The sequence below is a fragment of the Aquila chrysaetos genome, chromosome 6 (genome assembly GCF_900496995.4).
Source record: "Aquila chrysaetos chrysaetos chromosome 6, bAquChr1.4, whole genome shotgun sequence".
Classification (NCBI taxonomy): Eukaryota; Metazoa; Chordata; class Aves; order Accipitriformes; family Accipitridae; genus Aquila; species Aquila chrysaetos.
The window spans coordinates 13,563,734-13,690,557 of record NC_044009.1 but is presented as its reverse complement, the minus strand read 5'-3'; the positions used below and the strand labels follow the sequence as shown (position 1 = coordinate 13,690,557).

General features: G+C 43.5%; 1 protein-coding gene across 1 annotated transcript; it reads right to left on the bottom strand.

Moving 5' to 3' along the window:
- Positions 1-12,503: 12,503 nt before the first annotated feature.
- On the bottom strand, positions 12,504-103,025 carry ABCA12 (ATP binding cassette subfamily A member 12). Its single transcript, XM_030018841.2, has 54 exons — positions 102,620-103,025; positions 98,317-98,410; positions 83,167-83,314; positions 80,405-80,493; positions 78,872-78,981; positions 77,935-78,120; positions 76,953-77,131; positions 73,897-74,009; positions 72,138-72,234; positions 67,847-72,004; positions 67,099-67,214; positions 66,286-66,392; positions 64,633-64,886; positions 64,402-64,514; positions 63,824-63,948; positions 62,829-63,002; positions 61,739-61,903; positions 60,565-60,766; positions 59,840-59,979; positions 59,144-59,263; positions 57,875-57,965; positions 56,330-56,509; positions 54,520-54,835; positions 51,817-51,931; positions 50,159-50,488; positions 49,295-49,364; positions 49,059-49,193; positions 48,199-48,354; positions 47,250-47,427; positions 45,481-45,699; positions 44,636-44,832; positions 44,094-44,254; positions 42,217-42,441; positions 40,902-41,040; positions 39,291-39,543; positions 37,993-38,079; positions 36,855-36,948; positions 35,179-35,306; positions 34,157-34,244; positions 32,633-32,738; positions 29,025-29,079; positions 28,353-28,530; positions 26,316-26,431; positions 25,535-25,694; positions 23,897-24,165; positions 23,027-23,237; positions 21,279-21,388; positions 20,093-20,237; positions 19,832-19,966; positions 18,356-18,459; positions 18,001-18,093; positions 17,440-17,545; positions 16,573-16,710; positions 12,504-15,054 (listed from the first exon to the last, which is right to left on the bottom strand). The coding sequence occupies exons 1-54, from the start codon at positions 102,686-102,688 to the stop codon at positions 14,935-14,937; spliced, it is 11,967 nt and encodes a 3,988-aa protein (XP_029874701.1). The 5' UTR covers positions 102,689-103,025; the 3' UTR covers positions 12,504-14,934.
- Between the last annotated feature and the right edge of the window lie 23,799 nt (positions 103,026-126,824).

Here is a 126,824-nt window from a genome sequence, read left to right as displayed (position 1 = left end):
CCGAACAGCAGGCGGGCTCGAGCATGTTTCTGGCAGGAGCTGACTGGTGAGCTGCTTCAGAGCACAGCATCCTCCTTGCCTATCTTGGAGGAGGAAGGGGGCAGGGAGAGGTGCCCTGGGCCCTGTCCTGCCCAAAGGGGAGCTTGTCCCCAAGCCCAGCGAGGTGTGGGACTGGCACGTCCCATGGTGCCTTTTCCTATCCTGTGTGCATGCACCAAAACATCTGGATGCGGGAGAGGGATGATAGCGAGGGACATAGCAGGACAGGGCACCCTTGCTCTTTTCCTCGGGCTGCAGGGGATGGAGCTGGGACAGGGACCTGCTCCCTCATGCTGCCAAAACCAGGATAAACTCACAAAATAAGCTAAAACAGTCACTTGTCCCTTAAAAGTGAAGAGTTGCCAGATGCAAGCTTAACATCCTAGTCCCTCCTACTTGGCCATTGTGTGATCCTGTGCTCCAAAAAAGCAGCACCCGGTGTCTCCCGGTACAGCAGGGTTACTGAAAGATGGCAAAAGGCCTTGCTGCCGAGATGAAACTTTAACGCAATTTGAAGCGTTCAGCGCAGGTTACAAACAACGCTTGATCCATAGATCTCTTGAGTCAACCTGGCATTTATGTTCACAAAATATGAGATGCCGATGTATACTGTATAGGACAATAAAACGGATAAGTACCTCGTCTTCCTTTCCTCTGGCTGAAATATGTTTAGTGTCCCTCTCAATAAATCCACGTGTGCACGCATGGTCTCCATTGTGCTGAGACATTATGTGCGAATTTACAAACATTTACAACTAAGTTAAACTGAGGCAAAGCACTGCCCTGGGCAGCCAGCATCTAACAAATACTTGTGTTTGAGAAAGATGTAAAATTCACGAGTGATTCATTCTCCCTAATTTTATAAAGGTTAAGGAGTTGGCGCTCTTGGAAATCTGAGAAACGTCTTCCTCTGCAGTGAATTACTGCAACCAATTGGACAGTCAGAAGCAAAAAAAATGATGCAGAGAACAGGGGGGAGCATGAAATATATCTCTAAATTTGGTTTATGCAGTATTTAAAGTACAAGTAAAGCCATTCCAGGCAGTATAAGGCCCACACACTTTAAAATAAATTTGTTGCATGACAGAAAGCCAGTAAAACGGTTTCAGCAGTGGTGTGATATAGTGCAACCGTCGTGTTCGGTACGTGCCTGAATCAGCTGCTCTGTACCCCACCGAGGCAACGATCATCTTCGCTGTGCTAAACTGATAGTGTGATTTTCAAACAATGCGGGGCTTTGGAGCAAAACCTGTGCTGAAGGATGGTGCTTGGCTTCCCGGCTGATGAGGAAGGTAAAAAATCCTTAGCTACCTCCTGCTTCATTTCAAAGCATTGCCCGTCTGGTAAAGACCCTTTTATGTAAATACACCAGTACCTGATCTTCTATTTATTAGTGAAGTTCTCCAGCTGTTTTTCAATAAATATACAATTGTTACATGATTCACCATGTAATGGGGAAGCAGCGTGCAGAGGGAGGCAGTTCCCTCAGGTCTCACAAGTCAGTCATTTTCCTGAGGGTTAAAAGAGTCAAAGCATCTGCTAAAATGGGGTGCCTCTCCTCTTGTCCAGCCAAAGATGGAGCATATCCCCAAACCACCACATCCTGCCAGGAAAGGGTGCTCAGCTCCGACGTGCCGAGCACCCACAGCAGGTGACAGGATGAATCTGCTTCAGCAGAAGACTGAAAAAAAAATGGGAGGAGGTGCAGCCTCACGCTTTGAATTCCCTCTTTCCATGAATGTCTGAATCAAAGCCTTTTACATGCTTAGTTTGCTCCTCAGGCTGCCCCTCTGGGGCCAATTTTGCCGCAGACCCAAAGCCCTGCGAGCTCACTGTGGTCTCAGAGGCATCGTGGGCTGCGGTGCCGACTTGAAAGACACGGGACTGCTAAGATCATTCGGCGCAGTAATTGGTTAGGACCATTAGACTAGCAAGTTTTAAGATTTCAGATATTGAAGGATTTAATCTCCAAAAAGAAATAATAATAATAAAAATACCTCTATTATGCTTTCAGACTAAGCAGCACAGTCAGCATTGCATTACACGGCGTTAAATTATTAGTCGAGTCTTGATAGCAGGAACATCTGCTGGTGTTAAACATGGCATTTTTAATTAAAGGCAGCAGCAGAGAAGCCTGTGGTTCATCAGTTCTGCTTTTGCCGTGCAAATTGCTAAATCCAAAGGGCACTTGTACAAAAGATTTGGTCAGAGCACATGCTCTGGACGCGGCGCTGCAGAGGCGTGAGTGGAAAAGCAACCGAGCTGACAGGTAATTTACACCTGGATCTGCTGGGCCCATCACTCAGCAGGAGATCTCTGTGAATCCCTAGCTGGGTCAAAACTGCGGGGGATTTTACAAAATTGAGATCACCCTTCTGTTTTTTCCAGAAGAGGGAGGAGAGGGGTTTCCAGCAGAAAGGCAAGTAACAGAGAAAAGCAAAGCAGGAGGAAGCCCCATGCCCAGCGATGCAGCTGGGGACCATGTGCAAACATTTTCTTCAGCGGCTGCTGATGCTCCCCTGCTCCCAGCCAGTGCTGCGGTGCACAAATGGATGACAGACCCTCCATATCAAATGGTGCCCCCCAGGAGTTTTACCTTCCAAAGGAATAAAGGTTTGAATAGGGAATAATTTGCACCCGCTGTCAGCTGCCCACCCTGACCCCTGGCTCTAAGCAGGTCAAGCAGGACCAAAAATCCCCATCAGACCTGGGCCAGGGATTCGAGCATGGCTGGAAAATGCCCAAAGCCCCCAGCAGCATGGATACATCCAAGAAATACCTGTGTGGACAGAGCCACCAAAAAAAATAGCCTTCTTGCCCTCTTCCACCTACCACTACCCCAAGGCAGTCCCACAAACCTGGGTCAATGCTAGGCAGTCTCCTTTGAAGGAACACAGCATTTCTGTAAGAAAATCCAAATTTTAAATCTGTTTGCAAAAGGCCAGGTCCTAACTCAACTTGGCAGATGAGCAGAGATGAGGAGCAGAGAAAAGCTCTCATCTCAGGGTATGGATGGCAGAAACGTCAGGCCCCACGGACGTGCGCGGCTGCCTTCCCGTTGGCATGGAGGGGGCCAGGATTTCCCTCGATGAGCCCCACAGATGGTGTTTGTTTGCTCAGCCACGATAACAAAGGAAAATATTTGGTGCAATCTGCTAGCAGGCAGAGGCAGACATATGGTCGGTGCGATGCAAGCCTGGATGCTCAGGAAAACGCAGTCAAAGCTTTGCAGCGGCTTTTAGATGTTGGATTGCCCTTGAGTTGAGTGGGATGCAAGTCCAGGGAAACCTTTGAAGAACTTGGGTGCAGGTTTTGTACAGTGGCTGCTGTGGCTTGAACCCTCTTATTATTAGCCCCACTCTAATTAGTCCTATTATACTATTCCTATTGTACTAGAGTTATTATAATTAACCCATTTTAATTAATGCGAGCCTCAACTCTGGCTCAGCGCTTGGAGAAATTCTCCCTGGTTTGTGGCTGTTCATCTGGCATGCACAAAACAGGTTAAAAGCGATGGAGGCAATTAAAGGTAATTGCTTGCATGTTCAGACATGGCAGAGTCAGGGTGTGGATGCAGCATCATTTTCATCCTTCCCACCTGTGATTTACGAGCCTGTTGTTAAATGTATCCTTGCAGCATCAAGCCTGTGGGAAATCTTTGGGCCACCCCAAAACATACAATCCTTTTTATTTCCCTTTTAGTTAAATTTTAAAAACCAAAACCCTAATTCTTCTGACTTCAGTTTCCCAAATATCAAGGCCCATTTCTTAATTGGGACTAACCCCCAGCTAAGACAGTGCTGGTGACATTAAAGGTTTTGGTGAGGGTTCCTGGCTGTGCTGAGGGGGTGATGGGGCAGCGGACCACAGCTCCAGAGCCACGATGGGGCTGTGACACACGCGCCGCGATGGGACCCTGCACCCGTTTGGAGTCTCCGTGTCCATCCCATCCTAAGGGAAAACACTGAAAGCAGCGCATGCTCCACTGTAAACATTGGGGTTTTGGGTGTTGTGGGGTTTCTTTTAAATGAAGAAAGCACCATCACTTCCTTTCTGTCAGGGTGCCTTTGTCGAGATTTAATTCCCTTTTACGCTGTATGTCTCCTTTTGAAGACGCACAGCCGAGTGTCCCTTTGAAGCCCTTGCTTTTAAATCTACTTTTCATTGCCGTGTACTCCATGAGGTTGGCCAGCGATCTCCACACCATCAGTCAGGGCTCAGCACCTCCAGTTTCATCAGGATAAAACAGATTACTGGGACTGCGGGTGCTGTGCTTATTTCAGGGAGAAATTTGCCGTGACTTGTTAACAACAGACCTGCCTCACTTTGAACAATTCAAGTTATTTTGGGGGGGTTGAGTAGACCCCCCATGGCCATGCCCAAGTGCTTAAGGGCAGGGACTGATGTGTCCAAGCACCAAGATGGAGATCCCCGTGGGGTGAAGATCCATCCCCACCGAATTCAGAAATGCTTTGCAGGGAGAGATGGGGCCACCTCTCCGGCCCTGGCATGAGCTCCACAGCCAAAACACTGGGTATGGTCATACTGGTGCCTCTGCCGGCCATGCCCTGGTGCACGAGCAGCTCAGCCCACCTTTTTGCTCGGATAAAGTCAAATCAGGAGAAAAAAAAAATGTATCAGCAAGGAGTATCACTGGCATTTCTGGAGAATATGAAATGCGTGGGTAATGGTCCCTTAAGTTAAATTAAAATGCTCCTTCCCTGCTAAGCCTTCCTTCCAAAGGCAGGAGCAGAGGGCTCCAGCATCCCACAAAACCCATGCCTCACGCTATTTAAATGTAAAAGCCAGAACTGAGCTGCAAATGAAAAATTAAGGAAAACCATGGGGTCACCACAGTGATACATGGATGCAATGCAGTCCCTGGGAAATGCCAGCCCTGTCCCCTGCACAGGGGCTGGAGGAAGGGCTGGGGGGTGGCGCAGAGAGCTGCCCCTCCAAAACATGTCGGAGACCTCCTGCTCTTGCTTTTCCCTACGTGCCGAGTTAGCGCGTAATCACAAGACAGATTTTGCTCAGCCACAGCTTGGCCTGAGCCATTGTACACTCTCACATGCAGCGCGCATGGAGCATTTTCTCGACTCGCTTCCTAGCAGGAGGAAACTAAGGACAAAAGCCCCAGCACATCTATATGTGTTTACAAGTAAAGGTATATATTTTGTAAATAGGTAAGGATATTCTTTTTTCTATGCTAATCCATACTAAATCCAAATTAACACGATAGCAGTTCCTAGTGATTTATGTTGTTATAATAAATAACAGCAGCCGCGTGCTGCTTAGCTGATGATTAATGATCCTTATTTACAGTGTGTTCAGCTCAGGTCTGCAGTTTACACTTGCAAACATCAAAGGAGAGTTCAACTTTCCTTTTCTCCTGTATTTTGAGGCCACGTCGTAAATCCTGTACGAGCAGCCTTGACGGCTGCATTTTAATCCACAAATAGGATTGCTATAAACTGCCAGAAGAAACGCCAGTCTGACCCGAGAGCCGCGGGGGCTGTTTCCCTTTGGCCTGGGGGGCAGGTCTGGCTTTGCCAGCCTCTGCGGGGAAGAGTGCCGAAACCGTGGCAGCAACTGACACCATCGCACCCTCCCCTCCGAGTTATCAGGGTCTGTCACTCGAACGTACCATGCCGTAAGCACTAACCCCTATTTTTGTGCTCTGATTTTCTTATAATCCCTCCTCTCGGTTTATCTTTGAGGCAAGTGAGATGGTTTGTGAGCTCCTCTGCAGAAACCCTCCCCTCCCAGAGCCAGTGCACATCCCCAGCCCTGCGCCCACGCTTGCTCCATCCCACCGCCAGGACCCCCTTGGCCCCGAGCCATCCAAGCCCAAAAGTTTCCTTTTTCCTGCTTCACCACACAAACAGGCCCTTGGGGACAGGAAAGCCCAGTGGCACGGACCCTCCTCTTTTCATTAGATCAGTGCCAAGCACCTCTGAATGTCACAGCCTGGGTGGATGGAAAAACAGCTTCCCATTTTTTAAGATGATTTCAAGGACTCGTATAACCACGTAGGCTGGCATGCTCCATTACACGGGCCAAGCCATCTCGCTTGGTAATTTCTGCTTGAGCCAGAGCTCAAAAATGCCAAAGGGATTGGGAGGGAAATACAACACAGCAGCTTTGATTTATCAGGATGAGGCTGATGAGTAATACGGAGACTTAGCAGTCCTGGGATGACACCTATCTCTCCCATTTAACTTAGCATGAAAAGCAGTGGTATATTGTTCAAAGGGGCACTATATTAGTGTCGTATACGAGCTGATTTCAAGCACTGAAATAACCCCATGTAGGATATTCACAGGGGAAAAATAACCCCTGTAACATCAAGAGTCTCCAAGGGAGCTGTGGAGGTTTCTTGCTCTCATGGGTCAGGGCTGAAGCCCCACTAATGCTCACCCAGTAATTACATTTTTCTGTACGCTGGCAGAATTATGTCGTTTCGGCACATGGGATTTCTGGAACGGTTGCAATATGAGCTCTGCTTGAAACTGCATCCCTAGGCTCTGCTCTGCCTCCACCGTCAGCAAAGGCAGGGCGACAGGCACAGAGCAAACGGTCCCATCCCTCCTCCAGACAGCCATGGCTGAGCCCTTTCCAACTGCTATCACCATCCCTGCAGGCATCTGGGGGACAAGCTCTGGCACATTAAGGACCTTTGAAGGTTTGGGCTTTTTTTGTTTGTGTTTGGGGTTTTTGTTGTTGTTGTTGCTGCTGTTTTTTAGAAGACCTTTTCCCAATTTAAAACTCAAGCTTGATGGGAGAACAGTTCACAAGCAGCCTTCCCAAGCACAGGCTTGTACCTCCAGTGTGCGTACACTGCCTAGTTTTCAGCCCAAAACCTCCCAGTGAAGGTCCCCATTGCTGCAACCCCGTGGTGTTACCTAATCCTGCCCAGTTTCACAAACCCCAGTTTATAACCCAACCCTGAGGAGCAGGAGGCTCCACTTAACCCAGCAAACCTCAGCCAGCCAGCCAGGATGATTTATAACAAATATACGAGCTTTGCCTTTGCTGCCATCCACCGATGCGTGGCAAAGAGCTGTTTACGGGTAAAAAAAAAAACCTGCTTGCTGAGTCTGTAACGAGGGTGGTCAAATGCTGAAGACGTAGAAAGCAGGTTAAAGGAGAGGCCTCACTGCCCATGTGAGGGAGGAAACCCATACAGCCGTTCCGGCATGTTCACACAGAGGGTTATTGCAGCGTGAAGCACCAGCCCGTGAGTAAACACTCCCTTTGCAGCGCTGCACTCCCTGGAGAAGCGTTAATAATTTCTAGGGAGGCTCTGAAGGCTAATAAAAAAAATGAATAAAGAAGTCAGCCCGAGCAATCGCTCTCTTCCTCTTTCACAGCAAGCCTCGAGCTGCCCTTGTCTGGCTGATCAGGTGCGGCTCTGATTTCCCGGGTTCCTGAAGCAGAACGGATTCAGCAGCGTTGCAGCCTGCTTTGCGGTGATGGATGGGAATTATTATAATTGTTAATCTGATTAAGCCTGTGATCTCAAATTTTGTTCGTCTTACTGACATTGAAGGTACTTAAAGAAACACTTGAGAAGGAGCATATGAAGATGTATGAAGCACATGCTTCTGTGCACCTATCAGTATTGATCTTGGGGCAAGGTGACGTGATTTTGCATTAAAATTGGATCCCTAGGTTATCAACACACACCAGCCCTGAGGCTGGTGGTACAACGGGCAAAGAGGAGTCGTCTTCAGCTTTGTTTTCTCTCTTTGATGGGATTTTAAATAGGAATTTTGCGGGAGCAAGATGTGGTCCCACAGCCTGCTGCAGTCCAGTGCAGTCAGGGCTTTGACAGGGACTTCAACCAAGGCTCCAAGCCAAGGACCACACTCCTGACTTGCACCCGCTGCATCTGGCTGCTTTGAGGGTGTTGTTACGCTCAAGATTAGAAGTGGAAAGGTATTTTGAGTTCCTATACCTCACGTAACTCCCCAGAGATGGCTGAGGAACACCTAGACGTACTCTGGTGTTTCTAGCATTTCTAATGTTTGCCTTGTTAATTTTTTATCAAAGTCACCTCAAACGTTTTAGCTTCCACAGTTCCGGGAAGCAGGGTGTGTTCAGTCACTGCAAGAGGGAAACCTTATGTATTAAAAAGTGTAAAAATCTCTTACCTTTCAGAAGCACCTGGATCTTAATTGCTTTCCAGCTCAACATGACCTGGCAATGTGTGTTTGCAGCCCAGAAAGCCAACCACAGTCTGGGCTGTATCAAAAGCAGCGTGACCAGCAGGTCAAGGGAGGCAATTCTCCCCCTCTACTCTGCTCTTGTGAGACCCCACCTGGAGCACTGTGTTCAGCTCTGGGGCCCCCAACATAAGAAGGACGTGGACCTGTTCGAGTGAGTCCAGAGGAGGGCCATGAAGATGATCAGGGGCCTGGAGCACCTCTCCTATGAGGACAGGCTGAGAGAGTCGGGGTTGTTCAGCCTGGAGAAGAGAAGGCTCCGGGGAGACCTTATAGCAACCTTCCAGTACCTAAAGGGAGCCTACAAGAAAGCCAGAGAGGGACTTTTTACAAGGACATGTAGTGATAGGACAAGGGGTAATGGTTTTAAACGGAAAAAGGGTAGGTTTAGATTAGATGTAAGGAAGAAGTTCTTTACTGTGAGGGTGGTGAGGAACTGGAACAGGTTGCCCAGAGAGGCTGTGGATGCCCCATCCCTGGAAGGGTTCAAGGCCAGGTTGGATGGGGCTTTGAGCAACCTGGTCTGGTGGAAGGTGTCCCTGCCCATGGCAGGGGGGGTTGGAACTAGATGATGTTTAAGGACCTTTCCAACCCAAACCATTCTATGATTCTATGAAACACTTATTAGAGAAAATTGCTGAGAAAAAGCTGAAAATGGTTTCTGTGTTTCTCCTCTGCCTTGCTCCTAGGGCTGGCTGAAGATAAAGAAGAGGCAGCCCTTTGGGGTTAGGTTACCCTGCTCAGGTAAGGGCCCCGACGCAGCCTGGGAGCTTCTCCAGGCTCCCGCTGCAGCCACCCAGCAAAGAGAGGATCCTTGAGAAGGTGATTCAGGGCTCTTTCTGTCGAGCTCCATCCCTTGAGATCCATCCAAAGCAGATCTGTCTGCAAAGACTTTCCACCACTGGCCCTGGTATGCTGAGGCTGTAGGAGCAAAAGAAAAAGCACTCACACAGAGGTGCTCAAAGCTGGGACTGACACCCCGAGGAGCACTGGGTGCCCTGTGCAAGCCGTCACCCTGCTCCTAGGCCAGGCTGGGCCACCCCAGGAGCTCTTCACCCCCAGTAGAAGAGTGGACCACCACTTGGTGATGCAAACCCATGCAAAACTCCTCGGGAGCCCTCATGGATGTAGGTCAGGAGGCAGACTTCAGCTCTGTGCTGATGGTCCTCTCAGCACGTGCCTATTTGAAACTGCACTGGTGTAATTAAGGTACTCTACTAATTGGATGTGCAACCCTAAGGGAACTCCTTTAATTGCATTTCAATCTGGTTGGTATCATTTTAACTTAAATTCATTGCTGTCTTGCATAGGAATAACCCAATTGGGTCTGGTTATGGAGAGGCATATCATCCTGCTTCCTCCTCCCCATCGCATTCTGGATGCGCTTCAATTTCTTAGGCTCTGGCTGTGAGAAAGCCGCTGCACGTTAAAGCGGAGGGCTGTGTAAAACCCCTTTAGCTGGTAACTGGGACGTAGACAGCAGAGGGCTGAGAGTTCACCTTGACCTGCTAATGGAGGTAAAAACCTCAATTATTACCCTGTCTTCACTTGGATTTTATCTCGTATGTGTTACCATAAATTCTGTCGTGCCCTGAAGCTGCATTCTTTTGTTTCTTTGGAGTCAGTGAAGACCTGAGCTCTTTCTAAGAGATGCTTCATTTCTACCCAACGCATTTGTCTGTAGTGAAAGACCCACTGCTTAAAATTCAAGAGCCTCCATCAAACTGGAGGCTGGGGCAGATGATCAGATTGTTGCTTTGAGCCTGAAAGCTTGTGGGAGCACTGCCATTTATTTCTGTTATCTCCCAGCACGGGGCCCTCAGAATTGCTCTCCCTGCCGATGGCCTATTTCCAAAAGTCTCTTATAGCAGCAGTTAGCGATGAAGTGGGGGGCTGCACCCCCCAGGAACCGAGCGCTGTGGGGAGGTGCCTGGTTTCAAGCTTTGCTCCATGGGGTCGCAAACACAAGCTGTATTTTTTCTTCACCCTGGGCTGAACGTGGCCACTGTGACTCGCCCCTGCTTTGGCACATGCCAGCTTTCAGGTGCTGCAAGATTGTCCCATGACATGGGTCAGGCCCCAGTCCCAAAATACTGATACCCCTCGGGGTGGTCTTGTGCAGCTCCCCCAAGCCACAGATATTTTGAGGGGCCTGGTCTGGCCAGCAATGGGCTGTGCCCCCTGCGCGGCTCCAGCGCTGCGGTGCTGATCGTCCTCCCTCGTTACCAGCGCTGCGTATGCGAGTAGTGTGAGGAGCAGAGCCAACAGTAAGTTAGCGCTGGCTGTGTCCCTTACTAATGTTGTTCTTACTATTTCAGTGCCATCTTCCTTATCTCCACCCTCTCCCTGAACAACTAAATTAATTAGAGTGATTTTTTTTTTAATTTAAATACTGTTGTGGAATAATAATTCTGGTGAATTCTTTTTTTTTGTCATTCCCCACTGCTTCTTTTCTCTGTTGCGCTCTCTTTTAATACACTGTTGATATTTTGTTATAGCTATGCAAGATCACAGCTGTTGTCTGCAAAAAAAAAAAGAAGAGAGTAAAATCATGCTATGTGCTGTTGCCATCCAACAACCATTTTTCTTCCTTCACCAGCTCACAAAAAAACCCTTGCCCTATTAAGTGCAGGAGCATACATTTTTCTTAGCTTGTAAAAAGCCAAAAAACCTCACAGTGGCTTCAGTGAAGCTGCAGCAATGTAAGGAACCCGAAGACCCTACAACAGGCTGGGGCCCCATCCTGAGCTTGTTATGAGGTCGGATCCTGCAAATCCTGGATCCCAGGAGTGACTCTGCAGAGGCAACAGGTCTGTGGGCACCATCCGCTCCTGTGCTGCACCAGTCACCGAGTTATGTTGACCTGGATGCGTTCATTTGACCTGTAAATGTGTTTCCTGATCCGACCCAGTAACAAAACCACTCCTGCAGCTCTCATGAAAGGACAAAAAAATCCAATTAGACCCTGAATTTATATTTATGGTACTGGTCAGGGGTGAGAAAAACATTGCTTAACGTTGGTCCTTCTGGACAGCTTTCCTCAGCCCCTGCCTGACCTTTTCTGACCCTGCAAGTTAAGCCCTCAGTGGCCATTTGCATGGAGACCGAAGCTAAGCAAGGATCAGGCTGGAGAAGTGCCGTGCTCTCAGCAGCACCGCAAAGTGATAAATGAAGGAGAGCCAGGATGGAGATTTGAATCGTCCTCTCCGAGTCCACAGCTCCAATTACAAACCCGATTTGAATCAGTCTCACAATCCACATAACCAATTATGAAATTCCTCCTTGACTCCCTGGACTTGTTCAGCGATTACACTGCGTATACCTTGTGTCTGTAATATTTTAGAGCATTTTTAAATTAAGCTCAGTTGAGGCCCATGCAGTTCCAATTTACACATACGGGCTGCTCTGGCAGGGCTTCCCTGTTGCCTCAAAAAGGGGTTATTAGGGTGGCTGAAGTGAGATTGCATTGAAGAAGTGAGATGAAAAGCTTGTTTCACCCCACCCCAGACTGCAGCATTCATCTCTGGCACCTGGAGAGGTGACGTGCAGGGGTACACAGAGCGCTCCTCTGTCCCTTCCTGGAACACCAGGGTCAGGGTTTTCAACGATCTTACCTCCCTGCTCAGACCAAAGGAGGGACCGAGCTTGTTGGCTGCCTGGCTTGTTTTGAAAGCAGAGTCATGTAAAGCCAAAATTTCTGAGGGGATTCAGAGAGGGCTGACCATGGGGGGCACCTGCTATTACACCCACACGTCAGCTGGGTGAAGATCACCGCAAGAACCGAAGGTAGGGGAGCGTCCCCACCCTTCCCCTGACATGTACAGCCTGCTCATGATCTTTGAGACAGATTTTATTGGTTGTTTTCTTAGTCAGGGCTCTGTATTTCTGGCCACCCCTGGAACCAGGATGAACCCTCCTCGGGGAGACAAAAGGGCGATGAGAAACCTGGAGCTAGTGTTCCGAAGCAGGATAGCATTAGCTTCCACATTTTTTGCCCCAGAATCAAGCCCAGGGTGTGTCCTACCTCCGAAAGGGACAGGTTGAATCCATGAGGCTCTGCAGGGAGTAGTATTTGTAACGTGGCACAAGAAGTAATTCAGCCCCTGGTGATGTTATATACAACCTCCTTGCCAGATGCTTCAACCCCCTAAACAGTTGTAACTGCTTCTCCACAGGTTTCAATTAAATTCCCTGAAGTATGTAAAATTTGGCTTGTTTGGACCAATACCTACAGACTTGATTGCAATAGCAGATGTTTTATTTTTACCTGCAAGTGAAAACAGGGAGTGTATATCATGGCCGTGACACATTTTGCGTGAAGCAGATGTTTCTATTAATGCCAGAATTGGGTGGAAATTCAAAGGATGCTTTTAGCTTTTTTTTGAAAACTCTATTTTACCCAATTAAACTGCAACTTGCTGAAGTATTCCAATGAATCACTTCCTTTTTTTTTTTTTTTTTTTTTTTGATTAGCAGGCTGTAAAGGAACAAAAGAATAGCTTTGTATCAGTCTCCCTCAATTAAATGTAAAGTACATCTGGACAGAGTCTGAAGATCCATCTTTCACTGGCAGTTGCAAAGCCATCGACATAATAAAATAATACTCTGATTGGTATTACAAGACGGCATTTAAATCATTTGCATTCATGCTCTGAGTCCTTTGCAGGGAGCAGAAGCCCTCCACCATTAGAGAAAAGCTTAATTTTGTACTGTGATCTGTATAAGATATGCAATGAAAACGAGAAAAAAAGAGCTTTTGCAGAGCTGGAGACATAATAATAGAAGCTACAATGAATGTCTGGGCAGCTTTTTCAGTTACTTATAAACTGCAGGTGTCAAATGCATTCTGGAAAGAAGCCGAATTCCAGTTTTAATTACAGTCAGCAGGTTGAGGCATAATTCAAGGCTTGATAAAACCTTCGATCCGCAACAGAACTCCTCCTGCTATCAGTAAGAAGTTTACACCGAGATCAAGGAGGAAATGTGACCTCCTTGCAGCAGCTAAACTCTGAACTTCAGTATCCCACTGTAAAATACCGAACACCCTTGATATTTAAAGTACCTAATCCTTGCGTGATTATCTCAGCAAGCCTTAGCATCAAATGGGAACTGAACTAGTAAAACCACTCTGATGGTCAGGGTGAGAAAGATGTGTCATTGCAGCTTTCATCTGAAGTTTCCTTTGGTCAAATCGGCTTTGTGGAAAAAAAAAAGAAAAAAAAAAGCACCTCTGGCTGGAATTGTGCATGTGAACCCAAAACTGAGTACCGTACGGGCCTTCCCAGGTGTTACAAGGTAAGTACGACCTGGCTTTATTGGCAATCTCTTTCACCAGCAACAGTAAGTTTATTGAGCTCAAACAGTTTAAGTTCATTATGTGCTTGAATAGCACCACGTACATCAATGACCCAAAACTGAGTCTTTGAGGCCTTATGCTGATACATATAACAAAGAGTAGTATTAAACTATTCTATCTATTAATGATTCTGGGGGAAAAAAGCAGGATGTGCATGCTGGTGTGCTGAACTCAGCTGCTAGGGGGCTGCTGCTCACAGGTAGGCAGAGGTCTCCTTTAAAGCCAGTGGGCAGAGTCTTTGAAGGAGAAGCTAATTATGCCTCGTTATGTGCGAAAACACAGCTCTAGAGTTACAGGGGCAGCCACCACTCGGGTGTTGAGGAGGAAGGTCACTGACAAGGAAGCAAAGAGGCAGAGCTGCCCAGGAGAGGGAGGTTTTCTGTGCAAGGGAGATGCTCGTTGCTTTTACTCTGCTTGGGGAAACACAATCTGATGAAGTAAACTTCTTCATATCAGCAGATTCAACAACTCTACCTGCCTCGTACCATTCTTCTGCTGTAGTGGAGAAGCCCTGAACACCAGCCAAAAGGAGAAAGGGGCTGGCTGGTGGAATGATCTTCCGTTGGGTACCAAGAGCCAGGAACTGCCTGGGACTGGAGGACTTGAGGAGTTACACAGAGCTGGAACAAACTACAGGAACAAACCAAAACCATTGGAAGTGCTGACTTTTAAAATAATTCTATTCGTACTGACATAACCCACACATATAGATATGCTTTATGTCATTACCAAAGATGTGATGGCTCCCACCAATGGTATATGCGACTCTCAGTACGTAACACCTATGTCCTCACAACACCCCTGTGAGGTAGGGCAAGGCCATGAACCCCATGTCACCAGTGGGGAAGCTGTCAAAACTGAGTGACTTTTTTGTGGTTACCCAGAAAGTCTGTTGCTGAGCAAGGAGTGGAGCCTGGGCTTTCAGAGAGGGCAGCCGTGGGGCTGCGTTTTTGTCAAACACCCTGCACTGCTGACAGCTCCACTGCTCCATCACGGCCATTTCTGCTGTAAGCAAATGGCCATGAGCAGCAGGTGATGTCAACTAAGTCCTCACAGGCATTAAAGTGATGATAAAACAAGAACTGGGGAACAGAAAAAAAAGAACCTGTGGAAAGACCAATCTGATTCGTAACCAAATGCCTACCATGTTCCTAGTAACAAAATAAGTGCATATAAAAAAAAAAAGTACTTTAAGGAAATGGGACTTTTTATCCCCACCATCCCAGAATCATAGAAAACAGGGCTGGAAGAACCCCGAGGGGCCATCAGGTCTTTTCCTCAGTTTCTATCATCCCCTGTGGTTGGGTCCCTTCAATAGATGGAGCTTATGGTGCTATCTTGGCTACTTGTGTCAGAGCTGTCCAGTGTCACATCAGGGCCTACATCCGAGCCATCAGGATCTGCTTGATCTTTAGCAAAGTTGATGAAAACCTAGAAGTTTAAAGGAAAACATTCAGTATGTGACAGCATAAATAATTTACAATCTGAATGAATATAAAAAAGGAATGGCTGTTCATTTGACTGTGAGCCTGGAGAGAGTGCTCAGGAATGGATTCACGCTGGATTTGAGAAATGCAAATTGATAGGATGAGGCGTAACGGCTTTAAACTGAAAGAGGGTGGATTTAGATTAGATGTAAGGAAGAAGTTCTTCACTGTGAGGGTGGTGAGACACTGGCACAGGTTGCCCAGACAGGTTGTGGATGCCCCATCCCTGGAAGGGTTCAAGGCCAGGTTGGATGGGGCTTTGAGCAACCTGGTCTGGTGGAAGGTGCCCCTGCCCATGGCAGGGGGGCTGGAACTAGATGATCTTTAAGGTCCCTTCCAACCTGAACCATTCTATGATTCCATGAAATGTTGGGCTTCTATGGGCTAATGCAAATAAATGGATGCACACTCCTGTACCGCTGAATCAACACCCAGGATGCAAAGCTAGACACTCCTGTACAGAACCTAGTTGTCCTGCAGTTCCTGTTTCAAAAGTACTAGCGAGGTAATACCCGTGTGGTGGCTCGTTTTGATCACAGTGTAATACAGCTATATTATTACTTTATAAACCCATCTGCCTATATATAATTGACATCTGTGCATGCACAATTGCACATTATATAGATAGGTATATATAATCACACGTAACAGTCTTCGTTTGAACAGTATCTAATGAATACATAAAATATTCTCACTAGAACGCTACCTGCAATCACATTTGCATATACACAAATCCAAGCTGTCCTCCCACGAAACATGACTTGGGGCTTCCTCTGGTTTGCCTGCCCATTTCTCTCACAACCACTGCCCCTTATTAAAACAGTATTGAGGACCCCCCTCTCTCTTCCCCCAGATCTCTGTTTAACAATTCACAGGATTACAGAGCTGCAGGTTTTGCTCCTCTCTCTGGGACAGACCTAATATATCAGAAGCTGATGCTCAACAGGATGATTTCTTCTGGATAGTCCTTGCAGCACCCCTTCAGCTGATGTGTTTCCTACAAGATTTTGACGCCAGTGGGAATGTTCTTCCAAGGGAAAACGGAAGGAACTTAGCCATGAAGCTAAGTTTGGAGTAATGCTAAATGAACTTACAACCTAAATACAGTACAAGAAAGAGCGAAATCAAGCAAATTTCCAGGACTGGTGGAAAGCCTAGCACTGAACTCAGGGGTGATTCATAATCCTGCCCCTCATCCACACCCATGAGGCTGCTGAAATCAGCAGGGACAGAGGCAAGAACAGATCCTTTATGCTACAGGCAGCTTTCTGTGTGCATTCTCCTAGCACCAGCACAGGTATCTGGAGGCAGTAGCACTGATAAAGTATCCCCAGGAGGAATATAGATGGAAATCCCTTTCAAAATGTAGTCTATTGTGTGCAGCAGTCCATTATGTGTAACCATCACTCTGCTCCCTTGTTAACAGTTTTAAATGGATGGCCACACATCTTTAATTCCTTACCTCCTCTAACGTCGTTTGACTCACTGAGAAGTGCCTGATATTGAAGGCTGCTTTGCTGGCTTCCAGGAGATCAAATATATTTGCTACTCCTCCTGCAGAGACTGGAACGTGATACTCCACCATGTTGAAATGCCGATCCTGTGGGAACAGGAATGATGGGGTAAAGTTAAGAGGTTGCTGCCTATGAAGAGCCAAGAGATCTGATGGTTGTCTGGCTCAGAACGAAAGCAAAGAGGAGCTGAATGATGGGAGAGTGAAGGGGCAGAGGGTGTGTTCTCTCCTTCTGGCTCCTAAAGGTGAAGAATATTATTGTCCAGTATTGACCCGTGTTTCCCCATTGAGAGTTTTTTGTGGGTTTTGTGACTGGGAGATGATAACTAAGCCCCAGAGCTGGAGGCTGGAGTGTAGCGGTAGCATTTTCCAGCTCCAAGTCTGCTGTTTTGATTAATGCAGAGACTGGGTTATGGACAACGGATGGGACTTGTGACTCAGTTACTCCGGTTTTACAGTTATTCAGTTACTGGAAGCACCCGACCATCTCATTACCCACTGAATATGAAGTGAGTCTCCATGCAGTCCAGACTTCAGTGGGACCATTCCCAGGGGCAGAGGGTCACCTAACAGCTGCCTTATAGGATCACTGCAGCTGTTTGGCTGAAGTTACTTAAGCCACCAAGGAACCTGGGTGCTCCAGCCCTTGGACAATGTTGCTGATAGCACTGACAAGTGTGTGTGTATGAATCCCTTACACTCTGAGGGTACGGATCTATGTGCACAGTATGTTACAAGATGTCTATCTTGCAGGATCCTCTTGGTTAATTTGAAGGGAATGAGAGGGCCTCTCCTGCAAGCATTTGTCCTGCTTACCTTCAGGCATGTGTTTGGAAAGTGTGACTTCATGAACTCTGTCAACATCTCAGTGCAAACTGTGTTGCTATTTAAGTGCATCTTCACAGTGAATCCTCTTCCAAACCTAGGGGAAAAAGAAAATCACAATTAACACAGTAGAAAAGAGAAACAGATAAAGAAAATCCTTTGAGAGCACTGCACAGCCTCTTCGGGGAAATCTAATCCAGGCAGAGTGCAGCCTGAATGGGGTCAGGGTTGTTAACCTGCAGTGAAACTTAATAAGAAGCCGAGCTATTGTGATAACTAATAAAATCGAAGCTCAACCCTAACATGCATTTCACATTTTCAGCAGTGAACAGATTACTTTGGGGAACACATCTCTGGGAAAAAAGGCTGTGAGAGAGTAGAAAGTGCATTAGTTAACAGAGAATTTCAATGCTGTAGTAAGAAACATAAACCAGAAAATGACGTTATTTTGATGCCCTGTTAACACAGGTCTCATGTTCTGAGCCCTCAAAGCTGTAGGTTACTAACTCCATATGCCGTTCACTAAAAGTGAAATAGGTACATTTTACTGACCTGCTCTTGATATGCTGCAAAGAGCCAATGCACTGAAAACTCCCATTCACCATAATAGCCAGTCTGGTACAGAGGGCTTCACATTCTTCCATGCTGAAAAACCAACCAAGAAACTCTAATAAGTCATCGAGAAGGTATAAAAAAATAGTTATTTTAGTAATCAGAGAGCATTATTGATCCTCCCTAAAGTGTTGTGACTCTCTGTGGGCACCCACATTCAGCCACAACAAACCCCCGAACCTGTCATAGTTCAGTGCCCTGAAATTCTGCAAGGACCAACAGGGAGCGTGAAGGACAGGCCTCTCCATACCTCCTGCAGATCCTGACACTGGAGGCAGAGCCAAACCAGCCCTACCTGTGGGATGTGAGTATCACCGAGCATTTGTTCTGCACTTCCTCACTGATGATTTTCCAAAGGTGGCGTTTAGCATTTGGATCCATTCCAGAGCTTGGTTCATCCTATTGGGAAAGAACAGGACTGAATGTAAATTTGCACTCAAAATCTGATCTTCCTAAAACTTGTGCTCTTTTTAGGTTCATCATTAGTGTTATGTTTCTTACTAAGGACCCACAGGAGAGCCTACACTGGTACAGATCCAGGAGAAGGTTTATCTTCAACTGCATTATGGATTTGACTGAGACATCCTAAGCTCCCTTCAAGCAGAAGCAAGTCAGCTTGACCAAGACCTCCATCCTTGCTGCCCTTTGGAGCTGCACAGCTTCCCTGATGACTGGTGGGAACTCTCAACCTCTGTTGGACTCTAGAGGAACTCACTGGCTGTGATAGCACCACCCAAGATCAACCCTACTGTGCATTTTATACCATGGCGTTTTAAATATCCATGAACACCACAGGCATAATCTCAGACAAGAAGCTATCAACTGGCACTTGGTTCCCACATCACCTGCGTTTCGCCTCCTTCTCATATGCTGACGAAGCAAGTGTTGCATTTCTCCATTTAGAGAGACAGTAAGCCAGAGATGAAAGATGGTATACTATCTCCTATCTTATGCATTGCTGATAAAATTGTTAGCCAATTTCTGATTGACAAATTGTTATTGTTGAGGACAATGCAGAAATAAAACAGCTTGGGTTCAGGCAGCAGTCTGTACGGAGGAAATTTCCCCACCTTCTATTTTTATTGAGATTTTTTATCTCACAAAAGCAGCTACAGCGCTGGTATATGTGATCAGAAGTAAAGGCAGCAGTGCTGGGCTCGATACAAGTTGGGGCAAGGGAGATTTATGTCCACTAGGTATCAAATTTAATATTGGGAAACCTGCTCACAGAGCACTGCACACATTCAAAACACAGCAAGTGGAAAAACTGCACAAAAATGTATATCTTAGCAATGGCATATCTCATGGAAGAACTGGAAATTTCAAAGTGAAAGACAAAAGGGGAAGCCGAACCTAGAAAAATAGTTTTATGTTCTAATCCTGAGGGAAGTTGCTCCTTTGCTCTCCTATAGATTTGGAGCCTTGGATGCTGCTTTTCTTGCAAGACTCTGCAGGTTAGTCGATACAAAAAAACCAAGAGCGAGCTGGGAACAAGGAGAGTTTAATTGGCAAATACAGGATCTATTTTAGACCTCCGAAAGATGCTAACAGAGAAACTGGCAGACTCACCACTCTCTTATGCCCTCAGAGAAAATTTGGGTGCTTGCTGGAATCTAAACTTTCCTCTGATTCATATGTCATCAGGCTAAGTGTGGGCATTTGGGGCATGTCCTGTAAGCTGTGCCTGAGGAGACTTTGCTAGACTGTCAAAGTACCCCTGCCAGCCCAAAGATCTGCCCATCTTTCCCCCAACAAGGCCCCCATTTCTCACCAGCAGCAGAATTGACGGATTCCCAATGAGAGCCAGAGCAGTCGACAATTTTCTGTTGGTGCCATAACTGCACATAGAGGTGACTCTGTCTTTGTAGGCCATCAGATTCAGCCGGTGGAGAAGCTGGAGTACAACCTATGGGAGCAAGAGTCCAGGCATAAATTACCCCACACATATCTATTTATTGAAAGACTAATTATATCAATGTAAGGGCTCTCAGTAACAGGAAAATGCTTTAAGTCAAGCCCCAGTGTTACTCACTCCTTTGATCTCTCTCTCTGGGATGCCGTGGAGCCTAGCATAGTAATACATGTGCTCTTCCACTGTCAGCAAGTCATCCAAGGCATCTTCTTGAGGACAGTAGCCAAAGAGTGACCAGTGTGCCTCACTAATGTCATTCAAGGACCTGTGTAAGGAAGTTGACAAGTCATTTTAAACACACTGAATTGCCAACGCACTCTGGAATCAGACAGGAGAGGGAGAAACCCTTCCTCCTGCTTCCTACTCCCTTCCCCAACCCTTGAAGGATAATGCTATGAATTTGCAGACCTTCAGCTTTTAGGCCCTCAGTTCTGCAAAGGAAGAATTGTATTTTCCATGTCTGTTAGCCACGATGTCTAGTACACAGCTTTCCAATTACTGCCAGCACTTCAGATGGCACAGCTGCCACCAAGCCAACTGCAGTTAAAGAGCGCTTTGAGATGAGTCCTACTGGTCTCCAGATACTAGCTTAGAAGTGGGATCACACTCAGCTGAGGATCTGAGTCTGATCCCATCTGCAATGGAATGAAGTGGAAGAAACGCCACTGAGAACAGCAAAGGTACGACAGTGTCCTGGGTTCGGCTGGGATAGAGTTAATTTTCACAAGAAGCTGATGAGAGGGCACACCCAGGACAGCTGACCCGAACTAGCCAAGGGGATATTCCATACCATATGACGTCATGCTCAGTATATAACTGGGGAAGCTGGCCGGGGGGAAGAGGGATCATGGCCTGGGAATGGGCTGAGCATCAGGTTCCGGGTGGTGAGCAATTGCATTGTGCATCACTCGCTTTATATATTCTTTTATTAGTATTATTGTTATTATTAAATCTTCCCTTCTTATGTTGTCCTATTAAACTGTACTTATCTCGACGCATGAGGTTTTACCTTTTTCTTCCAATTCTACTTCCCATCCCACCAGAGGGGGAGGAGTGAGCCAGCAGCTGCTTTGTGCTTAGTTGCTGGCTGGGCCTAAACCACAACAGAGCAAAATGCAGACCGCTAGGGAAGCAACCATACCATCTTCAAGGGATGAAATTCCCTGCCTTATTTATCTTTGCACTGTTTTGAATGTTTTGTTTTGTTTCAGACTTTTACATTTCTTTTCCTTTGCCATCCAGCCTTGAAAACTGTTCTCAGGCTGATTTGTTCACGTGCCTTCCCCAGAAATCACATCCTCCATACCCAGAATGATCCTGAACCCGCAACGTTCCACTGGATGCTCCGATATCACCCGTCAACATCTTAAAGATGGTCGTCTTTCCAGCTCCGTTCACACCAAGCAAGCCAAAGCACTGGGTTGTGGGAAAGAAGAGGAGAAATGTAACCATGCTGTATTTATACTGCAGAAATATTGCTCCGAGATGAGTGCTCAGTGCATCTTGTCTCTTCTTTTCTCTGGACCCCTGAGCAAGATGAATTGCAAGAGAGGCAGAGGTACTCAGTGCATAGGAATGTTATAATGGAGGTTGTTTATGGTGCAATATACTGCAGCTTATATTAGGACCGTTTGTTTAATACGGTGAAGAATCAAGGATGTGTCTCTAATAGAGTCATTCCTTTTACTGCACGGTGCATTTCTGCAGCGAGCTCATCTGACAGGCCAAATCCTGATCATCTAATTTGTGCAAAACCTCCCATTGATAGGAACAGAGCTATTCATAGGAATGAGGTGAGTGAGGTTTGTGCTGTCATTGGTAAAACCTTAACGCGACACCAGATTTTTGTCAAATAATCTCACTAATGCACTACATTAATAAGATTAAGAACTGGCTCCCTGTAGTGCACTACAGTATCTCGTGCTACAATCTATGTTTTATTGCTAAGGTTGGAGATGTGCAGTTGTGTGTTGCATAAGCAATCACCATTGTGCTGATAATTACTATTATTTTGATATCGTTAGTACAGACGAGCTGATCTGAAAATCCTCACGTGCTGGGCCCACTGCAGATGCACAGCATCGATCCGAGGCTCTTTTCTACCTTGAGGTCCATGCAGGGACAGTGTCTGTGCACAGTCTGCGGTGCAGGGCCATGGCCTCTGCTGACGGATGGGGAATGGCACCCTAAACTGCACCAGCATCAGGGTGACTTTTGCTAGAAGTTAGAAACCTCAGTGCCAGCTGTGGCTTGGAAAAAATCCTCTGCCAGAAAGATCAGCACCACAGTCTCCACATTCCTCCTGCCCAGCACTCTACGTCCTTCCACCTCAGTGGGATCCAGGCGATTAAAAAAAATGAGGTACCAAGGATTAATTCCAAGCTTCCCCACAAGTCAGGTGCACAGCCTGAGGTAGAATCTGGTCTCCACTTTCCTCTGGATCTCAGAGGTGCTCTGTGTGCTCCTGTCTTTTCTCTTCTCATGAGTCAGTGTTATTGCAGGTAACTGCACTGACATGACCAAAGAATGTTTTTTTTATTTAGAGTTAGTTTTAAGTCCTGATTCATGAAAACATGTGTTCAGATGAAGTGATTTGTCTTTCCCTTATGGGAAAATACAAGCAGATAGGCCTGACTCACTGTCTCCCATGTAGTTTAGGTGAATAATTGCAACTGGACAAATTGTGTTGTCTTCATTTACCATATGGTAATCCACAGTGACCCCCCAAGACTGCGCTGTGCTAGGTGCTGTACAAACACAGCATGCAGACATTTTGCTCTGAATACAGCTCCATCACTGTCCCATCCACTTTTCCTCTTTCTAGGGCATTCCAACTGTCACTTGGTGTCCCAAATCCACCAGGAGCCTTTCATCACTACCGTAACCCCAAGAATCGACAAATAAGGCAAACGAAGGGGTCAGAGCAGAACAAACCATCACAGTTGTGCTGGGACAGTGGCAAGGACTGGGAGAGAAGATGACAGTGGGACTGTGGATCTGTTCCAGTTTCCCTGCCCAGGGTAGAAGGTGCCTGCAGCCTTTTCCCTCGCTTACCTCTCCAGCAGGAATCCCGAGGCTGATGTTTTTCACAGCCACAATGCGTTTGTGAGGAAGGTGGTAGACCTTTGTGAGATTCTGGAGCTGCACCACGTCGAAGTCAGCTTTGCCAGACTCCACCCGGTTCCTCTCTGCCTGGACGTCCCCATCCTCTTCAGCTGTGGGTGGCAGAAGTGATGCTTTCCCATGTACTCTGTCAAACAGGAACCTACGGGGAGGGCAGAGAGTGAACCTTACCCTCTGGCAAGCAGACAGCAGTGGGCCTGTGTGCTTGGGATAGATACTAAGAAGCCTTCCTATGAGATCCCAGGGCATGCAAAAAATACTCAGAAATACAGACAGTTTCTATTCTCTCCTGATATTTGCTCCATTTAGGGAATTAAAAACTCCAGTATTCTCTTTCTGCCTAAATTTTTTTCTCTTTTTCAGCAAATATTCTGAGCTGGAGCACGTCCTGCCTTGTGGACACACTCATAATGCAGGTGACAAGACTGTTCTCACTCCTCCCTGTGTGCACCCAAGCCAGAGGAGATGGGGAGATTCAAACAGATGAGGTTGTCAGCGGACTGACTGTTCTTACCAACCAGCTGAACATCAGACCACCAAACCCAGAGCCCTGAAACAAGGGCCACAGTCTCAGCCAGCAAGGACTACCAAGGGACTCCGGTAACCTATGCCTCTATTATTTAATACTCTAATTACTGGTAGGTACCAGGACTGCTACCAGAGAAAACTTACTCCATGTTTGCAAAGTATCTTGGAAATTTATCGGCTTCATAATTGACAATGATGGTGCAAGAGCACAGAATTAAGCCACTGAACACTGGCCTGGTCTGTTTTCATTCCGAGACTCCAGATGTTACTTACTGTAGTATGTTGTTCCAGACTCTCTGAATCATCCTGTCGTGAACCATAAGACGAATGGCAAAAAACACGGTGCCCTGGATAAACATCGCAAACAGCTTGGATGTGGTCTTGTCCAGCTCAAAGGTTTTGTTAGGGTAGTCTACTCCATAGGCTTTTAAGAAGCCCAGCAGCGCCTGATCCTGCGACAGTTCAATCAAGCCATAGCCGAAGCAAAATTGTGGGAACAGAAGGAACACATGCCTTAAATTTTCAGCGAGATCACGCAAGCCCTGAAAAAACACCAAAAAGTTAGGTTTCACACAGTCAGTCACTGTTTTTATTCATGGAATAAAATTCATAGGTTTTACTGTGGGACTGAAGTGTAACAATTACATTGGGATTTGCCTGTGTCTCAGAGCAGAGATAAATTGAGAGCAAAGAGCTCTGGAGACAGCTCGTTTCACAGGCACAAGGTCAGAAAAGTCAACAGGCAGCTCTGAGGTTGTGATCACCCATAGTAAACAGCAGCCAGCTCCCAGTGCAGTCCCTCACTGCTGCTCCAGCCACCTCACCCTGGGCATGCAGCGGCCTGAAACCCACCTGTAAGCCAGAGCTGAATCCTGCCACTGAGCTGCACTGTGCCTCCCAAAACTACACAGCTGCCGTACCAGCCCACTGTGGAGCACAGCCCACTCCCCTGGAGCACTGTCCTATCTGTTTTCCTTGGACAAATGTCTCCACAAAGCACAAGATTTGGCTTTAACAGACTTAGAAGGCCTTTTCCAGTTAATTCATGGCAAAACAGCCCAGTGCGCAGTCTCACGCTTATGAACTCTCGTACAGAGAGATTTGGTACGTTTCTGGCAGAAGAAAGGATCAGAGCACACAGAAAAGTAGAGAGGCAGGAAAGAAACTGACTCCCTGCCACTGGGGCACAGAGGGATGAAAGATGATCATAATTGCACATCCCTAAAATCCAGGGCATTGCTAAACGAGCACTGTCCAGCTAGAGAGAAAAATCCAACCCAGCTATTATTTTACAGTGTAATTGCCCTTTATAAAAAAAAGAAAACTAAACGTAAGGTGTACATTTCATCCCAGTGATTCCCAGGGTTATCTCAGTTTAAGAGAAGGCTTTAGTTTAGGGAATCATCACTCTCTATGAGTCACTTTTCATCCTTGCAGGGAGAAGATGATTGTATTACAGATCTAGATAACACACAGACGGTGCTGGGCTTAATGCAGCACATGTCAGACTCAGGGCAATGACATCGACTTGTCACTCTCCACTCTTGCAGTTTGTGCTGCAAGAACTTAGCAATGGTTCGAAGCCCCTATCAACTTTTTATCAAACATCTACAACCACCTCCTGCCCTTCTTTGCACAGGCAGTTTTCTGCCTCTCTTTTTCTATTCTCCCCTCTGTCACCATAATTTCCTTCTTTGCTGGGGGTGCAGATTTACAGACAAGCAAGATTCATATTTGACTCATGTCCTGTCTATAGGGAACCCCATTAAGTCCTGCAACTAGTGTCCTCTGCTTGGTCTACCTCAAATATCTTGAAACCAGCCAGCTGCTAAGGACCTGATCAAAGCCACCAAACTCAACAAGAAGCCTCCTGTTGTTTCACCAAGGGTTTAGTATTAGTAGGTTTCCTACCTGGTCCGTGGCCTTTTCCTGGGAGAGCAGAAATACAACTGAGTGAGTTATAATGGTATTGATGCCAAAGAACAAGTTGACACAGACATAAACAATAAAGGCCATTCCTGTTTCTTTGAAAAACCCAGCCAGCAGGTACATCCATGAAAACGTTGCATACCTATAAATTGCCAACAGTGCAGAGAATACTATGGTAACTCAAAGAGCAACTGAAAACAAACAACTAAAGACCTCAGACAACATAACAGTTCTGTTTTGGCATGTGACTAGATTTCCATATTACAGGAGCTTAAAGACGGAAAAATGGCTTTTTATCTGTTACAGTTTGGACAAAAAGTTTATAATACACACTTTGAACATGGAGCCCCAACTGAAGGCATACAGACTGGGCCTGGAGGATTCAAAGCCAGGGAAACAGTTTTGCTAAGTTTTCCTGAATTGTGCTGCTGTTTGGTTTTTTTTCCCCTCTCTGATTTTGAAATGCTTCTGTATCTTGAACTTTGCAATAGTTCAGTAAGCATCTGCTTACAGCTTGGGCTGTCAGTGTGACCTTGAATATTTCATACCCTCACATAGAGTTTACTTTGAATAAAGCAGGCATGACAACAGTAGTTTAGCTCACTGCTCCTGGAAGGAGCAACTAGTCACCATTCGTAAAGTGCACATTGAAGAAAAAAGCCCACGTACTCTTCCCTTGGATCTCAAATTGCAGCAGCCTGCAATATCCAGTTCCTCACTCCGTGCAATGATATTTAAATAACTAAGCTCCACACTTACTTACCCAAAGAGTAACAGCAGAAGAAATACTGCCAGTAAGTTATTATTGTTGCAGAAAGCTGGTATCTGGAAGGATGAAATAACTCCTATTGAGAGTCCAATAGGGACCATAAAAAGTACCTGCAAAATGATATTAAAAAGATGTTATAAGGAAGATAATTCTTAAACATTTTTCTAGAACTATGCAGAAGCAACAACGCCAGGTCTGAATCTGGTCCCACAAGTGCAACTTGGGTTTTCTAAGGGAAACCAAATATAGGAGGGGTCTCAGCCCTCCTGACACTTTCGGGAGTCTTGCAGATGAATTCCCACAAAGCCACTTTGAATAGGCTAAGCCTCAACATTGAGGACTGTGGGCAGAAAGTGCCTTAAAAAAAGGCTGTGAATGAAAAATACCCCTTTGGGTTTTCTGTTAGCCTTGCAGTCAGACCACTTCATTGTGCCCTGTAAATCTAGTCTTTATAATGTTAAGTCAAGCCAGGGACCTACCAAACGTCTGCCTTGAAAGGTTCCTCTCTTCCCCAGCTTTGGGATTTAACAGAATTTACTGGCAGGGATTCACTGAGAAATATCAAGTTGCCGAGAGCGCTGGATTAGTTTCAGCCCGCTGAATACTGATTGTGGCAAGGACTCTGGGGATTTTTCCACAGGCTGATTTACAAATATGCAGTGCTGGAGCAAGCGCCTGGATCAGGGAAGCAGGCACAGGCCTACCCCATCCTCACCCCTGTGCTATGACTTGGGGCTGCTCTGCCAGGCCAGACTGCAGCCACACTGCCTTCAGACCCCTTTGAAGCCCCTCCTGCAAGGCAGGAGATACTTGTGCTGTTGCCTAATCACACCAGCCCCTATAAGCAGGCAGTTTAGACTACTTAGTGGTGAGAACTGTATTGTTAGGACTGCTTTGTTAGTGTGCATGAGTGTCACCAAAACACCTAGAAGCTTAGGCTGTGCTCTGCAGAGAGTCGAGGTTCACATTCCCCAAGGGATTTCAGCCCTTAGACCTCACTGCATCAAAGGGGGCTGGCTACCCAAATGCCCTTGAAGATTTCATATTTTCAGGAACTGATGATATCACTGGGATTTTAGGCACTAGCAAAACTGCATCAATAGAAATTTGTCAGATACGTAGAGCTGATCACCATGACAGCATAGCTGGCAATGCCAAAGCTCACAAGCAGAGATAGTCTGCACTTGCAGATCTCTAACTATGTGGAGGGTTTGACATTGTGCACTGAAGGTAATTCATAAGACACAAAGCACTTTAGTCTACAGACACTGTGCATATTTATCCTCTTAGCCCAGCGATGCTTTCCAGCAGTGCTATTAACTCTCTTTCTTTACCATGAGGAAACTTAAATTCAGGGAGAACAAGGGCATGCCTACGCCACATAATGCAGTACAGTGCTGGGGAGCTCAACTGTCTATAGGAACAAGGTGGTAAATCTATACAGCGCAGTGCAGCACTAGAAAGGAACTTGCTTGGGTCCTGGAAGGCATATAGCTGCATTAGTAGCTTTCCTTGGCTTAAAAACCTTTATAATATGTAATCGTAAAGACAGCCTTCAACCCAGCAATGGATTTTTGTCCAAAAGGGGAGTGTCAGCTGTGAGATGTCTGCTAATGTCACACCCTGTGCTCTCAGGGTTTCCAAAATGGCTGTAGCCTCAAGCTCCAAAGCCTTACCCCAGATATGTAAAGCCTGCATGACAACTAATCTAGCCCTGCAAGCTAACAGAAAAGCAGCTTGCTGCTTGCATGTTAAAATTGAAATCAAGCTCTGGCCTGTTGTGTGTTGCTCTCATATAAATGTGCTGAGTGTTTTGCATACACATGAGAGAGAAGGAATGCCTTCGCTTAGCAAAATCCGGTGTTGCAGTTCACATTTAATACTCTTCAATGCCTTGGAGAACAATTACTACATAACACTCTTGGTAGTAATAATATTAAGAAGTCTAGGCAACCAACTTTAAATAAAGAACTTTTTTTCCTCTGCTGTGTAATGCTCCTCTTGGTGCATTTAGGAATGTGAATTATTTACCAGATCATAAACGAAGTTAGTCACCCAATAGCTTGTCATCCCAATGCCTGAAATATGCTGCAGTTGTTTGGCTTTGGTTTGATGTTCTTTTACCACGTAGAGCACAAAGCTTGCCGTTGTGATAGAGTAGCCAACCAAAACAGACATTGAAACTATGATGTCAAGTAAGCTGTTGAGCCTGGGGAGAAAGTGGAGAAAGATGTATATGGCGAGTCAAAGTGGCAGATGTCCCGCATTGTAGAGGCAATATTCAGAGCTCAGAAGCAAAGAGGTCCCAATTCTGTGCCACCATCTTTTGCTGATGGTAATTACACCTAGCAAAAAGGACTCACAGCACTGAGTCGTAACACTGTACCATAGCATTGATTGGAAAGGCCAAAGGGAAAATCATGTAATTATTATTAATTGTGCCAAAGGACAAAAATGTGTGATGCTGTAACTGTGACCTCCAGATCTATACGGGATCCTGCAAAGAAACCCTAACAGGAATCTGCAGCTCTGTGGCATGCAGGATGCTATTCATGCATAGAGGGAATGAAGACAAGGAAGAAAGCAGTTTCATCATTTAGAGAAAGATATTCAGTAATTTAGGCCGGTTTATGGTTTCCAAGAAGCTGGTTTGCTCCTTTTGAAGTTAAACAATTCAGGCATCAGCCAAATGAATCTTCTTACATTACTTGTTCCTGACTCTGTCCTCCAGGATATGGGTGAGCTGATAAGACGATACCTACAAAAACAACAAAAAAAAGAAGTTTAAAATGTGGCTAACTTAAAGCTTCCTTCACCAGTTCCTGATATTGACAGTAATACAGAAAACTGTGAGTAGAGAAGAAAAGCAGATCAAAAGCTGGTTTTTGCTCTGTCGTCTTGGTGTGATCTTGGGCAGAATTTCGAGCATCCTCATTTTTCCTATGACTTCACTTCAATGCACAGCAGATCTGAAATTCAAACCCTAGGCCTTGTTTCTGCATCTATCTGGCTGATAGTATCATTCACTTCAGTGAGAGCACTCGCACACCTAAAATTAGGCACATGCTTGTGGGTCCGTGTATTTTAGGTTAGATTCCTCAACACTGACACATTCAAAACTGATGAATATGTTTTGTTTTAAAGCTGCTTTTTGATGATCTCACTTCATTTGTTCTTTTCTCATTGGAAACAAATCATTCCCTGTTGGCTTTCTGCACAACTACGATCTTGCAATGATATATGTCTTGCTCAATACAGGCACCTGTTGAGATGCTAGCATAAACCCAAGTAAGCTACAGACACTTTTGTTCCCAATTTGGCAATGAGTTAATTCTGAACTACTCTGTCTTATGCTGCTAGGAAAAAGAAAAAAAAAAAAAAACAAAGATTGTTTTGTCCAAAGGAACTAGCAAAAATCTAGTTACTGTGTTTGTAAGCCCAGTGTGATGTTTTCCAAAAAGATCCCTTAAAAATGGGTTTGTATCAGGCACAAGCTGCAAGAGAGAAATTTTCTGCTCATGTGCAGTTGTCTTCATAAGATTTAGTTTAAGTACTTCTTTACCAAGGAGAACACCTAGCTCAAAATATACTGGTATTGTTCATCACAGTGCATTTGCTTTGTTCAGAGGCAATTTGTGCCTATAAAAAGAGAGTTTTCTAACAAAGGGAGGAACTTAGGGGGCTCTGGTGGGCCAGTTCCAACCTCCAGTGAAGGTCTCTGCCTTAGTCCCACCACAATGACAGCCCAGTCTCTAAGACTCTAGCACCTGAGAAGGGGTTTAAGCTAAGATGTTTATGTGCCTAAAAACAAGGTTCTCAATCTGTTTAGACACCTAAGTAAATGCCTCAGTTCTCAGGGTGTGCTGGAGGACCTCTGGCTGCTATTAAATCCAGAGAGATTTGCTAAAACATGCTACCTCTAAAATTTAAGCTCCTTACAGCCAGGTGCCTGGCTTTCAGCAGTTAAACAAGGAAGAACTATTCTGGGCTATTTTCCTTAAGAACAAGCACTGTGACATGAGGACCAGAAAGGAGGAGACTGTGGGTTTAGCTGACCAAATGCCATACTGAGGAAATAAATTTGAAAGGGAGATTTCATAGGAAATTCATTTTAGAGGGGAAAAAAACCTCAGTCTTGTCATCAGTGAGAGAAATGGAATTAAAATCTCAGGCTGCTGATAAAGCCACACAAACAGCCAGGAAATGTTTCCCTTCTCTAAAAGAGAGAGAGAGAAGGAAAGATACCGTCTGTCTAATCTGTTAATACTTCACTATAAAGCCATTTTCCTTTACTGAAGCTTAGGCTAGAAGTCAAAATTTCCATTTCAATGCTTTCTCTTTTTTGTTGGTTGGGATTGAGAGAAGAGAAAGCACAATATACATAAGTCAAAAGCTATTATGACTTGCTTAGTGACAGGGTAAAAAGCTTTTTATGTATTTTTTAAAAATATACGCAGCCTAAGTCAAACCTCTAAAGCAGGACTGGCACCTCTTTCAAACTGCTGAAATGACAACACACTTTTATCTGGTCATTTCAATGGTTCTTAAACTGTCATTTATTTGTCTCAACAACAAATAGATTTAGCTGCCAGGAACATACCACGCAGAACGTCTGTTCAATTGTATTTCAAACTGGATTTACACTACCCCAGGGGAGCTATCCTCATCCATTCATTTTATTTCCCCCATTCTATGGCTTGGATCATTAGTGGGAAGCAGAGAATTATCTGTCTGGTCATTTACTACTAAGCATTTCTTTCCAAAAACACATAAGCAGCAGGACAGATGGAATAAAAACTGCTGCTATTCTTTCCCACTGAAAAGTGTTATTTTGCTGGTATAAAACTTTCTCCGTGAAAACTTTCTGACTGTTCACACGAGCTTCCTGCCTTTGCTCTTGCTACAGCATGTGTTGGGAATACAGAGACAGGGCAAGAATCTTCACTGCTTAATAATTCAGCTGCTCTGGGATGCTCCTGCTGCTGAAAGTGCCTGGCTCAGGTCTCCTCTCTCTGCACCCAGGCAGGGGCTGCAGCTTTGTGATATGCTCTTGCTGCGCTCACTGAAGAGCTTGAACCTTCTGACTCGGAGGGCATGCTGCAAATCTCAAAGGCACAAGCCAGTGAGTATTTTAGGATGGCGTCGGGGACAAGACACTGGTTTCGCTTGTTGCGAGCTGAGCTTGTCGTGAGGGGAGTTTCAGTGCACCGGTATGTGGAGGTGGGAAGAGAGACATGCTGTTTTGACTTGTAATCAGCATTCTGCTGTTTCTTTAATTCACGGCATGACACTCAAAGCTTCAGACCAGATGGCTTTTCCATTATAGTTCAATTCAGAGACATCAGTGAGGAATAGTCTTATGAGCAAAGAGACACTGTCACCTATTTCACTGTCACCTGGAACAGCAAGCCTCTGAGGTGAGGGGGCTAGGCATGACCAGGACATGGCTGGAAGGGCACCATTTGTCAAAGAAAATAAATCGGTAGGGCATTTCTGCACACAATTGCTACTCTTCTCAGATCCCCTAAATCTCTGTATAAGATTTCTCAAAATGGCATCAACATAAATCTTTCTTTTCTCCCTGCACCCCCTCCATCTCTAGAGAGAGGCATACATACACAGACATGTTTGTGCCTATGCTGTACCCTTAATGTAGGCTAAACCATAAATGTTAAGAAAGGGTGCCCTGATTTATCAGCAGGAATTTGGGTTGCTGCATTACATTACTGAGGAGAAGCTATGAGAACCAATAACCCCAAATCGGCTACTGACACTCCTTGGAAACTGTATGTCATGTGTCAGAGGAAAAATATAGCTGAAAATTATGTTTCTCACTTAATCTCACTCTCTTTCATTCTCATTCAAACACAAACATACACATACCCACACATCCTGAGTTCCTCTCAGCAGAAGGGTGACATATTAAAATTAACTAATCTAAACCACCCCCAGAGATGACCTAAAGTAGCCTTTCTATGCATAACTAATGGGCACCTATCAAGAGACAGCTATTTCAGTACCAAGATGAGAGGCAATAAATCAAATAGCAACCATTGGCATTTTTTGGATGAAGGAAGCGTCTTATGTAGGAGCTGGGGTCCTCCTTGTCCAGCTCCCCTGAGTCTTTGACTAAGACAAATGAAATATGTGATTTATTTGTTTTTTTCCATTCCGTTTTAAAGGAATTGCATAATTTGGAATAAAGAAATGCCCTCATTGAAGTCAAGGTAAGTGTTGTTATCAGTTTCGACAGAACCAGGATATTCCCCCCAAAGGGGAGAAATTATCTGCTGATATAAAGGGACACTTACCATATCTGGAAGTCTCATTTTTTGGCAAGTTAGCTCGAAGAATGAAGTTGTTCAAGCTGTTGAGATAGGCTGGAAGACTATGATAACCTTCAGGATTATACCACACCTGCACGCAATTGAGAAATTGAAACAATTTGGGAGAGAAATTGTTACTGATAACATTTTGGTTTGTTCTGCTTGCACAAATGAATCATTCCATGGTTGTTATCTAAAGTCATAAGCTCTACAAGTTAAAGTCCAATGATTAAACCACATCAAGTACTGAATGAGTAAAAAAGTACGTTTCACCTTCAGCCCAAGCAGTCCCATCAGCTTCATTTGCCTTCTGGGAGAGAAGAAAGAAGCACTAGCTGGATATGTGAAATAAAGTATACAGAAATTTGGTTTCTTCTCTGTAATAAGTTGCTCAGATGTGATGAACACCAGCAGCAGGGACTTCTCAAAGAAGGCTAAGCAGTCAAATGCCTAGCAACCCTTTGAAAGCCAGGGGACAAAGGTTGCTTTAGGGCAAAAAATAGCCAGTCGTCACCTTCTCATTCAGCAACAGCCCTTCCCTCCCCATGATAACTTTTCTTGCCTATACCACGATAAACCCTGAGGACTGAGGGGAAACATCAGATGACAGGACATGCACTTTGGGGGTATTGACCATCACCTACTTTAGGCACAACCCACAGCACCCAGGTTGGAGGTGTAAGTTACCTACCAAAGGACAGAGAGCTTAGGCTGTTAAGGTTAGAGGCTTAAACACAGACCACAGCACCCACCTTTGCATATCCCCAAGTCCTGTGTGCTCAGTGATTTCATTCTCCTCGCCCTAGCAGAGCAAGGACTGAAGTGTGCCCTGCTTCCAACACTATCAAGGTTTCCAGGTATTAAATCTGACATGTGATAAGCAAATAGCTATAGCTTTCAGATCTAAGATGAAGCTGTAAGATTGGAGGGGTGAAAACATCTTCAAATTCATTACACAAGCTCTGAGTGTTAGTGAAACAAACCTTTTTGAATTAGTGAAATTCCCTTTTGGAGACACCTCTGAAAACAGCACTGCTCTTGCAGGAACACTCTCCTGGTAGCTAGGTTTTGCAATAAGATCATAGGAACTTGTCAAAAAACTTGCATTTCCCTGCTACCTCAAATTTCAGCCTTGGTGCTTTTAACACTGATGTGTTACAACATTTTCACTGAGCAGAAACAGAGAAACGGGTATATCGGAATGCACCAGCCAGCCCTAGTTAAGGTACATACACTCTCTCATGAGATAAAGGTGCTACTAATTGATCTTTTCAGCTCTGTATAATAAAGTTATGGCAGCAGAAAAATTGTCTCCTGCTAGCAAGAGAAGTCAGACCAATAAAGCAGAATGGGGAGAGACGAGGAAATGAACTGTAAGTCATCTCTCCCATGCCAAGCTGCAGATTTCAGATGGTTTCACTTTATTTTCTGAAATATCCCTGAACTTGACATCACTTCTCCTGGGTCCCACACTTTCCATGCTAGGATGAGCAGATCCAGGTTAGTTACCTTAGTCAATGTTCTGTTGGGGGGCACCGGCCTGATATCGAACTGGAGATCTGTTGTCAAAGGCAGCCCAAAGCTCCAGCCACCATACCTGAGGGAAAACCAGAGGGAAATGCACTACTATCCTCATTGAAAAGCTTTAATACCTTTGGTTGGTGCATGTTAGCATGCCACTGTCACACCAGTTAATTGTAGCTTGACTTAAAAGAATTTATCCCAGTACATATTGTGTGGCCAAGCCAAAACTGCTGCAGGAGCCCTTATTTGGGGGAAAAAAGGGAAACAGGAACTTGGCAGCAGTATCACAAAACTGTTCTGAAAGCCTCCATTTGAGAAACATTTTGGAGCTGTGTGGACTCCTAACCCACCTGCCTACCACACAGGAATAAGATGACTGCTTCTTACCCCAAAGATGAGCAGCTTAGTTTAAATCAATGGCAGATGAACATATTCCTTGACAACTTTGATGGCAGGCTATTTTTGCCCCAAGACATGCTGTGCAGCTGTGTTGCAGAGTCCAGACACACTAATAGCTCTAACAGCTCCATGGTGCAAGAAAACATTCAGCCTCTAATTTCACTGGAATGGATGCACTTGTTTAAGTGAAGAACACACTGAGACTCTTCAGAGAATCAAACTTGGAGGAAAGTCTCTCCCCAGTGTTTACTTCATAGAATCATATAGAATTCATGACAGGCTGTGTCAGATTTTCCTCTTTTTAAGCATTTCTGAGTCAGACAAAGGCTTGTCTGCAGATGCAGCCACCAACGTATCAGATGATTGACAGGCTATCCCTAGGCTATCTCTGCTATGATCAAGGAGAGTACTTGCATGAACCTTTATCTTTAACTCCATGATTGCAGGACATTTTATCTCCTTTCACCAGATTCATGGAGACCACCAGCAGAGAGGCCCTTCTAAACCCCTACTGCACTGTCACCTCTTCAAGCACAGTGGATGTGATATGTATAAGAGGCTGCTCCCAGCGCAATTCAGAGGAGAAGGACTAGAGATTTATGCTGTACCGTTTTTGCAGGAAGTCTTTGGTAGTTGCCAGAACGTAGGTCTCCACATTGTGCCCTGTGAGGTTATAAAGTGTCCGCGTGGAGAAGGTCCTTCTGTGCGGGGGAGTGTAGTTCATCTGTGGACATGTCTGAGAGGAGAGAAATAAACAAAAATGTTAGTGTCTGTGTTTTAACTATAAACTATCATATCAGGACAAGATTGAGAGCAGGCAATGGCAACATTCTGGTCCTGGGACTAATGCCTACAGAAGGTGGTTTGCAAATCAGGGTGCAAAGACACATGGTATACATCCCTGCACGCTGTCCTGAACATACTTAGTGAGGTGCTTAAAAACATTTGCCTAAATCTACAGTGCAGTTCTACTGACATCAGTAAGACCTTGAAATGTGCTTCATGCTATGTAGGAAGATTTTTGCTGAATTAAGGCTGATCCTACTTAGCAGAGCAGCAGAGTGACTGCGCAGACAACTGCAGAGGGCAGAACAACTCACAGAGCAGAAAACTCTATGGTGGCCTCAAACTCTCATCTTGCATTTCACAGCAGCTACACTCTACTTTTTTGCTTTACTGTCAGTCATTGGGAATATTTTCCCGAGCTTCAGAGAAACCCTGGATTAGTCCTGAATATATAATTTAACATGCTGAGGGTCAAACTCACATTGACTGTTTTGTAAGGTTGAAGTGTCCTACCAGACAGCATGCTAGCTGCTTCTTTCAGCTCATCCATAACAAAAACCCTGGCCTCCTCCATTGTGTATCTGTTCATAACTTTGCATCTGAATACACAAAATAGCTTCCTTCATGCTGAACAACACCTGCCTGTGCCTGCTAGAAGTGAGAGTCAGTGTTGAACATCATCCTGACTTACCCAAGAAATGATGCCAATGCACTTAATTTCACATCATTAAAAGTATGTCCAGAAAACTGCATAAAATAGCTGCATTTTAAGGAATGACTAGGAACAATCCACTAAGTACATGCTTTATCTTACAAATGGCATCATGCTGCACCATCAGTCTGATTTCCTACTAGAAAAAATCTGAAGACAGGTGAACAGCACTGGAGGGAGGAGAGCTCAACTTCAAACTGGACTGTAAAATGGTAACATCCTTGGGACAGAATCTGCCTTTTCCCCATGTGCATGTAAAGACACTAAGCCCAGCAGTGCCCATATCTGGTACTGTATGTACCACTGTAAAGCAAATAACTAGTACCATTAATCATCACTATTTATAGTACAGTGCAGAGTAAAAGCAGATGGATCTAGACTTTGTATAAAGTTAAATTCTGAAGAGCCAACAACAATAATAGCTGTGCTTTCATATAATGACAGTGCTTGTATAAAATGCAATTTTCCTCTTGTATACATGTTCACCTCTGCTAAATGGGACAATGATACAGCATGCAAAAACACCGTTAAACCTTTTCCCACCATGGGGAGTAAGGCAGATATATTAGCATGTGAATCTTCTGAGGATGCTGTTTCCCTTCCTGTCCCCAAACTGGTGCAGACAGTGGTTATCCAGTGTACAAATTCAACAAGGCCAAAAGAGACGGGAGGAATTTGAACACTGAGTTCCCCTTAGTGTCATGCCTGCCCACAAAACCACTCCCAACCTACAAGCCCCCCAAATATCCCCCCAAAGCCCCGCACTTTTGGGTTTATTCAAGTTACCTGGATGCCATCTGTGCAGTTGCAGGCAGAATACTTAGTTCTCTGGTTTCCACTGATAATCCACTGGCCAAGCATGTCCTCCTTTAAACACTGCCTGAAAATGAACACATTTTCCTCTGAGGTTCTCTATGCTCAGGTGTGCAAACAATGCTAATTGCTGTCATGTTTAATGACAGCAAGGATAGCAGTGAGTAGCTTCAGCAGAAAAGCAGACCTTCTTGTCAGCTCCGGGTGCTTCAGGGAATACCCATCCTCCCACTGTCTTCAGTGTCTCTCGGCAGAGAGCCCTCACTACTGCTCTCTGTGCCTGGATTCGTTCAGCTGATTAGAAGGAATCCAGACACCAATTCATTCCCACAGTAGACAGTGTAAGGAGTTAGCACGCAAAGGCCAAAATCATCTTACAGTGCAGAAATAACGGCTATTGTCATTGCAATAACTGGGAAGTCCTGCAATGGACTGTATTGACTAGGCAGTCACTGTAAATACTCAGTAGAAATATTTACCTGCAGATATGAGCATGCAAGTCTGCCCAGGATTTTACTACCAATTCTTTGAAAAATTATCTGTAGGGCCTGAAACAAACCAGCCCTCATGGCACAGCTTTTAGATACAGATAACAAAAGCTATGCTGAGAACTTCCTGGGTGGGCTCAGTGTTACAATTCGGACCGGGTCCTGGGACCGTGTGGAAGTCTCAGTCTCAGCCTTAAAGCAGAGTACAGTTTCCTGTCTTCAAGGATATCTACTGTTCTGTAAATGACAGATGCAAGCCTTTGCTCCAAGCCGCATGGGAGCCACGTGGGCTCTCGGCAGGGCTGAGTTCTGCTTCACACCAGTCATGACTATACAGCTCTCTGCTCAGAACTGACTTGCATCCTGCCAGCTCAAGTCCGTGAGCAGTGCAAGCTTGTGCCTGCCTGCAGAAGGCCAGTTAGACATCTCCTAATGAGCTGAAAGAGTCTGCAAGTCAATCTGAAGAGAGGCAGGAGATATTTTTTTTTCTCGGCATGTGGCACTGACGTACAAAAATTCTGCAGATGATCAAAGATAGTTATTAAGGTCTAATGGCTAATACTGTTATGTCAATTCTCTTGCAGATTTGGAATTTAAATGGAAGAAAACCAAGAACTACTTACGAATTGCTTTCATTCATGCATGTGTTATCCGTTCCAGGGAAAGCAAGCATCGAAGTGACTAAAGCATCTGTGGTTTCATTAAAATTCCTAAGAGTTAACAAAGGAAAAAGAAAACAGGAAAATGTTCAAGGTACTTCCACTACCACTGAGCAGAGGAAAACTGTATCTGAATGAAACAGGATTTATTTAAGATGTTAAATAAATGATTATTTGTGGTGCTAGCCTGGCAAATCACTTAAGTACATGCAGTACCTGAGGAAAGTCACACAGTTTTAAAAGGACTGCTCATTGCTTAGAACTGCACAGCTACTCCAGTGATTTGCTGCTGCTAGATCTAAGCAAGATACTAATGAACTTTTGGACAATCAAGATTCTGTTTCCAGGGAAAAAGCATCTACTGCAATTTTCAGGCACTACTTCCAGTCTTGTCTCAATCAGCTCTCTCATCTGTGATGTCCCTTTGGTTTTGGTCATTCAAGAAAATGCTTCTCACTTCTGACCCAGCTCTCTAGCAATGATCCATCAGGAGAAGCAGAGAACATTAGGAACAGAGGGCTCAGACATGCAGTTCTGGCTCGTTCCCCCATCTAGCAGGACTGAAGTGGAAAGGCATGAGCAGTCCTGGGAAAGAATACCTAAGAGCACACATACTTGCTTTAGAGTCAAATTTTATACTTCCAACTTAAAGCTGAGAAGCAGTAGAGAAAGACAGCCGTTCGCATCATAAAATCAGAATGATAGAAATTATAATCATTTTGGTAATAGGATTTTTAAGCACAATGAAATAATTCAGTGGTGACATCTTAATCACACTGAAAAAGTACACACCCTTCAAACTGACTGTGTGCCTTGGACTAGCGGGGCCTGGGCAGAAAAGCATGCAGACAGTTCACAAGATTAATAGAATTTGATCCCAGAGTTGCAATGTTGGAGACAAACGACCTCTATTTCACATCGGGGGAAGAGTATATACCTTAAGAAAATCCCTGTGGGACAGTATGGCTGTCACAGGGCCAGAGGACTCCAATGGGAAACACAAAGAATATTCCTCACATATTTCCCAGTGAATTCCAACTGAGGTTGTTTTTCTAAAGCTTTCTGATTGCTGGTCTGAGCCAAGCCATCACCCCCAGAGATCCTTTAGGAACAGGATTTCTACACGTTATCTGCGTAACATAACTACACAGATAACATAGCTACATGTTCTCTGTGTAACGCCTTTCCACTGGGTGTGCTTAGAAATAATCTTGATGGTTTACAAACAAATGGGTTTAAGGATCACAAAGAACACCACTCACCCAAAGAAGTCTGCCTGGTCGGATGTGCCGTACAGAGAGGGAGAAAGAATCAGTTCAGGATATTCAGTCTCCTTAGTTCTCAGAGTCCCAAGTCCCATTGCAGCCATCACAAAGAGGACTGGGAGGACAACCTGAGCAATGAAGCCTCTGACATCCCGCCGGGTATGGTGGAATCTCTTAATGAACAAGGCTGATGTCTTCTTAAGCAGCAACGGCAAACCCTGCAGGCTTTTTGATCTAATCAGGAGCTGATCTGGGTACAAAAGAAGAACGCATTTTGTCATGGATCAGTATTTGTGAAATGCAGGGAATTGATGGTTATAGTACCCTCGGAGTATATTTAGTATCCTGCACTCCTCTTACAGATGGCAAATCAAAACTACTAAGTTGGAACATACACAGGGGTCAGGCTTGGGACAGGACTCAGATTTTGGCTCTTGAGTCATAAGCTCACGTGACACCAGGTTTTTTGTTTAATTTCAAATGCATATATGTAGTGAATCCATTTTGAGGTCTTGCAAGAGGAACACAGACTTCTAGATGCAAGAGATTATCTACATCCTACCTACCCAGCTGCAACTTACAGGGGAAACATATTATTCTATTATATTTGCAAACTGAAAACTTTCATAATTTAGAAAGCAGGTCCTCAGACAAATCAGTAAGGGAATTAATCCTGAAATAAGAAAACAAGGCACATAAACCAGTTGATCTTTTGCATGGACAGGGTTGTGGTATACTAAAAGCGGAGCCAAATCCTGTGCAACCTGTTCCTCTTTATGAAACATTAACCTATATGATACAACATGAAGCAAATCCTTTTCAGTGCTCTCATTAGGGGTGACACAAACCACTTCTCTATGCATATGAGTTACTGTTTACAGTAACATTTACAGTGCAGGTCAGCTTTGAGAAGTGAATACGAAAATATCCCTTCGCTGTCCCTTGGATGCCTCCCTAACTATAAATCATAAATTTATAAATACAAAAAATGTTTCTACTCTGAGAAGCATTTCAACCAGGTATTTGCTCGTTTTTGGTCTGTGCCACCTTTTACAGCTCTCAAACCCTCAGAGATAGTGGTGTAGCTTGATTTTCTTCTGCATGTGAATTTATCCCACTGTCTGGTCCTTTGAGCTGTTTTACCATACTGCAACAGCTGAGACACAGCAAAAAGCAGCAAGGAGGACCCAGCTCAGAGCTGTGCTGCTTTTGCAACAGGCTAAAGGGTTTCCACAAAGTTTCTCTCCAATTCTACTAGTTAGGTAGAAACAATTGTCTACATCAATTTCTGTAATTACTTTCAGAGGTATACATTTGCTCTTGCACCCACACACTGTATTTGATTAGATTAGAACCTGGATCAGTTTAAAGGAAGGCAGAGGCAAACAAAACCCCTCCGTAATTTATTCTGTGATTCAGACTATTCCAGACCAGTGGATCTAACCAACTGTTGAGTGCTGTACTTCTAGTGATTTATTGGTTTTGTGATTCCTGGTTGGGTGAAATGTGGTTTTCAACAAAGAAAGAAGATGGGGAGTTCAGTCAGTCCATCTGTCACTGTTTGCATCTGCGACAAATCTGGAATAAAACCTGGAGGTAATTTAGTACCGTCTCTTTCTGTGAAGGTATCTGTGCTCATAGACATTTCGTCACTGCCAGTTTGAGCACTGGCTCCAGGCAGCTGTTGGGGCAGTTCAGCATCTTCTTGCTTGTCCTTCACTAGCTCTTTTGTCAGATTGAGAAACACCTATGGAGCAAGAAAATATGAAGCAAAATTGGTCCAAATGACTCCATTTACCAAAACAATAATCAGAATCCACTCTCCTACTTTGTAGCTGTAGTTGGTGCAGCAATTGTGAATTACAATCCTTTCTGTTCCCTTTGTGCTGTGTGAGAGAAATTCACTTTTTTTCAGTATAAAATTGTTGTTGTCCAGCTCCTTGTCACCTCCTGTCTCTCTTCTGCTGCAGCAGTGGAAACTTAAACCTTTGCAGCTGCACCCCAGACTTACCTTGTCCTAACACCACCTGCTACGTGACTACTGAGTAGGTGTAAATGAAACTGCATTTCAGCTTGGGCCCTACATAACTCTACTCCCTCCACACCCACACAGTGAGCAGCGCACAGACAGCTCTCCCCGCATGGCACCAGTGAAGAAACCAGGAGGGCTGTTTCCCTGGGATATTTTCCCCTCTAACTTCTGACAATCCCAGCTGCCTCCATGCTCAGAGTGTGCACATTCGTGGCACTCAAGCTGCACGTGGTACATGCTGTGTAACTCATTCTTGCTGCCTTAGGAAAACACCTTAAAAGCAAGCAAGAATTTCTGAGCAGAAACGTTAACAATCTCCCTCCCTCCTTTCTGCAAGACAAGGGTCATCACTGCTTATAATTTATTTTTATTTCTGATGCAACTAAATGTTTATTTGACCAGAGATTTCCCCTGGGCAGAAAGGTGCCTGTGTTACTCCAAGATGCACCAGGTGACTCACTTGTATAATACAGCATCTATGCTGAAGTTCATCATTTAGATGGTTTGCTAACTCCCTCCTTCCTGGCTGCATCTGCAGACAAACCCAGACTCATGGAGACCAGGAGAATAGTTCAAAGAGAAACACGTCATTGCTCTCTCTCCTTAGTCTAACTCCAGTATCTCATTTTCTGAGTAAAATGCCAAAAAGCTGTTAGCAAGGTCAGACAGTGGTACACTTTGTGCATTAGTACGTGTATAGATTTATGAATACATCTACACACTCACATGTTTGTAAGTGTAACACAGTGAACAACAAAACCACTTCTTCCCCTGCCTGCAACTCTTACTTCCAAAACATGCCACTGTCTAGCCCAGAAAGCAGAGCTACACAGTGCTGTGAAGTTAATCTCCATAACATTTCATTAAATCAAGCAGACCCTGAGCTCATACCTCTTCCACGGTTGTGTTTGAAATCCCGTAGCAACCAAGGTGGAGATCACTCAAGCTGGTATCGAGGGCTCTGAGAAGCGCCTGGTAGGCCCCTGAGACTGTGGACTTGAAGGGGGGAAGCACGTACACAAGCTCTCCACCAATATCCTCCTTGAGATAAGCCTCCGGGAGGTGGGACTGGATCAAGGAGGTCACTGCTGTGGTGTCACACTCCTCTATCATGTTCTGAAAAAGAAGGAAAACACTCTGGTCACCAAGAGGGTTGCGACATCAAACTTCCACCATGGGTTTAGCCCAAATTCTGTCCCTCAGCATAATCGGTAGGTGAGCTCAATCCAGGTATGCAACATTTGAAGTTAAATATCAAAAGGAGATGAAAGTGGGTTTCTGGCCCTTGAAGAGGGAGGTGTGGTACTATGTCCATCTTGGTCCACCCAAGACCTTGCTGGGCTCCCTCTGTCTACAGGGATACTGGGATTGGGCTGAATCAACCACTTTGCACTAGCTAGAGGGTTTGTAGTACAACAGAGAAAAAGCCTAGCCACAAGAGAGCTGACACCTGAACTTGGCTGCCAGCACAAATACACTCTTTCCCATGAAAAATGAGGCTTGCACGTGGGTGTTTTTTCATTTTCTCTATCTATACTGTCAGCAATTTGGAAGAGAGAATGATCTCTTATGGTATCTGCACGTTATTCTGCGTGCTGGGGCTACCAACAGCACTGTAATAAATGCTATCAAGAGCAGAGTTCCCTCCTCTTTGCAAGCAGAACATTTTGCCTCAGGCCAGATACTATCGATGGACTCTTCCCATCTGCTTTATTCCTCTGAACTCCAGAATTCACACTATGCACCCAGCCTTGCTTTTAACCCTCAAGGAGACACTGTTCTTTTTCAACAAAGCAGAGCACTGACTTTCCTGTTTTCCGAAGGCCATGGAGGCTGGTCTGGTGGCCCCGCTGGAGAGCCTCTCTCTGTTTCGAGGGAAGTGGAGGCCACACGTTCTGTTAGCATCTCTCACCAAGAAGCAGTATGCTCACATCCAGATCCTCAATAGTTGTTTGATACCACTACCGTCCTTGGATCTGTCACTCAGCTCCTGCCGATATAGCTGTAGGTGCCTGCATCCCTGAACAAGCCTTGATGGCCCCTCTCAGAGACGAAGCTGCTGAGAGCTCTAGCTCAGCTCCATGCAGGCTTGCAAACAGGAAAATCTCTGCCTCTGCCCCCAGCAGTGCCTACTGTGGTGACCGTGCTCATGGGACACGAAAAGGAGCTAAGGCCCAGCAGGGAAGAGAGGATAAAAAGGAATGCATCGTGCACCTGGGATACAGGAGGCACAAGTTCAGACCTCTGCCTTATCTATTAGAGCTGCAAGGCTTTGTGTATAGGGGCTGAAGCTAAGACTCCTGTGTTTTAGGGAACTCTCCATATAGGCCGTGTTTCTGAAGGAAACTTATTTATAAAAAAAGCATGTGAATTCCAGCATGGGACAGGCAGACTGAGGTGGAGAGCAGAGTGCACTGTAACCCAGGTATCTCAGTGGTTGAGGAATATGAAAAAGTGATCTTACTGGCAGTCCAAGGAAACAGTCCAGCATATTCTTGAACCTGTGTGGCCAAAACCAAGGGTTCAAATCCAAAATATATCCCCACTTTCACCCGGGCATAAAGTGGTTGCATTAAGAAGTTATTGCATGAAAGTGAAATTATACTGGAACAACCATTCCACTGCAGACATCTAAGACTGACATGAACCTTCTGCAGCATGCTTCATTTCTGTGGGACACTATGACATGCCTCCTTCCTTCCTGTCATACAACTGGTTCAGTTTCCCACCCAAGATGCTGAAAATTTAGGACCAACTCAGACACAAACCTTCTTTTTTGTGAGTGTCAGGTGGTATCCATCACCAAACGTTTCCTTGAGGTAGAATGGCGAACCACAACATTTGAGCCCTCCATGCTCTAGGAAGGCAATTCGGTCACTCAGAACTTCTGCTTCATCCAAGTGATGTGTTGAGAGAATGATGGTTCTGCCTGGAAAAAACAAAGCTGATGTCAGCCACCACAGAATAAATACATGTGATTACATGAGACAGGTGAAAGCTATGCTGAATGAGGGGACAGAGTATCAGGTGAAAATCAACTGCGCTTTTTTGCAATTATTAGTGAAGTTGGATGAAAGGCAACATTAAAGAGAAGCTGAAAGTTACTGTATTGTAAATTGTGTATTATGGTAAAGTTACTTTTCAAATGAACCTGTGAATTTACAGAAACCAACCAGGATGCACCCAGAGGGCCTGAAAAATCCCAGTCTCCCACAGTTCCTTCTCTGTAGTCTCCAAAACCCATAATTCAAAGCCACTGATACCATGAGTCACCTTTGCCACTGGGCAGCATCTTGTCTCATCACAGTACCTTTTTTATTCTTGGATATAATTTCCCAAATACTTCTCCGAGAGCATGGATCCACCCCTGTGGTTGGTTCATCTAGTATCACCACCCTCGATCCACCCAGGAGAGCAATAGCTATAGATAACTTCCTCTTCGTCCCCCCGGACAGGGAGCCGGCTAGCTTGTGACGATGGCTGTACAGTCCAGTCTCCTTCAAAGTCCTTGAGAACAAGAAAACAAAGAAAAAACAATGCCCAAAGGTTGTCCGTCAGGTATCTTTTAAAAGCAGGGAATCTGAAAATACCCCAAAAACCGTAACTGCAAATTAAAAACTGCTCAAACTGACTGAATGGTCACAGTGCAGGGAGATGATTCACCCTGTAGCTCAGTCACTGGGATTTTAATTTAAAACATTTTTTTAGGATGTTTTCAAAGTTTCCATCTGACAAGTCAAGGTTAAAGGCTCAACCTCATCACCTGAGAACACCAAGATCCAAACTCCCTGGGATGTTCTGGCTGCTTCACTTCTCTGCAGAACCAATAAAGCCGACACCATCTTTCTGCCTGGTTGATTAAATCTCTTTCTGGGGAAAATTGTAAAGCAGCAAGGACTAGACCCTGAGGCCTATAAATTAATCTCCAAAGAATTGCCACAGAAGGTTATAAACCCCCTGGAGAAGAGACATTGTTTTCTTACAGCCACAGATACCAATATATTCCTCTAGTTAGACCAAGGCATTATTTGAACTCTACACTGGATCTGCAACACTTCTCAAAACCATTCATTTGAGCTTTGCAGTGGCAATGGCACTACCACACAATAATTTTGACAGCCCTCTCTCCCTTCTACAACCCTGCTATTTTTATACCTCTTCACTTCTTGGTAGAGCTCCTGTTTACTCCAGTGAGGGACTTTGATGTACCCGTAGAGCAGCAGGTGTTCTTTCGTGGTGAGGTAGTTAAAGAGAACGTTGTGCTGCATACACACACCCATGTTCTTCCTGATAACCTCCTGGTCAGTCCTGATGTCTTTACCGTACACAAAGATAGTACCTGATGATGTAGGGAACAACCCAGTCAAAATAGATCTGAAAGGGAAAAATAAATAGAAAAGGAAGTTAGAAAAAGGAGAAAGCCATAGGTAATTTTTTCACATGGTCCTGTACCTATCACCACTTTCAAAGTTTCCTTACATCACAATCACACTTCTTCCAGCCAGAGACTACTGACCACTGCTTCTTCTGCTGTCTGACCATGCTTTGGCAGAGCGGTGGCCAATTAACATCAAAGGACATCCTCGCACCCCTCTGCAGAAATGCAAGAGCAAGTACTAAGCTCACACACTGAGCTCTGGCTACTTTTCACATGTACTTTTATCTTCTTCAGCCTTCATCTCCCGAAGTCAGAGCATTGCATATCCCATACATCAATATTCGTGAATGCCCTTGACTTCCAATTTAATCACTGGGAATTCATATAATGCAGTTACTCTTCATTCTTTGAGGTTTATCTGCAGCATCCAGACAGCCTCATATTGCTAACCACAACAGAGATTGAAAACCACATTTTCATCTTACTAACCACATCAGAGCATGAAAACATGATTTCACTGCCATTATTAACAAGAAATGGGAGAGGACTTCCAGACAAGACACCTCACAGTGGGCAGCACTTTCATCTAGTTCAAGCAAATAATTACCTACCTAGGAATACCCAATAGACCCAAGTCAAACACCTTCTGCTCAGAATAACTACTTGCACATTACAGGTCATTTTCGGTGCTGTCCTGCAGGGACTAAAGGGAGAAGATGCGTCTCAGACTGCCCTTCACTCTCCCAGAGCTTCTCTCTCCTGGGACTTTTAACCATCATTAGAAAGGAAAGAAGTAACTTACTTCTGACCTTACTCAGAATTTGAAGCCTGCACTAAGTTTCAAGAAGCTATTATACTTTTCTGCATATCACCTTTGCCTACACTTTGCAAACAGGATACGAGATGAATTGATAACGAGCTGAGATGAAGTACACATCTGTCTTACTCGTTTTGGCTCTTCTGAGGCTTCTATTTATCAGCTTAATGTTGCTTTCAGAGGGATGCACATATATATCAGTGGAGAAATCAAGTTCTACAGGTCTGTTTAAGTGCTGTTATCTAACAACTCAAACCATAATTTATAAATGGTAAGGCTGGAAGGGCCAAAATGCCCATGTATTAACCCACTGCCATTCCAGCCCAGCCAACACATGAGTTTGTACAGCTGAAGTATAACTTTATTAAGCTTTCTTGCTAATATCACTTCAGCTTTGGTGTGTGCACAAGCTACCCACAGTTTTCAGAACAACCTAACCCCAGGCACCAAAGTGTCATGGAACGAAATGCTAGAACAGTTGCTGTGCTGTGTATTACAGGTATCCCACCAGATTAAAAAGCATGTTCCTAAGCAGAAAAGAACCTTTAATTCTAATAGATGAAGGGACTGCTGAGGTCATCCATGAGCAAGATAAAACTACAAGAGAGATTTGGCCTAATAAAGTATCTTATTTAGTCTCCCAACACTGCAGAGCCCCATTTGCTCTTTCATTCACGCAATCATGCCCCACAGTATATAAAAAAACCCCCAGCTTTAAAGGATACGCACATGGTTGTAGTTTTCCCGGCTCCATTGTGTCCCAGCAGGGAAGTGATATTCCCTTCATAGAAGTTGAGGCTGAGGTTGTCCACTGCAGCTTTGGATCCATAAACCTTTGTTATACCACAGAGGGAGACTCCCAAGGTGAGATCAGTGGGCTCTGGTTCCAGGTGAGGTGGGGGGGCACCTTTGACATCAAAGGGAAGGGTCAGAGGACAGTTACTGCACTGCAGCAGGTGTTTGTGCTACTTTTTCACCTCAGAAATAAGCAGGGCTTTTAAAAACAAAAGGCACCAAAAGTAGGTGTCTTTCAGCTGGGAATGTAGAGAACATTTCACAGGATCTGTATCATTCTCTCTGGGATTTCTCCTTTTTACTTCTGCAGCTTCTAATAACTCTTGATGATAAGCATTAATCGCTTTTAAAAAGGTCTCATATTTAGATGTTTTGGAGCACCTAACTTAAATTTATACTAAGCAAGCACAGTAAATTGGAGGACATACAGCAAAACTACTGAGTTATTTTCAGTTAGGTAGAATCAGCAAGCTTTTATGTGTTCTCACAGTATTTTACAGGCTAAATATTTAAAGAGATGAACAAAGAAGCACTCATCCCTTTTGCCAAATGGAAACCTGTATTTGCTTGCACAAACGAAAGCGTATTTCTACACAGAGCATTGTAGACTGATACATATGCATCTAAGGTAACTGCCCAACTACAACATACACAAATATGCATGTGAAAATCAGTACTGGATTTCCACACCACATAGGAAGAACAAGTATAATTTAAAAGCCAAATCTCCATTCACGTAAGTAATGGCTTCCAATTTTTCCTGAGCCACAAAATAAGGATGAATGGAGAAATGTGCTTTCTGAGTATGGTGCCCCTTTACAAATTTGGCTTTGTTTACCTTAAACATAAGTTAGTATCTCTACCCCATCTAGCATTCACATACATATCTTATTGTTGAGGGTGGCTTCTTTCCTTAACATCAGCTTGGTGAATAGAAGGCCTCTTCGTTTCTCATTCCAGAAGGGGAGGTAACTGTTGTATTCGACCCAGTAAGATGGAAGCAACGGGAAATACCAGGGAGCAGCCACGCCATATCTACCTGCAAGGAGAAGAGGAATCTCACTCAGATATCTGTTTCTGAGGAAGTATCACTACTGAGGAGCACTCAAAATAGCAAAAATAAACTTCACAGAGGTCTCTCCCCTCTTGATGTGCTCATGTACTACTGATACTTGGTGGAGAATTTGCCCAATTGACACAATAGTAAGCATTCACTAATTTGTTATTCTGAGTAATTTCATAGCTGGAGGGAAGGAGTACTTTACATTTTCCACTGGGTAGATTTCTGTATGCCAGTGGACTGCTTCATTAGGTGGTGAAGAAAAGCAAAAGACAAATGTACTGGCTCTTGCCCAAGGCAGGAATTACTTTTTGAAATCAAATGATGTAAGTAACACAACACAAAATCACTCAACTGACAAATGCAGGCTAACATGCTCTGTTCTCATTTTCACTGAGCAGACCGCAAACACATCCTCCCATGTCCTTGGCTTCAGCTTCTTCAGGAGACCCACCTACCCATGTGATAAGCAGAGGGACCCTAATTTTCCCTTGCTCTGCTCTGTCTCAGTTTCATTAATACTCTCAGACATCTACAAAGTCATGCTCCCTTCGATCTAGAAACAGAGGTATCCTCTATGTGCACACTGTCTTACTGCCTGAACCATGGAATTGGCTAGTGGTGTATTCATTGTTTTCCAAAAGAGATGGTACAGCGCCAGCCTCAATGCTTTGTATCCTTACCTGGGAAAACATTCCTTATATACCATCCCAGGATGAAGTAAATGAAAGAGTCTATCAGAATGAGCCAGCACATCCAGCCAAAGGAAGTGTTGTCTCCAATCATTGGGGACTTATACATGTTGTCCCACTGCAGACCTGCAGAAAGGAATTTAGAAATACAAACAGAATCCATATTAGTTAATGAAATGTTACAACCATGGGAGCTCAAAGCCTAGTTTTGTCTACAATAAACATACCTATGCCCTGTGCCTCGTATCGAGCAATGTATTGGCTTGCATAACTGAATGCAGTTGGAGACAACAGACTCTGCGGAATAAACACAATTGAAAAAAAAGAACTTATGAATTAGTCTCAAAGAGAAATCAAGTCAGTCAACCAATAAGTTACCTCATTGGCTTGGTCCAGTAGCCAGAAAAATTAGTGGGTTTCTTTTTCCGACAGTCACAAAGAGCACTGGACCAGGCTTATGATGGGTTACACTTCTGGTGATGGGCTGTAATGTCTTCTTAGAGCCTGTCTGCCTTTTGCTTCCACACCCAGGACCCAACTTCATCTCTCATACAGGGCTTTATCTGAGGCTTCTGAAATACAGGCTGACTTCTGGAACCCAATACCTACCTATTTCCACCCTTGGTAAGAAACAAGGCTTTACATCTATTTCCACGGCTAGGAATTTGAGACACATGAAACTAAAGGACGAGCAGAGCCAGCAATGAGCAGAGCCAGCCCTCCTTCACAGCCCTGCTATCTAAACTCTTTGCTGAGACAGCCTCATTTTTCACAGTGCTTTTGCTTTGCAACTCAAAAGGGCAAAGTACATAGCTCAAGCTACTCTGATTCAGCTGGCAGGTGGGAACTCACTAAAATTCCACAAGTATTGCTTTCAGTCAAGGGACACAATTAATTCCAGGTGTCCCTCAAACAGGCCATAGCTAACACTCCTGTCGTGCTGTCACACCTGTCAACACCCACTGATGGAATTTAGAAAGGCACCCAACTCACGTCTATTTGTGACACAAGCTATAATAAGAGCTGAAGTTTATTGAAGGTGAGTGTCTGCTTCATACACATTGTCCCTGTCATTGAAAAGCAGAACTTACCAGTAGGCTCTTCACAGAGAAGCTCAAATGATTCTCGATGACAAGCAACACGATGAAGGGGAAGAAGGTGAGGATGTACACGAGACTGCCCACCAAGGCTGCTATGTTGGTGTTATTGAAGAAAACGCTGATGAAGTAGCTCATGGCTATGATGGACAGGCTGTAGTCCATAAGGTACAGGAACAGGAGCACTGTGTTTGTTTTGGGAAGGATGTCACCCACTTTTAGAACAATGATGAGGAAGGTGATAGTAATTAGAAGGAAGATGGCACACTCTATGAACCAGGCAATGAAATGGCTGCTGGCATTAACACCCATCATTTTCATGTACTACAGAGAGAAAGGTGAAAAAAAGAATCACAAATGACAACTGTTTATTAAGAGATCTTTCTGCTGATACTGAACTGTTTCTTTTTTCAGTTTCTGGACAGGGCATGCAACCAAATTATGCTCTTTCATACTTTTGTATATGGCATGTTGATAAACAGGGAGAAACCATGCACTCACATTTCTGGAATGCCCTAGGTTTGCAAAGCAGCCTATTGCAAAAGAACAGCAGAGACAGGATTTGCAAGTATGAAGCACTGCAGCCCACAAGCTCCAAAGCAACTTCTGGCTTTAGATTTGTAACTTTTCTAAAGTATTTTAGTTATTTTTTAAAATAATGCTAACCAATCCAATGGCTTGAGTGTAACAGCTCTTAAGTATCTTTGAAACCAAACCATTTCCCACACAACCTCAAGACAACAAATAATAGCGAAATTACCATGGTTATGAGGAAGCAATATATTATATTAGGTGATGATCAAGTCCACAAGACTTGTATAAAACTGTATTGTTAAAGCGAAAAGAAACCACGGGTGCTGGTGTCTTGTTGTAGATTATTACACACCTAAAAAGCCTACTGACACCCTAGTTCTTAGAGACAGTGAAACTGGGTTCCCTAAACTAGTGTAGCTGGCTGTCAGCTAGCCACTGGGGTTCACTCATTTTCAATCTCATCAGTTCATAGAGTGCCCTTTCTTGGGAATGTTTTTGGTGAATCAGTATTTGTTTCCATGGTATCGGATAAAAACCAAATCTGCTCGAGCTTTTGTCGCTTGCTGAAGCTTAGTTTTACAAAAGTTCTTTGCTGCTCATCTCTGTTGATGGTGTTCACACTGAAAACCTGAGTTAATTTAATAAATTCCCTATGTCTCAATGTCATTTCTTTTCCAATAGACAACGTGAATGAAGAACTTCATTTCACAGAAGCTAATGTAATATGTAGCACCTTCTGAAATATTAAGTATAATAACTTCAAGGATAGGAAATAAGTCACTTTTCATGTCTTTGTCCCCAATAGCTATGACTCAGTCAATTTTTAGAGAGCTTTAAATCTTCAGAAAACTTTTAATTTTGTGAGGTGCCCATGTTTCCAGTGTTCAGAACTGCAAAGCAATATTCTCACCACTTGAAGGGCAAATGCCCTGCATTTCTGTGGTTTTGAGCTTGGTTACAATGTCAGAATTCAAACACTTCAGGTCAAACAATAGGTATTTGGAATATTATTTTCTTTAATGCTTGTTTTGCTTCATTTAATATTGCATGAGACATACTACCCACTAATAAGGAAAATCTGTTTATAATATTGCACGCCCCAGAAAGTTTCACCATACCTCATAAAGTCTCAGATCTTTCTCTTGAACAAGTGTTTTAACAAAATCAGCTATAAACAGCACCCAGGCAGCCATCAGAGCAAATGGAAGAGAGTAGGTCACGCTGGTTAAGAACCTGCAAAAGACAAATGCAGGCTTTAGCTGAATATGAAATGTTCTGGGGATTAAGGTTTTATACAGAATATATTTTTCAGAATAATACTTTGGCACAGAAGAAGACATGCTTATATTTCAAAACATGGCGTATAATTAATAATTACAAAAATGGCTATTTTGCCAGTGCATTGGATTTTCTATTCATGAAACTCCTGACTGTTCAAAACTGTTTTCTTTTTAGGGATTTCCAGATGCCTTCTGGAAGTTTTGCTTAGCAGCACCACTGGCAGGAGCAGGAACTGCCATGGGCAGTGGCATCTCCTGGCTCTCTGATGGGGTGCATCCCATTTTGAAACATCTCAGCAGCCATCCATAATTCCCACTTATATTAATAGATATAATGGCCAAATTTTGTTATCAGGCCATATTTCCTGGTGCCGGAGTTTGGATATAGGTGCTTCCCCTCAGGGAAATACCTTCCCCCATGGGACAGGTATTGCAGATCCAGGTCTACAATGTGGGCTTCACAATTCTTGGCTCCTCACTTTAGTTAAAACCTTTTTTCTGTGCCAAATGTGCACAGAAAAAAGACAACAACGGCCAACAGTAAATTTCTCCTTTTGTGATGGAAAGCAAGTTTTTATAGCAGGAGATTTACTTCATTGTATCTACAGGGCTTATGCTTTCCTCCCTCGTTTCTAAACCTGGCTTAAAAAAAAAAAAATCAGTATTATTCCTGGGAAAGGTTTAATGTACAACAACAGTAAGAAATTAATATGATTACATTTCTTTTTAAATTTTCTTACCTGTAAAGCCGAAAATTTCCCATAAACCAGCACTTTCAGGAAATGCTTCCATGCAAATGAAGCCATATTTATAAAGAACAATGAAAAGGCATTTCAGTAGCTCTACTAGTTCTTTGTTGGTTGGGGTTTTTTTGGCTACCACCTTGTGCATGATCTCTAGGCTATTAAAAATTCAGCATTTCCCATCACCTTCTGTATACTGGTATATATATTCCCTCCTCTTCCCTACAGGATGGTAACTATGCAATAACAATCGATAAACAGTCATTTTATGATGAATTCTACTGGATGCAAATCCACAGCCTTTAGGTATTTTAATAATTGAGCAAACTCATGTCCCTCCGAATCTGGCGTGGGGATGGAAACCCGAAAGCAAGTGGTTTTCTCAGCAGCCCAAGAACAAGAAAAGGATCAGATAGCACTGTAGTAAATGCCTCCAGCAGCCAGTTAATCATTGTACAAAACTATCTCACAGCAATAATCCACGTATTTGCTGCAAGAAGCTGACACTTGGTTTGAATGCTTACTGCCTGTGTACTTGCAGGCACTTTGCGTGCTGTTACCTTGAGAAGAGTTTATAGGTCCCCAGCTCTCTTAAGTGACAGGCTGACACAGGAGGTTAATGGGTCTGCTATAGCTCCTACAGCTATAGCTTCCAGATAATATTTTAGCTCACGCAGTAGTCACGCAGGCTTTTCAACAGAAAGGGCTCCTAGGTCTAGTCTGTACTTTTGGTCCAAGGGAGACCCTCATGTCAGGGCGGAGTGACCATCCAACCTGACCAATACTATTTGGTGAAGATCCTTCAGTGCTTTCTGATGGACATTGAAATCCCTTCCCTGTGTGTTTTCCACTCAGTTTGGCCACCAGCTGCGGTCAGGGTAATAACTCTTAGGAAGTACCATGTTGCCAGCTTTCCAACGCAGACCAAAATTGCCTTGCCAGAGGGGCAGATCCTCAGCTGTGAGAGATTTGCTTCTCTCTATTGCATTTGGCAGAGATGCAGTTTATACTAGCTGCAGATCTGGCTCAAGATGAGTGGAAAGGAAGATGATCCAAAACTTTTTGATCTGCTTCACCATTCAAATCTTATTCTGGTCCACACACAGTTCACGCTGCACTGCTCTGTATAACAGGCTGTTAACCCTGGCAACTCAGTGCATCAAAAGCTTCTCTGTCCTCCCTCATTATTGCAGAGATGAACGGTACAATTTCATCTTCCCCCTTATCCTTCTTAAAGCATCTGATAGGCACCTGTATTGAGAACTATTCACTATACACTGAACATTAGCTAGAATCACTGGAATGAATAACAAATAGCACAGCTGGATAGCAATCTCTAGGAACAAAGCTCATAAACCTAGGGACTCTTTTTTTTGCCCAGTAAATACATTTCCCAAGTTCTGCTGCATTGTCTGCATGTAAACATCTGCAGAACAAGTCAACACTCATATTTAACCCAAGCCCTGCCAACCCCAGTCTCAGTTCCACCAGGTGTAGTAAAACAGGGACAGCAAATTTTACCTGCTGTAAAACCTACAGTTACCATGACAATTCAGGTACATACAGAGCACTGAAAACAAAAGATTAGGCAAACTAAACATAGACCATTTATACTAGAGTCCAAAATTCCCTATTTTGTTCAGACACTTGGAAAAAACAAAACAAAACAAACACCAAATGAAATTATTTCTGTGCCATGTGGACATGGTATTAAGGAGACCAGCGCAGCTGGTGAACTCCACCAGTCAGACAAGATGAGCTTACACAAAGCATGAAGACAAAAGCCACACAAACTTACATATCTTTATTGTAGCAGGGGTAAGGCATGGCCTGGACTTGAACAGCTATTTCCTCTGGATTCTTGCCAGTCTGTAACTCAATAATGGCTCTTTCAATGCTGTCCTGGATATAAATAAACGCGCGGCTGTAAATCTGGCTTTGTGAGGTGGAATTATGTGGGCCCACTGTCCAGATGCGCTCCCTTATTCTGTTGGTGGTTTGCGTGATCCTGCTGCTCATTCGGATGGTGTAGTTGAGCACAGGAGGGAGGGTCAAGTCCCCATAAACTGAGCGTCCAGGGCTGCTACGACTTGAAGGCAGCTTGAAAATGATACCTGGGAAAAGAAAGGGAAAAGGCTTTCCTTCAGAGCCAACAGCACAGGAGCAGTACACACAGATACGTAGGAACTCATTTTTATAAACCTTTTCTACATTGCAATCCATCATTTCATTTCTTTGCTGCACAAATAATGCTCACATGAGTAGGCTGCTTATCGAGGGTCTAGAAGTGGAAACTATACATCACTGCAGCTACTCATACTTTCAAATGTGACCAATGATTCTGGGTGTGAAAGACACCCCCAGAGCCTTTAAATCTTCTCCCACTGAGCACTCAAAACCAAAGGCTCTTGAAATAACCAGCTGTATTTGGAAAAATCTTGCTGTTAACATGACTGTCAGATATCTGTTAGGTATGTCACTCAGCACACGCACCTCTCATGAATGTGCCCAAAGGTACTCTATCAGTAGAGCTCACATAGTGATGCTGTAACATAAAAACCTCAGGAATGCAGTGTTGAAAATTGTTCATGACCTACACACATATTTTTGTGCCCACACAAATTCCTGCAAAGCTGAGACATGTAAGAATATAAAAGCTTTGCAAATTCCTGTTACAAAATGGCATGCTGTAGATACAGTTTGACAGACAGGACTTTTTTCCTTTAAAATGTCTGTTTGAGTAGAGGCAATACCACAGAAGTTTTTCTCTCCAGAATATTTTTCCTGATTATTCCATATGTAAAGCATACGATGGAATGGAGGACAAACATGGAAGAAAAATGCTTTTATGGGAATAGACAAATATTATCAGGGTTTGAAGTTCCAAGAAAAGAAAAATTATTTATGAGGTATAAAACTAAACAGGTCATAGGACTTATAAGTAAATCCTAATTGAGGAGATATTGGGGATTCTTTAAAAATTAAAGCACATTTGTATCATTCAAATTAATATATGTTCCTATTCTCTACTCCCTCCTGCCTCTCTCTGTGGTCTGATCTGAAGCTGCAGTCCAACCCCACAAATGTGAAAAGTGACTGGAAAGACCCAATATAATATTGCAGTGTTTGGCTGGAATATCTCAAGAGCTTTATGACCTTCTAATAAATTGAGCTGTCTCATGTTTGGACTTGATCTTAAAGGTCTTTTCCAACCCAAATGATTCTGTGATTCTATGATATCTTTCTCGATTAAAACATCTTTTCCCATGGGGGGCTGAAAGAAGGCAGCTGTCATGAAGATCTCTTAAGGGCAGTGAAATTTCATTCAAACTGATAATTAACTAGGAGAAAACACCAGTTGACCAAAGGTTTTCTATATAGACAGTGGAGGTGTAAGAGATGAGGAGGTATAAAAAGGAGACTGTAAAACACTGCCATAAGGAGGCCTCAGTGTGCAGGTCCCACACACACTGGCTCAAAATCGACTGCTGTGCGGTGGGAGCTGTGACCGCAACAGTTGCTGGTGGAAAGCCAAACTTCTTATTCTGGACTCCCACCCTGCACCAGGCTAACTTTAATTTACAGGGGAATTTGAGACTGTCACATACTTGCGAAAAGCTCGTTCTTCAGAAAGAGCTCTTTAGCCACCATTTCCATTTCCTCTAAGTTTCTGACTGCCTGAATGCGATTAAATGAGACACAGGAGGACACATTTACAGCAAGGGTAGCTAATGTATTCAGCTGATTGACAATGTCAACGTTGTTCTGTAATTCCAGCCGAATATCATCTGGAAAAAAAACCAAAAAACAAAACACAAACAAAACTAGTAGCATCACTACACACAGCAAAAACTCCATCACATCATTCCACTCTTTACACTAACAATGACACTAGAAAGGAATAAAAAACCCACCATACTAAACATTAAGTGTACAATACATTTCTGCACTTAGCAGTGCAATGAAGGCAAGTTGTTGACCCAATTTTTATGGTAATCATTTGTACTATGCTCGTGAGTTCGCCTTTGGGGGGATGCCAGCAATGGGATGTGACAGCCATCCCAAATCAGAAGTTGTTACTAACCTGCTGAGGTTTTAGACTCGCATATGATGCTCACCATTCATTCCACATCTTATGGTTTTTGATGTAATCAACTCCTCTGTTGAGCTGCTCTGTCTCAGGGGAGAATGTGCTTTATCCAAGCACATCTATGAAAAGTTATGTCTGTTGTGCTGATGTGTGTACTAAACCTGATAATGCAGTTTAATAAAGATGCTGCTGTTTCCTGGCTGTTTTAAAAGGTGACTGCATAATGCAGTGTAACTAATATGGAACAGCTGCTGCAAGCACAATGATTTTATGGGGAGTTAAGACAGGAGATGCTACTCATGAAATAACACAGGGGTCATCACAAGCAGTATGTAAATATCCTTCTGACTGCAACAGGCTACAACTACTCTTGGTTTATGCTGGGTTTTGCTGGCATAACCCAGATTTATGTTGACTTGTAGGGCCACTCATTGAAAAAGCAGGTAGGGACAGTAAGACCAGCTAGGAAGGGACCATGATCACCGTGCTGTGCACTAACAGGGGATGTATCCACCACCACTGTCAGCTGATAATTCCCAGAGTGCAGATCAGCAACTCCCACCTTGAAGGACCATCCAAGACCACCAGAGAACAGCAAATTCCAGCAGAGAATCTCCTGTAATGATGCCTCTGGCTTCATCAGTCTGGGTACTTTTATCTGATCCCTTGCTTTTCTGCTCTGAAAAACTTTTAAGTTGAACCCTGATGTGATGCAAGTGAGCTCTCCACGACATTTCCCAGGAGAGTCCCAGGTACCTCATTTGAAGTGATAATTATGGCTAAACAGTGTCCTCCAGTGGCCACACTCAGCTGCAGAGATTCCCATCCTACTATCCCTTCAACACTCACGAGAAACATCTTTTCATACAAGCCCTTTGCTTTCTAAGAGTCTTTTCCCATAGACCACAAGATTTTTGAATCACAGCTGCGATTGCCTTGCACTAAAGTATCTGATACTGACCAGAGAAGAGCAGTAGCAGAACATGGCTGCAGTTTGATGACTCTGGGGCTCCCAGACCTGAAGTGCAAATAGGAGGGCAACACATGTGGTGTAACAACTTACCCAGTTCGTTTATTTGTCTCAGGAGTTCAGCTGCATCTAAATCCACCATCAGCTTGATAAAGACCTGCACAAAGGGATTCTGCAGGGTGTTCTATCAACAAGCAAAAAGAAAAAGCATCAGTTTGATCAGAAGCCCCTTGAGCTTATTCAGTGTATTTCTAAAATACAGCAGACCAGCTGCCTTCACTGAGCATTTGTTCAGCCCCCTCCTACTCCTTTCCTGACCTTCCATATTTCACTCTGTGTATCAGGACAGGGAAATGTTAGCAATGAAAACGTCATACAGAGCCCTGTGAGTACAAGCTAGTGGTTCTTGGAGTCAAGAGAGGATGCCTACTGAGTCTCCACAAGGCACTAGAGTCCCATGGAAAAATCATGAATAATCTTTGTTATTCTAAAAGTGCAGTACATTTCACTTGTGTCTGCTTAAGTCCTGTGAACACAGCCAGAGCATAATGCGTAGGTGACCAAAATTCAGCTTGGAGACCGGTAGACAGATTTTTGTTTGGCTGAATAGTTTATTATTCTACCAATGAGTGCAGTCAGCAAAGAATATTTCATTTCACTTTTGCATATTCCACTCTGGATTTTCTGTCACTACCATGGAAATTACAATGAATTTCAGCCACTGAAATTAACTCCTAATGCTTTAGGGTTCCAGAGACCTCATTTTCATAGTTTTGTAAGAAAAGGGGACAATTTTTACTGTGGAGAATGGGAAGCAAGTATGTGAAACATTACAGCCTACTGCCTTCTGTATCCATGCAAGGCTAGGTTCCTTAGTGGAGGAAAAAGAAATTTTATTTACATTCACTGAGGTACAAAGACATCTTCTAGCTCTTATGTGTGTACCCAGAGCTACATGCTTATTATAGATACTGTTTCATTTTCTGAAAAAGTCATTTCTTGCCTGGTCTTGGCTGGCTGGATCACTCCATCAAGCAGAAAGTTAATTTACAAACTGAAGAGCATTCCCTGCTCATCTTAGCCCTCCAGCAGGCCTCAGCGTGGCCAATGTCAGGGAGCATATTACAAACAGATCATTTCAGAAAGAGGATCTGCATGGAAAGGTGTGTCAGGAGTATTTCTGTTATGGGAACAGGCAGGTAGGCACAGTCACTGTGAAGTCCAGGACAAAAGCCTGAGAAGGGTCTCCCCAGCTGACCTAAGATGTCCCTGAGGTCCCTGGAACCCCTGTTTATTTCAGTGAAGGAATCCATCCTCCCAATTCCCTCCCACGAGAGAGACAGGGGAGGTAGGATCTCATACCTTGATCATCGGAACTGTCTGGTTTAACTTAGTCAGTGAATTCATGATGACAGGAGACTTGTCCAACCACTCCTGTGACTTCAGGGCTAGATCAGCCATCTGCTTCAGGGTTGCATTAGACTATAAAAAAGCCCACAACATATAAGGATTCATTTATTCATTACCTTATAGCTTTCAGGCAATAAATAAATCAATAAAATAGCTAAGACCAAATTTGGTTTCCTTAGGATTTTTCTTAGCACCCTATCACTGTTTGGGAAAATGCCCCTTAACACACTGAATTTGGATGAAAGTACTTAAAAATATGGCCTCATATGTGACATTTGGAGCATGTCTTGGATATCAGCTTTCCTTCTACCACTGGTCTGTTTGTGAACAAGTACTGGTTATAGCATTTGTCCTGGGAGACTTCTCTACTACTGGCTGAAAATATGGGGGTGAAACTTCATAAACTGAAGGCCTTAAAAAATCGTATTATATATATATTAGACTAACAGCAAGTTTTTGGAGGTAAGATTCGTTCAAAGAGAAAAGATGACTCATATGACCAGCAATGCAACTAGGAAAAGATAATTTGACTAATAGTCCAAACAGTCAGAAAATAGACTTCTGCTTCTCAAAGAAACAAGACCGTGCTAAATAAATTACAATCCTTTTGAGTGGGCATACCCTGATGGACTGTAAACAGAGCCATACCTTTCCCATGATTGCTTGAGTTTCTATGGTATCTGGTGTATAAAGGATCTTCCCAAGAACCATTGGTTTTAAAAAAGACCAAATTAAAGCTCCACTTGGGGTCTTGACCAGGTCCAGGTAAAAGGATAAGCAAAATGGTGCTGCAGGGGGAGAAAAGCAAACAAATTGCACAGAGCACAAATAAACCAGACAAAGAAAGCTACCAGTGTATTTTTTCCCATCTGCCCAGTATGTTGCTGTGTCCGGTGAATGACTTCAGGGCCCTCTTCACTGGCTGATATAATGTGTCCTGACAAAAGCAATCCACCCCCAAAATCTCCTGTTGCTGAACTCAAAACAACAAGAGTCTGACTGTTTGAGCCAAGATTCTCTGCTTGAAGGTTAAATGGACTTTTGTGAACTCAGAGGAGCTAATAATGTCAGTACAGTCGAAAAACTACACATCAAGAAAAAGCAGTGGCCTGTCAAGCCCTAAGACCAGATCATCAACAAATGGGAAACAGTGCAGTGTCAAGCACTGCTCTGCTACATATGCTGTTTTCCTTTTAACATTTATGGAAATAAAACACCAATAGTTAAGGCAGTGCAGGTCTTCAGCTAGCATAAATCATGAGCACTTACAGCCCACCAGAGACATACGGGGAAACAGCTCAGCACTGGATCTCTCTGGAAACAGTAGAGTTTGGCTCTGGAATGTTTTTGCCTTAAGGAAAAGCCAGACTTACTGGAGTCATGAGGAATCCCATATTTCCTCATCATCTTTTGGACATAGACATCCTCCACAGAAGAACTGTTGCTTACAGGGTCTCCAAAATCTGGAAGCAAGGACTCAAAAAACAGCGGTGTGATCTCCTGGTTGCAGAGAACTTTTGACATGGACTTAAATGTGTCACGTGTTATCCTAAAGTTGTTTGGTTTAAACAATTCCTGCAGAAAAGACAGAATGCAAATAAAACCTGCATGCTAAAAGCATCCCATTCCAAGAGAAAAAAAATAATAAAATTAGAAGGCATGGATTGAACATCTTTAGACTGCTTTCTTATGAGAAGTTTGTCTCTAAAAAAAAAGGGTCCTTCCATGGAAATCATGCTTTTTTGGCTAACCTGTGCTATGACAGAGGTGGTAAATTCATTTCCAGGTATGAGATCTAATATGGAAATTGCCTATAATGTGTGTACAGGAATTGCCTATAATGTGTGCCTGGTGACACACATACACCCTGGGTTACAAGACAGAATTTATCACACAGATGTGCCCATTCCCTATACTCATCTATTCCACTGCACGTGGTTCTGCAATCCACAGGCAAAGTAATTACCAGAAACGATTCCTGTGATCTATACTGTCATTGACTATGGATCAGAGAGACTGGATCCAGTGCTGGATGAAGTTAGCGCAACCTGAAATTACTGCAGCTGTTGGAGCAGGACTAGGTTTGTACTGAATGTTTTTGGCAGTCTTGAGGCTTTAGGTGTAATCTAATGCACACTAAAGCTAGAGCAAATTTTTGCTGTTGACTTACGTGGCTTTGGATAGCCTTTAGTGGGCAGTTCTCCAGTTGTTTTCACAAGCTGACCCCTTCCAGTATTTTGTTGGAAGTCTACCCTCCTTCAAGACAGTTGTTCATCCCCTGCATTTTTGTTCCTAGTGTCCCTCCCACAGCATATGTTCCTATTGTCCCCCCTGTCATGAGCACATGATGGTCCCACTGTTCCAAATCAAAGCTCTCCCAGGAAGGCAACATGTAAGTTTGATAGACATTCTTCTTAGGACACCGCTGCTTTAAAAGAGAATCAGTAATCTATGATTTAATGCACCTTTGGCTTGTAGGGTAAGAAATTCCTGTGGAAACTGTTCCAGTGGTGTTTTGCCTCCAAAGCACACGCAGACTACACGTACCTTAGTCAGTGGCACATTTCTAGACTGCCGGAGCTTTTTCAGGGAATGAATAGCTTGTAGCAATGGATCAACGCCAGATTCAACCTGGTGTCGGAAATATTTCATTTTTGTCAGAAGGCCTAACATCTTGTCCACGGGTTTCTGAAGTTCCTTAGGGAAAAACATCTACAAGAGGCAGGAAGGAAATCAATTATGATTAGCAAGAATCTGTGCACACAAGCATGTACACACCCATACTGTGTTAATTCCAAGACAAAGATTGTGGGATTTTCAAAACTATTAGGAGGCTTAGGGAGTGGATGTCCCATGGGAAATGAATGGGATTTGTATTCCTAAATCCCCAAGCACTTTTGCAAACCAATCCCCTGAGAATATTACATATTCTGAACAGTGCATGCTTCCAAACACCTGCAGTCGGGAAATGTGTATCAGATATTGGCTGGGATATAATTTGAGTCTCTAAGAGGTAGCATTTCACACAACATAGATGTCAAACACTATGAGTGACTTTTGACCTGAGCCAAATTCATTGGCATTCTCATTTAATAACTTTTTTTCCCCAGGATCACTTCTGTAGCATTTTAAAATATGTATTCAATACGCACTTCTCCGTGAATGGTATTGTTACATGCTGTTTATATAGTTGTGTGCATGGGATATTTGAATCATTTAGTAACTTGGCAGTGCCAACTAGATCGGGAAAATATATTTTACAGGACTTTTTCCAGGGTTTTCCTTTTCAAGGAATAAAAATATTTAGCCCAATGCCTTATTTTTGGGAAGCCTGAACGGAGCTAGGAATGTTCAAGAGGCTGTGACAGCATATAAATGATACTAGCAGATAGGGAGGCATTTAGAGTAGGTCCAGTGCCTTTAAATGAGGTTTGCTGGTTTACACCAGCTGAGATCCTCATTTATATCCACACTGTCACAGCATGGATATGCAATAAAAATTACTGCATGAGCAAAGCCTGATCTTTGGCTTGTGTAAATCAGTATAGCTTCTGGCCACTGCAATGATATTTTATGACCTTTCAGCCACTATATGCAGCAAAGACTATAGAAAGCACTCTACAAATCCAGCACTAACCTTGTATAAGAAATTGTAAATGTCTAAGTGTCGTAACAGAGTGACCCCCAAGATGTATGTCTCACGAGTCCTCTCTGAAAGAGAGAGATTGCAGAACTCCTCTGCTACTGTTTGCAGCTGTGGGTCAGCAGGACGGACGCTACAAGACTCCAGCTGGAGGATCTGAGAAATGAGCTGTGTTTGCAAAAAGGAAGAAAAGATTTGTTAGGGGGTAGACCGCTTGCTCCAGTATGCATGGATTAATCTTGCCTTGCTGTTGTTCTTTCCGCAGTGTCATATTTCAACCCTGAGAACCAGAAAATGCCTACCCATTACTCCCGCTTCCAGGGACAAATTCTAAGGATTGTGTTTTACTGCCCAGTTTGCACAGTAGTAAAAGCTTTTGTGGTTTCAATTTCCCATTGACTGATGCCTGTGAAGTTTGGAAAAGAGTGCGCTCTTCGGGGCTCAGTCCAGACAAGATGGTTGGGAAGGGGAAAAGCATCTGGAGCTCTGCTTGCGCAGGAGGCTGAGGAAGGCAAGCTCATCTCTCATTATGGGAGGCTATTTCTGGATCCCAAGTGCTCTCATAAATTGTCATTAGAAGTGTGCTTTTCCATCTGGACTGCAACAATTTCTCAGCACTGAGGACCCCACCAAGGACCCCACTCAGTCCTCATGAGTCTGTTACAGTGAACTGTGCCCTTGCAACGGATCAGAGCAATCACTCACCAGGCAGTGCATGGCTGCTTACCAGCTACTGGTGACAGCCAAAAAGACCATATGGCTCTTGGCCTCCAATGGCTGAACTGACGTCAATGACTGCTCTTACTACATTTCTGATGGCTGTTTTGATCCATAACATGCTATGCTGTCTGTCCCTGTGGGATCATCTACCTCTCTGTGCTGTCATGCATGCAGTGATCTGCTTAGCTGCATTCACTAACAAATTCTGGGTTTAATGGTCTGAGAGGTAGAAAGCAACAAGATCTCCACCAGGATGACAGCAAACTCACCTGACTGCTGTTTTCCGGGAGAGATGCTTCCAGAAGAGCATCAATACTGGCTGTGGACATTCCTGCTGTGTTTCTGAGATCCTCTTTGAGCTGGTCCACATTTTTAAACACATTTCTTAACTTTTCTGTAAAGAACAAAGAACAACTGATGTAGCAGCTTTCTCCAGACATACAGCAATCTCAAGCACACAGAGAGGCCTTTAGGTAAAGTACAGAAGTTCGGTACATCACTGCTGATAAAAAAAACCCAACAACTTGCAAAATACAGTCATATTTCCTAGGTTTTACAGTCTGATTTGTGGGCTGCAGTTGATAGGTCCAGCGATAGCAAAAGTTGCTCAAATACAAAGACTTGGGACTTTCAGCACATAGGACTATTTGGGCGGTACAGAAAACAAAGGGCGGTCTAGAACAGGCTCTAGAATTACCCTAGATAAAGGATCCCAAGGACATGTTGTATGGTTATTTCATTAATATCACTTCTTCCTGGCAGCTAAGCAAGTCTTGGGATTTCCAGCAGAAAGTATGGTACCAGTGATGGTGTTTACCAACACTCTAAAGTAAATACAGAAAACTACCTTGCTTGCTAGAATCTGTTAAATTCTCAGTGATGTTCAACATGGAATTCAAAGTAGACAAAGACTGCGGAATCTCTTGAAAGAAAGCAATTTCTGGTACATTTTCTTGAAGCCTAAATTGGAAAAACAAAACAACGAACAAAATTGGGAATATGAAAAGAAGGCAAGAAGCCATTTCATCATTTCATAAATAGAATAGCAAAGCAGTCTAACTGAGAGGGAGAGCCTCACCACTTCATTTGTGTCTGGATGTTCGTGGCATCTCCAATCAGTATATTTTGAAGTTCTTGGGAGATCCTTCTGTGATTCAGTACATTGGTCACAACTTGATTGCTCAGTTCAATGGTGCGGAGGAGCTGCTCATGAGATTGACTTTGTTCACACAGTTCTCCAAAGCTAACATTAGGGAGATGGCAAATATGCTGTATTGACTTAAAGCTCTCATAGTCACAAAGAAGTGTTGTCAGATCCCGGAGGCGAGAGATCTTCAAAGGAAATTTTGAAAAGGAAGACAAATGCACAAACACCAGTTAGATGACAGAATTATAAAAGGCAAGTTTTAAAGAGTCTAGCTGTCCCTTTCCATTTTTCTCTAGGATTAAAATTTTAATATATATTTTTAGTTCATTCAAAAGGTCTCCAACAGAACAGTTCATAACAATCATTCCTACATGAGTTGGTAGCAGACCTGGCTACACAACATTGCACAGGATCTAATAAACCTTGCAAGCATTAACATATCATTTCCCCTGCCCAACATGCATACACAGCAATACTCCATTTGGACTTACCTGTTAACCAATTAATCTTCCCAGAGACCAAATAAATCTACCTTGTGCAACAGGTTTAGCCTTCCAGATACCACCAGGTCATCCTTATTACAGCATACAAAACAGAGCTGGCTAGAAGTCAGGACTTCCACATCTGCCAACCTGTGTAAAATCATAGTCCTTTGCCTACTCTGCTGTTATGGGCTTCTTGTCTGACATCATTATTTACATTATCAGTCTCTTTATGGCAAGAACTGTTTTCTGTTTTGTGCCTATAAGTACCTGTCACACTGAGACTCATTGTATTATTGTTACAGATATATGAAGCAGCTAGTAGTGCAGTCATGTATGTATGGTGTAAGAAGGATTTTATCCAAATGAGGCATTGCCAAATCCAAAGCTGGTGAGGGAAATCCATGAATCAATATTCCTTAGGTGCTTAATCTCAGAAACCATTATAGTGTTGTGAGACATCTAGGGCTAAGGGAACACATGGGGACTTGGACTCCAGCCAAGCTGGTGCTGTATAGCTCCTTATGCACAGTGGTAACTAAGTTAGTCATCCTTACAACTGCCAACTGGGTATGCACAATTCCACTGATTTTCAGCAGGGCACAGGAATCTAAATGCTATTTGTGCCTTTGAGAACTCCTGCCTTCATACTTCTCAAATGAAGCGGAGGCATCCCAGAACAATCTCAGCTCTGCAAGGTGCTTTGCTAAGTCTCAATGTACTGAACTTTAAAACTACTGGTGCACTGATTTATAAGGAATATGCTTCCACTGGCAACCTGTCCAGTGCTCATCCTTTTGGGATGGCTGGTGGAAAGCAGAAGCCATTCTATCCAACAGACTGGGAGGATAGGAACACCTCTACCTTCTCAGAAAAGTGGGTGTACACTGGGTAGGGACTCATATAAGAACAAGTTCCTCAGCCCAGTTTAATGGTGACCTTTAAATATAGGCAGCAGGCAGAAAACAGAGTTTCAGTTCTAGTTTTTATCAGCTGTTCTTTTAAGAAACTTTTTTTCCACACGCTGTGTTTCAAAACCTCTATTGCACATTCATGTATCACTGCGGGATGTCCTTCAAGTCAGCATTTTAAGCAGACTCACTTTTAGCTTCAGGAGCTCTGGTATGGATGAATGTTTCTCAGAGGTATTATTTTGCATAAAAGGGTTCTTTTTCAGATGAGCTTGCTTCAAAAGCAGTGTGGTGTTTTCTGTGCAAGGAAGAAAACAAAAGTTACTTGAGACAGAAATACCAGACTTGCAGAAACTTCGCAGATGGGAATATCGGCACTTTTATTCTGAGACCTACTGAGCACTGCTATTTTCCACCAAATTCACGTGGCTCAGGACCTCTGAAATCACAGACCAAGACCCAGGTTGTAATCTGGATTATAACAGATCCAGTCTGAGTAGGTGCTCTGGTTCTAAAGAAATCCACCCCACACCGGTAACAGGACTTCTGACAGTGCCCTTCAGAGCACATGCAGTATCTCTATTCTGTGAGCAGATGAACCTCTCAGATTTTACAATAAGCTCATACGATGAATATCTATGTGAAATACCATGTTAACTCTCAAAAATAACTGCTGCTGTTATCTTATGGGTACATAAAGCTGTGAAGGGAATATAGGTTTCTATTTGTAAGATTTCTTTATCTGAGTGTCAGCAACCTGTCATCACATAGTAAAGAGCAGACGTGTCTTTTGGATAGAGTTGGATGGAAAACTTAAATTCACAATGTGACATAACTCAAACAAAAAGGGAGTCTGGCTTGCCAAGGTCTCACAGCTCCAGTTAATTGCCAATGGATGAAAACACGTAGCACCATTCCTTCCCATCATTAGACAAAACACTTTAAAAAGACAGGCACAACATATTCCAGCTGAGGTCCCACACCATTAATGAAATCATGATTACCTGTCAATTTCCTGTCTTCAATTTCAGTGGCATTTATTAAACACATCAGGTAAGGCTTATAGCTGTTATTCACTGTTACCTGTAAGATGGTGTTTTCAAATTCTAAAAACAGAAATCTGAAAAATAAGATAGGACGTTAAACCAGCATCTCTTTCAGAAACAAGGTATATTAGTGAGCAACCTGTCAGCTGTGTAGATGCTGTTCCTTGGCAGTGTAAATAAGAATTCCAGATGAAGCCATGTGTCTCCCATGACACCTCCTAAGTGGGTATACTCCCAATTTTATTTCATCAATTCTTTTTGCTGTTATCTCCCAAAGCTGTCATTCACTTTCAAACCATATGGATAAGAAAACACACTTTAAAGGTTCACTGAGGATGCAATATATAGATGGAAAGGCCTGCCTAGGGGAGACTGAGAATCAAAAATTAGAGAGCCATACCACAAAGAAAGGGTTTCCAAAGAGTTTACCACTGGTGGCAAGGCTCCTACAGGATTCTGCTTCTACTGTGAACTGATACATGCCAACACAGAAAATTTTTGAAAGCCTCACTTTTAGCTGTTTGTTCAGTTCAAGGAGAAATTTCCTCTTCTTCAATATAACCCACATTACACCTAGTATCCTAAATTATGGTGATTTCAGGCTTAAGTTGCTCCACTGGAAGAAAATTACATACTTCTCATGCTGGAACGAGAATGGTGGTCACTACCTATAAATGCAATTACAATACCCAAAAAGCAAACTCACCGCGTAATCAAACTGGTTGGTGACAAAGTTTTGTCACTCTGAGTCCAAGGTAGGGTCTTGTTATACAGGGCTTCTGCCATGACAATGAAGTGATGAGCAACAATATCAATCACACTGTCAAAACTAGTTTTGTTGGAGAGAAAAGCCGAACTGGAATGTATATTGAATTCATTTAGCAGATCAGAGAAGTTCAGCCTCTTGAGAATATAGCGACTGGCTTCTGTGATTTCTAGAGCTGACACATCATTGGCAGAGTTGTTTGCCACTGCTTCCAACAACTTTGCAAAGGCAGCTGCTTCAGTTAGATTCCTTTTGGTGTTTAGGAAACTGTCAACCACATCCCAGAAGCTTGAGTAATAACTCCATTTGGTGAGGCTGAAGGTGCCTTGGAGTCTCTGCAGCAGGTCGCTCATGTGGAGCTCATCCTGTGCCACACTGGAAAGCATGGACAGGTTATTCCAGCCTGCTAAACTGTCAGAGACATTTAGGGAGTTCAGTACTGTTTCATTCAGCATGAAAGGAAGGAGCATGTTCAAAAGCTGAGATGGGAGAACACCACCCACATCTTGGACTGGGATGGGGCAGGAGGCATTACTCTGCAGCAGCCCCTCTGTGACAGCAGTCAGAGCTCTCACTTTCTCCTGTACCCAAGAGTTTTCCAGCTCAGAGACAAGGTTTAATTTGGAAAGGAAACTCAGAGTAAACTGCAGAGACCGGATGATGCACGACAGCTCCTTGGAAAAGTGTTCACTGCTGTTCTTGTAGACAGCAGCAAACTCTGGAGACAGTTTCAGGTTTGTTACGGCAAGCTGGAACATTTTTGTAAAGGTGTCATTGCATACTGTTCCACCCTCCATGCCCATGGAATCAAAGAGGGGTTTGCAGGGGCTCCCAGCTAAGGACTTGCTTAGAGTGGCATTTTCAAACAGCATCTCAAGTGTTATGTGGAGCATATCCCGAGCGGAGCAGTTCTGGGGTGTCCTATAACCATTGCTGCTCTTTTCAAGGAAAGGACTCAAGGCTAAATGCAAGAACGCCCAAATCTTTGCCTCTAGCGAAGTATTGTGCTGTGAGGAAGACTCACTAAACTCCTTTTGCAGCAGCAAATGTGAGAAATGGTAGACAATATCCATTTTTTCTTCAAAAGTTTTGTTTAAGTTGGTGTCATGAAGGACTTTCATTCCTGCTCTCCATATTTCAATCAGTCTCTTGGTATAGTTAGTCGAAGAATCAAGTAATAGGCTGATAGTTTCAAGCTCACTGATATTATAACTTTTCTGCAAACCTTTTAAAATTAAGATACTGCTTTGCATGGCCTGCGAGTATATGGAGATGTTCGTTCCTCTGGAGTCTTCTTTACCATACAGCTCAAACATGAAGGATGCAAAGTTTACCCGCTGCTTCAGCTCCTTACTGAAGGAAAGACTGGAATAATTTTTCATGGTACTGAACTGATTTTGCAGCATGTCTAGAAGTGACTGGGAAGTGAGACTGTCTGTACTATCCCAGTTCATGGACTGGAGTACTTCAGCAATATGCCAGAAAGCATGAAGTTCATTTCCCTGCCTTCCATGAGGGGAACTCTGGAGTTTCTGCATTAGCTTAGACAAAGAAGACATCAGCAGATAATGATCACTGGTATTCAGCTTTGCCATGGCAGCAAGAAGCTGCTCAAGGGACAAGAGCTGTTCTGCAAAATTTTCAGAAGTTACCAGGGTCAACAAGAAGTCAGAAAATAATGATGACACTTTTTCATTTGTGCTGAGATAATTTTCAGTGTCTTCAAGCGAGACTGCATGAAGTGCAATCATTCTGATAACCTCCCATGCTTTCTCTGTATTAAAATGAGTCCTGTTTAACATTGTCTGATTCCAAATCACTGCAGCCATAGTTAGAACATCTTGATTTTCTTCTCCATAGGGATTAGGGTAGAACAATCCTTCACCATCAACTTCATACAGTGGGAGTATTTCTTGAAATATTCTTTCCAAGTCCAGTGTGCTGTTTGTGGCAGAAGTTGAATTGAAGAAGAGTTTTAATGAACTATACAAGTAATTCAGATCTGAGGATTTAATTCCTCCACTAGAATTATGAAAGATCTGATATACTAATGTTTTCCCAGGAGCTACCCCAAAGTCCACAAGAATTAGAGCTTTCTTCATAATTTCCAGGAGTTTCACATATTCACCTACTTCTGTTAGGTTCCATTTGGTGGTCAACACGTTGCCAGTGGCATGCCACAGCCGTGAGAAATGTCTCCACTCAGACTGGTTGGAAGCATTTCTGCCCACCTGTAGCAGTTCATATATACTGCTGTTCCTAATGAAAACAGTCGGTAACAGATGGGAAAACACAGGCAGCCTATGCCAGTCTGCTGAGCTGTCAGAGACATTTAGGGAGTTCAGTACTGTTTCATTCAGCATGAAAGGAAGGAGCATGTTCAAAAGCTGAGATGGGAGAACACCACCCACATCTTGGACTGGGATGGGGCAGGAGGCATTACTCTGCAGCAGCCCCTCTGTGACAGCAGTCAGAGCTCTCACTTTCTCCTGTACCCAAGAGTTTTCCAGCTCAGAGACAAGGTTTAATTTGGAAAGGAAACTCAGAGTAAACTGCAGAGACCGGATGATGCACGACAGCTCCTTGGAAAAGTGTTCACTGCTGTTCTTGTAGACAGCAGCAAACTCTGGAGACAGTTTCAGGTTTGTTACGGCAAGCTGGAACATTTTTGTAAAGGTGTCATTGCATACTGTTCCACCCTCCATGCCCATGGAATCAAAGAGGGGTTTGCAGGGGCTCCCAGCTAAGGACTTGCTTAGAGTGGCATTTTCAAACAGCATCTCAAGTGTTATGTGGAGCATATCCCGAGCGGAGCAGTTCTGGGGTGTCCTATAACCATTGCTGCTCTTTTCAAGGAAAGGACTCAAGGCTAAATGCAAGAACGCCCAAATCTTTGCCTCTAGCGAAGTATTGTGCTGTGAAGAAGACTGGCTGAACTCCTGCAGTAGAAGATGTGTTAAGTTATAGACAGGGTTGATCATTTCCTCACTTGAAGCTTCACTGGCACTTCTATAATGAAGGATTTTCATTCCTGTCCTCAGAAGTTCAGACAAGCTCTCAAAGGTTTTATTGTCAAAACTAAAGAAAAGATCTATAGATTTTAATTTACTGACATTATAATTCAGCTGTAAGTCTTTTAATATGTACAAGGTCTTCTGTATGGCTTGAGTGACTAGTGAGATATTGGCTACTTCAGAGTTTTCCCCAAACTCTTTAAACACGGCTGTTATAAATTCTGACAGTTGATCCAATTGTCCACTGAAGACACTACTTGGATTATTATTCAGCTTTTGTAAATGGCTGTTTAATACCTCTAAAAACTGCCCATAGGCTGTGATGCTTGTGTTATTCCACTTCATCGATCTCAGTTTTTCCCCAATGCGCCAATAGGCATTCAACTCATCCCACCAGGCTTTACCCATGGAGCTTTCTACTCTCCGCATCAGTTCAAACACAGGCATCAGTAAGTACTGATAACCTATGTTGGTGTCTGTCATTATAAAAAACATCTTCTGGAGAGCTAGGAGCTGGTCTGGAAAGTTTCTGTAGGACACAGGCTTAAACAGATAATCAGAAAACAATGACAGTATTTCATGCATTCCATTTAAATGATCTCTGAAGTCTTCCAGAAATGATGGCATGCTAGTGGAGAGCAACATTTTGAGAGGATCCTTAGTTTGCGCTGTACTAAAATTAGAATTATTTAACAGAACTGGATTCCAAATCACTGCAGCTAATTTTAAAGCACTCTGAATTTCTTTCCACTGGGTCATTATATTGAAAATGGAAGTCCCATTAAAGTCATTCTGTAATTGCAGTGATGTGAAGTTATAGATTTCATCAATTATTTCCTTATTATATGGTTCCTTTAATTTATAATCATGATGCGGATTCATTCCCAGTTCAAGAATTGCATACAATTTCTGTAATGTTTCATTCTTCAAATTTCTGAATAGATTTAAGCTTTTTAATTCACTTCTATTCATTTTTTTCTCAAAGCCTTTTAGACGATGTAGAGACTTTTGTATGGCTTCTAAATCATCTGAATTAATGGACCTCTTGGAGTCTTTTCCACCAATCTCTGGTGACTTTATTTTTCTGGAGGGGAAAAAAAAACCAAAACATTTTAGTGAATATGAAATCAATGCAAGTGGAAATGTAAAGTGATTTAGAGCAAAGATCATAGATTTGAATTATACTGTTAGTAATATCTCTTTAGCTAATGTCTTACCTCAGAACTTCCTCCAATTCAGACACTAAAGTCCGATTGTCTTTCCAGTTAACAAAGTGATTACAAATATATCTGGTCACCAAGTTTTCTTCTTTATCTACAACAAACATGTAAAGAGTATATTAGTAAGATCTGTCGTGGTTTAACCCCAGCCAGCAACTAAGCACCACACAGCCGCGCACTCATTCCCCGCCCCACCCAGTGGGATGGGGGAGAAAATTGGGAAAAGAAGTAAAACCCGTGGGTTGAGATAAGAACGGTTTAATAGAACAGAAAAGAAGAAACTAATAATTATAATGATAACACTAATAAAATGACAACAGTAATAATAAAAGGATTGGAATGTACAAATGATGCACAGTGCAATTGCTCACCACTCGCCGACTGACACCCAGCTAGTCCCCGAGCGGCCCTCCCCCCCCCCCACTCCCCCCAGTTCCTATACTAGATGTGACGTCCCATGGTATGGAATACCCTGTTGGCCAGTTTGGGTCAGCTGCCCTGGCTGTGTCCTGGGCCTTCTTGTGCCCCTCCAGCTTTCTCGCTGGCTGGGCATGAGAAGCTGAAAAATCCTTGACTTTAGACTAAACACTACTTAGCAACAACTGAAAACATCAGTGTTATCAACATTCTTTGCATACTGAACTCAAAACATAGCACCGTACCAGCTACTAGGAAGACAGTTAACTCTATCCCAGCTGAAACTAGGACAAGATGACATTAATTTGGAAACTGAAAAAAGCCCTATGGCAAATCTATTAAGGATAACATGCATGTATGAAGTTAAGCTCCTACGACAAGACACAAGATCCTGGTTAGAAATTTGATAGCTCTTTTAGGGTGTAAATCTTCCTGGCCTTCTGAAAGAAGTCAGGATGTTACCTGTCATCATAGAAATTATTTTCCATCTTTGGAACAGTTCAATGCCCCTGTGATCTGGGTGCTAATGGAGCTCTCCTGCTTTAGGAGCGCTTTGCCATCAGTGATGCAGCACAAGCTGGCCTAATATTTATTATTGTTTCTTTCCCTTCATTTGGGAATGCTTTTTTACTACCCACACATAGGCTTTGACTGCAGCATCGTTTATGTCTCCCATAGCCATTTACACCCATCTTGGTATGCCCACACATCCAGTCCTCTCACTAGCCACATCTCCATGTTTTCCCTACTTGCATTGCATTAATCTGCTTTCTTCTTATCCACCCCAACTTCCACAATCTCCATCAAACAAGAGGTAGAGAATGGATGGCATTATACCAATCTGTCCCTTGTAGCATTTAGATGCTGTACCCTTCCCTTGCCCATTCACATAACCTCAGTTAGAGCTAGATGTCAAGGACTCTTCCTCTGCTGTAAGCTGACAGGGGTTTAGAGGAATGGCTAATCTTGACATATACCCCTTGTTGTGCAGCTCAGCCTCAGCCCCTACCTTGATATACTGAGGTGAGTTTGACAGAACCCACAACTAGAGGCAGATTTGGACCCCCCCCAAAAAATCATGGTAAAAAATTGCTGCTCCCCATTTCCACCAAGACTGCAAACTCATGTTAATTCACTGTCTACTGACAAAACCAAGCTTTTTTACTTTTCCATTTGAAATGAGGTATTTTATTCACATTTGTAAAAAGTTGAAAGAAGAATTCATTATGCTGAGCCCTGAACAGTATGCAATCTGTATGGTTACTTATTAGCCTGCAGTTTGCTTCTCCTTAGCACCACAGGTTTTCAGCAGAGATATAACTATATGCAGGCGTCTTACCTTGCTCCAAGCAGTTCAGGGAATATGGAGGATCTGTAACCCCATTCTGAACAGTTTTGAATCTATCATCAGTCACAGGTAATGCAGAGACATTCTGAGCTGCCAGCACAACACTAAAGGGAAGAAAAAAACAACAAGGAAAATAAATTGTGGTTACAGGTTTATGAGAAGAAATAAAACAAGTGTTCAAATAGGAAACAGCTGGAGTACAGCCTATCATTCTTAAAATGTCTGACAGACAACTCATTGCCCCTATTTTTAATTATTTGTTTGATCATGCACAAAATGCAAAGGGCTTTGATGGGAAAGCCATGGCAGTATATTAGCACAAACATATGTGTTGCACTCATTAGGTGCAGTTATTCAAAGGGTTATGTAAAATCTATAGACCACTTAAATCCTCACAATAGGTCTTAGAAAACACTAAGGTGATATGCCAGCCCAGTGATTCACTGCTGTGGGTGAATCTCTTCCTAAAAGAAACCAAGAAGTGAGCAGACTAGGCTCCAGGGAGAGCAGGGATCCCTAGGGGACAACATCTGTGGAAGGAAGAAGCAATCACAAATAACTGTTACCATTTCCAATTCTCCTTCTTTCCTCATTTATACTGTAACAATCAGGCTGACAGGAAAGCAAGGAATGTTTTTCAGTCTTAGGAAAGAACAAGGTGATAATCAGGCATATTGTATCACAGAGGACATAATTTAAAAGACTGTCTGTTCAATGTGTGCAGGTTACTGAAAACCTCACGGTGATTATTAGTCCCTTTTGCTTCTCCTGTATAAAGAAGAGTTCTTCACTGTAGGCATAGGGTCACTGTGAAATGCACAATCTCTCGCCTGCCTGAAGTTCTGCAGGTGCTACATGAAGAACCTAGCTGAGCTGATTTCAGTGGCATGAATAAATACATACTGATTTGTGGGAACAGACTTCTAGTGAGGACAGAGCACCAGGGATCTCTTTTCTCCTCATTTAACATAATGTCTCCATGCAGGTTTTGTGGACTTGGTGCTCACCATTTCCATTTTGCAGAGGTGCTTGTTAGTAAGAGTCTTAGAGGGGTAAGAGGGGTAAGAAACTGCAGTTATAAATGACATATTTAGTTGAGCAATGGCAGAGCCAAGGAGGAGGCAGGCATAGGCTTTTCAAAAGCGGACGCATATACAGATCAGAAGGTAGAAAACATGGAAACAAGTGTTGTTGTTGCCCTTTTATTTCAGTCTTGCAGGGCTTTTGCAGACATTGGCTTTAGAGAAAAAGTTCAGCTTATGTGCTTCTCTGAGAAACTATCTTAAAGCAACAAACAGGAGCATTTGTGAATTCTGTCTGTAAACCAGGGTGGTATGGGTAATAAAATTTTCTCTTAAATGTTCTATAGTATTCATGACTTTGAAGTTGGTTTCATAGTGGTGGTGTTTATCACATGGTTAATACAGATGCCACAATGAGTAAAAGTTCTTTTCTTCTGTATCTTCATATTTATACTACAAAAAAATCCCTGTACAGCATTTCTTTAGGAGGTCAGTACTGCCTGAGTAAAAGACATGGCCAGGCTCACTAAGATGTGCTTTTGTAAGCATCATTAAAAATACTATTTGTGCAATCTCTTTGCAATAACTCTTTACTCATGCACTTACACTGCCAGATGCTAGGCATAAAAGCACTGCACAGTTCTGGTGATGAAATTCTATGTGCCTCTTTGTTGTGCCTATGATAACTTTGCCTAGCTCTGCAGCTGTAGAGCAAAGCAGAGCAGCACAGTAAATATTAATTCTTCCTGGACACTCAAACAGTGCTGGTTCTTAGGCTTGATTCTGCAAGCCAGTAAATGCAAAAAAATGCAATAATCCTGTGACTGAAACAGCAGCATGGACAAAACAACTCTGAATAAAATTAAAATTCTTGCCACACTGCTACTGACTCCTTTAAGGATAAGGACATTACAACTTACAAATAGTTCTCACAATGCAATATGGCAAACTACCTAGATATTAAATGTACAGGTTTTTAAGTGCCTTGGCAACATGCCAGTGATGAAAAGTGAGTCCCTCTAAGCCTGAGTGTAATCAAAGTGGCAAAGTTTCTACAACCTCTTTTGGCATCTTTATCCAACTGCTCATGTATCCAAGGAAAAAAAAAAAAAGTCTGAAGACACTCTGTTGCTTGCTGTCATTCATGTGCTGTAACAAGTGGATTATTCAGAATAATTTATAGCAGTGTCAGTCACATATCCTGTAGATGATTTGGAGCAGAGTTCCCTAATCTCTTGAGTAACTCAAGTCTTCTAGAGATCAGCGAGACTTCAGCCCAAGTACAGACCAGGAAAGGGATTTTCAAGGCTAAGCCCATTTTAGAAGAGTTTTTATTGTCCCAGCTGCATACAGAATCAAATATTTCAGCACAGTTAATTAATGCAGTTAAGCCAGCTCTGTTTTTCATATAACCATTGAGCAAGAACATAACTGGTGCCGCCTTCTTGAAGTTAGACATATTCAAAGCCCCATATGCTACAAACCAGGCTCCCTCTCTTCTCTGCTTTCTTGGGACCAATCTTGAAAGATAAAACAGCAGTAAATCAGGTAATCAATTAAAAAAAAAAAAAAAATTTATGGCTCCCCTACAAATGCTTGAGGTGTTCCAAAGCAACTTGAATTTGGCTCTGTGCTTTTCTAGAAAGAAGCAGCCAGCTGCTTTCTTTAGTGGAACAACAATCCAGCCAGGAGGGGTTTTATTCAACCAAAGGCAGTGGCTGTTACTCACCACCTTTTCTGTCTGCACATGGGCATGACAGTTCCTCAAAGCAAGCTGGAAGAAAACTAAGAGTTCATAACAAGCTCCCATTTAAAAAGTGACACAAGAGTCATTGAAAATCAAAACACTGCTCACTGGCCATAGAGACCTTTAGAAATGCATTACTATGGAGCTATATCATCACTCAAATAAATCATGCTTTTAAGCTAACACACTTTCTTCAAGATGAGAGATGATGTCCTTTGAGTTGAATACACAAACCCACCAACTTTCAGTGCCTCTCCTACCATTTTCTGTATTTTTACCTGCTTGGATTCTGAAGGAAATCAATTATGTCTTTCAGTTGCATGCTGCCCTGAAACACATCTGGAGCCAGCAAAAGGAGATGCCACAGGGAGGTGTCATTCTGCACTTGGGAGATGAGCATTAGAAACGAGACCATTTCATTGACGAATGCTGCCTGGTATTGTGCATTGTGTTGCACCTTAACAAAAACAATGCAAGAAATTATTTAAAAACAAGAACCCTTGCTGCCGGTGTGTCTTTTTATGTTTTTCAGTTTGCACTGCACTTGTACACAACTCTACAAATAATACATTCAAAGGACTCTAGTGACAGGCAATAACTGAGAGAGTGACTGTGCTTTACCTTCACACCCCAGATTGTACAATAAATTCTCTGTTTAGACAAGCCCTACGATTCAGAATGTCCCAAACAGTCCAAAGACTAGGGATACAAGAAAAATTAATATTAAACCTCACCCTGGCAAAAAAGAAGGCATTACCTTTAAAGTATTCATTTGCTTTAATTATATAGCTTTCCCAAAGAAAAGTACTGCTTCAACCATGAATTGTTGGATCAGATGCAGGAGTTACTAGATGGAGTTATACGGCTGAGGTAATACACAATTAAATTTATTGCCTCCTCTAGCTTTAAATATTCTTATTTACACCACATCCTCACACTGTTCTATTTACCTGTTGCTGCAGCAGGGCAAATAAAGAGGAGAAACAAGACCTAGGCATGGTGAGGACCCTTAGTGGCCACTACCTGACAGCTGGATGTCCTTGCCTTTCCAAGCTGTGTACTCAACTTTAAGGTCTTTGGGCTAATCCCATTCACAAGAATTAGCTCAGCCTCATCATGCACTATCTGCACTTTGTTATATACATGAGCAACTCCTAGCAAGGTGGGGTCACGTTCTATCATCTCCCAAACATGGCAATAACGCATGTGACCTAACACAGCTACTAGATGCAGATATTAGGAAAGGTCCCAGGCACTTACCTGAGAGAGCTGACTTTTGAACTCTTGGGTAAATGACTCTAAAAGAGATGAGTCAGTAAAGCAGAATGTCTGGTGGATATTGGCTGCCATCTTCTCTTCAGTGAGATTGGGATGTGCTATGTATCGCGACAAGACCTCACACAGAATGACTTTGAGATTTGCTGCAGTTGAATATTGGGTCTGGCTCTAAAATTAAGATGTAACGTTAAAGACAGCTTTAAAGCAATACTCTGTTTGGTATGGTTTTAAATGCAGTGATGAGACTTTTTTTAAAGGGTAGTAGTGACATCTGAAAAGCACTGTCATTACAAGCACTTACACACATACAGAATTCTAACAGGTGAACAGTGTCACTGAAATCCCTCAGACTCCTCATACAGACAAAGAGGAATGTGTGCATAAGTGTTTGTAGGCCTTAATACAAAAACATAAGCATACTGGTGTCCATTACATGGTACCAAGTTTCTGTTACAAAGGAGTTGTTCCTATACGTAGTCAACACCTACATAATGAACACACAGTGCCTCTGATGCCACTGCAGTAGTATTGTGGGCAAATGATGAATTGAATGGCAAAGCCTGTGATATCATATCTTTAATTTCACATGAAAGAAAACAGACTCTAAACACCTTAACTCACACAAGTTTTGAGCAAAATATCTCAGGGTATTGTGTGCAACTGTATTTGGTAATTCATGGTATTATGTCCCAAGGTGTCTGGTTTATCTGGTTTCTGCTTAGAGGATAATAAATTTACCACAAAGCTTAAAAGTCCACCCACAGTAACTGCCTTCCTCTTTCCAAAATAAAGCACATTCACATAATAGGGGAGATCTCAAAGCAGTAAAAGCTGTATGTTGGTACTTTGAGCTTCTAACTCTTTAAATACAACGATACATAAATGTTGACACTCAGCTATTACGCAAATACTGACTTACCTTCCCAAAATTGAGGATTTTGTTGAACATGTTGATGCTGGAAGTCAAGTTGGATGGTGATGAAATATTCCGAAGGGTTTTTTCTCCATGAAATACCAAATCCCCAAATGCTGCAATACAGTTTGAAACACTGTATTTTACTTAATGTCTTTTAACCTCTTTGCTACATCAAACCATGACAGAGGATAGCTGACTACAGCTTTGGGCATGCCATCATTATTAATCTGTTTCCAAAGGTACAGCCAATGGCATCCTGTAATTACTTACTTAAGGTTTTTTCTGGCGTAATTAAATCCTGGATTACATTATTTACTTCTGCAACTTTTAAAAATTAAATGCTTTTAACTATGTGCTTGCAGTTCAACATTAATTTCCACCTCTTTTCTCCAGTACTGCAGCTCTCCCATGCAGGAAGAGAAATGGGTAGCCTTACAAGGAAGCCTGCACTGGCTCAAGCTGATAGCCCTGTAAGGAAGAACTCTCCAGGTGTCTTTGGCACGAGTGGGTGGTACTCGTTATTCAGAAACGGCTCCAACAGAGATTTGGAGCACTGCTGCCCACTACAGATGGTGGCACACTGCCAGGTCCCCAGCTGACACACACCAAAGCCAACACTTGCACTGAGCTGCACTCTCAAAACTATACAGCTCACTGAAACCAAAGAAGCTATGCCAGTTTACACCAGCAAAAGCTATGACCTGTGATTTTTATTTTATTTTTTTAAATAAGACATAGAACTGAGTTCCTCCCTGACCATCTGTGGCCATCAGCATGAGCTGATAGTTCCCATAACTGTTCGATGATTATTTTTTTTCCCCCACGCCTCTGCATTCAGTCCCTTTTGCGTTCTGCCTTTTTCTGCCCATACACCGAAGAGTGAGCGCATTGGCAGGAATGCTAATTGCAACAGTGAATGGCTGGGGCAGAACAGTCACAGAATGCAAATCTGTAATCATTCATTTGATCATGAGCTCCCTGGAGAAAGGACTATCCATCACGATGGCTTGCGGATAGTACTAGCCATTACCATCAATAAATAATAATTGTAATGATTTTATGGAAAATTTAAGTCTGAAAGTTCCTTCAGGAAAGAGAATCACATCAGAACATCACCAACAATAAATATCCACTGTGGCACAGAGGAAGACTTATTTGCTGGATAACTGTGAATAAGAAATATGTTTGAAAAAAAAATCATAAGCTGTTTATGGACAATTTGTGGGCAGTAAAAGGGCAATATTCCATAAATAGCTAGGTCTTTAATTAATGTCCAAACAGTCTGCGATCTCACATTGCTCCTGTGAAGCACAATGATTTAATCCTGGTTTCTTGGACAAATTCCAAAAGTCTTTTCTACAGACAGTTACTTGTAATTATTCTCAAGAATTTACACTAATGTCATGGCCATGGTCACATGCCTGTATGGAACACACAAATCATTTTAGCAGTGCTCTAAGAACTGTATCTCTGTCCAGAGGGCTTCAAAGGATAGCCTTTAAAGACCAGAATTTTGCAGAGCAGTGAATAACCTACCCAGTGAAGCGTTCTTGCTTTTAGGAACCTCTGCACTCCATGGTGATGGATGGTTGTCCTTGGCTGCACTGAATGAGCTCCTCTGCTTACTGGGGGAAGGAAGAAAAAAAAAAAAAAGAAAGAAAAGAAAAAGGCAGAAATAAAAGACACCTGTAACAACTCACAGAGTTTCTTATGATTAAGTTTACACTTAACTACTGCGTGACTCATGGCAGGTGTGTTGAAATTTCAGTTGTGCAAAATTCTGATTCCTTCTAGAGGCCTGGCATGTATTTTGGGGAAGCACAGTGCAGTGCTCTCAGACACAAAACAGATGGAGGGGACCACCTTGTTGCCTGCTCTGCAGGGACACCAAGGACAGGCAAGGCTTGACATATGTATTTGGCCTAATCTTAAACAAATTCCCACTTCTGGAAAGGCGGCCTCATTCAATCAAGTCCTATTCTGTCCTCCACTAACATATGCTCAGTAGAAGAAACAATGCAGAACTTCATGGCACTGTTAATGACACTTGGACTGAGCACAGAGGCCTTTGATGTAAGCTGGAACAGCTCTAAGCTATAACAGTAGGTTGCATGCCCCTACCAAGAAATCCTTCAAGACATCAGGACCTTACTTCATCCTTCCCAAACATTTCACTACAGGGTAAAAGAAAGGATGGAAGATGTTGGTGTTGAGCTCAGTTTTTGTACTTAGTTCCCTTTTATTAAAGGAAATCTCAAGCGACCATGTCTTGTACACCTTAGTAAATGCTTCTAAGGAACAGATTCAAAGATAAGAACCTTCCTCATTTTCTCTGCTGGCCACTGGTAAGACACAGTTTTAGGGCAAGTTATAAAACACTTTAATAAGAGCTTCAGTGAGTTGCACAGTGGGAGGGGAAAAAACCCAGTCTGGGTTAGCTGAATATTACAAACTCTAGAATATTACACAATAATATACCCAGTGAAGGGTCACAGCTCAAATAATTTGCCTTCATGACAAACTCACCCATGGTCATTCTACTCCTGAGGCAGAGCTGCATCTATTCATGTTGGCTTCTGGATCTTTCCCCTGTCCAGTCAACCTTCTGCTGAGGTTTTATACTCTGCTATATCCTGCTAGGTTTGCTGTGACTACTTAATAGTTGGGTGTTTTTTCCTGTAGAATACAATATATTTCTAAAGCTGACACTGACCACACAAGGATAGGTATACCCACATAGTTGTGTGATACTTCACATATAGCCAACTTTCAGCATCAATAGATGTCAAGATGCTTATTAATGACTCATGTGACTTGAGCTATAGTTTGGCCAAATCCTTTGATTTTCAGTTGGCAGGAAAAAACAGTTATTTCCTAAACAGCTGTACAGAAACCAAAAACAGAAAGCAAGGAGGATTTGTAGCTATTGAAACCCATGGAAGACCTCCAGCTTTGGCGATAGAAGTTCCCATTTCTTCATTTCAATACCCCAAATTAAGCATTGTTTAACATGCCCAGGAAAAACAATGACACTGAGGAAAAGAGTAAAGAGCTGTGAATCCAGGCGTCCAGTCTCTGTGCGGCTCTGCCCTCTTCTGCTGTGTGACCTTGAATTTGATTAGGATTCACCTTGCCTTACTTCAGTCATCCACATATTTAGCCATCCAGACTCTTTTGAATCAATGGGCAGATCCTGACCATTGACTTGGCCTGGGAAAATGCCCGTTCCTCTGCACTGACTAAGGAAGACCATTGAGGAGCCACCAACCCCAGGATCCCCCATCCTGCCTGCTGGACTCTCCCGTGGAAGGCATGGGCCCCACCTTACCTCTTCAGACTCTCAAGCTCTGGCCAAGGGGGATTTTGAGGCTCTGACATAGCCACTATGAAGCAGCCTCTCACCTGAAAGCACAGATGAGCAACCAGGGACCTTGTATGAGAGACACCCAGATTTTCAGCTCTCCATTAAACAGCCAGGCCTCAGAGTAACATGTTCCGCAGGGGTGTGCGAGAACCAGGCAGGCAAGACATAGAAACAACACTGGCTGGCATATCTCAAAGCAAATGCTACTTGGCTTTGACTGGAACATCAATGAAATTGAAATGCCTCCACTGAACTTTTCAATTTCAGCGAACCAACATTCCAACAAAACATGGCCAGCCAGCTCCACACTGCATATCTACATGCTTTTGTGGGCAAAAATTGTCTCCCCATTTTCATCTGTTTCCCAATGTTTGATGACATGCAGAGAAGACACCCATTCTGGTTGGCACCCAGAGGAGCTACTGAAAGAGCAGTCACTCCAGAACAAGTGTAACTCAAACTACAGCTGTTGGAGAACATTTGCTACTTCCACCTAAAGTGTCCTGAACCAATCACCACAGTGGCAGATCAGCACGCTGGGCTGCTCTTGGTACAAGTCTTATCCACTGACACCCTACAGGACTTAACCCACAATTATGCAAAAAAAAAAAGTTTCTTTGCTCTGATCTGGGTGAGCAGAAGCATTTTTCTCAGGGACTAAAATTCTCTTCTACTATATCAAGCCAGGATCAACTGACACAATACTGAGAGCTGTCCCTAATAGGGACATTTTTAATGTGTCCCATGTTGCAGCCCATATTCTCATTTCTAAGTCTTCAGATATCTGAGACTATATCTGTTATAACAGATATCTGAGATGATCTATCTGTTGCAGACGCACTTGCACATGCAGACACACATGGCTGCTCCTGCCACCTCAAAGCAAGTTTTGCTTTACAGCTTGTAACACCCAGATATATTCAGATTCCCTTACAGTCTGAGAGATGAGATGTCATTAAGTCTTGGCAACAGATCTTCTGGTGTGTACGGTGTGCCTTTACATCTGGCATCTGAATCACACAGCACGGTTTGCAGGAACGGGAAGAAGCCTGCACTAGGAAGGTTTCGGGGTGCAAGGTAACCTGGAGGAAGGAGGAGAAAGAAAATGCCATTATGATGTGGACATGCACTTTTTTGCCGTGTGTTTCTATCAGTATGTGCTATTTTCTCTTCCCAAACCATAGGACTGATTCTTAGTTTCACTGAGGCTCTTTCACTCCACCCTGGTACCACTACCTGCCAAATCCTACTAGAAGCACCTCCTCAACACTGACAAAGCCATGCAAGGCTATTTAATAGGAAAAAGAGTCAAGCTACTTGGTTATAAGATACCTGTCAGTCCCAAAGCAACCACAGATTTCCCCCCTCTGCTCCAAAATGCAAGAAACAGTCAAGAAATGACAAAAGCACCCTAGGTTTACAATATCCTAATTCTGCCTTTAAAAAGTAAAATAAAATAAAAGCAGGCACATAGCCAGAGTAACCTGAAGCACCCATAAGAGCATGCTCTCCAAGGCTTGGCTGGATCAGTTTCTATGCAAAGCCACAATCTTCAGTTTCAAGCCAGGCTGCTAAAACAGGGCTCTGTCTCAGATTTTACCACAAGAAGGGGCAATGGATCCAGGACCAGATAACCTCCTTTGCTTTTTGCGCAGACCTGCCCAGGGAAGGGAGAGGAGCCATCTATCACCACCACCCCCTCCATGTCTCCTGCCATCTCAGAGCAGCTCCCGTACCATCTGCCTGGTGACCTGTGATGCTGGCAGCAAGCGCTGAGGGGTGAGATGTATGTCCCTGTCTCCAATTTCTGCAAACACAGAGTGGACCTGAGCAATTAGAGACTTTAGTATTCTATGTGCCACTTGCCCCGTGCTGCTTACTGCCAGCCCGCAGAGTTCACTGGCTGCTTTTCCTCTCATTGACAAATGCTCTAATAAATCTCAAAACTCTTTTGCTGGATTGCAGCAACATATTATTTAAAATAATCATTTGGAAAATTACCTGGCAAAGGACATTGCTATTATTTCTACTATGGAAAGGAGCCAGATTTACAAAAGGCTTGTGGTAATTGATTACCTTGCTCTTTAGTCTCCAAAGACGACCTGTGACTCTTGCCCAGGCACAGCTTTATCTCAAACCCCTCCAACAAGGACACCTTACTACATTTGTGCTACATTTATTAATTATAGCAGTGGTCAAAAACCCGATGTTCCCAAAGGGAATGGCACTGTTAGGTGGAGTACGTGGCTGTCAGTCTCACTGAAAGACACTTGACTTTCCTGAGCTTTCCTCAGCACAGTTGGTCACAGCCGATGAGTGGGCACTGCGTTTTGGGGTCAAACTGCAAAAGCTCATGGTTTAGCACAGGAGTTCCCACTGCTTTGGGCCAGATAGATAGCAACTGGCACAGAGGACTGCTGAGACCTGCAGAGTCAAAGGCACCCATTTTGAGTGTTGTTGTGATTCTCTTGTATACCTCAGCGCAGAACTGCCCTAGAAAATTAAAGGAGATACCCTGCCAGAGGAGAAGGCTACCTGCACTCACTGCACCCCCAACACTCACTGCACCCCTCGGCCACCAGGAGTTACACAGCAGGCTGAGCCAGCACCTGGTAATCACAGAGCACCAAGGAGAGTAAAAGATCTCTCTTGTCCGTACAGGCAGTCCTTCTGGTGTCGGGGCCAAAGGACCAAACATACGTCACTCTAAAGGTTTTGAAGTGTAATTAAGTAAGTCTGCTGCCCATGAGGGAAACTTTAGAGTAAGGCACTTTAATCTAGAAGCATCCTTGTGTGAATATCCCTGCTGTGTCTGGCAAACATCCCTTTGAGATCACCAATTACAACCCTGCAAAATGGCATTTTTCCCTCATCTTCCTTCTGACCTCCGGCACCCTCATTCCCATGCAGGAAACTGACTCATGCCAGTCCAAAAATGCACACCACAGACCTCACTTTATCAGCATCCCTACCAAAATGAAGCCTCAAAGACCTGAGAAGCCATGAGGTTCACGATGGAGAGCATAACCACAAGGAAGTGAGACAGGTAGGAGCTAGAAGGGAAACAGCTACACCCTCCACTGCCATCCACATCTATCAATGACAAGCAGGGCCAGGATCTAAGCTCATGTCTCTTAGTAGACCTGGAGCAGCTAAAGCTGCATAACTCCTAGCTCGACAGCAGAGCAGGGAACACAAGGATGGGGTTGGAAGCCTGGGGAGCACTGGTCTTCTCTGGAGAGATGCAAGATGTTTACAGAGACAATTATGCAAGAGATCCTGATGAATCCAGAGCGGAAGAAGACGCTTCCTTGAGATATAAGTAGCAATAAAAAGATTTTAAAATTGGACTGAAAGGCGATACACTTTGAACTAAGTGGACAACTAAACAATCAGTTGCTGTATCACAAGTGAGGTGTACAGCGTAAGAACACGGTGATGATACCAGCTCTTTCTCTTCTTTTCTTTTGAAACACCAGCCTGAGAAATAGAGACAGGAATTCATGACCTGACGTTTGGAAGTGCTGCTACTCTTGGTGGTGGCACGACGCCTGTGAAGACATCATTGGCCCAATGCGATTGAGGTATTAAGTGAGGCTCTGCCAGCTCACATCAGATGTTGAGTAGTTTGCTGGCACCTGGATACAACCACGGGGCCTGATCCATCACTGAGTCACTGCAGGCATGAACCAGTGTAACCCCATGAAGTTCTTGGCACAAAAGCAGTGGCAATGCCAGAGAGGACTTTTCTGGAAGAGGCCTGGACTCTGACAGCAATTAGAGAATTAAGGAAGTTTTTTGAGAAAGACCACGACACAGAAAAATCTGAAATGTCTGGGCCAAATTCCCATCTGGTATAAGTTAGACCTATGCTGCTTCTTAACCCTGAGTATCTAGCACAAGCGTGCTCTGCGTCAAGCACACAAATAACACACAGGCTTATCCATCAGGATGAAATTAATTGTTACGTTGGCTCTGCTGCCTGCATTGATGAGATCTCCACTGACTCCAAAGAAAGTTTAAAGACCTGGTTCAGATGCAGGCACCCCTTCCACAGACACGTACCGCTGGGAGATGAATCCCACCCTTGCTTTCTCGTGTGGCAAGCTGATGATGCTGAAGGAGCCACACTGTTCACACTGCCTTCTTTACGCACTGGCCCCACTGAGCCAAGAACAGGGTGGACAGGCTGGTGTGACACGTCTGTCACTCCCAGATAACAAGCAGTCAATCTCACCACCATCAGAACCACCAAGCACTTGTCCCTCTGTTCATACTGCCTTGAAAATCATGTTCTTCAGGGGCCACAGAGGCCAACAACTTAATTTAATAAAAGCTGAGCAGCACAGCCACAGGAAGTTCAGCTTCTGACTATGCTGCCTCTGGCCGGTGTGCCTGAGATCAGAGCAGAGCCAGAGTGTAAGGTGGCGCAAGAAGCATGGCTGATTTGGGAGTCCAAGCCCCAGACAAACATGGCGTAGCCTCAGAGTTCTTCCCTGTAACTCCCTCTCATCCTGCAAAGGAAGGAATTTACTGACGAGAAGGTGAGTCAAAAGATTAATGAGCTCCCTGCTCCAACTTCCCGCCCTCCATCCACTTGCTCGTGGTAAGGAGACGTGACTCCACAGAGCCACATGGGCTGCTCTGCCCACACATAGAAATTCATTACCCGTGTTAGCCCCATACGCAGCTGCAAGGACAGCCAGGGAGGAAGCTGGCTCCTGACGCCTTTCAGTGCTTCAGGAGACATTCATAACTACCTGTCCCTCCCTTGGCTGAGATTTAGCCAGCACGTCAACTACATTAGTACACAACGTAAGCACTAGCTATGAAACATTATTGAAGGAAAGCTGTAAACGCTCTGCAAATTTTAAAGGACAGTCTTTTGATGGGGATAGTTTCACAATCTGAAACATAACACTTACCACCATTAGTGACTTTTGTAGTATTTCTACTGCTGAGAATCCCTTCAATCTTCCACATGCTGCAGCAGGCAGCTCCGTCTCCCACTGAAGTCTATGGCAATGCCATATCCAAGGAATATGGATTCCTCCAGCCCTGTAGTCCCCAACTTTATGATCCCACATCAAACGATAGAGCAGATCCACAATACATGACAGATTTTTTCATTCTCCCCACTGCCTTTAGCTTTAAACCTCTTAATTTCCTAAAACTACAATTACCTTTGGAGGGTCCCACTACACTACCTATGAGCCAAGAGGGAGAGATCACTGCACCCAATGCTATCCCATGTCTGAGCTGAGAGGTCACCCTAGCATATTTCTGGTCAAACTGACTTGTGTGCAACCAAAATCTGAGCCCAGATCTGTATCCTGTTAGTAAAGACTGACTTCTGGGTTTGCCAGCAGCAGAATCCCAAGCGCGGAGGATTTTGCTGTCCCCTCTCACCGAGAGCTTTGATTTTTTCTATCACCATTGAAAGAAGGGTGCTGAACCTGAAGAAAACAAGACAGGCATCCCAAAGGGCAGAAGAGGCCAAGGGCTCAGTGCTGCATGGGCTGGCTGGTTCTCCCTGCTCAGTAGCATCTAGCTAGGCCAGCTACATCTGCAAGAGCTGAAAAGAAATAAGGCATGCAGAGCAGTAATAATAAACACAAGATACCTATAATACATGCATGCCACTGGAAATTCTGGCATTTCCACATTTGCTTTCATTTGGAATAAAATGAAGAAAATTAATTTCTCTTACTTCCCTGGTTATTGTAAATTCCAACATACTTCCCTTCAACATGAGCAAAACATTTTGTTTTCTTCAGGTGAAGGTGTTTGGTATAATAATGATGAAAAATGTCAGGGTAATAATAATTCTCATAGAAGATAGATGAAAATTACTATTTCACTACAATCTAAGATTAATTGAAATTGACTGAAATGTTTAAATCTAAAAGGACCATGTTTTACATTGCCACATTGCTTTTGCTGCTTTCATCGCACTGAAGTTTCAGGCATTTGCATTAGCTGAGTCCAACCATTCACTTCAAGGAATTGGGCGTTTCAGTGGACCACAGGCATAGCACCATGAACGCAGACCCCGATGTCAGCCCCTTCAGCCTGCGGCGGTGAGGGCTGCCTGCCCCTGAGGAGGTAAGTGCTGGGAGGATAGCAGCCATTATTATCCACACCAGAGAAAAGGACAGTAAATAGGCAGCATTTTCAAATTATCAATTCAGTACAGGTTACACTCTGGTTTATATCAGCCAGTGGTCTCTAGTGTAAACTAGCAACCAGTTCACTCAGTGTCCTGCTAATTACCTTCCTTTCCCTCAACTCCCCAGTCTCAGCTCTGCTACCCTGAGAGATGTGAACTATATATATTGCAGCCCCATCATTTGAACGTGCAAATCCCCTTAAATATAATGGAGCTATGCAGACCATATCTTTTGCTTGCAAAATATCACCCATGCATTCCTTCTCCCTTTTCTGCTCACACTGTATTTCTGGTTTCAGGGCTTCCTACCTAGCTCTGCCATCCATCCTGCAAAAACCGAACAAAATCCATATTCCATGGTATTCATATCAAAGATATCGGATTTTCATTATGAATGGCTATTTCTTAAATACATTTAGGTACATTAAGTGTATTTTCTTCCTCCTTTACCATTAATTTAAAAAGGAATGCTGAGTTTTTCTGCTTTCTAACCACCCATAGTTCAGTGTCATATCACTACCACTCCTTGGGCATGAAAAAATTCTCTTGGCTTCAGATTTCACACACTCTGATACTGCATATACCTTATGCATTAAGTCCTTCCATATTCCTTACATAGTTCATAAAAAACCCATACAAATCTCAACTCCCCCACTGGTGAATTAAAGGCATTAATAAGCAAATTACTTCATTAGGAAGTATTGTGTTTAATTGAAAATGCATTCAATCATTGCTAAATCATACAAAGAGACTTAGTAACTGGGACTTTTCAGCAAAGAAAAAGATGGCCAAAAAGTGGTTTGATAGAGAAATAAATAAAATCATGATCAGTGATGAAAGTGGTGAGTAAATGATCATCTCTCGCAACACAGGGACAAAGAAACACAATGAGATCATGAGGCAAAACAGACAGAAAGTACCTTTTTTAACAATTACCAAAATGTGGAACTCACTGCCACAGGGTGGTGTATGCTGAAAAGTAGACATTCATTTTAAAAAGAATTAGACAAATTCATAAAAATAGATTTGTCAGTGGCTATTAAGTATGATCACTTGGATTCAACCTCTTCAGCTTCTGGCTGAAGAAACCTTAAACCTTTCAAGATTTTCTGAGGGAACACTCTGTGCTTTGTGTTCCTACACACTCTCTCAATCGTTCCTGAGCAGCAGCAGAGTGGCAATTCTGACTATTTATCAGCTGTAATTTATATTTATCTAAGAAGTCACAAAACATACAATGAAAATATTTACTGCTATGGTGATCTGCTCCAACTTTCTAAGCAAAATGTTAAGCTATATTCTGTACACACAACTTTCTCACTTCCTTTCTAGTCTTTCCCAGTCACACAGCATTGTTTTAAACTTTATTCCTTTGCTTTGTTAGAGTGAAAAAGACAAACATGCCTATTTCATAACATGATGACTGATATTGTTTCTCTTCAACCACATGCAACTGCCCGTTTCCAGCTTTGTTCACATCTACTTATGAATATCAACTTACACTGCCTATCTTTTGTAGAAAGCTTTATAATAATGCTAGGACTTTTGATCTCTCTCCAAAAACTAAACCTGATCATCAAATCTATGGGATAAGATTAATTTTGAAGCAGGGTATTTTTTAAACACATGGAGAATAGCCCAAATAGCCAGCTGGCCTATCTCTTGATGTATAAAAAGACAGTATTTAATTGCCATGGCATGTGTATAGCTGTGACATTTATGAACTCTGAAACTCACATCTGACCTTGAAGCTGGAGAAAAGGACCTGCATGTTCCTAGTTACCTAGGTCTTCAGTGGGAGCTGGATCAGGAGGCAAATCCCAGCTGAGCCGTTCCTTTACCTTTTTCACACCTGCAAGATCAATGCCCACACAAGTCCCACACTTGTTGCAAAAAAAAGGGGGTGAGGGCAGCAAGCATTACAGTTCCTGGCAGTACAGCCCAAATCTTGTTCAGTGTGTCCAAAGCCCATGGCACAGTAGCGATTAGCCCTACTGATTTTAATGGGATTACTCAGACTTCGGGTTAAACACATACTTAAGAGCTGTGCTGGATCAGAGCTAATGGTTCAGTATTGCACTCCCTATTGCACTGTCCCTACACTGTTGCCTTTCATATCACAAAGCCCATTTTTAAAACCACTCTGGAGCTAGCAGGCGATTTCTTTCACCCTATTTTTGGCCAGCCAGCAGAACTGCCATCTACCTCCGCAATCTCACCTGTTGAGCAGACAGCACTGGAAGAAAAGATTCCCTGAGCCTACCCCCAAGTTGCAAGACACCAAACAGCCTCAGTATCTATTGTATCAGAGTAATTTTTATTCCTCTGCAAGCCTCCATCACTGCTGCATATCAGGACAGGTTCATGCTGCAAGGTGGCACCCAGTAAGCTCAAATACACATGGTGCAACATACTGCTGCCTGTGCACACCAGCACAGGTCCAGATGGCACGCAGCGCAGGGAAATCTGCCAGCTGGGCTCTGCACCATGCACGTTAATTATGAGGACCTCGTGTTAGCCCAAGTCTCACTGTCCCTGGAGCACACAAATTCCCCCACTGCCTTCCTATTATGCTTTAAGCAGTGTCATCCTTGGCCTTCTTTCCCTCAACTCTAATTTGATTTTTTTTATTTCCCCCATACAAATCATTAAGTAACAAAAAGCTGTTGTGAGCATCTATTGCAGATACATCAGTTCACCTGTGTACCACATAGCCTACCCTGATTTACAAGTCATACACCCATTACCCAGCTCCTGTTTTTCAAAATGAAAACTCAGCAGGACCCCAGATAACTCCATTCAACCCCCCAGATGCCCAGTGATGGCTGGGTGAGATTCAAGAGCTTCCATTTTTCATCTTTACAGCAACAGCATCCTTGTTTTCTCAAGTGTCCCAATAACACGATGTCCTCAGTTGTCTGCCTACGACAGTGAGATTGAAGCAGCAGACAACTCACTACAAGACTCCTCCCTGTGTCGGTGGCCTCAATGGAGGAAGCATTTCATTGCCTAATTCTTCCCTCTAGCATTTCGGGCTCTGCAAATAAGGCTGACCCACAGCAGACAGCATCTACTTCCATGCTTATTAAGACTACGCAAGCTAGTTTTGCTTGCCCACACACCTTCACCTTCCACCCTTTGTCTAATAAATTAAAAATCAGCACTTGAATCTGAATGCATTGCGTTCACATACTGATCAGGGAGATCACAAAGACAAGAGAGAATAAAAATTGCAAAGGAGCGGGAGAAGGAGGAGGTGTAAAGGGAGGAGAAAGAACCCCCAAACCAAACACAAATAAAAAAGGAAGGGAGATGGAAACCTTCTAAGATGTATTGCAAATTCAGGTCAAGATGAGGAAATGACAGAGCTGATGTCTGTACCACGGGGCAGACCTGATGAGAAAGGATCGCACTGAAGATTGACTGCATTGTGGAGGGGTTCTCCACTGCCTGAAGCACAAACACACCAAGAGAGGAGGAACTGTGCACTAGTCCTTTTCCTACAGGGCTTTTTTAAGCAATATTTAATGCAGACAAAGCTAACTTGGTCTTCTTGTAATACAGCCAACTTGCTCTTGTCTGTACGAGCACCAAGGCACTGCACAAACAGGACCTAAGCAGAGAGTCAGAATGTTTCCCAGCAAGAAGCTGGAATCTAAAAGCTTAAATCCATATCTAGAGTCTCGAAAAAAACTTGCGCAAAAGCTATGTTTACTAAACCAATGTCTTTCAATGCTGAGTGCCTCCAGGTAGTCTCCAGAGCCCAGGTTAATATTCTTTAAATGAAAGTGACTGCCTTTCCAGAAACACAGACATCAACAACTGCTGACTTCAGTCCAAGCCAAACTGCTCAGCACCTTTGGAAAAATACTTCTGCAATTCTAGGTCCCAGCATCTGGATTCAGATGCTTTAGGAAGTCAATTAGAATTAAGTGACTGCCCCAAGGCCCTGATGTAATTCAGTGGGGAGGAAAAAATACTGGTAACTCGGGAGTTCCCATCTCCAACTCTAAACATCCTTCAGTCACACCTCCCGAGGCGGAAGAGTCCGTAAAAAGAAATGGAGGTGTGGAGATTCATGAAAAGGGATGTGCATAAACATCACAGCACTCTGTTTAGGTTATGGGTCTCTGAGCTAAGTGGAAGCTTGGGCAAGTTGCAGGGAACTAACTGTATGGCTGGGCACTGCTTATGTAAGTAAGGAGATCAATGTACATGTCTATTCCAGCAAATGTGGGGACAGTTGATATAATTCATACTCTCCTTCAGCACTGTTTCAATGAAACAGAGCACTATATGGCAGTCTGCTCCCCGGCATAATGGCAGCACAACAAAATGAAACAAAAAAAAAGTTCAAACCAAAGTAAGGATGCCTAAGGAGGGACCTGATGAGGCTATTTTGCTAATCATGCTGCAGTTGAGCACAGACAAAAATCTGGTGTTGGGCCATGTAGAAAAGGGGAAAAAATGGACAGAAAAGAAGGGGAGGAAAATGAAGCAATCTAAAGGAACATGAGGAGTGGGGCTGCTCCATCATGGGCAAATGGTGAAGGAGAGCTGGGAGCCTGATGTGTGCTCGTCTGTGTATACAGAGTAGGTTGAACCCTTGGGGTGGATTATGCCTCGCATAAATACCCATGACTTACCCAAATGAATGGAGTGACCTGTGTAGGTGAGCCACCATCTCAACTCCCTGTAATTAGCATGGGAACCTATTAATTTTTTCCACACTACTGGGAAAAGAGATGAGTTCAGGTCCTTCCAACTATGAAGCAAATGCCTTTAAAGTGCAAGCATCTTTTCAGAGCTTCCTCATCTCCAGGATGGTATCTCAGAGGAAGGATAGTGCTGTGGCCATCTGATGTCACATGTGTCCTCCTGACAGCCACAGCCGTCACTCACATGGAGAACTAACCCAGCTCAAGGTCCTTCTCTTTTAACAGTTGGACAAAGTTAGTGTAAGGGTTTCTGCATCAGAGCAACACGCTGGGATTGAGGCAGGGAACTGTCAGAGCTAAAAGTGGTTTGAGGTCCTTAGTTACACAGACGCACATGGCAGGAACCCCCTGAACTCATCTACCAGCACACTGCTGCAGCAGTCAGAGGGGCAGAGACATGCATGGGTGATAAGGATGGAGGGTGACAGGTACTGCCTGCCATGTGCTTGGCAGAACAGACAGCTCGCACCCATCACAACCAGCTGCCTTATCCCCTTTCCCAGTGGTATGGGAAAGGGGATACTATCTGTGTTTATCCTTTTCTTCTAAGCTATATAGAGCATCCTGCCTCTTTTTCTGACACTGCTCTGACCAGGGTAACTTGTGCCTCAGTTACCTCTAACATGGTAATAGTGCTCAGCACAGAAATCACAGGAAAGCTCCATCTGCAGGTACAACAAGCTGCAGCCTCTCTCCTAAGGCATCTCAGATCTCTGCTCTGTGATTCATACAGATTTTTCCAGCCAATTCTGGACCTGTTCAAACCCTAGCTACCTATCACAGTAAGACTGAATGCAATGTAGCTCAGAGACCCTCCTATCCTGGGCCCTCTCCCAGGACCACTGGAGCCAAGAATGAGAGAAGACTATGAGCATCTGCTCCTTTATAGTATTGTGCCACACAGCTCTGGCTCTAAACTAGGCCTAAACAGCTATGCTGGTACTGGCAAGCAGTCTAGTGCTCAACTATTACGATATTCCCCCAGAATATTGGCTGCAAAGAGCAGCCTTGCAGAGCACTCTGCTACTGAGTCTATCACGAATATCTGAGTGAATGCAATACACCCAGCAAGCATCTCCACGATGGTGATGAATTCCCGGTGGAAATTCTGGGCAGAGATGAAGGGTAAGATGTGCTTCACTGAGAAGAGTTCAAGCAACCAATTCCCTGGCAGAAGGAATCTGGTGGATTTTAAGACCAGATCCAAAAGCACAGCTTCCTTCCATGAAGAAGGAAAAATATGTGTGAATGAGGCATGGCTTTCACAGCCCACTGGCTGTCCCTTGGAAAGCCAGGGGGAGCAGAGCCCTGGGTCTAACAAGAGTGCAAGGTTTCTACCACATCTTCTCTGTAGCACTAAAGAGCAGAGTTTCTGAATGAGTGGACAACTAACCACACCCAAGAGAGCTTCTATGGAGAATAATGATGAGGTCAAACTGACAGGAGGGGAGAGAAGGAGAGCAGAAAAGGAAGAAAGTGGGCGGGGAGGGCGTGACAGGGTGTGACAGTGCTAGTTAAAGCCAGCAGTGTAATTGGGCTTCTCTGTAGACTGAGTGGGTTGAGCCCTGAGGGACAGATTGTATCTCACACACAATTCCCATACCTTGCAAAAACCTGTAGTGATGGAAAGGGACTTTTGTCCCTACTCACTCTAGAAAACAGGTGATACAAGAACAAAAGCCTGGAAGATACCATCAAACCCAGTTCACTGGCTTTCACACTGCAGGCTTCCAATCCAGAGCTTCCTATTCCACACATATGCCACAAAACACATCCCAATGCCTCCTAGCAAATACAAAGGCTGTAATAAAAAGGTCAAAAGCCACAACTGCGATGTGCATAGTAAGTTGGATGGGGATTTTGTTTGGTTAGACTCTCAGATCATCACCAGAACTGAGTATGCAGGGAGAAATCTCTTTTTCATTTCTCCCGACAACAATCTCTGCTGACGTGGAAATACATAATCAAACAGATGCCTGGGAGAAAGAAGAGATGGGTTTTTTCCTCTTAGATACTAGATGCTTTAGTTGTGAAGAAAATTATATATCAGATGGATATCAGCTCCTTGTTTTCCTCAGTTCTTAATCTTCCTATGAGCATCCTCTTGACTGGTGACATTTATTTGGCATGACATTTCCCTTCGGAGTTCCGTCTGGCATAAGCTCCCATTGCATTAGGTGCTACACAACATAATTCAAAGCAAGCAACTTGCTCTTTCAGGAAGCTCTTGCCACTTGTTCATTCTTGACGGATATTTGCTAGGTAATTTCTCTACATAATCTTCAATCTATTGAATGTGTATTAGACATCTTTCAGAAGAACTTACTGCCTCAAATTTGAGCTGTTTTAATTGAGCAAATAATAGATTTCATGATATTTCTGTGGCCCTGAATACATGAGATAAGCTTACAGACCAAGATCTTCTCTGGGGTTATCTCTAAGGCTTCAAAACTCAGCATTTGAGTAGCTTATTCTACCTCTGTGCCGTTGATTCTGTGCTTCCTGACTTTTGTGCATCTGCAATAGTCTCTTGACAGCAGAACTGGAAACAGCTTCTTGTCACTACTTAGCAATTGTGCCTTTTAAGGCAGGCACTGGAACTCAGCATAAAGTGGATTTTATTCCTGTTCAAAATGAACAAAAAGCCCCCTCCTGTAATAGTTTTCCTAGATGTGTCCACCTGCCCTTTTTTTCCTATCAGAAAAGAAAATTCTGAAATGATTTCTCTCTTGCTTTTCAAGCAAAAAGTTGATACATTTTTCCAGTTGTCAAAAAAAGAAGGTAATTGTCAAGCGGCTATTCTTACTTAACTGGAAAAGTTAACTAGCCAGCAGAAACTGGCTGTTTGATGCTCTGGTTAACGTTCTTCTCCATGTGCTTGGGATTCTCAGACGGTCTCTGAACATCTGGAGCACAAGAATACACCACAACCATTATTTTCCATCATAAAACCTCTCTTGCAATAGAGAGTTCCTATCATCCACTTCTGAGAGATAGACACCTACTTGCATACTCACTGAGACTTGTCCCAAAATAGAATTCATCTATGGAAGAAAAGGGAGCTAGTCCAACGATACTGCCCAATCTTCCCCTTTCCTGCAAAGCACAACTGATGGAGCTACTTGCTGTTCCTAAGAAAATTCCTTTCAATCCATTAATTCAGAGATGCAACCATCCAGAGCAAACATGCTCAAAATAAATACACATTCAAACTAATAGCCATGCAGAGTAAAAGAATTTTTTTTACCATCCAGCTGGCTCTCTTGACATTCATCTTATCTGATTTATCAGGGACAGGAAGTACAACCAATGGAGCAGCGTGGGAAGACAGCCATTTCCACACTTGGCAACACCTGGGGTTTTCACAAAGTACAACGTGTCCTGTCTTGCCTGCTCCAACTGGTTCAAGGGAATTTGGGAGAACTTGAAATATGTAACACGCCTAAAGAGGCCTTTTGCTGACAGCACGATGGGCTTGGGGTTAAAAGACCACCCTAACATACCAAGAATGTCCTTCTCCATTAAAGATTTCCTGTGATAATTTCAGAAAGTCACTTATTCTGGCTTTCCATCCCTGTCTATAATATGAGGTACACAAACCTTTAGTCAGATTAGGCTGCAAGCTCTCTGGCACAAGGGCTATCCTAATTGTGTATCCAGTATTTGTCACAATGTGTCCCTTTCTCACACACCACACAGAAACAAAGACTCCTTAATAGGAGAATCACACACGTCACTGGGTCAAACATTTCCAGTGCGCACACACATCATCAAGTATAGATCCCTCACAACCACATTTTACACATCTGATGATAGCTACAAACTCTGGAAGCCAACTGCTTGTCCTCACTGCTGCCAGAGTCTGCCTCCTCTCCCCCTGCATCAGTCTCCTCGCCCCAAATACAAAAATCCAACATTGCCCATGCCAGGGCTTTGTTCTTCTCAAGTCGATGACACCCTGATGCAGGTCATCCATGATTGTGTCTCTCCTATGAATCAGATGTTGCAAATCTTTTAGTAAGGGTAATTTTTGAGGGCCTATTCCTACCCTGTGCTGGGAAACTATGGCTCTCACTAATAGTTCTCCACACAGCTTTGTACTGCAGCACATGGATGTAATTCAGCAGACTAGATGTGCAACATGAAGCAAGAATCTTGCATACACTTTCAGGCTTTCTGCAATAAGGGCAAGGAACCCCTCTAATGAGCAGGTAACAAAGAGTGCAGCTCGAAAGGTACACAAAGGTAGGCCATCACTGAAAAGAAGGGCCCAGTCCTTTCACCCACTCCTCTCTCCTCTCCCTTGGGACTGCACTTCTGAGGCCACAGAGAGCAGAATCAGGGATTTGATCCAACTCAAAATTAACACTTTGGTAGGCAAAAAGGCTTCCAACTGTGTAAACTCCTTGCTCTGTTTTACCATATAACTTCATGAACAAATGTGGCCAGGGTTGGGGGTATGCTGCTTCTGATGGTGATAAGGACCCACTAAAGCAGTGTAAGCTTTTTAGAGCAGATTCAGGCACAGCCATGCTCTGAGATGTAGACACGTTCTCCTGACCCAGGAAGCAAGGCTTGCAAGCAAAAACCACCTTGTGTAAATTCTTTACCCATTTAACCACCACCAACTATTCACCCACCCAAATTGTTGCTCTCTGACTTGCTAGAAAGGGCTCACATAGACCATCAGGTCACAGGAGCCAAACAAGTTACCACTCTTCAGCTGAGCCTTAGTAGCAAGCTGCCTGAACAGGAGCTTTTTGCCTGTAGCACACACAAGGTAAAATCTTTCATGCTGACCAAGCTCATGTTTGTTACCTCACCTTCATAATCCCACTCGAAGCCTATGCCCTTATTCATTTTACTGAGTAAGATCTCCCCCAGCTGCCCTCTTGTCCCTCAATTTATCATGTAAGTTTATATTGCTGTCTACAACAGCAGTATCTGAGTGCATCTTGATGAGACAGTTCTTTAAAGCTGTTTTCTAATTTTAAAACTAATTTGAAAAAAAAAACAAACAGAAACAACCTCAGAGGAACACAGACATTTTATTTACAGCATGCTGCATCCCAGGAAATCTCCACCGGAAACTACAAAGAACCAAATTTGTAAAAGTAACAAAACATGTCAAATTAACACATCAGTCACTAAAATGAGAACTAAATCCCAAAGACATAAAAACAAACCAGTTACTTACAGTTTGGCTGTGGTTCTGGAGGGAATTTGAGACGGATAATGGCCAAGATTATGAAAACAACCACAGGCCAGGAAATTAAAATGAACGACCATACCTATAAAACAGCAATGAAAATATATTGGTTACGTTTGTCGTATTGATGCATTTCAGAGCTTGTCTGGAATGTACAAGTACTACCCTAAATGAGTTATAGGATGCATTGTAAATCGCGCCTGTCTTGGTATGCATACTATTAAAACCCAAGTATTATCTATGCAGGAAGAAAAACTACGTAAGATTTCAAGAGCAAATAACAAGACTGAAAATAACACAAGCCTTCCAGTGTTTCAGTTTGGCTGATAATTATGGGGGACAGTGTTTACACAGATTTGAGACACTGCTATGTAATAGTAAAAGCACGCTGAGAAGTACAAGGCTTTTGGACGCACTGATCGCAAGATAAGAGAGCTGAAGTGCAAAAGGTTGGTTTCAGTTTCAGTGAATGGCACTGCTCAAATGATGGGTTAAGATGACTTTGATTTGATCATACCTCAAAATTAAAGTGTTTGACAAGTACATCGACAAGTCTACCGCATTTTTTTTTCCCCAAAAAAGTTTCACTGTTCTTCACAAACAGTAGTTGAACCTCACAGTAGAGCAGAAAGAAAGGATTTTCACAGTAGTCATTTACAAGATGTGGTGCTCAAGCATGGTGAAGGAAGGGGTTCATTGAATTGTGTAACCAGTCACCTGGAGAAGTCACATTTGAACACCAATCACCAGGATCCCTCATATGAGCTTCTGACCCCAGGAACTTAACTCCCTGGCACCTTTCCATTTCCAGACTGTAGCAGTCCGTAGAGATGAGCTGAGATGGAAGAGAGGTGATGTAAAATTGGCCTAGTATGTTGGAAAAACCATGAACATTTATAGAGCTCTTGTCTCTGACATGAGGGTTGACCATTTCAATGGACGAGAATGAAGAAAATACAGTCTGCTAATCATCTAGTATAGTAAATCAATCTGGGTAGGAGACCCAAAGTCAGTCTTAAAACTACAAGCCTTGGAGTTTTGTGAGCTAGGAAAATGCAATTACTCAAATAATCAACTGCTTTTGCACTAGCTGGCTAGCTTGCTACTGTGCTTACTAGATTAGAGTTTTCCATCCATCAGTAGTTAAGCTCAAACTACTCTGTGCTGCAAAATTGCTGTGCTATCTTCATGCCAATTTTTGAAACTGCAAAGATGTCTTTCTTCAAAATCATCCCATTTTTCATTGTTGTGTTGCTGTTTTCTTCAGATCAGCACATATTACCCAAAACTGTTTTTCCAAAGTAATTCCAAGCCCATAACAGTGTTTTCATTTCCTGTAACACTTACTGGAACATAAAAACAAACAAACAGACAGACAAACAAATCCTGGAGAGCAATTCAGCTTAAAGATGGTTGTTTTACAGCAACACCATCCCTATCATCCATGATGAGATGACACAGCCATGAAAGTAGGAGCAAGATTCATGCCCCAAAGTAGGCAACTGACAGACATCAAACCACAAGGCACCTCCCCACACATCCCTTCAGAGAAGGTACTCCTATAATTTCAGCATTCAGTAACATTTTAGCTCTTACAGACAGTACTCTTCCTGACTTTTATATATACACTGCCAACTTATAACAAGATTGATCACTGAAACTAACATCTTTTTATAATTTTTATATCACGTGCTTTCCCTATAATCGGTCCCCAAACACGCTGTTTAACTCTGATTAATTCACATGCAAACGGTATTATTAACGTATCCTCCTTGTTTAGTAGTACTTAGGCTAAAGTAAAATTAGGGGGTAACAGCACAGAAACTGATATTAGTCAGAAGCTGCCTAAAGGAAGTGCAAGAGATCTGTCATATTCTTGGGACAAGAAACGAATACTGATTGTTTCTACCTAGGGAAATCTTTGTACCTCCCCATTTTGAGCTAAAGTGGTGCTTATACTCCCCACTTTCCAGACAGCTCTTTCCTTAGTATCTCTGTCCTTTGACTTAATTGGCTTTAATAGTAGCTGGGCACATCAGTTGCAACATAACAGCACTCCCACGGTCTCCGGCATTTCTAGTTAACAAAACCAAGACAACCACCCTGGCCAAACTGCTTGCAGGTGGAACACGTTGACTTGAATGGAGTCATAACCAACCTCAGTTTGGCTCTTGGGACACTAAGCACTGTGATGCAGGTTGCACAATCCTTCGGTTGCTGGATTATTTCACTGCTAAAAGTAGACGCAATTGCTCAGACCTTACTTAGTATCTCTGGATGCAGGCACATTTTCTCTCCCTCCTAGCCCTGTTTAAATAACCAAGCTGCCTAGAAGTGACAGAGGGAAAGCAACAGAAGTGCAAGACACACTGATTTCTCCAGTTCCCCCCGGTATGCAGGCCAAACCTTGCTCCCAAGAAGACTGCCACCTAAACTCATGACCATTCCCTTCTCAGCAGGAGTAACCTGTATTGAGATACTCCCTGGCCATGGATGAAGAGCTTCAGCTGATTTCAACAAATTGACAGTCAAGCAAGCTGTAGCTCTCCCCATGCTGCACAGGTAGAGGCAGTCTCTCCACAGGCTCTGCAGAGAACTCCCAGAGGAAATAAAGTGTAAAGCAAAAGGCAGAAGCAAATGTTTTTGCAAGCCCTGGAGAGGCTGATAAACAGAGCAGGAAAGCACTCGAGTCTGCAGGGGGGAGGACAGGGGCTGCCTGGTGTCAGACCATTCCATGACATTCCAATCAGCCCTGGCAAAGGCAGCCAACACCACTGCAGTGGCAGGAACCACCTTCATTCATTATCAGAAACTGAGAAGCACAACAGAACAGAAGCAGGAGGACAGAGGAATCAGAATGTGTTTGGGAGCAGAGATCTGGGTTTACCTCCTCACACCCTCTCCAGTCTGAGAAAGCTCCCTAATTTGAAGCAAGAGAGAGAAATGAAGGAGGGTTGCAGGAATGCCTGCCATAAAATAATCAGTAGTGGCCAGATTTTTATTTTAATTGGCATTTCAGTTCTACAGAATTGATATTTCAACTCTACAGGAAACCAGAATTAAAGCAAGTGAGAATCTGTGGTCAGAAGTACAGGTAGGGCTTAGGTTAGCATTTACTCTGGGTAGACAAGAGCTGAAAGAGACCCAAGCCTTCTGCTTTTAAAAAGGCAGTTAGAATTTCTCTTGAGAAATTACAGGTCATTTTGGGGGATTCCTCTGCATCTCAGAAAAAGTCTCCTGTACCCTTCGCTGCAGTGAAGGATACTCCAAGGTGCACAGCATGTCCACAGCTCCTGTGGAGGATCACAAGGAGTCAGATGAACGCAGCATCTCTCTGAATCAGGCTCCAAAACAGAGAAGCAGGACAGGGCAGGCAAGAATGGACCTTGCAGAAGGCATGCGGTGATATGAGGCCTTTCACTGTATCCTCATATCACACCCTCCATGGCCATTTCTCTTCTGTCAGCATTTTCTGCACCTGTCAAGGCTTCCATTCAACCAAAGCAAGTTTAAAAACCATCACATTTAGATTACTAGCAAGAGGTCAGGTCACAACACAAGTCCATGAACTGCAGCATGCTTCTGGTGAAGTTACAGCACAGCTATACTGAAACCAGACTGGGACAAAACTACCGGGCAGGCTTTGCCTGGACATGCAATACCACCCAAAGGAACATTTGTCTCCCTGATGCTGCTGCAGTTCACGTTGTTCTCTGGACATTGCTAGCAATGGTTTATCTTTTGGAAAGAAAGACCATTTGGGGTGTTTGATTTGCAATACACTGGACTGCACTGGAAATCTCTCCTACCTGCCATCTCTCAGAGCTACTTTTTTCTTTGTCCATCCTTTACAAATGGCTCTATATAAGGGCAGCCCCCCACGACCCCCAAATCCCAGGGACTTCTTGGAGGCTGTATGCCAACCATGGGGTCTGCTCACATGGGAACTGATACAGAACTGCAGCCTTAATTCAAGTCTGCCCATAAGTTTGTGCATGGGTTTGATTGCATGGACCACTGCCCTGAGGGAACAACAGTGGTATCCGTGGTATTCAATCTGGAGTCCTGAGCCCTCATGCGTGACCTCCAACGCAAGACCCAATCACTTTGTCTTAAAAAGACCCATCTTCACTTCCATGCCATTCCCTTTGTTCCTTCTGCCTCTATCACTAGTCTTTAAAGTATTTCTGTTTTAATATTGTGACCTTCCTCTCCTGCAGTGCCCCCCTTGCTCCTCAGCTCCTGTGATTTTCAGGTTCCCCCTCTTCTACTACTTTGTTTCCACACTCACCGGCTGCCTCTTGACACTCAGCCAGTTCTTCCACAGCAGGATCCTCAAGTGCTGAGAGAGTGCAGCCATCCTCGGCTGACCCAACCAAAAGCGAATGGGCTACGTATTCTTCCTCGCCAGGCTTAGGAGGCAAAAGCACAGGCTCTAACCCAAATGGGCATCCAGTGTCCGATATCCAAGCCTGTGTCTCTTCCCCACAGCATAGCTCTGAAGCAGCTACTTCATCCACTTGTGGCTGCTGTACTCCCAGTAACTGTAGCTCTTGTCCTCACAGCAATAGCTCCTAGCAAATTCAACAGGTTATTCTTCTCCAGGCAGGCAAGCAGACGCAGCAGCCTGCCTCCACTTGTGTTAATTACAATATCCAGCCTCTCCTGGCTGCTCGTTGTTCAAGCCCTAACTGATAAAATGGATAGCATTCCAAAAAGATGCTTCTGCTTAAACAAAAGGTGATGCATGCCTCCTCCTCCTCCTCCCCATGATGAAACTACCTGTCTGCCCACACACTGCTTCTGCTGGAGAGGTGTCATCAACAGCAAAGAGTTAGGCCACTTGCCAGGCCAGTCCGACTTCCCCGAGTTCACAGGGAACGGCTGGGAAGAAGAAAGTATCCACAGCCACAGCCTGTGTCTTCCTGGCATTGCTGATTTGGATATAGGGTTTTTTTAATACTTTTGAATGTCTCAATTAAACCTACCTATCCAGGGAAATTAAATGAAAGAGTTAAAAACATATATAAGTGAAAATCTCAGGGACAGATCTAATTGCTCAGCTTCTTGCATCTTCCCTTTCCTCCAGGAGATCAGTCCTGGTGTTCTCACTGATTGAATTCAATATAACACATCAAATCCACTGGGAATGGAATTGCAGAATCAGACCCCACAAAGACTTCAGAACACCAGTGTAGCTTGAACACTGTTCTAATTCAACTGATCATTAAATTTTTTAAGTTAGTGGTACAATATCTAAAAACCAGCTAGACGTAAAAGGAAAGAATAAATTGCGGGTACAGAGGGAAGCAATGAGTGTAGCTTGAACACTGTTCTAATTCAACTGATCATTAAATTTTTTAAGTTAGTCGTACGATATCTAAAAACCAGCTAGACGTAAAAGGAAAGAGTAAACTGCGGGTACAGAGGGAAGCAATGACTGCAGAGGGGACTGCTCATTGCACCAAGGACGATAACAAATCTGAGTTCTGAAACCAGATACAGACTTGTTTGATGAACTCTGGTCATCTAGCAGAGCTCTGGTCCTCCTTAGACGAGTAGCGTTTACACTCAAGTACCCCATCCGCTAACACTGAGATCATCCTCAAAGTACCTAGGCAAGCCATGGAAGACTTCACTGCTCTCAGCATATTCCATAGAAGAGATCAGAAAAGAATCTCCCACATGGCATTTCTTCCAGCCACAAACTAACATTGTGCCTCAAAAATGAAAAACACCTTGAATGAGTCCTTGCCAAACTTCACCCAGGGACAAAAGTGGAGGAGGCAGCCCTTCCATCCAGAATGATTTTGGAGCAGAGGAGCTTTGATCTAAGGGTTGCAAAAAGCTCTGAGTGAGAGTAAGAGAGAGGGAAAGAGAAAGATGTGGTACACAGTGAAGAGAAACAGCTTCTCTGGATTGGTTAGGAAATACTTCAAAGGTGGGAATAGCAACAGAGATGGAGCAGTCCCTGCCCCACATACCTTCAGTCTAAATAGATTGGACATTCCAATGGTGGGAGTGGAACTACAATGAGCCTAAAAGGCTTCCCTGGTATAGTTTTGATAGCAATGGGGAAGAAACCCAAACGTCTAACCTCCCAGCTCTACATTCACATTTTTTTTCTATCAAATGTCCTTAGGAGACAGAGGGATTGCGTTTTGGTCTGTGAGCCGAGAACAAGCACTGCTCCTCAGGGCGCTGTTCTAGTTCAGCTACATGTAAGAGGCACAGCCAGATTCATTGCATTTGGTCCAAACAGCATCTGCAAACTTGATTCACTTCCTCTCTGGGGCTGAAAAAAGAAATCCAAATATAGATAATTCTGCTCTGAGGGGGTAAGAGAGAAGAAATTTATAATTTCACCATTCACTGCTTTGCCAAGGTCTTTTAAGGCAAGCGTCTGATTGCTTCTTTTTGGTATTCAGTCAAACAACCGTTTCAAAAGAACACTGTGATTTGGATAATAATTTTCCCAAGCAAATGCACATCCTTACTTCCTTTGTGAACTGAGTCAACAAACATTCCCCTTGGGATGTACCCAAAGGGTAATCTGTTCGAGTTCACCACTGTAAAACCAGAATAACTCAATGTCAGTTGGCTCCCGGAGCACTTGCACTCAACTCCCCAAACACCATACTGTTCCAGATTGAGAACACAAGATGAGAACTCTATTAAGCCATTATACCTTTTTGCTTCTTAATTCCTTTACTTAACAATTCCTGCAGATGGCACAGGAGGCTGTGCAACTACATGGCCACTCCTGGACAAAGTGACCAGAGCAGACAGGTATCCCAGTGACAATGCAAATGTGCATATAGGCAGAGGGGCAGAGGAGGGGAAGGCCAAATTCTTCCTTCTCCCAATAAATCCTCAGTTGGTTTATTCCTCTGGTTGAAGAACTAGGGCTCTTCTGGGCTGAAGGGCAAATTGTTGGTTCAGATCCAGGGAAGAAAGGCAGAATCTGCTTCTGCAACACTGAAGCTGAGGAAACCCTCAGGGGAGCTTTGAACTGTGATTTCATACAATGAAGGTCTTGAGGGACATGACTCATCACATGTACCACAGTGGTGGTTGTAGCTCATGAAAGTGCCAAGCAGGGGCTGTAGCCTCCAGGGCAAAAAAACTCTCCCCATGCACCAAGAACTCACAAACTGAGACCTTTCCTCAGGGCGTTCTTTCAAGTAGAGGAGTTTTTACTTCAGTAAAAATGAATGCACTCATGCTTTCCAGGTGTGCCAGTTACTTCTATGAGAAATGAAAGCTTAAGGAAGTGATGCAAGACAGAATTGGTAAGACGAGAGGATAAAGTCCATGAGTGAACGATCTGCAAGAGTGCTGGAAACAAGGTTCCAGGAGGACATGCCCTTATGGGTCCTGCTGTATCAGAGCCAGCAGCTGTGTGTGCCACAGGCAGCAGCACTGTGCAATGCAAGGGAGGGATCCATGAATAGAGAAAACTGTCCTGTGGAAGAGCTGCTGCAAAGGGCCACATCAGGGGTATGGGGGGCTCCCTCCAGATCTAACACATTGGGAGGATGAGAAGAAATGGGCAGCCTTATAGCTAATGTTTCACTAGTTGCTTGGTCAAAATAACAGGTCCACACACCAGTAACAGAAAATGCAAACAGCTGTCTGCCCATTATCACTCTTGGCTTTTAAACACAGGGGTAGCTGGAGCAAATCTGGCAGGGCAGAATATTTACCCCCTTGAAGTCACTGCCAGACAAGAAAGAAAAAACCCTATTCTGCTGGCTACCAGGAAAAAAACCAAACCAAAACACTAATCTTGCAGTGACTGTGCATGCTACAACTAACCCACAGCAGAGACTTCCAGAGGCACACAGGCAAACAGTGGTTAGGTGCCCTCGGGGGCCTGGAGGAGGAGAGATTACACCAGCAGTCAGTGAAGAAGCATAACCAGATTAACTACCATGCCAGAGAAATATACGCAAAGCAGAATGAACTGAAGGGGATCTGCAAGGGGAGCGATGGGGTAATGCCGTGACTCATGAAGAGGCAGGACTCTGAATTTGGTACTTTCCTCTTACAGAGTTTGCAGTGTCTTTAGTTACTGAACTTAGCTTAGGAACAAGTCCAGACTGTGCAACAGATGGGCTTTCCTCATGGCTTGTGTAAGCTAATACTATTCAAATGTTTGATACACTCCCCTCAGAAATCTCAAAGATGCTATGCATAGACTTTAGCTGTGATCTCTTATCCACAAACCCAGCCAGGCCAAAGACTGCTGAGTGAACAGCCTTCAGCCCCACACTCTGCAAGCTGTAGGGCACTCGCAAACCAGTGCTAAGCAGACCTCTCTGCTTAAAAGGTAAGTGCACGCTTACATGTCTTACTAGACGGCACTTTGCTAAGGTTGCATGCACTAGCAAGACACTACGAAATACAAGTGTCACAATTTCTACCAGAACAGAGAGACTGGTGCAGAACAGAGCAAGAAAAGCCTTCATGCAATGGGTACAATTAATTTTCAGCTCAAAGCCCTTGGCTTCTCATTTTCACGGAGTAGCCCTCTGTCAAAGGGCAGGTCTTCAAACCAAGTCCAAATTTTGGGATGCTCTTAAACCAGAATGAGTAGGAATCAAAGAACATCACATGCCCTTGCAGCATCGAGGAAAGTAAAAGTTAAAAGTCTATGGCCAGCTTGAAACACTGCCTTCCTCACAGGTACAGAAGCAGTTACCTGAGGACTTGACAACATTAGGCAACACAGTGCATAGTGCACGATGATGCTGAAATGGCCTAAGACACTTGTGCAAACTGGAACACCATTTGCTACACGGTAAAAAAGGCTTTCGCTGAGCAGCCCATGGCATTCCCCAATGAGAAACTGCACATACTCTCTGGGTCACTCCAAATTCCTTCCAGAGGCATGGCAGGAGCCTAGAAATGTAAATTCCTCCACATTTCCTGGGTGCCTAATTTCAGGCACCTGAACAAGGCATGGTTTTTAGAGAGATGCTCACTCAGCATTTCTGAAAAAAATCAGAGCCCTCAGAAAAACTAAGATGGGCAGCAGTATTTTTAGCCACTATGGAAACTGTGGGTGATGTGGCATCACCACAGTACCACTCTGCCATCAGCAAAGACATTTCCACAATTTATTGGTGATTTTTTTTCCCCTCATTAAAATGCATTTGCAAAACAGCCCCTCATGGAAGCAGATTTCCCTGCAGTGGTCCACAGTCATCAATTGGCTTGGAAATACACGGATGTTTTCACACGACCCACTCCAAAGGGTTCAAGGAGAACTGTGCTGCTGATTTTTGGCTCAAAGCCCTGGGATATTGACTGCTTATTTCTACAGAGCAGCCTTGTTTCCAGGAACAAGCCCTCAAACCAAGTGCAAGTTTTGGGATACTCTGCTATCAAAGCAGTTAAGCCGCAAAATCAAAATGTCTGAGTTCCTGCCAAGTGAATTAGAGGCATCCCAGTCTGAAAATGTTTGGGAAAAGATTTTCAGAACAACTCATAAATGGGTTTTTCTTCTTATGTCAACAATGTTCTTCAGGAGCAGATTAGGGAAGGGTAGGGAAATGCAACTTTTGGCTTTAAAGCCATGGTGCCTCTGTTCAGAACTGCAGTGTTACCAGCCAGCCCTTTACTCTGCTTATTTGCTCCTAAGGTCACCTTCATCTACATCTGGTCCTAGCAAACCTACAGGTCCATGAATCACTTCCCACCACGCCTAGCAGCTGAGGGCTTTATTTGTAAGGCTCCCACCTGCACACCTACCTTGCTACAGGCTGTTTGCAGGCTTCACACTGCCCCTTTTCCATCAGTTACAAACTCCTGTGATACCATTCACACACAACACTGAATCAGGATTAAGAGTTAGTCAGAAAAGAGTTGTGGGCACGAGTAATGGACAGTGAAAGGCAGCTACTCCTGATAGATCCTGGCAGGCACCAATTACCCCAGTTTAGTATCTCCCTGGTACAGTAAAAGTTCACCAGCAGAGCCATGCACCCCTTCTATTCCACCTTCTTGCTCATCAAATAAACCCAGCAACATATAGCTCTTCAGACTATGCATTCAAGCTCACTAACTTGGGGTCCACTGTGCTCAGTTATGTGTGGTGCCTCCTTAACTAAATCCCCTTCTCCCCTTTCTTATTTTCAGGGCCAGGGTCTAACTTTCAGTCTACACAAACCCACTGAATCCCAAGGCTTGCAAGTGGGCATTACCTAATGCAACAACTGGCATGTCTGTTTCAATGCAAACTTTGCTCAAGAGCCTTGCTTTGTAAGAGCAAGCAGATGGTATCATTGCAAGTTTCATTAGTATGTCCTTTAACCCTTCCTCCAGATTATTAACAATGTTAAGACCAGATCTAATGCCAAGGCTTGCAACAAGACATTAGACAGCTATCAGCATCCAAATCTTCTGACATTTCTCATTTATCATTCTTTGTGCATTCAGCTAGTTTCCAATCTGCGTGGCAACGCTCATGTCCTGTCACTTGAACCTGGACAGCTGACAGATGGACTAATTAGAGATCACATTATTTATGTTAAGACTGATAACAAGGTCAAAGCAAGGTCACTGTGAAAAATGGATTTGACTTTGCAAAGAACAATGGGTATTTCCAAGGCTGGGGACAACCGTGCTTTCCAAATGAAAGAGTCGGCAAAGCTGACAAAAAACTCCAACAAACCAGCTTCCAAATTAAAAGGTCTAAAGACAGGCTGCAAGGATAAGAAAACAGCAGAGGCAAGATGCGCTTGTGACAACAGCTGTATCATGAGAGTGATGTTCTGTATGCAATGGAAACATACATTTCCTGAAAGATTGAAATTGTGTTAAGTTAAAAATTGAACTATAGGCACCTGCACACTATGGGAAGATAAACCCTCAGTCATGTGGATTTAGAAAAGAAGTTTTTTCTTTGTTCCATAATAAATGCAAGATTGGCTTCACAGCTAGTTGACTTGAAAAAGTAGAAAGAAATAAGACCAAGAGTTCATATCCTAATAGATCCTGCAACACAGAACACGAAGCCAGTATCAACACAGCAGTGATGACCAGTACTGAAAAAGAACACTCATCTTGCTTCTCCTATATAAAAATGGGACCAGCTAGCAAGTATGCTTATGTAGGGACAGACACCCTTCCACTGAGCCTGAAATAGCAGGCTTAAAGACCAAAATATATCTCTGGGTCAAGTATAGATGAGTGCAGATGACCAAACAGCTGTCTAACTTGCAGAACATGGGGCAAGACATTCTTAGGAAGGTATTTAATGGTCTTGACTGCATAAGGTTAAAAAAGAGCTTGTTATTTCAGATCTAAGGACACCACTGAAAAATAAGTCCAATGAAACCCCACCAAAACAGAGGTAAAGTGAAAGTTCAACTTGTATAGAGGGTACCACTTGATTTTACCGAGCTATTCAAAAGGCAACCAACTAGACCAAAAACCTGCTCAGTGTCATAAAGACAACCAAATCAAAGCTTTGTTTAGCTCCAAACAATATAGAGTCTTTGGATATACAAGACTGACTTTATCTGATACCAAATAGTAAAAAGTCCTTGGCCAAGCACATACCTTGATGGCAGACCATTTCAAAGCCCAGAGCAGCTTCAGCAAAAGCCCACAAGACTTGGTTGACACATGCTGAAGACCACAGAAGCCTAGCAAAATTGAAGACTTCACTAAGCTGCTGAGATGAGAGAACTTAAAAGTAGCAACAGGAAAAAACATAGGTTATTATAGGATAACAAAACACCTACTTATAGTCCAGTTTGCTCAGATTTAGTAACTGAGTTGCAAGCAATGTTTTTTTTCCCCCCATAGCTGGGGCATTCATACATGTTCCTTCCCACATGGATTTTCTGTTACCTAAACAAGCACAGGATTCCCAGTCCAGGCACTTAACATATTCTTTCTCTTCTACCTAGTTGCACATTGCTACGAAATATTTACAGGTCTGATCATTTCTGTGAGATTTATCCACTAGCATAACCTGGTTGAATTCAACCAGCAGGTTTGGAAGCTATGGGGAGGGATGGACAAACAAGCCCACAGACTCAATTTCTAGAAGCAAACAACAATCTGAGAGAGTACTCTTAAGGACATAGAGTCACTACACTCCTATTTAATAGGTTTCTAGGGTGTCTATCCATCACCAAGTCACCTGGGTGTTATTACAAAATCAGCTAATTAAAACCACACCCTGAGATCTAAACCAGTATAGGGAGTGCTGATGAGTAATGACAAGTTACACAAGGCTGGTCAGCCTTCTATAGCTGGGAACTTGCTTGCTGTAGAAGAAAAATATATGTTGTAATAATCTTATACAAGGACTATGGTGATGGAGGAGCACAGACAGAAGCAGAGAAGGGCTAGCTCACCTACAGACTGTTTTTGAAAGCTCCTTAATTTATAGCAAAGGAATGGTTAAAGAACCCTCTTCCCTCTTCAGGTCATTGATAAAAGACAGATGTCCCAAAAGAGGGTTTGATTCTCTGACTCGTACCATGGAGATGGGCAATCTTCATTGAATGGGTGAGGGAGGGTGGCTCAACCTGAGGCTCAGTAATCAGCCTCGGAGAGAGTGCTCACCCCTCCTTTCCCTAATGACTAGCACCCAGGCACCCTTCCTGAGAGAAAACAGTCTGGTCCTTCATGAGGTCTTCTGATCTCATTCACTGAGCTGAAGGCAGCGCAGTGCACATGAGAAGTGCTTATTATAAGGCATGCTCTGAGTTTATGGCCCCTATTTCAAAATCTGTATGTGCCTGAGCACAAGGCACACAGCGTGTACCTTGGAGAGTCGGGGAGCAGGTGTGGTACACGTGCTGGGGAAGACAGCGGCTCCCTGGGAGTTGCTGTAACATGTGCTGCCATATACCTGGGCCTCAACTGCAGACCTAGAGTTTGCAATTACACAGCTGTCTGCCACCAGTACGCCCTCACTAGTGGTTGCATGACATGCCCTTATCTTGGGAGTTGCCCTTGATACACAGAGAGCTCTTTAGCTGTATGCCCGCCCCTGGATGTTCTCACTGCTGGACTTATCTAACAGCATGCTGCAGTTTCATTCTTCAAATAGAAACGACAGCAAGACAAAGTCTAGAGTTGATACTGTGACTTTGCCATCACATGGAATCTTTCTTGGGTATGGAACAGAGAAAGAGAAGTTAAACTCACGTACTGTTGGACGAACTTGCACTAAGGACACAGCAAGTCCAGCACCTTCTGGATAGCCACAGATAGTCAATCACACCCAAAACAAGCCATGTTTGGTGGGCATATAGCAATCCACCATGCAGGACCTCCTCAGCAGGTCCGACAGGTCCTGGTTGTACTGGTCCTACTACATGTGCACTGCAAAGCTGAAAAGCAAGTTGTCTAGAGCCATGAGTCCAGGACCTCTGGATGTCTGGCAGGCCTGGCAGATCCCCTGACTGTTAGCAAGGTTGTTTGGTGACTATATTCAGGGCTCCTTGGTCCAAAGTCCAAGATATCCCAAATGACTTGCTGGGTTTTGCAGCTACCAAGTTGCAGAACTGGCCAGAATTCTAGTCATTCCAGTCTGGATGTCTGGAAGTCTCAAACAAATGACCTTGTTTGTTGCCTCTGGTTTTTTTTCTTGCCCAAACAAAATCTCTGTCTGGAAAAACTTTTACATTATCAAAAAAACCCCACCCTAGATGTGTGTCCTTTTGGATGCCATTACAACTACCACAATAAGAAATATGTTCTGTAAGAAATCTATAGCCACAAAATGCAGCTGGACCAGTGGTAAGAGAGGACCACATGATAGCCACTGTGCCTGTGCATGAAGATGAATACCTTTTGGCAGGAAGTTACAGTCTGTCTATAAAGGGCCCTGAAGAGCTTTATTATTTATGGATAATATCATTATTTAGAATCCAAAGGTCTGCCCTTTTTCTTCAGCTTGTTTGAACAGACATCAAAGGAGGATTCATCAGTGTCTTCCTCTCCATTGCCAGAAGGTAGTAGTAATAACAGTAATTGGGGCTCTTTACAGTCAAAATGCTTATAAAAAACATTCTCTAATTACTTAATAACGAGACATTTGATGATGCACTGGAAGCAACATTCATTGCCTCCAAGAAAACAGAAGTAGCATCAGATGTCTGCTTGAGGAAAAATACCATGAAGAGTGCACTCTCTGTAGACACTAATCTATTTAACCCCTTGAAAGGAGCTAGCTGATGCCTCGTTTTCCAAAACTAGTTTCAGGACAGACTATAATATACATACATATATATATGTATCTCACTAGAAATGGGTGAACAAGCCTCAGTTTGTGCCATTCTGATAACTCAAAGACAGCAGTAAGGACTTCTGAGGGCAAATGGGATTGTGATATTTATCTGGGATATAACTTCTTCCTAGAAGTTAAACCAGAGCATAAATGTGGAGATAATATCCAGTGTCAGTCAGATGACATTAACCTTCTCACCAGTGCAGGCTGTTTAACTTGCATGAAGAAACCTAGAGTGTGCAAATAACATAACATGTAATAGCAGAAATCATCAACCAACAGATCAACTGTCTCCCACAGGAAAAAATTCTCCTCTCAGCACAAGAACAGCAACACTGGGGAGTCTGTGATACCAAGACACTGGCTTGCATGACTACTCCAGCTACCATAGAACCAACATTTTGTCTCCTGCATTTACATAAAGCGAGTTAGGCACAGATTAATTTGGAAAAAGGCTAGGCTAGCAATGGAATAAAATATTGCAAACAATTCTGAACTGCATGACTATCTTCACATTGCTTTGGGCACAAAGGTTGCCCAAGAAGACATCATTTTGAGACAGGCAAGAGCCTTGGGGCTCCATTAATGTAAAACACTCCGTTCCTACACCACTGGTATTTACAGAGACTTGCTCAGTCTCATACATTAATGCCACCTTGATGCAACTTCTTACAAGTGGTCCAAATGGATGGGGTTTGACAGTGAAGTATCTTAAATTTCATTGAAAAGTTGATGGAAATCTTAATTTAAAATCCATATCAAACATTGGTTAAACAATGTTTTTGGGAAGGGAGATGATAGACTTTGACAAAAAACTCTCATGCATGTGAGAAGGTGGAATAATTCCCCGCCCCACTCACACTCTGGGGTGAAAGCATAGGTAGTTTCAGCAGCACCTTTCCTTGAAGAGTCCCTATAATTCCCTTGATTTTTAGAGGCATGAATAGCTGTAGCTGCAATGCTTAGAGTTAAGTATGTTCAGTCCCCTGAAAATTAGGTTATCTGGGGGCCTCTGACTTTACTTGGTAGTAAGGTAGCTTGGTAACACTACATTCAGGTGTTTTCTTGTGGCAGAGGGCTTCATAGACCATTTCTGTGCATGCAGCCAACTTAGGTGCACTGAGTCACTCTCCTATCACCCTCCTCCCTGCTGCTGAAGAGAGACCCAAGCCGGGACTCCCACCATGGTGTGGGTAGTCCAGCCACAATCAATAATACAGATGTGACCTCTCCTTCGGCTCTGAGCTGAGCAGGGACAGTGCCAATGCAGCCATGGTGAGAGGCATCGTTTATCAGCTAACTATAGACACATTTCCACAGCGGAGGTTTTCCTTGGAGTATGGGCAGGGCAAATTCACATCTGCCTGCAAAATCCCCAGAAAAAACCATCTTAAAATTTGTAGCCCTTAAATAACCCAAAGCCCCACTTCTACAATCATTTATACACATGCTTAACTCCACAGACAACTTTAATGTGGAACAGCTACCCACATATGGGAAGAAAAGCCTGTGATGGCATCCTTGCAGGACTGGGGCTCCAGATTGTGGGAGCCAGAGGCCTCTCCTTGATGGCAGTAACACGCTTTGCATGCTGTGGATGCAATGCAAAGCACCACAGAAGTCAAACCTTAATATAAACATCAGTTAGAACTATTTCATTATTTAAATCTCAGGAAAACTGTGGAGTTGGGCATCTTCTCCTTTTCACATGAGAATATGTGAAAACCCTGCACTGCCTTCTTCCTTTGCCCTGGACTGGAAGTTGGGGACTTCCAGACAAGACTCTGCTGCACGCATTGGCTTTGAGCCTTTTTTTTCTCATTTTTGGGACGCACAACAAGCGTCGCTTGCAGTTATTTTTTTTCCACAGACAACAATCAACAGCTGTAAAACCAATTGCAAATGCAGCCTGGATCAACTTTCAAAAAGCCCTCATGTTCTCTGTGTCTGTGTGTGCGCGCATGCACAATTTAATTTACTATGGCTAGAGAACTGCACTTGTAGGATTATATTTAATTTTTTCTTTTTTAATCTCCAAGGCAGTTATCTATGACAGTGAGTGTGTCACAGGACAACGTCACTTGCAGCGATTGCACAAATCAGCCTCCAGCCTCTTGCCTTAACAAGCTATGCGACCCAGTGATCTTAAGCATGACGCTCCTTGCGTTTTATTGCTGGCTGGAAAGATTTGATTTGAGTCTCTTTCAGTGCCAGAGGTCTTTATTGCTAAACAGCCCTGGCTGTTGAGTAATACGTGAATTTAATGTACACATACTGGAATGCCTGCTTGGAAGGTAGTGGAAATTCAACTTAAAACAGCAATCAGCTCTTTTTTTTTTTTCTCTTTTTCATTCCACCTCTGAGTTTTCTCCTTGCTGTTTGTAAACTACTTCCTGAGCTGTTTCTTATGCTGTTACAGCTCTTCATGAAGCAGACTATCATCTCAGTCCTGCTCAGGCACATGAAAGGGATGATATAGAGGAGGGAGGGGCAGTGGCAAGTCTCATAAAAGCAGCATCCTACTTGTGCTGCTTTGACAAGACATGAAATAGTCCCATTCTTCCTGACCATCTCATTAATAATCAAAATCCATCCACAGAACAAAGCGTTGCTGGTAACATTTCAGCTCTCTGTTTGGCAAGATGCATGTGGGGAGGACATGGAAGAATCTTATGAAGAAGAGCACCAAAGTCCATGTGGGACTGTTTCATACCTGGAAGAGGTCAAGGAAGGTTTCTGGGGGCCAGGCTTTGGAGAGGGAATAGAAATCATGCTTTTGAACATTCTGCATCAAAGCTCTCTTGAATGTACCACTGTTGCCTCTGGTACTTTTTGCTAGGAAACAAAAAGCTTCTGTGACAGCTACCAGCAGTTACAAGAGTGGAGCTATGTTACTACAGGGGAAAAAATTCTAAGCCTGTAAATGTGTATCTGAATTTTTAAAGAAGTCTGGTGCTTTTCACAGAGATTTTCAGCAAGCACTCTACACTTCCAGCAGGAGCGCTGACACTTTACTGGGAGCAAATCCTGTGTTTTATTCTGAAAGAACATTTGCAGTTTGGTGCTTTCAGGTATTTCATTTTTTCCCTAATGTTCCCCGTGCCAGGATCTGGGGTATAAGTGAGAGAACCATCTTTCCTTAAAGCAAAAGATCCATTTTCAGCCCTCACAATTGAAAAAAAATTCTGAAAAACATAAACTCTAAAAAGACATGGACAACAGAAACACCACATAATAGAAAGATGTCACAATTTTTGAATGGTTTGGGGTAGTGAAACTGAACTTGTGGTTGCCCCTCTGCCCGTTGCACATGAGAAATTTGATTCTAGGAGTTATGCTCCCATGATCAGCAGAGAAGCACACTAAGTAGCTATCTATCCAGTTAATGCTCCAAATTTGACCACCATATATTGCAATAAGCTGCTCTCAAACAAGTTACAGATTCAGTATTATTTGCAGAAATAATAACAACCAGCAATTTGGCATCCTCTGAGAAAACTGTCATTTTCTAATGGGCTGTTCATGGCGACCCCAAATAGACAAAATTAACTTAATAAGGTATTCATTATATATCATCTACCAGCTTGTGCAAGTGTCAGTCAAGAATGCAAGACCACGCCTGACCTTTTAATAGACACATTTTTCTAACAGCCACTTTCTATCAGGTTATGTTGTAAAGCAACTTAGCTTTTATCCTGGTGACTGATCAAAATATCCCTCCACCCCTCTAGCATTGAGCATCCTGCTCCATTAATGCTCCAGAACTCTTATCACACCTCTTAAGTCCTGTTCCTGTGATGAAGAGCAAAGCAAAAGGTGCATTGTGTCTCCTGGGGCCTCTCAGAACATCACTATTGTGGGTGTGGGCTACTAGAAAAGGAAAAAAAAAAAGGCATCAAGCACAGAAGCAGTGGCCTACTGTTGCAAGGTGATGATAGGAGATGGTATCTCTGGCAGGTCAGCATGTGTTGGGATGTCCCATCTCTTATCAAGGCGAGCCTGCTCTACGTCAAAGCCCATGGATCAAAATGAAAACGAGACATTCCCCAGGTCAGTGCCCTGACTCTCATACACTTACGCAAACAACCATAGCTGTTAAAATGTCACTGCCTGTCCTGCTCCTGCACCCCAAGTTACCTTACCTAGCAGGGAACAGCAGAAGCCTCTGTGCCAGCACTGCAGCATACCCGTGGCACCCACCTCCGCTGGCAGCCCATATACGCTAGCCAGCCTGAAAATTAGGAGCTGGGGACACCGGGATGTGTTCCCTGCTGCAAGGCTAGTCACCCTTGGTGGCTGGTCTTGTCAGCAGCTGGGACCCCTGCAGTCTGATCTGCCAGGGCTTCTGTGGTGTAGTTAGTTAGGTGCAGTTAGTTCAAGTTTTAGCCATATGCCTCAAGACCATTAAAGTTCATCTCAGCCCACAAAAGGGGTTTACAAATGGACAGTGGCAAACAAGTTGCCTATGAAAGAAGTGTCATCATACTGCATCAGACACTGACTCCTGAGTTAGTGCAGCAAAGCATGAAGTTATAACCTAAGTTTGCAACTACCCAGAAGCCCTGAAAATATCAGGGCCCATTCTCAGCTACTGTGAGTGCTTTGAGACGTTCCTTTTTTATGGCTTTGATGTGGCGCTCAAAGCACCTTCCCCACTGTGGGGGAAGAGACAGCTGTCTCAAACCCAGGGGAAAACTAGTGCCATTCATCTGAATTGATGCTATGAGGTGCTCCCACTACCTGTTTTGAACCCCACAGGCTCCTGCATCCCCTTTCTGGGGTCTTCCCTGTCCCTGTGTGTCTGCCTTTACCTCAGCTGCTCTGCGACGTGAGGAGGACCCAGTCAAGTAACTCTTTAAGTCCTTCTAACCAACACAGACGCCTACTGCGAAGAGCAGAGATGAGTCACCTTCAGCTTTGCCCTGGGACAAATGCGTCCAGGTGCCTGCTCCCGTTAGCTGCAGTGGGGATGCAGATACGGTATTTGATTTCTATGTCCATGAGAAACAAGGAACTGCCTAAGGAGGAAAGATAGAGAAGATGCTGAGATTCTTCCTCATCCCATTTTTTGAAGTGGCTGAAACAACCTACAGACTGGTGCCACTGTACTGTGGCTGAGGGAAACCCATTTTCAGTTGCTGGAGAATTAAAGGGAGAAAAGTATGAACATGAAGACTGGTTTTGTTTTACAATAAACATCAGGCACAGACAAATCAGCTGTGCCAAGTATAGACAAGCATGGCTCTAAGCTGCCCTTCGTTCTACGGGTACTGAAGAGTCTCAGTCCAAAAGAGTGACTCTCAAACTCGCCATAGGAATTCTGGCTGATAAAGTCAGGGTTTCAGACAAACCCCACACTGTTCCATGGCTGTCGATGCAGAATCCAAGAGTGCTCTACAACAGAGTGACAGGTTAGGTAAGGAAATGCTTGCAAAGGGTTCCAAATGAATGGTAACTAGCTCTATCTGTGGCACATTAAAGATCAACTCACATAGGCTGGGGGATTTTTTAATATGGAAGGTCCTTTCTTTTGGGGTACAGTTTCCTCTCAGTTGAATCAATGATCATTTGTTAAATTAATTCAGAGACAGAAATCAGCTACACTGCATTCATGCTCTTTAATTGTCCAGCCGGAGAAATCAATGCTTTTATTGAATTAGCCACTTGCCACAGCAAGTTTTCTTTGATTTCTAAGGCTCCCATGAATCAATAGGAGTCTGTCATAGCCTCTAAGCGGAGCAAAGTCAGACCCCAAGTCATGCTGGTGGATGAAAACACAAACCTCCCTGCAGAATTCTCTGCATTGGGTGGATATGGGACTATTTAGCAATTTGCCAAAAAACTACCTCCAATCACTTCCTTCCCTGCCTCACCAACTGCCCTCAGCTCATAACTCCACCCCAGCGTCATGGTTTAACCCCAGCCAGCAACTAAGCACCACACAGCCGCTCACTTACCCCCCCCCCCCACCCAGTGGGATGGGGGAGAAAATCGGGAAAAGAAGCAAAACCCGTGGGTTGAGATAAAAACGGTTTAATAGAACAGAAAAGAAGAAACTAATAATTATAATGATAACACTAATAAAATGACAACAGTAATAATAAAAGGATTGGAATGTACAAATGATGCACAGTGCAATTGCTCACCACCTGCCAATCGACACCCAGCTAGTCCCCGAGTGGCGATCCCCCGCCCCCACTTCCCAGTTCCTATACTAGATGGGACGTCCCATGGTATGGAATACCCTGTTGGCCACTTTGGGTCAGCTGCCCTGGCTGTGTCCTGTGCCAACTTCTTGTGCCCCTCCAGCTTTCTCGCTGGCTGGGCATGAGAAGCTGAAAAATCCTTGACTTTAGACTAAACACTACGTAGCAACAACTGAAAACATCAGTGTTATCAACATTCTTCTCATACTGAACTCAAAACACGCACCGTACCAGCTACTAGAAAGACAGTTAACTCTATCCCAGCTGAAACCAGGACACCCTGCCTCATCAACTCTCATCTCTCACACTTAGCATCTTCTGTTTTCTTGCTTCCTTATCAGCTTTTTCTGTGCCGTAGGCAAGATCTGCTGCTGCTGTCTCCATATTTTCTTAGGTGTAGGTGTCTATGCCAGAAACATCTTCCCCTACACAGGCCCGCATCTGATAAATCTAAATGCCTCTCCAGGACTCCCTTCCCTGTGATGTTGGCAGTAAGTCATCTTTAATCAAAGTGCTGGTCCAAATACTTTGTGGGTTTTTTTCACAAAGGTAATTTTGTTGTTGTTGTTTTCCAGCCTTCCCATAAAACTGGCCATTTTTTATCAGCACAGCTGGCTGGGAAGCCTGACTCATACATAAATTACCACTTTTACTGCATTCCTTCCCTTTGTCAGCCCTTCTGCTCTCAGCTATGTGGGACAGGACCATTATTCTTCAGTGTTTAGCAAACACTCTACACATAATGGGCGATACTGTAAATAAATGAAAATAAGCCCTGAAATCAAATGAAAGCTGACTGACAGGACTTTTGTGAAACCATCTGAGCTTTGCAGGTTTTTAATCAGCTGTGCTGCACTGTTACATGGCACTTACAATGGCTCTGCCTTACTTCTGTAGTGTTAGACAGGATCACAAGGGGATGGCAATGGAAATCAGGTCTTTAGCTCTTTTACCCGTGGCTCACTTCAGCTGATGAAGAACAATCCGTGCCTTATAGGCCGAGAAGCACCATGTAACTTGTGACTGACATAAAATGATGGATAGCCCAGCATTTATTGCCTAATCAGAGTTTCTTCCTGGAAAACTGGGGGAAGTGATAGAAATTAATGCTAAGGAATGGCAGGCTGCAGGAGATGTCAAAGTGGAAAACTGATGGGGGAAACTTCAAAAGACAAGTTGGCCCATTTTTAGTGAGTGAGTGCAGAAGTTCATAAAAATCCTGTGCAAACAAATTTTGATCATGTGGTAGAGAACAGAACAAGGGGGAAAGGCAAGGACTGCAAAGACGAGTAAGTGCTAATCTGAGCACAACTGAAAATCGGGGGGAAACAGTAAAACAAGCTCAGAGGGCTGTAGTATTTCAGCTACCAGGTGGAAGTAAAAGAAATTAGTAGCAAGAGGAAAACAAAATTGGTGCATTGCATGACACAGCTGCAACTGGGACATCAAACTAGTATGAATAATATTACATGGTATTATTTGTAGGCGAAATAGCAATGTTTTCACCATGCCAACAATGAGAGTCTTGTGGCTGCACATGTGTTTGAAATGGATATTGTTTGTGTAGTATTGCCTACCCCCAACACTCAAAACTTTAAAGTTAGGCTTGGAAACTGTGAAACTGGCTGGAAAATTAACAGGTTTATAAAAACAAAACACTCCATATATTCTGAACGTCTGCATTCTGGTTTTCAACCTTTCACTTTCAGTTGCAACTTTCAGTTTTCTGCAGTAACTGAACAAGAGCTGCATTTTCTGGGGAAAAAAAAAACCACCCCAAAACCAACCAAACCAAAAAACAAACCACCAAAAGCGTCATCATCCTCAGAAAAAATCCATACCACTAATTCCAAGATCTGCAGTGAAATCGTGCAATCAGCAAAAGCCAGCTGCAAACCAAGTAACAGCAAGTCTTTGGACAGAGGAGAACATAAATACTGATGGCAGTGAAAAGGTGAAATCAGAAGATGGGAAAGAACTGGAAGGAATTAATCTAGTGGTGGCTGGTTCAGATGAGCAGCTTTGAGGCACCTTGTTAAGCAGGGTCCTTTCTGCCCAACTCAGAATGGTAGACTGGCCTGTGGGGAAGAAAACCAGCAGAGCGTATTTGGTTGAGCATCTTTCAAGATGGGCTGATTTCAGAGGGAAATGCATATATAGGTACTACTGATGGGGTGAATCCAGCAAGAGCTGGATATTGTTTGTGTAGTATTGCCTACCCCCAACACTCAAAACTTTCAAGTTAGGCTTGGAAACTGAAACTGCCTTGAAAATTAACAGGTTTATAAAAACAACACGTGCACAGACAGCAGCGTGACAGCAGGCAGAGCAGCGGCTGCTGCTCCTGGTGCCAGTGAGGCACTGAAGGTAGAGAGCCCACCTTAATCCACTCCTGCTCACACCACCCCTAAACACAGATAGGGCGAACACCAGCAGACCCAGGCACAGCCCCCAACGAGCACCAGCCACGAAGAACCAGCCACAGCCCTGCAATAAGCCAAGGCTAGCATAGTCAGCAATGTCGGCTGCGGCTGCAGGAACCAAGGCGTATGCTTTTGTTAATAAAGTGGAAACTTCTTTATGGATTAAACTGTGAAGGCTAAATCTACTCCCTACTACAGCCCTGGCTTATTTCTGTTGTGCAAGGGTAGAATCTGCTCCAACTGTCACACTGGAGGTCTACAACAGAGCTGGAGATCAGACTGCAAATGCTGGACTTCCCACAGCCTTGTCATTTATCTCTGCTTCTTTGGGAATATAAGGAACCCCATGAAATTCAGCATTCAGGGTCTTTCCTACACCCACGAGGCTAAGAAGAGGATCTCTTTAGCCTAAAATGTCTCTGAACAAAAGAGCAGCCCTCTTTCCAGATGGGATGATGCTGATGGTCTAGTAAAATTAGGAACAGTGGATCAATAAAGGAGGACTTTGGCAGAGAAAGATCAAAACTGAACAAAAAGATAGGATGTGAAGAATTAACCATCCTTTCCCCAAACTATAACATTAGACCTGAGTCTCTAACATTAAGCCAAGAGTAAAAAAGATTTCACAATTCAAGCACATGTATTCTCAACTCCTAGTCTCAGTGTGCTCTTTGCTATGGTTTATGGCATCAGTGGGATTTGATGCTACCTAACACTGGGATTTCAGCCCCTTGCAGGAGTTAATCTATAAATGAAGAACTCCCCATGTTCTGTTTAAAGGATTTTTATCTAACCCATTGTGATTAAACTGCCTCTTGCCTGGAGAAATTGTTCTAGCCCCATGTGTTTGTTTTAATGCTGGTGTGTGCTTGTTGGCCACAAGATGAGTTAAATGGATGTGACCAGACCCAAGCAGCAAGTATTTTTCCAGGTTCTGACAAGGTGTGTATTTATGTGAAAAATAGTGTCGATTAAAAAAAAAAAAGCTACTCTCCAGCTCTCCAGAAACAGCTAAATGTTGCATATTGTCAGCAAAATTTTATGTTTCGGGAATTCTGTCCTCAGCATGTTCGCTTCTTTTCAACTACATTAAATTAGTCAATAAAACACAGCAAAATAAACTGAAGTGTTACCCTGTCCTTATTAGTCACCCAAGTCTTATAAGACAATGGAATGAGGCCATAATTATGTGATTAATGATATTATCATTAATTAAAAAACAGGGCTGGAGAAAACATTAGTTAGGTAAATTGAAGAACACAGTTGAAAGTCTGTAGTTGTGTTTTTCAGGAAGTCCCATTAAGTTCCCTCTGGCCCTGCTGCCTTGGCCTGAGTCCCAGGCTCAGTTTTTACCACTGAACTCAAATTGTCACCCCCATGCATCTGTTAATTTAGCCCAAGAAAACAGCTCCACACAATTAAAGCATGACTGATAGCTCCAGTGACTCCAGAACAAGAGCCACTGAGCAGAGATGGGCATAGAGACACAGTTTCAATGCCTGAAATATACGGAGACAACCGAAAGCTAGTGTGGAGGAAAAGTGCACTACTGCAAAGCCAATGCTGATCCTGCTCTCGCTCCAAAAGGGTCAGACCCAGCCACCTTCTTCACTGCTAATCTGCAGGAATCAACAAGCAAGTCAGGACACAGCTTGCACGCTGGCAGGAACCACAAGCATCGCGACTGCAGCTCCAGGGTAATTAGTACCTGCCTCAGCTCTGCCTAATGAGGGGTAGTATTTGTCATCCCCATCCTGAAGGCTCCCTGCCTCTTACAGGTGGATTTGCCACATCCACACAGGCAGTGTCTGTGCCTACGATTAATGTAACTCAGTCCTCCCCGGGGCTTTTCATCAATAGATTTCAACTGCACTGCAAATGCGGACATGTTGTTGCCCCTGTTTGCATGCAGGGAAACCCAAACAACCCTCACTTAATTTGCATAGGATTATCATGCAGGAAGCAAAACTTGCATTTCCCAAGTCCAGAGCTGTGCAAAGCCTGCTCAAAAGTTTTCCTGGGGACTCAGGTTAATGGAATAGTAGCTATACGACTAAATACTATTTGTCTGAAAAATATTATCTGGAAAATGACATTGTTTATTCTAGAACCTGGAAATGTTCATTTTAAGGCCTCCTGATCAATTTCAAATACTTGCTTTTTAATGAAAAGCTGAAAAACTTGGCTTTGATTGAGGTGAAAAATAAAAGGGTTTGGTTTAATGATGTTTTCTGGGCAATAATACCCTTCCTTTTCTAGTCATTCCTAGCCACAAAACTTCAGTGAGATGATTCTGAAAAGCCAGAATTTGTCCTGTTGCGACTGGAGACTGAGCAAGGAAGGTCAGAACAGAAAGAAGGAGCCACAACTGATAATGAATGCAGGGCATACAGGATAACAGCCTTTCAGAAAGCACAAGAAACTCCTGGGGAATCCAAAGCCATTGAGTTTTGAACACAGAAAAGAAACATTTATTTTCATTTTTTTCTCCACAATTCTTCATTAAAATGTTATCCACGTTTCTAAGGCCAAAATACAGTGACCTGGTCCAGTTTCTTGGGAGGAAAAAAAAGTGATTATGAAAAAATATTTCACTCTTTCTTTCCTTCTGTTTTTTTTGCTGTTAAAATTAGACTATGTGTAAAAGCAGCAAAATCTGAAAAAGGATGATCTGCTGCAACTAAGAACATCTTCTATTAGAATAAAAACATCTGCGAGTTAGAGAGTGCTCCAAGCCTTCGTTGGCTGTGGCACTGACTGCTGGATGATGCTGGACATGTCTCTTCATATGACTCTGTCTCTTTTCATCCTCCTATTTTGCCATGATTTTTATTCACATCACAAGGTCTTGCGGCAAGACCTGTTTTTATCCTATATCCTGGCTCTCGGGAGTCCGGATCACAGTTAGCTCCAAAGTAACACACATAAATAACCATCCATGACTGTCTTTCCAGGAGAGCCTCCTTGTGCTATCTTTGGTAAGCTGCCGGTTTTTCAGGCATGCTGCAAACTGGCAGCTCTGTCTGCATTTGCTGTCAGGTCTCCTGTAAGCCTTTTAGCAATCTCACAGGGTCCCCCAGTGAGCTGGAAATGAATACAGATTCACAACATTTGCCCTTCCCTGTAAGCCAGCTCCCGGATATTAGACAGAAAGGTGAGCAGAAAGCTGATGGAAGTGAGTGATGGGGTTTGTGCCTAAACCCTTCAAAGTGAACACGGGCTAGTCTTCCACTCAGGGAAATTACATCTTCCTCCCTGTCTCCAGAGCCTCTCTCTTCCCTAGAGAAGTGTCTCAGGGACTTTGTGAACCAAAGATGACTGAGGCTGGATTGCTATATAAAATGCCTGCATTCCTTCTTAATCTGTTGCAGGCTCTCTCGCCAGGCTTCACTTATTTCCAGATGCTTCTCAACTCTTTACTATCAGCCTTGACTCTATTTGCATTGTGTACTAAGAACTCCTCCTTGATGATGATTTTTGCTTTGCTTCTTGCTTTTGCTTTGCTTTTTGCTGTAGATCCCCCACGCTCTACAACAGATGATGCCTAGTGGACAGTAAAATTAATGTCACCTATCCCTCCAGGCTCTCACTGGGAGACAGGAGAACACCCCACCCAGGGAGCATTTCATCACCTCCCAGATCCTGTCGGAACAAATTCCAAATATCTGGGGAACCACAATGAATTAACATGCAAATTGAATCCTAAGCCGAGATTCATGTCACTGTCATCTTTATGTATTAGACTGTAGATCGTGAAAGGAATTACGCTTCAGCTGGCTAATTAAGCAAACATGAAGCAAACTAGGGTAGCAGACAAGAGCTAGGGTCTAGGAGCCTGGGTTCAAGTACTGGCTGAGGCAGAAAATTCTAGGGTGATGATGGGCAAGTTTGTTAGGGACAGCTCTGAAATGCACAAATGACAATAGGAGGCCATTAATGGGACCTTGAGATGGACTCCTGGCCGTTTCGAAGTACAACACAGATTTCCACTTCCTCTGTCATACACAGCAGTAAGCTAAAACGGACTGTGAGATGAGACAAGTTAAATAAAAGGCTTGAGAACAAAGCCTCTCCCTGCCCTCTACATACAGGCTGTCTTCCAAAACGTCCTTCCCAGCGCTTGACTCAGCCCAAACCTGAGTGCAGTCAGGCAGCTACAGCTGGCTTTACAGCACACTTCAGCCTCATCCGGAGAAACTATAGCCAAAAGATGAGGAAACTAGCTAGATTCATGTTTTAAAAACTAAGGTGCCATTTCTTACATAGGCATCTTTGAAGGTTCCACTCTGATCCCAGAAGAAAACTATCCCCATTTTAACTGTCCTAGCGCGCTCTAGTGGGAGCCCGTTCCCTGCACAGCGCGACAGCACCCCTGCAAGGCTGCTCTCCCAGCAGCAGCCTTCTCACCCAAGGACACAAAGTTATCCAATGCAGGTGCCCGAAGAGCTGGGGGTGAAGGGAGGCAACTGTAAAACCAGCTCCAATGAGAAAGGGTCAGTGATTTCAATAGTCTGAATAGAGAAAAGGTAAACCAGCCTGGTATTATTTGAGGATAATGTCATTTCTCTGCAACTACAGCAAAAAAAAAAAAAACCCAAACCCCAAAACATTTTCCCCGCTTTGCTTTTCAATGGGAATTCTTCCTTTCACGTGAATAGCTCAAGGAGACATGTAAAGAAACTCAGAGTGGATGAGATTTTTTTTTACTGCAAAACCCGTATTTGCAATTACACACAGCCCTGTTCAGTCACACCCTTCAAGCATCATCTTCCTCCCATACCTGCACCCTTACGTCAGTAACATACCACCACCACTGCCTCCACCTTGCTCAGCCAAGGCTGTTCTGAGGGCACAAGACCTTTCTGTAAAACACCGCTTTGCCCCTTTGCTTACACGTAACAGGCTGCTTCCTCACCCACTGATACAGGGTTTCATGTTCTTGGATTCATTCTGCATGGAGGTTTCAGACAATAGAGTAAGCACCAATTCGCCAACAGGAGAAACTATTTTTTACCTTTTTATTGTTATTATTCTTTCTATGCTTGGATAGGAACAAGCCTCTGTGAGGAAAGGAATGGGAACATTCAGAAAATAAATTGTTGTTTGGTTTATGCACCTTTGGGTCTCATTCATAATCCAGAGCATTACGAGAAAAACTCAGGTTGAAATCTGCAATATTTATTCTATTACAAGGAAATTGTTTCTTTTGCAGGAAAAGCATTAGACAGCAATATCAAAGGTTTGGGAAAACTGACCGCTTATGTTGGTGCTCGAACAGGAGATGTAACCTTCAAACCCCAGGTCAAATTGTACACGCAAAGCTCTTTGGTGTCTCTGAACTTTAGCTAATAGGCTAGCCATCATCTCTGCAGTGACATGGGACCCTGATCATGGATTTACAGACAGTATGCCAGCCCCACACATGTGATTTAAATGGGACCTCCAAGGAACACAGTAAAACAAAAGCTGCTCCAAGCTGATAAGGGTTGAAAAAGAAACTGAAGATGCATCAGAAGCCTTCAGTCTCTCAGTTGTTGTAGAGTACTCGCGGTTAGCCTGTTCATCAGCTCAGCTGCTGAAGTTACCCCAGAGATTTGGTAACTGGTGGCA

Bases quoted from the DNA above. Each gene is read 5' to 3' on its own strand.
- ABCA12 (XM_030018841.2), bottom strand. From the start codon at position 102,688: ATGGCTGCACTCTCTCAGCACTTGAGGATCCTGCTGTGGAAGAACTGG. The intron at 59,264-59,839 runs GTATGGCTCTGT...GCTTTTTTATAG, and splicing joins CTCAAGCAATCATGGGAAAG to TCTAATGCAACCCTGAAGCA. The intron at 44,833-45,480 runs GTATAAAAATAG...CTTGTTCTCAAG, and splicing joins CTCTACCAAGAAGTGAAGAG to GACTTTGAAGGAGACTGGAC.